General features: G+C 44.1%; 5 protein-coding genes and 1 pseudogene across 7 annotated transcripts; 2 read left to right on the top strand and 4 right to left on the bottom strand.

The window, feature by feature from the left end:
- Positions 1–8,767: 8,767 nt before the first annotated feature.
- Positions 8,768–10,248, bottom strand: LOC121172299 (annotated as a pseudogene).
- A 23,653-nt stretch (positions 10,249–33,901) lies between these two features.
- Positions 33,902–48,296, top strand: CBLIF (cobalamin binding intrinsic factor). The gene is made up of 9 exons (XM_041004213.1): positions 33,902–34,373; positions 35,028–35,204; positions 35,841–35,954; positions 36,372–36,512; positions 37,654–37,835; positions 41,696–41,873; positions 43,411–43,612; positions 45,857–45,975; positions 47,996–48,296. The coding sequence occupies exons 1-9, from the start codon at positions 34,295–34,297 to the stop codon at positions 48,055–48,057; spliced, it is 1,254 nt and encodes a 417-aa protein (XP_040860147.1). The 5' UTR covers positions 33,902–34,294; the 3' UTR covers positions 48,058–48,296.
- A 5,513-nt stretch (positions 48,297–53,809) lies between these two features.
- On the top strand, positions 53,810–57,336 carry MRPL16 (mitochondrial ribosomal protein L16). Its single transcript, XM_041003982.1, has 4 exons — positions 53,810–53,902; positions 54,065–54,130; positions 55,671–55,819; positions 56,813–57,336. The coding sequence occupies exons 1-4, from the start codon at positions 53,845–53,847 to the stop codon at positions 57,296–57,298; spliced, it is 759 nt and encodes a 252-aa protein (XP_040859916.1). The 5' UTR covers positions 53,810–53,844; the 3' UTR covers positions 57,299–57,336.
- Positions 57,337–57,780: 444 nt separating this feature from the next.
- STX3 (syntaxin 3) lies at positions 57,781–101,415 on the bottom strand. Of its 3 annotated transcripts, none has more exons than XM_041003980.1 (11): positions 100,860–101,394; positions 83,347–83,430; positions 74,676–74,775; positions 72,206–72,280; positions 71,330–71,397; positions 70,540–70,648; positions 69,581–69,654; positions 69,285–69,419; positions 67,177–67,287; positions 65,676–65,789; positions 62,021–62,220 (listed from the first exon to the last, which is right to left on the bottom strand). In XM_041003980.1, the coding sequence occupies exons 1-10, from the start codon at positions 100,887–100,889 to the stop codon at positions 65,706–65,708; spliced, it is 870 nt and encodes a 289-aa protein (XP_040859914.1). In that variant the 5' UTR covers positions 100,890–101,394; the 3' UTR covers positions 62,021–62,220; positions 65,676–65,705. The 3 variants fall into 3 exon arrangements, with proteins under 3 accessions (XP_040859915.1, XP_040859914.1, XP_040859913.1); XM_041003979.1 differs by having other exon boundaries at positions 62,021–62,111; positions 100,860–101,392; XM_041003981.1 differs by lacking the exons at positions 62,021–62,220; positions 65,676–65,789; positions 67,177–67,287 and adding exons at positions 57,781–59,977; positions 66,947–67,057 and having other exon boundaries at positions 100,860–101,415.
- A 9,650-nt stretch (positions 101,416–111,065) lies between these two features.
- Positions 111,066–112,004, bottom strand: LOC121172298 (olfactory receptor 10V1-like). Its single transcript, XM_041004149.1, has one exon. The coding sequence runs from the start codon at positions 112,002–112,004 to the stop codon at positions 111,066–111,068; it is 939 nt and encodes a 312-aa protein (XP_040860083.1).
- Positions 112,005–134,013: 22,009 nt separating this feature from the next.
- LOC121172297 (olfactory receptor 10V1-like) lies at positions 134,014–134,955 on the bottom strand. The gene has a single exon (XM_041004148.1). It carries the CDS (start codon positions 134,953–134,955, stop codon positions 134,014–134,016), a length of 942 nt encoding a protein of 313 aa, XP_040860082.1.
- Between the last annotated feature and the right edge of the window lie 9,224 nt (positions 134,956–144,179).

Genomic DNA, 144,179 nt, shown 5'->3' with positions numbered 1-144,179 from the left:
ACAGGTTAGACTGTTGCCTATAATGTATCTATATGAGTGCTGGTTCTAGTTCTGACTGTGCCAATTCTGATCCTTGTTAATGTGCCCAGTAAAAGCAGTGGATGCTGTCCCAGGCCTTGGATTCCTGAACCCAGTCTGCAGGTTCAGATGAAGCTCCTGGCTTTGCCCTGGCCCAGTCCTGGTTCTTTTAGCCATTTGGGGGATGAACCAATCCCTGGAAGATCTATTTCTCCTCTCAATCTCTAATTCTGCATTTCAAATAACATTTTAAAAGCCCCCCTCCTAAACGTGTTTTCCCACTGCTTCCCTGTAATCTGCTCATCCTTACTATTTACGGTGGTATTATATGTTTATAGTTTTTATCAGTACTTTTAGGAAAGCAACTAAAACTCCATCAAAGCTGCAAAACTGAACACAAGATTTCAAAATAAATCCCTTTACTAGAAAAAATGTATAGATGGATAGATAATGATGGGTAAGTAGTTCATAGATCTATACACCTAGATACAAGATATAGATTTTACTTGGATTCGTATATTTGAAGGTGCCTGGGCCATTACACAGCAGGAATATCCCATACCATTAGTTGCTCTGCCCCCCAGGAATGTTTTATTTTTTGATACATAGTAGGAGCTATGCATATTCAGTGAGCATATAGGAAAAATTAACATCATTTGAGGAAAAAGAAGAAACCTAAAGAAATCATTGTAGGGCTGGGCATGCAAACAGGACCCTCAACACCACTGGCTGCTTTGGGCTGGTGGGGCGAGGGGTGCAGCCCAGCCTGGCTGCTTAAAGGCAGCTAGAGCCATCCTAACCTGGGGGACGAGCTCTGAGGACCTAGGGGAGTGGAATTACTGCCTAGGGACATCAATGGATAAAGCCACCATAAATATAGATGAGGAATGAATCCTGAGGGACTCCAATCAACAGGGCCACTGTACTTGCAGGTAGGTGAGACAACTGAGACCTGGTGGTTTGGAGGGGAGAGACCAGAAGATCTGTATTGGTCAGACCAATGCACCAGCTCACATAGCAGTCTTGAGATAGGATTTTTAGCATGAAACATTGCTGACCACCACACGCGAATCCACACAAAAGCTAGGGCTGGGGTCCTGTCTAGCAGGACTAGATCCCAGTACCAGACTGAATGTTGTAACAGGGGACGGGTCGCATTAGACAGGGCCATGACACTAACCAGCATGTGAGAGAACCAGGTCCAGGAGTAGATTCTGTTGGGGATGTGTGGGCCCAATCCTGTGGAAATGCAAGTCCCGCAGTTAGCTCAAGAGTTGGGTGGTGATGGTCTAAGCTACGTGTGACCATGTAACCTGCCAACAGTCACAGGTACTGAATCTGGGAATAGGCTGGGCAGGTCCAGGATGCAGTACACTGCATGTGCAAGGGGTAGGGAAATCCCAGACCCTATAGAATTGTAAAATTCAAAATAATATTTCAACTAAAAAATAAAGAAAAAAAGAAATTATTTTAAACCTCAGCAATAATGTTTTAGTTAGATTCAGAATGATTGCAATGCAAAAAAAAAAAAGGCTTTTTCTTCTTAAAAAATATTTTTATTGGGATGGCAGTTTTACAGAGAGCAAGAAACACAGAAAGATCTACATCCGTTGATTCACTCCCCAAGTGGCCATAACAGCTGTTTCTGAGCTGATCTGAAGCCAGGAGCCTTTTCTGGGTCTTCCACGTGAGCACAAAATCTGGAAGCTTTGGATCATTGTCTGCTGGTTTCCCAGGCCATAGCCAGGGATCTGGAAAGGGATGTGGAACAGCCAGGACAGGAACCAGCATCCATATGGGATCCCAGTGCTTGTATGCAGAGGATTAGCCAATTGAGTCATTGCACCAGGCCAGGAAGTAGTATTTTCAACACCTCTGGTATGAAGAGCAGTATTCTGTGTTGGAATCATCTTGGAAGGCCAGGGTAGTTGTTCAGCCCACATCACAGTGTCTTGGTTGGATTACTGGCTCTAGTTCCAGATCCCAGCTTCCTGATCATGTACCACGCTGCAACAGGATGGTGATGGCTCAAGTAGTTTGGTTTTCTGCCACCACTGTGCGAGACCTAGAATGAATTTCTGTCTCTTCATTTCAGCTGTGTGTGGCCCCCATCTCATGGTTTTGGTACCCCCAAACCATGAGACTATAATCCAGCCAAGAAAGATACTCTGCTTGGCAAGAATGCCCAAACCTCTGGTTAGGTTGTCCTAGCATGACTAGGAGAAAAATTAGTTTCCCTTGGTTCAGCAATAAAGGCTGCAGCACCAAAAGCTGAGAGTAGCGGTTAGTAATTTTTCACCCCCAAAGTAGCTCCACATTAGCTCAGTCCCCCTAGTTTGTGGTTTTGCTGCTCTGTAGTTCAGGCTCGAGAGGTCTTTGGGGCATGAGTTCCTCCCCACTGCTGGCAATAAAGGACTTTCAAATCTTTTTTTAAATATTCTTTCAAATCTCAATCAGTGCGTGGCATTCCTCGGTATTGGCTCACTTGGGTACAACACTCTCTAAGCCTGACACCTCTCAATGGCAAGTTCTCATTCTAGCCTCCCATGCCCTATCTAGTCCCACTCCCATGTAGGGGGCCGATTTGTTTCTGAGGTGGCAGGAACCTAATTGGTTGCACCTTGCAGTAAGTACAATAGGGCAGTGAAAGTGGAGTTGAAGAATCAAGGAATTCATCACAGTTGAGTTTATTTGAAAAGTTATATATGTATATGACCTGCTTTCAAATCTGGCCTGAAATCTTCCACTGTCACTCAACATGAAAACTGTTAAAATGAAGAGAAAATCTGAAAGGGGTAGGTGTTGTGAACAAGACTTCTGCTCTTGTGTGTGTTGTGCCTAATTCATTCATTCTCTCTCTCTCTCTCTCTCTCTCTAAATATATATATGATATATAGGTATCATATATATCTATATAGATATTTATATATCCATATATATTATATATATACAAGGTCTGAAGGCTTTTAAATATATACAGATATACAGATATACAGATATATATATTGCCTTATCCCATAATCTGAAAAATAGAAAGTTTGCACTGTTCCCTATCAGAGACACTACAAAATTCAAGTGACAGTAAGTAGAAAGGTCATGTTCAAAGGAAAGAATGGACATGTAAGTTCATTCAAATGGAAGATGGTTCTAAGGCACAGGCGAAATTCCGTAGCACCACATTCACACTAAATATGCTCTGCAAGGCTTTTCTTGACATCCTGCTACTGAATTTAACAGCTTTCCCACCCAGACCTCAAGGTCTGCAAACTCTCTCACACAAAGTGATGAAAGACAACTTTGTTTCAGCTGATGCTTTTTTCTTGGTATCTCCTATAGTCGTTGGCTAGTTCCAATTCCCTTCAATAAAAAGGAAGGAAACGCTAAACTCTCTTTTAACAAAGGGCTAGACCCTTGAACAAGATTCTTCCTGCTCTCTTCTCAAACATGAAGTGCACATTCTCTAGCTCACAATCCATTTGTGATGAACCTTTTCCATTCCTAGTAATGAAAAAAATGCAAACTACGTACTTACAGCATGCATAGCAATGAGTAGAATAGAGGATTAACAAATCTCTACCTTCATTCATCAGATTCTTCTTTCCAGTGGCAGAGTCCATATACACAGTTCCATGATATTCATCTGCTAAACCTAAGTGATTTCACAAAGCAATGATATGGAAAAGATATCAGTTTGGGATGAAGCGTTCTGTACAGGTCACTCTTGCAAGGTGCCATCACCCAAAGCATAAGCAGTGAAACAGTAACAGGTGCACACAGAGTGTGCTGATCCATTTGTTTAGGTAAACTCTTTAGCACCAAGTATTTCCTAGCATTGCTTTAACTAAGAATTAGCCTTTTGTGGAGACTTTGATAAATGTTGCCTTCTGGTGATTTGTAGAAGCTGATAAAAAGTGACCATCCAGGTCCCATCTGTTCGCAGAGTCCGGAATGGAATGTTCCTTGAAGCTGCTCAGCTCAATTTCACTCCTTCTCCCACCTAGAGGTTTAAAAAGGTGAACTCTGAAATGGAGATGTTAAGAGGCAAAAAATAAAAACCTGTAAGAACTCCTGTGTGGATTCAGAGTTATCAGGATTGAAGTTGAGTGTCTCTGTGCCTCTTATACCCAGGCTCTGATAGCCAATGAATGCTCACCTGAAAGTCACAGACCGCCAAATGAGTCTTGAGGCCCACAGAAGAGTTTCTGTGGAAATGTTCAAATGATGCTTTTTGATCTACTTACCTCATTGGACCTACCTAGCATCTATACAAGCAAAGCTTTCTAATTAGTAAAAGCTACTTAAAGTAATGGGTGATTGTGGACACCTGATAAACTCCAGCAAAAAACACATGGAGTGTGTTCCTCACAACTTCCCTGGGTGCATGTTGCCTTGGACTCTGGCATGATGAAGGGTTTTCTGGCATTTGGAAGACTGCCCCTCCTGCTTTCGCTAATTTGGACTTGCTCTAGAGAAGAGCCAGGTATTTCTAACTAAAAGGAGAGATGGTGTGTGACTGGTGACCAATAATAAGCCTTCTTTGGCTTTGTAAATCTTTTTCATCTGCTACATTGTAAATGGCTAAAAGTCAACGCTAAATGATTTGTTTTGGGCAGTTGATGTTGTAATACCTTCTGTTTCCATCTGGCCTCACATCTGCCTCATAAGGGTAGGTGTGTCCACCCTTCATAAGGATAGCTTACTGGGGCTTGCATTGTGGTACAGCTGCTAAGGCTGTTGTCTGCAATGTCAATATCCCATACTGGGGCCAGTTTGAGTTTAGGCTGCTCCACTTCTGATGCATCTCCTACTAATGCGCCTGGAAAGTAACAGATTATAGCCCAAGCACTTTGGTCCCTACGTTCATGTGGGAAACCCAGAAAAATCTCCTGGCTCCTGTCATTGGCCTGGTTCACCCCCAGCCATTGTGGCCATTTGGGGAGTGAACCAGTGAATGGAAAATATCCCTTGCTGTTTCTCTTTCTCTGTATATAACACTTCTAGAAAATTTTTAGAAGATTTATTTATTTATATTAGAAAGGTAGAGTAACAGAGAGAAGGAGATACAGAACAAAAGATCTGTCTGCTGGTTCCCTCCCCAAGTGGCCATAGCAGCCAGAGCTGAGCCAATCCAAAACTAGTAGCCAGCAGCTTCTTCCAGGTCTCCCACATGGGTACATGGTCCCAAGACATTGGGCCATCCTCTAGTGCTTGCCACAAGCAGGGAGCTGGATGGGAAGTAGAGCAGGCGAGACATGAACTAGTGTCCATATGGGCTCCTGGCTTCAACCTGGCCCACACTGGCCATTACAGCCATTTGGAAAGCAACCAATGAGTGGAAGATCTATGCCTCTCTGTCTCTCCTTCTCTGTAACTCTGCCTTTCAAATAATGTTTCTTAAATCTTAAAAATAAGAATGGAAGCTACAGCTGTCCTTCATATTGCCAGTTCTTCATTCACAGATTTTACTAAGCTTGGACTGAAAAGATTCAGAAAAACAATTCTGTCTATAATGAATATATGGTAATGTCTTTCTTGTCATTCCTCCCTGTCTCGCCCATATTTGCACACGCTTTTGTCTTAGTCTACTTTCTGTTGCTATAACAAAATGCCTAAGATTGTGCATATTATAAAGAAACAATGTATTTTAGCTCAAAGTTTTGGAGGCTTCAAGTCTAAGATGAGGTAGCCTCACATGCAGGTGGTATAACAACGGGAGCGCATGTGGAAGATATCGCATGACGAGACAAGAAGCCAGATTCAAGCAACTTCCTCACTTGCAAGAACTAACTCATCCTAGTCACTCCTAAAGTCCTTCCCACTGGGCTCCACCTCTTAAAGGACCTATCCCTTCTCGATATTACTGTTCCAAAGACAAACCACCAACACATGAATTTCAGTAAACACACTCAAAGCATACCCAAAACATAGCATTTTTGTATTGTAAAAGATTATTTAAAATATTTAAGAAGATATGTATAGATATACACAGATAAAATGGTATTGTATACAAAGGGTTTGAGCACCTGTGACGGGTTCAAGAATCAATGCCCTGAGAATACCAAGGGATGACTCTATGTGGTTCAAATAGCTTGGGAGGATCCTATTATCAAGGCCGTTCTAGAAACCACTGCTACCACATGGTCAACCTAAAAAACAGCCCTGAGTCCCTCAGACTATATGTTATTCACAGAGCCCAACCAGAAACTTGGCGAAAATTTGACCATATGCTTCAGCATTCATGCAGGACCTTCAGCAATACCACTATCCACAGGCTTGGAGGACGTAATCCACCATCAGCATGAGATCCCACTGGACGTCATTCAACACCAACCTCATGTTGTCGTAATAGGTGCAGATGCAGGCCCATGACCAAGAGATCTACTGGTCATATGAGTTTTTGCAAGCCACATTTTGCAAATCATACTGTCCAGAAGCTGTCTGCCTGTAGGAAAAGTGTCATGCCTCTGGAACACACCACTAAAGTACTAACAGGAAGCCAACACCCAGGAGCAACAAGAAATAAGATGTGAACAAATTCTAAACCACCTATCCCAACAAGGTGCCATAAGCCTCTTCCCTGCAGGGGGCACTGTTGAATGGGATTACAAATTGGCCCTTTACAGGAGAAAAAGCCCAAGATGCCATATGCTTCCTATAGGTCCTTATGTTCATACCGAAAGAGTAAAGGAATTTCCATCTTTTTAAGATTAAAAAAAGCTGCCAATTAATGATATACCATCACTTTGAGTGATTTCAGTGAAATCTCTAATGGTCATTGTTTCCCACAGTCTGTGTGAGGACCGCGTTTACAGATCACCTGACATGTAAAGGTCCCATCGCCAAAATTTGAAAGTATGTGACTTTCAAAAGCAATAGGCCTACAGAATCTAGGACGATCAAACTTTCTGCTCTTTTTGATGACTCACTGTCATTCATTGCTACATGGCTACTGAAGCTCTCTTAATGAAATTACTAATGTGTGACTTGTTCAATTTCTAGTTAGAAAACTTAACAAAGCCAAACAACACTGCCTACATTAAATGGAAATTTTTTTAAAAGACAAAAAAAAAAAAAACACACACCTTAGGGACAGTTCTTCAAAAGTGTAATAGGGAGGGGCCCAGTGCGATAGCCTAGTGGCTAGAGTTCTTACCTTGCATGCATTGGGATCCCATATGTGCAACAGTTCATGTCCTGGCTGCTAGAATTTCATTCCAGCTCCCTGAATGTGGCCCAGGAAAGCAGTTGAGGATGGCCCAAAGCCTTGGGACCCGGCACCCGAATGGGTGATCCACAAGAAGTTCCTGGCTCCTGGCTTCAAATCAGCTCAGCTGCAGCGGTTGTGGCCACTTGAGGAGTGAGCCAGCAGATGAAGATCTTTCTCTGTCTCTCCTTCTCTATGATTCTGACTTTCCAATAAAAATAAACAAATCTTTTTTAAAAAGTGTACCAGGGAGTTACCATGTGACCGAGAAATTCCACCCCTCAGTATTTATCCGAACAAAAATAAAAGTGCATGTTTACACAAAAACTGGAACAGATATGTCTATAGCAGCACCGTTGATACTAACCAAAATGTGATAGATCCAGAGGATGAAACACTATAACGATAAAATAAAGTATTGAAAAGTGCTGCAGTATGGATAGACTAAAAACATGTTCCATGAAGCTCAGCACATGGTATGAAACCATTTTCATGAAGCATCCAGCACATGCAAATTTATGAGGAGAGGGCGTGGTGCTCAGCAGGAACTGGAAGGAGAGGAGAGCCTGGAGACAGTGGTAACATAGCTGCGTCAGGCGTACTCAAACCTGGGAATGACTAGCGATGCTTGGCCAATGTTACAAATGCTAAAAACTGCCGCGTTGGACCTGGACATGTGTAAACGAACTCTGCAACCAGATTTCATGGCTTAGAGATACACTGAGTGCCACAGGCTTGCTTTCAGTTTTGATGCTAACTAAGAACATTCTAGATCCTCCCCTTCAAATGGAAAAGCTTCATAATAAATTTGAAAACAAATAAGGCATTAAGCTACCAAGGGAGAGATTCATTGTATTTTAAAAGTTTATACAAAGAATTTGATTTGATGTCAAGATACTCATAAAAATATCAGTGTTGTTTTTTTGTGAATTCTAGAAAACCGACAATTTTTTTAAACTCTCAACTAAACTGATCCATACAAAACCTGCTCTAGGAAGCAGAGTTTCCAAGAGGTCTTATAAGATTCTGAAACGGCTAGAAACTGTTTTTACACCCCCAGGAAAATAACTGTCAGAAGAAACCTGTAGCTACTACATAGTTTGTGCACATTCCTAAAATCACACTGCAGTTGATCTCTCTGTTTTGCATTAGCGTCTTTTATTTAGCTGTATGAATACAAGCAACATAAATTCAGGTTATTAATCCTTCTGCCCTGCGACATTTTCTCTTTGTCTCTAATAAGTCCTGCTTTGAAATTTTGGAAAGAAATACGTACAAAGAAAAAATTTAAAACCTCCAGACAAGTTGAACTAGCAGGTGTTATAGACGTAAAATAATATGAGAGAAATTAGAGTGTTTTATGTAGTTTTCACATTCTTATAAATGGATAGCCTTTATTCTCCACTCAGTTTCCCTGTAAATATGCTACTTTCAAGTTAACATTATAAAACCACTGTCAGCTACATCCAAAATCTAAATTTCCACCCTCCAGCAAAAGATTAATTAATGGTGAATGAATTATAAGTTGCCACAAAAGATGTTTTCCTAAGAGGATCTGGAAACTACAGATGTCATGAAGGAGTGCAGCGAAACGCCACTGCCAAGTGTGAGTGTGGCACGGAACTCCTGGTCACCTCTTCCCATCTGCCACTTTGGATAAGCTTTCACTAACACAGCATGGCACTGCCCTCCAGCTGCACAGGCAGCCCCCAGGCCATACCGGCCCCCACCCTCCGTGGTCTTTTGGGAACTACTGTGACCAACTGACAGCCAGCAGCTCTGAACAGGTGGCCCAGAGACAGTGATCTAACCCAGCTATTACACTTCTCCAAAGGCAGCAATCCCACCTTAATTTTCCTAGTAGTTTTGTGCAAGCCAATCTGAATCCATGGCTTTAAAATTAACCAAAATCTAACCCGAGAGAGCTTCGTGAAATTCAAAGGCATCAATATGCTTCATGGTTAATCCTGCCTTTTCTAGAACTTTCAGGGTTGCACATGTAGGGCCAAGCAGAAGCTGATCTCTTGGATTGTGATTCACATACACAAAATCTCTCAGATATTCCTTTGGCTTATACGCCATTGCCAAGGCTTTTTCCTCTGCCAAAATCAGCATTGTAGAAGCACCATCAATCGGGAAGGAAGACTTTGCAGCTGTCACGGTGCTGTAGGGCTTGATGAAAGCAAGATTTTATTTTGGCCATCTGCTCCAGGGAGGAAGGTTGGATGCTGTCGTCTTTGGGGACAGTAATCTTTTCCTGGTACTTCAAAGGGCACAAAGTCAGAAAGGAGCCCCTTGTCCTGCACTTTCTTGGCCAGACTGTGAGGGTGCAGTGGATATTCATCCTGCTCCAGTTGAAACACAGCAAATTAGCAACTAGCCGGCAAGCCAAGCGGCCTATGGTCTCACTGGTGGAGTCCATGCCAGCAGCTCAGGCAACAGGAAGTTTAATCTGAACTTTGAGATAAAGGGACAGTCACTGGTTGAGAGTCTCGGCCTTCCCGGGTTCAAGCATCATCTTCCTCATTTCCCTTGAATGGCCAATGGGGACATCAGATGTAAACTTGACACCACCTGTCACAATGACATCACACTGGACAGAAGTCATTAAGTTGACACCTGAGGTCAAGGTGACAGTGTGAGCAGGGGTCTTAGAGAAGCCAGCTCCAAAGGCAGCCTCTCTATCAATAGTGTTTGTTTTCACTTGCTGAGTAACTGTCCCAAAAATGACATGATCAACAACTTCCTTTCGGATATCAGTCCAACACCCTAAGCCTGGAAGTGCTGTTCTAGCCAATTCATGTGGTGTTAGGTCTTTATACGAAGTGCCTAACAGCAAAAAAAGAAATGTGAACTCTTGATATTCCTTATATTTGGATTTAGCTAAGATCTTCAATTTGGTCTGGACAGTTGAATCAGCTTGTAGCCAGAAGACACAGCTCAGGGGTCTGAGAGAAAATTGAGGAGCCCTTTTGAATGTACTGGAAAGATTTGTTTTTGAAAGTGTATGTCAGAATGAAAGTCATTCTGAATTTTACTCAGTGTCGATTCTTCTCCCAGACAAGGTTCCCACCAAAGTGTGTCAATCAGTTTTTAAAGGGACTCTGCAAAAGCCCTGGGAGATACAATTAGATCATTCAGGTGAATCAGTAACAATTGCAAATAGAGGATTCATGCCCATCAGTGTCATGCAGGGTCTATGGGAAGACTTATCTCTCCTCTCTGCCTAGGACCATTCCTTAGAAACTACGATGGAAAAATAGATGTGAGATGTCTCTACTTCGGGCTCCCCTCAGCTTAAAGGAGCCTCCCATTGTAACACCTCCCTGATTCACAGGAGGCCACTGAAACTACAGCCTTTACAGCTCATGGCTCTTACCCACAGAACCATCTGCATTCCACACAGGGTCAATCTCACTGCCTATTTGGGTAGCTACTGGACCCACCAATGAGGTGAAGACCCATACTTGCAATGATTGCCCTGACTCCTTCTGCAGAGCAAAAGGAAGATGGTCTCAGAGTAAAGCCCATATACCTTGTGTGAGTGTGTCAACGCATCACTAGTCAGTTACGAAGCTACAATGCCATTTCTTACTTGTCCTCAGTTCATGGCACCAGGAACATATCCGGAAGGAAGTTTTCAGCCACACTTGGAAAGATAAACCCTAAAGGTAACACCACCCATCACTACATTTCCATGATAAGGACATTCTAGAAATAACAAAATGTTAAGCTTATTTTATCTGTGGTATTTCTATCCAGTAACTTTTCAAATGAAGAAAAATATGCAGTTCAGGTGAGAACAGATGATCATAAAATAAACCATATAAGGGACACACAGACAGAGGAAAGAGACTGCCAATAAAACAACAGACATGCAGTATAACAACTTCATGACTTGGGAAGAATAAGAAGTGAGAACAAAAGTATGCAGATCCTTGTTTCCGCACTAATGCTCTTACTGAGGCCTTGAGGCTAGCATGAGCCAGGTGACAGGAGGATAAGTGGGAACTAGAGGGTGAAATCTTCAGTAGAAATCCTTTTTTTCCCACTATTGAGTGGTTGTAGTATAGAGTGATAATAGGAATTTTTTTTTAAGATTTACTTATTTTATTTGAAAGACAGAGTTAGAGAGACAGAGGCAAAGAGAGAAAAAGATCTTCCACCCACTCCCCAAATGGCCACAACAACTGGAGCTGAGCCAATACAAAGCCAGGAACCAGGAACTTGTCTAGATTTCCCACATGGGTGCAGAATCCCAAAGCATTGGACCATCCTCTGCTGTTCTCTGAGGCCATTAAGCAAGGAGCTGGACAGGAAGTGGAGCAACCGGGGCTTGAACAGGTGCTAATATGGGATGCCAGTACCACAGATGGAGGATTAGCCTACTATTGCACAACACTGACCCCAGAAAATTTTAAAATAGCTCTTTCCCAATCATGAGGATAAACTAGGTAAGTCACTCGAGTTGGTAAGAGATGGCGAGCAAAAGAGAGAAATCAACACCTCTTCAGAAATCAGAAAAAAAAAAAACCATCTGCTGAAACTAGTGAACACTAAAAGGCTCAAAAAAATTTGTAGAAAATTATACATTCAAACAGCAAAACTTGAAGCTCAGTTTTGTACCTGACTCCGGCTCAGAAAGAGCCAAAATCACGCATAAAGGAAAAAGATGACTCTAGTTTCACAAAGCCTTTTACACTGCCAGTTGCCAGCTAATAAACCCCTGAAACTGTAAACTGAACGTGGCTGCCCCACTTAGGATCAATTTATGCCTGACTGCTTCTTCAAAGCACTTTTTGCTAACTGCCTTTATTTTCTAGGAATGTGTTCTGCTTGCGCTTCTCTAAATTGTTTCATGCTTGGAATACGTGGAAAGCACCACGTGCAGAAAAACAAAAACTGCACGAGTCACCACGTTTCAGTTGGATAAAGACTTCTCGCTACTTGCTGGAAGTTGACATTCTCCTAGTCACTATTGAACTGCAAACAAAACGCCACTGGTGAATCTTTGAGAATTGTGCCTTCCTCTCTTGGCTCCTCAGAAGTTCCTGGGAGAATAGAACATTCAGGGAGCCTCAGTGCATGCTCGTGGGATTGCTGAAGCCATGATTTAGATGAGAGTGTTAACTCAGTGACTCCAACCTCAGCAGCATCAGAAGAGTTGCAACACAGATGGCTGGATGGGGCCCTTCAGATTCCTATGCAAGGCTAGGAGTGATACGGTGGAGAACCTGCTTTGCGGAAAGTGCAAAGTACAATCGTGATGGGCAGCCCAAGATATACTTGATCACCAGTAGATCACCAGACTTTAACTCAGTGGGGCAAAGTCCAGGGGCACATTTTTAAGAGTCACCTAAGAGGGTTTCTTGTACTCATGCAGAACTCCACAGCAATAGGGCTGGGAGGAGATAGGAAACAGCCTTTGATTCCCCTTCAATTACCTGCATTTAATTTTCAGCTGTTTTGCCTTAGATCACTTTGTTTCTCGAAAACTACCAATATAATCAGTTCTCAGATTTGAAAGTAAGAAATAATATGTGCCAACATATTTCCTCAATAAATGTCTCTTTCTCCTTTAATGGCACATCATTTTAAATCTTATTTATTTTGAAATGGTTTTAAACTTTCACGTTAGTATGTAGTACTTGTACTTTTATGAGTACAGTATTTTAACATATACACAGAGCACAAAGCTTCATAGCAGACAACAAGCATTTCCATTTCTTCTATGTTGTGTTTGAAGTCTTTATACATTGTTGGAACCACATCATCTTACTCTGCCGTGAAACACCAAAACATATTACGCTTTGATATATTACCAAAACACTTCCCCCACTCGCTCACCCCACACTTCCAGCTGTTAGTATTCACTACTTTCACTTCAGAGTCACGGTTTTTTCTGTCCCACACCTGCTATTTTTCTGTGTCTGATTTAACTTAATACGATGATCTCCAGGCCCACCCATTTTGCTGTAGAAGTTAGTGTTTCGTTCTCTTTTCTGATTGGATTTTAAAGGCCTTAAACTATTAGACTACTTTAAAAGAAAAACACTTGAACACCTTGGCATAAGGCCAGGTACCAGGGTGCAGTCAGTTACCCTGCTGCTGCTTGGCATGCCCAAATCCCATTTCACAGTGCCATTTCAAGCCCAGGCTGTTCTGTTTATGATCCAAACGGTGGCTGCTATGCACGGAGAGCAGTAAAACAGGACTCAGTATGTGAGTTCCTGGACATAGTTCCGGACCTATTTGAAGAGTGAACCACAAGATCAAAGACTCTCCCTGACAAACTTCAAAAATTTTCCTTGATGGCCTGGTGCCTTGGCCTAGCAGCTAAAGTCTTAACCTTGTACACACCAGGATCCCATATGGCGCCAGTTCTTATCCTGGTGGTCCCACTCCCCATCCAGCTCTCTGCTGTGGCCTGGGAAAACAGTCAAGGACAGCCCCAGAGCCTTGGGACCCTGTACCCATGTGGGAGACCCAGAAGAAGTTCCTGGCTCCTGGCTTTGGATCAGAACAGTTCCGGCCATTGCAGTCACTTGGGGAGTGAATCAACAGACGGAAAATCTTCCTCTCTGTCTCTCCTCCTCTATATATATCTGACTTTCCAGTAAAAATAAGTAAATCTTTTAAAACAATTTTTTTCTTTAATATAGACTAGTTAATTTAAATAGAAATATGTGTAGAAACAAAATGGACAAACTTGAGATGTGATCATTATTTTTAGTCTTCATCTGTGCTCCTATGAATAGTATGATTCCTGGTATATTAAGCCTGTCATTATAAAGTGGACTAAAATTACATTTTTGAAAAAAATTAAAAAAGAATAAGGGACTAAGAATAAGAATAAAGAAGGGAAATGGGGAAGAGGTACAGTGATCTTAGAATTGTAACTATTGGGCCCAGAGAAAAAGCCCGGAGGCTGAAGTCCTCACCTTGCATATGCTGGGATCCCATAAGGGTACAGTTCATGTCCCGGCTGCTCTGCTTCCACCCAGCTCCCTGCCTGTGGCCTGGGAAAGCAGTAGAGGATGGCCCAAAGCCTTGGGACCCTGCAGAAGAGGCTCCTGGCTCTTGGCTTCAGATCAGCTCAGCTCTGGCCATTGCAGCCACTTGGGGAGTGAATCAGCAGATGGAAGATCTTTCTCTCTGTGTCTCCTCTCTGTAAATCTGCCTTTCCAATAAAAATAAATAAATCATTTAAAAAAAAAACAATTATAACAATGAATTACCTGAAATCCCGTTCTCTTTATAATAAAGTTCTTTCCAAAGTTTATACACATACACACACACACACACACACACACACAGATCTCGGCTCACTCCAGTCAGAATGAATATTGGAAAAACAATGAAACAATAACAAATGCTAATGAAACTGTGGAGAAAAGGGAACCCAGAATATACTGTTATGGATACTGCAAATTGGTACAGCCGTACTGAAAGCAATAGAGAGGCTCTTCAGAAATACTAAAAAGGAGATATGACTCAGCTGTCTCACCTCTGAGATATATGCAAGGCAGTGATTAGCATGTGAAAGAGATGCCTCAGTCCCAGGTTCATTACAGTGCCATTCACACTAGCCAAGATACGGAATCAATCCAGATGTCCGCTGTCCATGGATGAATGAATGGATAAATGGCATCTTTGGCCAATGAGAAATGAGGCAACCAATTCCAATCTTTTTTTATCCCATTTTCTCCTGAGAAAAATGCAAATAACAAAAACTTCACAAAATGATTATTCTGTCTATGCTATCTATGCTAGAAATCTCTGTTTTGAGGATTCAAAAAGACCCAAAAGAAAACAAGAGACCAGTTCGGTTAGTATGACATGACGTACATTCCGGAACCAGTAATCTGAACAAATTTTCTGCAAAAATTCTTTGCCAAACAACATTTGATACCTTTCTCCCAGTTTTCGCTTCCTCTACACAGCCACATTTTAAGGAGAAAAGAGATGGGATAAATGATACAAGGCATTTGTATCTCTATGAGAAGGACATGGGGACAGAATAGACAGTAGCTCTGATCACATTGCACTGTTCCATCTTGAAACTCAAGGATTTGGAGCAATAAAAATTGAAATTTGTCTTCCCATCTCACTATGACATGTGGTTGGTTACAGTAAGAGCACAGGGTATTTCTTCTTTTACAGTTTCTTCCAGTAATTTATAACTTCCATAAACCCTGTATGACTCTACTTGCTCTATTTGTTCTCTGACTCCAGGACACACAAATGCTAGGAGGGCACAAACCAGGGCCATTTGCCCTTCACTGGAACACTTGTCTTGGGAGATAGCTCCCGGACCCTCTTGAAGCTGTTAAAACTGTAATTTTTATTTGCCAAGAAACCTTGAATAATGTGGTTTCTCCAGACATCTAAGTACTTGAGTAACTTCCCAATGTTCACCTTCAGTAAGTCAAGCAGATAACCTGAATTACACAATTCTTTTATCAGAAAGGTAAAATGAAAGTTATGTAGATTATCTCAAAGTGGATCTGCTTGACTAAATAGAAAAATGTTGCATAAAGGACTGAACTGGATTCCTTACACTTGGAACACCTTAACTCCAACTCTAAAGTCGAAATACCTGACTCCTGATGGAAACCAGCTCAATCAGAATTCCTGCAAAAATCTCAACTCACTCATTCTCATATAAACATCTACTGTCTAGCTAATAAAATTAGCCACCAATATGTGTTATTCATATCATTTTGCCTTAGGATCTGAGGTCCCTTTCTGCAAATATTTGCCAACTACTTACGAAGTAGGCATTTTTCATGGTGCAGAAAGGGACAAGGTAGTAAACAAGAACTTATCTCTGCCTTTGAGGAATTCAGAGCCTGGCAATGAGACAAACATTAAACAAATTCAGGTAATAAATGATTGTGCAGATAACTGCAATTTCCCTTTGCAATACAGAAGAAAGCATGGGTTGCTAAAAGAATTGCCAGCAAGAGGGCACAACCAAGATGAGGGTACAAAGGAGAATCCCGTAAACTGAAGGAGGAGGTGGTCATTGGAGATGTCAGGAAGAAATACCAACTGAGAACAAGAAACCCAAACAAAACCACACTTTCAGAAGCCCTTTAGGAAAGAACTTGACACATTAGAACTGAGGCATCCATGTGAAGGACAGTGCTGCCCACTTCCTTTTGCACACAGGAACCAGGGCTGGGGATGGGTCTAGTGGGGGTTAATTGGTTTTTACTAGGTTGTATTTCCCGTCCATGGATGTAAGTGCCAAGGGTTTGGTGGGTAAGGTTGGGCTGGGCCACAGCATCCATTGGTTTGTGTAAGAAATGGGGCTGAATTTAGAACTGACTCAGTAACTGCAACTACCAGTGTGTGTGTGTGTGTAGGCTGATGTGGGTGATGCACAGAGCAGGACTCCATACTGGCAAGCACACACAAGAGTCAGATCTCGGATCACTTCAGATGAAGTTTCTTTGGGGATCTCGGTGTCTGAACTGCTGGATCCAGGACTCCAACTATGGCAAGAAGAGCAGGATCTGGGTCTGACTGTGGAGTGCATGTGCCAGAACTGGGCCTCCTCAGGGGCTTAGAGCAGTGGACAACATGCCCACATGCACATAGAGGATATAGCAGTCCATTTGGGTCCTGCAGAACACATCTGGTACCATAGCAGAGGAAGGAGGACACAACAAATTGTTCAACTACCCCAACTAAGCACTGACCACAAATATCTGGGTGAATGGTGACTTCAAGGCTTACTGTGTCGGCTGATGGAATCTGGAAGGATTTCCTCTTTCTTGAACCAGCATTTTCATCAATTAAATGTCATAAGCAGTTGTTTCAGATTCTGTTCCCAAGAGTTGCTTTTCTTCAAAGATGATTTAGTTACATATCAAATTTGATGAGCTATGCTTGCTTGTTGGATAGAGAATGGCTAGCAGAAGGTGTAATTGGATGCTGGAAAAAAAAGGAAGCTAAATAAATAGTACAATTAGTTGTGGTGATTTTAAAAAGAGAATAGTGGCAATGAAGGCAGAAACAATATTTCTACAGGTAGAATGTGTGAGGTTGGTGACTGATTAGCTATGTGATAGAGAGAAGGAGACAGAGATATCATGCATAACAACCAGACTTGGGGCAATGACAGCTGAACTGGTGGTTATTAGTGAGACAACAAAAAACAACTATCGATTAGATGCTGCTTATTTCAACAAGTACTATTCTAAGCACCCTCTTTATAGCAAGCCACTGAACTTTCATTAAAACCTAGTAGATATGACTATTATTTTCTACATTTTATGATCATGACACTGAAACTTGAAAAATTATGGAACTTCCCTAAGCTTACAAATCTACTAAAAAGACATCAGCGGCAGCAAAAGCTTTGGATAAATTGAAAGATTCAATTTGGAAACCATTATGAGACACCCAAGCAGAGGCACAGAAAAGAAGTTTGACCGTAAGTTGGAACTCAAAGGGACTTAGAGTAGAAATAAAATTTTGGAAATATTAGTACATTTGAAGGCTTGGACATGGATTTCAAAAAAAAACTTAGAGAATACATAACATGAGAAATAATCTCAAGTAGAACTCAATTTCACATTCTCCAAATATCTCCCAAAGTCGTGTGTGTGTGCGTACTTAAGGAATTTAAGCAGAGAATCATAAGACATAAAACAAGTAAATTCTGATTCTACAGTTAAATAATGTAATGATTGATGTTAGGAGTTCATTGGAACTCTGAAATATAGGGAGCAGAAAGAATGAAAGAAACTGAAAAAGCATAGAGGAAAGATGAGCCACCAAGGTTTAAATCCATGTAACGGGAATTTTAGAAAGAAGTTGAGAAAGAGAATGAAGCCAGATAAATAACCCAAGGGAAAATGAGAGAAATTTTCCCAAAACTGATGAGCCAATTTACTGATAAAAAGAAGGAAGGAAGGAAGGAAGGAAGGAAGGAAGGAAGGAAGGAAGGAAGGAAGGAAGGAAGGAAGGAAGGAAAGAAAGAAAGAAAGAAAGAAAGAAAGAAAGAAAGAAAGAAAGAAAGAAAGAAAGAAAGAAAGAAAGAAAGAAAGAAAGAAAAGGAAAGGAAAGTTTACTAAACACAAAGAAAAGGAAACAATACCATAGGCTGAATAACCCCCAAACACTATCCAAACCTTAAACTCATGTGTTGAAGTCTCAGAACCACAAAATAAGAGAGTAGTTGGAGATACAGCCTCAGAGTGGAGCACGAGGACAAGAAGAGGCCTGTATCCCACACCTGGAGACTCCATAAACCCCACCAAGGACTATCAATACGGGCACCAAGGACTGCATCCCAACTGCCAAAGAGACCATGGGGAACTGGAATGCCTTTGGAGCCTGCAAACTCAGAGGGCATCCCTCCCGAACTGGATCTACTACACGGAATGAAAGAAGCCCGAAATCTTCCTCGGGGGATCCAAGGACGTCGGAACAACAGCCAGGAACCCAGAGTGGTCCTCGGAACCAAAAGAACAGTAAACTCCCTTCAGGACTAAGGAAAGAAGCTTTCTCTTGTCCTCACTTAGTTCCAACGTTGGGTCTCCACCCTCTCTGCAATGACTGTCAGGGTTGCTCCAGAGCCCCCCTCCAAACACACACACACACACACACACACACACACACACACACACACATTAGAATAGACAGAGAACAACAAGGAAAGCTTGGTCAGCATGGACTCAAACATACTTTGCTAGGTAGGACACAGAGCAAGTACTCCTCATCAAGGTGCCGAACACTTCTCTGCTCACCCTTCCTATAATGGTTATGTACCTTATATGGGGAAATGTCAATGTTGGGGCTTTTGATTGATTGGGTTTACTCTGTTGGCTCTACCTTCAGACCAGAGAAGGTTTCTCCAAAAAGCTGATAAACTTATCTGGGCAATAATATGAGGATCACAATGCTTGGTACATGCTAGCAATGAAGGAATCTGATCTGAACTTGAACTGTGTCAGGCAACACGGTGGAGGAATCTACCATAGGGGGGAGGGTTTTGGAAGGGGTGGTGGGAATCCCAGTACCTATAAAACTGTGTCATATAATAAAAAAAAAAAAAGAAGCATTAGGGCCCGGCGCGATGGCACAGTGGTTAAGGTCCTCGCCTTGCACCCCCGGGATCCCATATGGGCGCCGGTTCTATTCCTGGCAGCCCCGCTTCCCTTCCAGCTCCCTGCCTGGGGCCCGGGAAAGCAGTCGAGGACAGCCCAAAGCTTTGGGAACCTGCACCCACGTGGGAGACCCGGAAGAGGCTTCGGATCGGCATAGCATCGGCCGTTGCGCTCACTTGGGGAGTGAATCATTGGATGGAAGATCTTCCTCTCTGTCTCTCCACTCTGTATATCCGCCTTTCCAATAAAAATAAAAAGAAGTATTAGATTTGGGGGGCAAGGGGAGAGCACGGTGAGTTCATCCTCGGGGCTGGGATGGACGGACCGCCAGTGTGGCAGCTACTGGGGGCATCTAAGGTCAGACTCAGTGCTTGGGGCCCTAGCCCCAGCCACTGCTGACAAGTGGTGGGCAAATCCAGGGCTTGTCTGAGCCCAAGAGTTCTCTCCCTTCACAGAAAATATGCTGTAAGGAGAACAAGGCAGCCCAGATACCTGGCTCCACCCACTACCACCATCTTGGAAGGGCCAAGTGAGTTGGTTCTCAGGGCTTGGATGGACAGACCTCCCGGCAGCATGGCAGCTGCTTGGGGCATCTGAGCCAGGTCAGGTTCAATGCTTGGGGCCCTAGCCCTCGTTGCACTGCCAAGAGATGCGAGAATTCAGGGCTTGTGGGCAGCCACAGCACCAACCAGCGCCAGTCTTCACCTGATGGTCACCTGGCAGCGAGCTCTGAGCTCTGGGCTCTTAAGGGGTGTGGAATTACTGCATACAGACATCCATGGATAAGACCACTGTACGTGAACATCAGGAGTGGTTCCTGATGGACTCCCAAAGACAGGGCCACTGTACTTACAGGTTAGTGAGGGGACTGAGACCTGGTGGTTTGGAGGGAAGAGACCAGAAGGTCTGTGGGTCAGATTGCTATACCAATCCAGATGGCAATCCTGAGTAGGGTTTGCTAGTATGGAACATCACTGACCACCACACACCAGTCCACACAAAAGCTGGAGGCCTGTCTAGCAGGACTAGATCCCAGTGCAATACTGAATGTCAGAATAGGGGACAGGTCACATTAGGCAGGATCATGTCACCAACCAGCACGTGAGAGAACCAGGTCCAGGGGTAGAGTTTGTGGGGGATATGTGGGCCAAAACCTGTGGAAATACTAATTCCACTGGTTAGCTCAAGAGTTGGGGTGATAATGGAACCTGCCACACTCACGTGCACAGAGACTGAGAATAGTCTGGGCAGGGCCAGGCTGGAGCACCTGCACATGCATCCTAAAACAGGATGTGGGGCAGGCTGAGCCACAATATTCACCGCTCACATAAGGCCAAGATGGAGGAGTAGGCTATGCAAGGCAAAGGCCTAACACTCACTGGCATGAATGAGATCTGAGTCTGGAAGTGGGCCAAGTGGATAAACGTGCAAAACTTTCCTAGCTCTCACTGGTAAGCATGTGGTCCAGGCCTGGGGGTCAAGCAAGCTGGGCAAGGTAGCTCCAACTGATGGCAAATGTGTGTATTGGTTTTGTAAGGAAGCAAACCAGGCAAGGCCAACAAACCTTAGCTTATTGGGAAGTGCAAAAATCATGCTGCAGTGCAGGCCATGCCAGGCTAGGCTATTACACCTAGCAGTTGGCATGAGCCAGGGATAATAGCAGACTGAGCAGGGCCAATTTCCAACACCATCAGTGAGAGTTAGGACTGTGAGCAGGCCAGGCCAGGCCAGGCTACAGCATTCAAAGGCAAAAGCCAAGACAGATGACAGACTATGCCAAGCTGATTCAGAGCAACCACTGGCACATGCAAGATCTGTGGCTGGGAACAGGCCTGGTTGGGGAGCTAAGGGGACACCCTGGCTGGGTTATGGGTCCCACTGATGAGTTTGAAGGCCAGAGCTGGAGCTACTATCTGGTCTGGACATGGCTGTAGTCTCCCTCAGCATAAGTGTGAACTGGGAGTGGGGTGCACCAGACTGGGCTAGACTTCACTACCCACTAGTGCTTGTGAGAGCCAGGATAAGTGTAGCATAGGCTAGGCTAAGTCTCTGTCCCTGCTGAGCCATGTGTGAGCTGTGTCTGGTTATGGATGCACTTTGGCTAGGCTATAAGAACTGAAATGGGTGAGAGCTGGTCAGGAAAGGTCACTGTTCCTGTTAGGACAGGAGGTGGACTAAGTAAGCTGGGTGTAAGATCTGGCATTGGGAGAGGTTCTTTTTTTTTTTTTTTTTTTTTTTTTGATGGGGAGGTTCTGATGCAAGAGCTTGGGAAACTCCTCTGTCAGGATACAGTCCTTACATGTGAGTGCAAGAACCACAATAGGCAGCAGCCCAGATCAGGCCAGGGAATGGTATCCACCAGCATACTTTTGGCATAGATTGGGGGCAAACCAGCCTGGGCCAGTTCATATCACCTGCATGTGAATCCAAGTGCCAAAATGGAGTGTGGGTCAACCTGGGTTGGGTCACAACACAAGCCAATTCACATGAGGGCCAGGACAGGGGGGCTGGCTGAGTTAGGCTAGGCTGTAGCCCATATCGGTGTGAGCTGCAACTGGGGGGTTGGCCGGGCATGGCAAAGCTACAGCACTCACTGGCAAATGCTGAGGTGAGGCTTCCCATGCCAGACTGGGCCACAGCACCCAACCAGCACACATGAAACCCTGGGAGAATGAGCTAACTCTGTAGGGGAGCTGCCTGGAGCTCCCCTGCTAGACCACCACTCCCACTGGAGGGCGTGAGTTGGGATGGGGGCAGACCAGGCTGGGCAGGGCTATGACGCCTGTTCGTCTCGTGTGAGCTGGATTAGAAAAATGCCAGGCTGGGTTGACGCTTCCTTCTGCTATATGCATAAGTCAGAGTGGTTGTGGGTTGGTTGGGCTTTGCCGCAACATCAGCAGGCAGATGCTGACACTGGGGACAAATTCTGTCAAGGTAAACTGCAGAACCTCCTGGAGAGTGCAAGATCCGAGAGTGGGAGTGGGCCCAGTGGGGAAATAGTGGGCACCTCCCTCTTGGGTTGCCACTCCAACTGGTGAGCTTGGGAACTAGGACTAGGGGCAGACATGGCTAAACAGAGAGTGATATCTGTCAGCACATGTGTGAGTTGGATACTGGGGTTGGTTGGGATTGAACTAGACTTCAACGCCCACTGACATGTGTGAGAGCTGAATGGGATGTGGGACAGACTGGACCAGTCTGCTGTACATACTGACAAGCATGGGAACCAGGGCAGGGGGCGGGCCTGCTAAGAGTTATTGCAGTCACTCAGACTAAGCAGCTGCTCCCACTGGCGTACATGAAGACTGAGTGTGCAGTGGGCAGGATCGGACTGGGCTGCAATACCTATTTGTGTAGAAGACAGGGCTGGAGGCCAAACTGACCCAGCAATTTCAACCAACAGCATATGCATAAGCTGATTGGGGCTTGTATTGGCATGCACACACAAGAAATCTGGTCTAGAATCACCTCAGATGAAGTTTCTTTGGGGATCCCCCCAACTGAATCAGTGGACTCAGAACCACAACCATAAAGAGAATTGCAGGTTCCATGGTCTGATCGTGGAGTACATGTGTCAGAGCTGGGCCTCCTCAGTGGCTCAGACGGAGCAATGCACATGGAAAACATGGCAGTACATTGGAGTCTGCAGAGAACAGCTGGTACCACAACAGAAGATGGAGGACAGAGCAAATTGGTCAACTACCCAGCCATGTGTTGGCAGTGAATATCTGGGGAAAATGGAGACTCTAAGGCAAACTATGTCAACCTGTAGATTCTGGAAAGATTTCATTGTGTTTCAAGTGGCGAGATGGACAGTAGTTCAGGATAGTTGAACTATTAAAACCTCTTGAGCAGGACCCTCACAGCCTGCCCCACATTGGGGATCCTGGAGTGGTGCTGGGTGGCTGGACCAAAGGTTGCAGAGGAATTTGGGAGGCTGGGTGTGGCTTCTCTCCTTATCTCCCTCCTTCCCCCAGATACAGGAAGGAAAAAAGAGAGAGAATGTGGAAATGGTGATCTCATCCACCTTCCTGTAGCCCTTGACCCTTATCACCCTAATCAACTATGTGAAAATCATCCAAAAAAGTAAAAATTTAAAAATAAGTATTAGATTGGAATGAGATTATTCATTTGAGCCCTAATACAAAACGATTATTGTTTTTATGAGAAGAGGAAATTTGTAAGCACACAGAGAAGAAAATCTGTCTGAAGACAAGAAAGATGGCTTTCTGAAAGCCAATGAGAGAGACCTCAGAAGAAACCAGTGTGTGGAACAACCAAATACAGTGAGGAAAAACAAATTTGTTATATCAGGCATTACACATGTGGGACCTTCTATCACACCCCTACAAAACTAAGAGACAATGAAAATCAGGCAAAGGTGAGGAAAAGTTCCTCTCTTTGCTTAACAGGAGGCAAGATAAAGCATACTGACAATAGATTTCCACATGGTAGTCTTGAGATCTTACAGAAACATTGTTTTAGTTCTCTTGGAAAAATAATAATATCAGATGAGAGAGAATAAGACGGCAGGCATTAGACTTTGAGAAGAGAGGATGTGGTATACTATAGTTTAAAAGGTAATAGGATTGGAAGAAATGAGCATGCAGAGAAAATGTGGGAGAGCAAAAGAAAGGATGTTAGCAGTTTAAGATATCAGATCTTTTTAAAGGATAGATTAAAACCTAAACAGAAGAAAAAGAAAATCCCCAGCACACTGAAGGAAAGAAAAGTTCCCCAATATCAAGGGTCTTCTGTCCAGCAGCACTGAGGGGTTAGATGACAGTGTTCTGCCTCAGAAACACTCGAGACAAACCGGTGGTGAAGGATGTCCCTTTAACTGAGAGAGGTCACAAGCTTATATAGGAGAAAGGAGCCAGCAGAAGGGCAGTCCCAACAGTACTATAACATTATGACTGGCTAACAGATGTGTCTATCTCTCTGGACCCTCCAATAAAGCTAAAGGCCAGGAAGCACAGGAAATTGTATCTCAGGGCAGGTAATTGTATCCTTACCTGCTGAAAAGCAGGATGAATGTAACATTTCACTTCCTAGAGTTGTTTACAAAGGAAGTTCTGACAGAGTAGGAAAGAGATACTGGGGTACGGCCCTCTCTCTTATTGCATGCCCAGTAAACAGGCCATGTTGGGTCTGTTAGCCAAGGGCACATTGTGTCATGTGCCTATGGTTTCCCATATGGGTGAGACAGGTGGAGATCCAGGGGCAATCTCCCACATCCCAACACCCTTTCTGCTCATTGGAAGCAATATAATACCCAACTGGACCCACTTACCTTACTGGTTGATACCAACTTTCTCAACTTTTCCATTAAAACCAAACTGGATTTAGAATAATAAGTGAAGAACTGTCATATGGCAGGTGCATCCTTTATATAATTGTATCTATTGTCTGTAATGGCAGAAATTGAGAAATTGAGGCAGAAATATCAAGTGGTTCTCAATTTCAAGGATTCAGGATTTGAACAATTACCATACACATAAAAAGGAAGCTAAGCAGGTTACTTGGTACAGAGACTGCACAAGTATTAAGTCGTGGTCACAATTAGCCAACATCTTAAATGAAGAATCCCAAAAATGCATGAGGATTTTCAGCTGTGACATTGAACAGATGCCAGATGATTCTGAAGCTTCTGAATTCTAACTCTTCTAAGACAAAATTTCCCTGACTTCCTTAGATACACATCACTGATTGCCAGTTTACTACACATTCTCCAGCATGGATTATTATAATGGATTATTATTCTCTTCACATACTTATTCTGTTTTGAACTGCATGTGATTAAATACATTCACTTTATGATGATTTGAAATGATAATGATATTTTGTGTTACTTAATATAAGCGTATGTTCCAATGACTGCTTACATTTTAAAAAAAGATAATAGGGAAATTAAGTGTATAGGGAATAGTTGAATTACCAGGTCCACAAGAACTTAGTAAGTATGAATTCAGGATAGTAAGTCAAATCAACACAACTGATCACTCTGGCTTTGTTTCCATCTTAGTCTGTTTGGGCTGCTACAACAAAAGATCACAAACCAGATAGCTTACAAATTAAAAAAGAGTATTTCTCACAGCTCTGGAGGTGGAAAGATACAAGATCAAGGTGCCAGCAGGTTTGGTATTTTTTGAGTGGTTGCTTCCTTATGGTTGGTGCCTTCTCACTGTGACCTCACTTAATAGAAGGAGCAAAGAACTTCCCTGGATCCATCTATGTTAGGGCACTATGTCTATCCATGTGGGCTCCAGGTTTATGACCCAATCACTCCAAAAACCCCAATTCCTAATACTGTCACAGTTGGCATTAGGATTGGGGACAACAGAAACTTGATACTTTAGCAGCCCCAATTGCTTATGTGGGTTCAGAGTACACAGTATTTGACTCAACCAAGTCTAGTCTAAATCTGTAAGGAAAAAATGAAGACCAAGGAAATGAGAATATATTAAAGGAATACAGTGAGAAATCTAGAAAGCCATCTAAATACGGGTAAATATGAGGATTTGCATGGGATGTCAGTAGAAAACAGATAATAGCATTGATTGTACTCTTGCCGCAGACTAAGCTATATTGACTCAGTTTGATATTACTGAAACTATTCATACACACACACACGTACTTAAAGGTTAGAAAAGTGGTTATAAACTGAGAGTTTGAGGCAATTTAATCCTCAGGAAACCAGTACCAAAAACTAGAGATTTTTTTGTTATGATTATTGGATAGGGTTGTGTTATTGGACAAGGATGCTGCCAAAATCTACAATACCCCCAGCCCAACACACACACACACACACACACACACACACACACACACGCTACAACCTCTCACAACAAAGAATTATCTACTCAAAATGTTAGTCATATCATTTTTTAACAAACCTGGACCTCAAGTCTTCAGTGAATTTATCTTATCTTGATATTGCCTGGTTTCTATTATTATATCCTCTGTGGAATGTGGACTTCCTCAATGCTTTCTGTTGCTGCGTGGTACTGGGATCTCCAGAAAAACAGACTCAGAAATGGTATGGAAGGGACCAAGAAAGACAGAGTCAGACAGAGACACAGACACCAAGAGACACTCTGAGGAATTAGTTCGAACAATGAAGCATGCTATCCTGTCCCACAGACAACTGTCTGCACACCAAAGACGCAGGAAACTCAGTGGTGTGATTCAGTCTAAGTCTGGGAAGCAGAGGATGATGGGATTAACCACAGGGTCAGATTCCTTTTTCTTTTGTCGTTTGTTCCATGAAGGCCTCCCCATCTCCCAATGAACTAGCTGAGACCAAATTCACCTACTCAAATGCTAATCTGTTCTGAACACTCCAGGGTCATTCAAGATGACACAGAAAATCAGTCATCACTGAGGTACAGGGCATCATTAAGTCAGATTAAAGTGCTTGACCTGGCTGCTACTGTTTTCTAATTGAGAAAAAAAAAATTAGGGTAGGCAATTCTTCTTGCATGTAGGGCAGAAATACCACTTGGAGTATATATTTCTTCTCATTCTCCTGGACTAGTAAACTTTCGTGGCATGTATTTTAGGAGAGATTCCAAGTGCTGCTAATAACAATGATTTACCTGATTTATATATCCATTGGACTGAGGACAGATAACAAATTTGAACTATTGGCTTTGGACAGGAAGCTGAAAGGCTGGGACAGGAAACAAAGGAATCATACTTCCTTATTCTCCCTAACCACACCTTTCAAGTACTCTTCCTGATTTATCGTTTTACTTGGACAAATATACTTGACCGCACATCCTGACGTTGCTCAATATTTCCTTGAGTGAAAGAAGCTAAAGCAACCAAAAACAGAAGCTCTCATTATCCTCTTCCCATCAACCACGTGACCGCTGAGCCTGCAAAGCCCTCCACTCCAGGCCACTGTTGGAGAGATGGGACAATCAGCCAGCTGCCCTTAGCAGAGTTCCTGTCGTTTTCTCTCTTTCTAAGCCAACTATGCAAGACTTGCGGTGAGTACGCTTTGAGCTAAAGTCAGGCTAGCACCAAAGTCCCTTGAGGGGACTCGACAGGGTTACCTAAACAACAAAATAAAATAAAGCAACATATATCTTATTTCAGCTCTCTGTGTGTTTGGAACGCATGAATGATCAACTGATGTCAGGGAATTGTGGAGAAGGTCTTGGAATCTGTTATAATCTGCCTTCCTCTTCATCTCATCATAATCTCTCCACTACATCATCCCTAATAAGTATCTATTAATTCATGCACAATTAAAGAAAATGCATATAATCCTAGACATTCTTCAGGATTATGTAATCTCTTTTTTACTGAAGTTCAACCCATGGGTCTTGGATTAACCTTTCATAACCACATAGAAGAAAAATTATAGTAATAGCAGATAATAAAGACTACTGTTCTGTCATGAAATTTCAAGTTTCTTTTTTTTTAAGGTTTATTTATTTTTATTGCAAAGTCACATAGAGAAAGAGAGGAGGAGAGACAGAGAGGAAGATCTTCCATCCACTGGTTCCCTCCCCAAGAAGCCACAATGACCAGAGCTGAGACAATCCAAACCGAGGAACACAGAGCCTCTTTCAGGTCTCCCACATGGGTGCAGTGTCCCAAGGCTTTGGGCCGTCCTTGACTGCTCTTCCAGGCCACAATCTGGGAGCTGGATGAGAAGTAGAGCCACTAGAATTAGAACCGGCACCCATAGAGGATCCTGGTGCGTTCAAGGGGAGGACTTCAGCCGCTAAGCTACAGTGCCGGGCCCAGATTTCAGGTTTCTAAGGTACCCATGAGATCTAATTAAAAATCCACTCATTTCTTCTCTGGTTGTTAGCGCCAGACATTTTGTGATTTTATTAAAGATTACTAAAGTATGAGAAAGAAAACATAAGATTGGGTCCAGGTTTATCCCTGAGTGACGGAATGATCCAACCAGCAATTTAGGAGAAGCAGCAACTAATCTGAGGTGAACTGTAACTCAGGTAGGTGATTTCTGTGGGTCTGTACCCTGACACTGAACTTCAAACCAGCCCAGAGATGAGCAAATGCTGCTTTCTGTGGCTACGTCTTCCTGTACTCTTGGGCCAAGCAGTGATCAACCCCCGCCACAAAACGCAGATTTGTGTTCAAACAGGCTAAAGCACAAACTCTGCCATGTCAAATATTCCTTCCTGAACTGTCTTTTTCCATTGGCTCCTAACAAGAGGAAATTTGAAGTTCCATTCACTGTATAGGATAATGAACTTTGCCTTTCCTGAGCAAGAAAGCCAACCTGAGTTGGAACTAACCAGGAACTAAACAGTATGCTCCAGTGCCAGAAAATCTGCGGAATTGGATGCTTCTGCAAAACATGAGAAACTGTTCACAATTGTCCTATGGTGCCTGTAACAAACCCTCTGTAATCACTTTGTTCTGATTTTCCTGACTCTCCCTTTAGGCGTGAAGAAAGGTGGCAAGGGAAATCTTTCTTGGAATCTCTATAACAAAGTTAATCTGGAAGTTACACTATGTCCTGTGTTTCCCAGTTATACTGATTTTTTGTTCTAGTTACCACTGCTATATCCTCCATGTCTGTGAGATCGCCTTGTTTGTGATAACATCCATGAGTGAAAGCATGCAGGTCCTGTCTGTGCCAGGCTGATTTCATTAGTACTGTGACCTTAACCTCCAACTACGTTATTGACAATAAGATTTCATTATTATTTAATGGCTGAATCATAGTCCACAGTATGTGTGTGTGTGTGCAACACCTTTTTTTTTTGTGCTCGTTCCTCAGTGGATGGACATTTAAACTTGCTTTCATTTCTGGGCTGTGGTGATTGGTGTTGCAAAAAAGCACAGGAGTGCAAATATTTCTTCAATAGGTTGATTGCATTTCCCTTGAGTACATAAGCCCAAGAATGAGGTTGCAGGATCATCCAGTGGTTGAAATTTTAGGTTTTTTGAGAAGTTTTTATCCTTTTGTGATGCGACATTTAAAAATATACTCACTGGTGATTTTGAAATATACATGTTTATGAGCACCTGTCACCCTGTGACATGAATTTTATCAAATCATGTCACAGACGTATTCCTCCTAATGAAACCTATTTAATCAAATGTGTCTGACATGTTATTTTAACTGACACATGGAGTAAAGCAACATTAAATCACACCATTAAAACATTACTTCCTTTGCAATTCTTATTTAATGTGTCAATGTCAGCACATTAGTTATTAACAAAGGGACCACTCCAGCAGAGGAAAGTCATCCTATGTATGGACAGTGCACATACGGAAATTCCCTGTAGCATACTCCCAATCTTGCTGTGAAGTTAAAACTTCTCTGATAAAAAATAAATAAATAAAATCTTAGACCCAGCACGGTGCTCACCTTGCATGCTATGGGATTTCATATGGGCACCAGTTCTAATCCCTGCAGCCCTGCTTCCCATCCAGCTCCCTGTTTGTAGCCTGGAAAAGCATTCAAGGACAGCCCAAAGCCTTGGGACCCTGCACCCATGTGGGACACCTGGAAGAGGCTCCTGGCTCCTGGCTTTGGATTGGCACACCTCTGTCCATTGCAGCCACTTGGGGAGTGAATCAATGGACAGAAGATCTTCCTCTCTGTCTTTCCTCCTCTATATATATCTGACTTTACAAAAAAAATTTTTTTTCATCTTTAAAAAAATCACATCTTTTTTGAAATTATTTTCTTTGATACTCTCATTTATTCTTCTGATTGAATCAAACATCAATTCTTGCTTTGTGCGACTGTTTTGAACACCTCCCAGCACTTCTAGCCTCCATTTTAAACTAAACAAAGTTACTGCAAGACAAAAGTCTCTTACTAGAAAATAGCACTGATACGGCAGGTTGCTAGAAACTCTTTGCTATTAGAGACGAAGAACAGTGAGATAGCAGTTCATTAGCAAGCCACAGATACCACTCAGGGACATCTCCTTCTGACCACACTTTACAAAAAAAACTCCTAAGGTTTGAAACTAATATGGAAGCTAGACCAAGTCCAAACCTACAATCTGCTGTCACAGCAAAAATGATCACTACAAATAGACTTTAAAGTTATCTAGAGAGGTCCTGGGCACTTGGAAATAAGAACGTTAGGTACAGGATAAGCCAATAAATAGTCAAAGATTGTCAAAATGTAATACTTAAGAAATGTAGGATCTTTGTGGATTTTCTTCAGGAAATTATGTGCTACCTGTAACAGCTGTGTCATAACCAGACTTGCAGCAATTCTGGCTGTAAATGATTTCTTGAAAGAAGTGCATGTTACAGAGGTGGCCACAAAGGGGATAAAATCGTCTCTGAACAGTCATGAGTAGGTACTAGAACCCAAAATCAGTACCTGGCGAGTTCCCCATTTGTGGTAGATTCTTGCTGTAGCTGTAACAGGTTATCACAATTTTATCAAATTCAAATAGCACAAGTTTATTATATTACAGTTCTGGAGATAAGTCCGAAGTGGGTCTACCTGGGCTGGAATCCAAGCGTGTAAAAGGCTGTGTTCTCCATTTCCCTGCCTCTCCAGCTTCTGCTGGCTGCCTGCAGTCCATGACTCTTGCCCTCTTCCAACCTCAGAACCGGAACTGTGCCATTCTGATCTCTGCTGACATCTTTTCATCTGTGTCTCTGACTGCAGCTCGCCTGCTACTTGTAAGCTCTTCCACTTGTAAGGACCTCTGTGATTACATTGGTCCTACTCAGGCCCTCCAAACTAATCTTCCCACCTTTAGCTCAGCCCATTAACAACCTTAATTCTATGTGTAACTTTATTTTTTCACTTTTTTATTATTATTTTATTTTTATAAGCCTTACATAGTTGATTAGGGCACAAAGGATCAAGGGCTACAGGAAAGCAGGTAAGACCATTGTTTCCACATTCTCTCTCTCTTTCTCTCTCTCTCTCTTTCTGTATCTGGGGTAAGTGGAGAGATAAAGGGAGAAGCCACAACCACCCTCCCAACCATCCCAGGGTCCCTGACATGAGGCATGCTCCAAGGGCATTGCTCAAGTGGTTTTGATAGTTCAACTGTTCTGAATTGCTGCCAATCTTGCCATTCCAAGCATGAAGAAATCTCTCCAGAATCCACTGACATAGTTCACCTTAGAGTCTCCGTTTTGCCCAAATTTTCACTGCCAACACATAACTGGGGTAGATGATCGGTTTGCTCTGTCCTCCATCCTCTATTGTGGGGCCAGGTGTCCTCTGCAGATTCCAACAGACTACCATATCTTCCATATGCACCTGGATATGCTGTCCACTGCTCCGTCTTAGCCCCTGAGGAGACTCAGCTTTGATACATGCGCTCCATGGTCAGACCATGGAACCTGCAATTCTCTTCATGGTTGGGGTTCTGAGATTAGTAGTTCAGTTGGAGGGATCCCCAAAGAAACTTCATCTGAAGTGATCTCAGAGCAGATTTTTGTGTGTGCATGCCAGTACAAGGTCCGGCATGGTCTGTTGCCCCAGTCAGCTTATGCACATAGTGGTGGTTGCAATTGCTGGGTCAGTTCTGCCTCCAGCCCTGTCAACTATACCAACCAATGGGTGTTGCAGTTCATCCTGATCCTGCCCAACACACACTTTGCCCTCATGCAAACCAGTGGAAGCTGCAGCCTAGTTGGAGCGACCCACAATGACCCCCACCAGTCCTGCCTTCTGCCCTGGTTCCCATGCTTACCAGTATGTACAGCAGACTGGTCCAGTCTGTCCCACATCCCATTCAGCTCTCATACATATCAATGTGCATTGAAGTCTAGCTCAGCTCAACCACCCCCACTATCCAGCCCACACATATGCTGGTGGGTTCTGTCTAGCTATCTCTGTGTAACTTTAATTCCCCTTTGCTACCCAGATTCAAGTAATTAAGAATTAGACATCTGGTGGGAACTAGAGAGTGGCATTAGTCTGCCTACTACTTCATGTGATATTCAAGGCCCTCCACCATATGGACTTAATAAACTAACTTTCCAGTCTTCCATCCTACCAGAACCATGGTTGCTGGCAGAAACACTCCTTCCCTTGTTGGATGTTGGCAGCAGGCTGCTCTCTGTTCTTGACCATAAGGGCCTCTCCGTTAGGCAGCAACTTCATCAGAACAAAGTACAAGAACAACCAGAGAGGGAATGCAAGCAAAAGGCAGTTCATCTTCTTTCCATCATTGTTTTTATCTTAATGGAAGACTGATGTCCCAAGTCATATTTTTTTAAAGACTTATTTATTTGAAACACAAGTGGTAGAGACAAGAAAAAAGAAGAATGAGGAGGAGGGAGAGATGAGTGACACAGAGACAAAATCGTCTGTTGACTGGCAGAGAGAGAGAGAGAGAGAGAGAGAGAAGAGAGGACTCTTCCATTAACTGGCTTACTCCCCAAAATACCACAGCAGTTTCAGGTCTTGATCAGACTGAAACCAGGAGCCAGAAACTTTATCCATGGATGGGAGTAGGGGTCCAAGTACTTGGGCCATTAATATGGAATGCCAACACTGGAAGTAGCAGTTTAATTCACTGTGCCGCAACACTAACCCCAACACCATTATTTTGTTGAGTTCCACTCATTAGAGGTGAGGCTGTTGACTTCACAGGATGTGAATAACTGGATTTGGAACCATTGGACCAGGTTAGAATCTGGCTAGCACACCCCTAAAATGTGCCCTGTGCTCTCACCAAAAGCACCAACTTTTGCCAAGAAAGAAAAAGATGCTTTGTAATCCATGTCTTCTACTTGTCCAGAAACATACTCATTCAAAAAAATATTTACAGCAGTCCTACTATTAGTTCAGTAATGTTGCAACTTGTTGGAGATACAGCAGTGAGCAGCATAGAGCAGCTCTCTCCTTGGAGCCTACATTTCTATGGGGGCAAATGATCACAAACCCGGTGGGACACAGGAGGATGAGCTCTCACAGGTAAGGGAAGGGTGGATGTCAGCGGTGGGCAGGATGCCTTATATCACGAAGAGGCCTCTTTACATTTTAACTTCGGAGCAGTGATACAAAAGGAAGGGAGTGAGGAGCCACCATAAGAATTTATGAAGGAAGAAAGCCCCAGGCAGAAGGGACACAGAATGCAAAGGTGACAGTCGTGTTCAAGGAACACTAAGAGATCCTGTGTGACTTGAGCAAGGTGAGCAAGGAAGATACTGGTTTGGGATGAAGTCAGAAAGAAAACCAGATGCCAAATCTAACAGAATCTTGTAGGGCATGAAAAGGACTTTGACTTTTATTCCAAGATGCTTATCTTTGCAGTATAACTACCTTTCTGGGAAAATGTACTTAATATGAATGTACACCACATTTTCTAATTACTTTGAAAGATAACACTGAGTCTAAAAGCACTGGTTGTTAGAGGCTGTTTTCCCCCCAGATAAGTAAAGAGGAATCAAACAAAACAATTTCTGGGCCATGAAGATCCATTTCATTCCTAAAGTCAAACAACTTCAAAGAATCTAGGCTTCAATCCACGTCCATGTCAGCTCAACTGATCACAGAAAGTCAAACTTCACCTGGCAGATCCCTGCCTGAGAGCTTAGAAGGGCACACAGTGTGAAAAAGGTGCACTGGACCGTGAAATAATTTGATGCCTATGAAGTGGTTGCTAATAAAAGCCCAGGAGATTTTTGTACAATAAGGCCTAGAAGAAGTCTGGTTTATATTTGCACGTTATCCAAACTTCCTGATGGAAACACCCAGGATTTTAGTAAAGGACACATTCTTGTCACAGCCTTTGCCTTCAGTTTTTCATATGACTGTGCTGCCTAAAAGTCACCTTTAGATACATTGGGCTTCTATAGCAAGTAAAGTTAGATAAGCAAGTGTAAATTGGCTATATCAGAGAAGGAGAGGTCAACATAGATAGTTAGTAGTGACTGGGTCACAGCACATATAAGAGAAAGAAGGGAATACTTTGTGAATACTGCTAACTGTGGAAGGGGACGTGACGAAGAGAGTGAGATGGCCTGGTTCTCCTTCTTCCTCCTGAACCTTCTCTGGGCGATGGTTGGCACCAGTTCTCAGTCTGGAAGTTCATGCTGTGAGTATGGCATTCTTTCCTGAGGAATTTAGGGAAGCAGTCAGCCTTGGGGGAGGCAGAGATCTCAGAAACTCAGAGCTCTGCTAATGAGAAAGTAGTTGAAAAAAGCAATCACAGCCAGAAAGCCAATGTGGGTAACTCAGGTGCAGGTGTTTTTCATTTTTCCTAACTTGACAGCGTAAGTTATTTGTGTTGAAATCCATGTATTTTTCTAATTGAGAAGGGCTGAAGTACTAGTGCATGATCAATGATTGATGGTTCAAAGACAATGACAATGTTGACCCAGCACTAGTGGGAAATATTGGTGCTTGCTAAGAACAGGTCATATGCAAAATATTTAGTATTCTTCATGGAACAGTGAGGGAAAAAAATGGTTGCAAAGAATCAATGATTCCTATAAAGTAGTAGAAATCATGTCAAATGTACATAAGCCATATTCCTTGAAGTTACTCCATTAAAAAAAATACTAAAAATATATATGGGTTAATAACTTGTAGGGATTAATTGCCTTCCTGCTCTCAAAAGAAAAATGTTATTTTCTTCATCTCTCTTAGAGAACTTAGAATACCAGTATTGACTTTGCTCCCAAGAGGCATGAAAGACACAGGGATCATATTTTTGAGGGCAAAGAATAAGGGTGTTTTCTCTTCCCAGTGGTTCCCACAGCAGACCAGTCTTTGGTTAATGACATACAAGTGCTCATGGAGGATTCCGTAACTTCACTAGACTTTCCAAACCCCAGCATCCTGATTGCCATGAACCTGGCTGGAGCTTACGACATGGAGGCCCAGAAGCTCCTGACTTACGAGCTCATGGCCAGTAACCCTGCTGGTAAGATCTCCAAACGTGCTCCCAACGTGGTGTCATCTCCGCCCCAGTGCTTGTACCTTAATCCTACAAATACCTCCCCTTCCCTCTAAGATATTGGGAAGGAAGTGGAGATGAAGTCAGAGCATTTGTGAAGGAGGGAGGCAAAGGGGCAAGAGCTGTAGATCAGATGCTAAAAGAGCCAGCTTCCAGGCCAACTCTGCCATTTACTGACTCTGGGACTTTGTGCAAGCACTTGATCCTGCTGAGTCCTATTGTCATAACAATGTCAAAGACAATATTAAAGTCTGATCTGCCTACCTCTCAAGAACTGCCTTGGGGTTTCAGTTTGAAAAAAGGTTTTAAATTGCTTTGTTTCTGTGAACTGTCCCTTGGAAATCCTTGAGGATGCTCTTGTTGTTTCTCTAAGCAGATACCAGGGACTCTTGATGGAGTTATCAAGTCACACAGAGACCAACAGACAAAATATCCTCTCAAGTATATTTTTCCATATTGCTTTCTTTGGAAAGACAATAAAAAACCTATCTTCTTATATTATTAAAAAGTCAGCATGAGCTGGATCCTACCAGGCTGTTGGTAAGCTCTCCTCTAAGAATATCTTTAAGTAACTGTGTTTTTTTTTTTTCCTCTCCTCTGCAGACCTAAACCTGGGACAGCTTGCCCTCACCGTCATGGCCCTCACCTCTTCCTGCCGAGATCCAGGAAATAGAGTATTAATTCTGCAAAGTCAGATGGAGAAGTGGGCACCTTCGAGTGAGACATCATTGGGCGGGAAGGCAGAGGGAAAGCTATGGCCCTTCCTGAGTGTGTGAGAACTGAAGAAGTTGGAGGTGGTGAGAATGGAAAGTTAAGGAAGAGCCTTAGTCCACCCCCACATTCTAATTCTTCTAATAATCCCACAATTCAGAGATTCACTTCCAATGAACCAAGAACCCTCACAACAGGGACAGGTTTATCAGGCTTCCACCTGTCTGAAGAAATCCGCATCCCTTTTATTCTATTCAAATGCCAAATGACATCCCCAGTCGAAAAACCCTGGTAGCAATCCTTTGCCCATTTTGTGTCTTTCTTTGGGGATATGTTTTCTAGCCATTTCTATTTAAAAGGCTTGGCTTTTCATTCTTTACAAGTGAATGTTCATCTAATGCAGATTCTCTGTCCCCTTCTGAGGCTCCAACGCTGAGGCATCAACCTTCTATAGCCCCAGTCTGGCCATCTTGGCCCTGTGTCAGAAGAACTCAGAGGCAACCTTACCACTAGCCGTCCGTTTTGCCAAGACACTGCTGGTGAATTCGTCTCCCTTCAGCGTGGGTGAGTACATCACCGCTGCTGAACGCTGAACTGTGGAACATTAGAGTCACAGTGTACAGAATGGTAGAGTCAGAGAGGGGAGTGCCAGAAGAAAGCTTTCCGCAGGGAAAGAACCAAGGACAATGGAAGTGTCTGTAGATGGGAGAATCTTAACAAACATTTGTTGCACATGTGGATTAAGGTATAATCAAATAAAGGGGGGGGGAAATAAGCCACAGAAACCAAGATAATTCTTCCTATATTCTAATAGGTACAGCAACTCCACTGCCACATAAGTAGAAGTCATTCCTAAATTAAATATTAAGACCTTGCCTCCATCCTACCACATACCCTCTCTCTTATCACTACTGCTATTTCACTCTATGCTTTTCAATGCTGTCATTGATATGTCTAGACATGTCCTTTTCTGTTAAATAGCTAAACCCATGGTTTCCTCATCCAAAGAAAAGCTGGGATCATCTGATTCCTCTGTTCTGAAAACAGATGGTTATTTCCCAGTGGGAGTTTTCTCCTCTACAACACCACGTCTTTCTTTTGGCCACCCTTCTATGTATAATGATCCCTCCCCTACGGAAGCCACTGTCATATTTCATAGTCACTTTCAGCTCTCTGTCGTTCTCTCCATTCCTCATCTGTGCCTTCTTTTGTTCCCATTTGTATCATGCAAACAGGTACACGTCTGCTGTAGTACTCCCCACGTGGGTCAACAACAGACCGATGTCCCTTTTCTTTCTGCAACTTCACACGTTGCTGAGACATTTCTGCCAATTTGTAGAGTTTGGACTTCCTCATCTCTGGGAATCAGCAGCATGATCATCCACAGTGAAGTAGTTTAACTCTCAGAATAGGGACCAAGGAGGCTTCACTGAGATGTCATGCTGGTATACTGAAAGGTAAACACTGGGACAAGACAAGCAGGATCGAACACATAGCTAGTCTACATACATACAAATCATTTACACTATCTGGGTTCAACTCTTTTGCTTGCTACTTATTGTTGTATGGCTGTAGGAACTTGAACATGAAAATAATCACAGATCCTATTGCTCTGTTCCGAGCATGAAATGAAATTATGTAACTGAACTAGCTCCAAAGGCATTTTAATATTGTGGTGATGGTGATCCTGTCCCCTGTGATTCAGACACAGGATCAATGGCGGCCTTGGCTCTGACCTGTATGTACAACAAGATTCCTGTAGGGGCGGATGATGCTTACAGAGTACTGTTTGGTCAGGTGTTAAAGGATATTGTGGAGAACATCAGCATGAGGATCAAAGACAATGGCATCATAGGAGACATCTACAGTACTGGCCTCGCGATGCAGGTAAACACATCCTGGGTGCTCCGGCATTGGACCCACTAAGCTAGGATCGTAGATACAAAGACCAGACTTCCACCAACACCTCTAGGTACATCCTACCAGGGTATCTTGAGGTGCATTTCCTGTTACAACTACACTCTAGTTTCTCCACTGGTACAATGGGGGTTGTTGGTTACTTCTCACCTCATAGGTGAGGTGACATCAAATCTATATGAACTGAGTTACCTTCTTTGAAAAACAAAGTTAATCCAAGAACTTTGTTGGTTCCTTATTGATAATAATCATTTTATAATAGTTATTGACTTTTGAAAGTTTGATGTATAATTAATAAAGGTATTAAAATAAGTCCTCTAAAGATAATAAAATTTGAGTTATCAATCTTCTGAATCAGTTTTTCAGCCCTTTATCTCAAAAAGGCAACTTGGCTTTCAAAATGATTAGCAAAACTAATCTTAATTTGATTCAAATTTTTCTAAAACTCCTAGTAGATGATAGAACTACGTCTGTCTGGTGGCCAAGTCCACACTCAATTTTTGGCTTCTCTTGTGTAAGATGCTTCTTGATGGCTCTAACTCCAACTCCCTCTACTGGCCAAGCTAATTAAGGCAGCATCCCAAGGCAAGTAGAGACACCAGTAATACTGGAGAGATTTAACCAACTAGAGACAGAAATTTAAGAGTCATCTGTGTCCAAATTGCTTCATCCATACTAAAAGTTTGTGCTCCAACATCTTCCAATACTTTAGAAGATTAACAGAAAAACTGCACCAAGAACTCCCGGGCTCAGAAAGTTCAGGAAAAAAAGAATCCGAGATTTATGAAGCCAACATTCAACTTAATATAGCTGTGGACTACCATTAGAATGCAATTATTTTCTGAAACACAGAATATAGATTGTTATTGGAATTTCATACATAAAAACAGTAAGAGAGGCCCAAGAATTATTAGTATTTTATTATTTTTCAAAATCAAATGCATTAGCATATGGTTTCAGCATCTCAAGTATAGAATGATAATAAGGTGCTAAACAACTACAAATTAGTTCATGTTAAGCAGAAAAGAAAAAAGTATGTGTGGAGCAAGCACTTGGTCTTAGTCTCCCATATCTGAGGGTCTAGTGTTCCAGCTCCAGTCAGTGGCCCAGCTTCCTGGGATGCACTCCTGGAACTGGATTAGTTCTCAAACAGTAGGGGTCCTGTCACCATCTAGGAGACCTGGGTTGAGTTCTTGGTCCTTGGCTGTGAACCCTGGCCTTTTTAGGAATCTGGGGAGTGAAGCATCAGATAAGCACAACAGTTTCTGTGTCCATTTCTCCCTCCCTCCCTGTTTCTCCTCTCTGTCTCTCCCTCTCCCTCTCTCTCTCCCTCTCCCTGTCCCTCCCTGTCCCTCCCTCTCCCTCTCTCCCTCTCTCTCCCTCTCTCTCCCTCCCTCTCCCTCTCCCTCCCTCTCTCCCTTTCTCTCTCTCTCCCTCTCTCTCTCTCCCTCTTCCTCTCTCCCTCTCTCCCTCTCCATCCCACTCCCTCCCTCTCCTCTTTCTCTCTCTTCACCTCTCCCTGTCCCTATCCCTCTTTCACATCTGACTCCCACCCAGGTTGAGAAAGTGATTCATTTAAAAAAAAAAAAAAGCTTTGTCAAAGAAAAACAAAGTCTGTAAGGATTTTAAGATGATTTTACATACGGATTGTAAGATGTCATACCATCTTAAAATCTTAAGTGGATTTTAAGTGGCATTTTATGTGTGTACCTCACTTAAAATAACCTTGCTGCAACTTAGTACCAGAGGAGCGTTTTACTTTTGCAAATCTGGCTTGTGAATTCTGTTTGGGATTTTTATCACCTGCTGGGTGTACTCTGATAAGCTGTACTTGGGAAGCCAAGCCTTTCCTATCAAAGGGAGGACCTCATCCAGATCCAGATCCTATAGCCCAGATATCCATAGTTAGATTGCCAGGCAGATTGGAAAAGGGTGTCACCAAGTCTCCAATACTTAACTTTTTCCAATGGAAAATGTCCTTGGCCTATTGAAAAGGCAAGGACTCTGGAGCTGCAACAGCTTGGATTTGAATCTCAGATCTGCCACCATCTCAAACAAATATTGAATTTGCCTAGATTTCATTTCCCCCACAATCACAAGGTTGCAGCTAGGCTAAATGAAATGCACTCTGAAAAAAAAATCACAGCTCCATTTTCAGTGGTGTTTCCTCTCAGCAGGACGGTAGCACTGCTAACCCTCATTGCAGCCGTAGTTCACCCTCTTCCAGGATGTCAGTGCCTTTCCTGTGGTTCGGGAGATCATGTCCTATGCTAACAGCACTCCTAAGGCATTCCCTCCATCACTGAAAACCATCACTCTTTTCATCCGTCAGTATTCTCAGATAGAAACCTACCTGAAAAAACAGATCTGATACACTTCTTACTGTAGAGTTACTAGTGGCTTCTGACAGCTTAATGCATTACTCCTTTTAGAGTGTTAGCACTGGGGATGTTTTATCTCACCAGAACACATCTCACTTACTGACATTTGGGAGGTAAATGTGGCAGTTATCTACCTGATTCCTCCTAAAATCAGAAGGCCACTTAAGAGGACTTTGGCAAGAGCCATAGTGCATAGTTACTAAGTTATCAGGATGGACATACCCGTCCTGACTGTCCAACCCCACATGCTCATTACTGCTTATAACAGGAGAGCCATTGGCTGCCTCCACACCCTCTTCTCCCATTACCTCCCTAAGGGTCAAGTGCATCGATCATCAGCACTCCCAACTGCAGAACACATTCTGGTTGCCATCGCTACAAATCTAAAATAAAGCGGATGACAAGGATAGCTTCTCATAGCACATTACAAAATGCTTTTGCATTTTAGTCCACTGGAACCTTAAATGACCCTCACTCCAGAGATAAATTGGAAATAATTTCTGCTTTAGTCGTGAAATAAAAAACCCAGCAAAATTAAGTGAATTCCTAGTTTTATTAATCTTTATTTTGCAAATACTAGAAACGCACATCATGTTTGCTAAGAATAAAATGGAGCTTTATTATTTCACATATACTTGGAAATCCAGGACTGGATGAAGGAATTTGAGGAATAGCTGCAAACAAGGTTCATCTTTCTCATTCCTGGGTTCCCGCCTTCTCTCCTGCTGTATGGCTCTTCCAAGTGTTTGAGGACCATGGGCATGGTTCATAGCAGTTCAATGTTTACTTCAGTAGGCACAGCTGAATAACCCAGAAGGAAAAAGAAACTGTCCCTCATGCTACCTGTGCGGCAGAGGAAGACTGATTAGCGCATGTATCCACCAATCATCTCCAAGGGGGTGGGGCACGGTAATTAGCCCATCTCAGACCATGAGCTCGCCCCTGTGGCCAGGGCTTGGGCCTCTGACTGATAATCCTAAAATGATCAGAAATATTGGAAGTGTGGGAAAGATCCACCAAAGGATATGCAAGCCACAGTGCAAAATTAAGCAGGGCTATGGCATTTATGTTGCCAGGCATGGCTAGAAAGAATCTCCATCTGGAACTTTTACATATTAATCCATTGGAGCTCTTTTCTAGCTTTTACCATCATCTGGTTCCAAGAACTGTTCATAAATATGAGACTGAATAGTGTTCCCTAAATCCTGTTAATAGGGTTCCCAAGTCTGATTATTGCACAAATACTCATTCTGTGACTACCATGTGACATACATCGTGCTAATTGGTAGGGACATCATGACAAAAGTAGTTCTAAACCTTGTGTAGCTTTGGTTTTTTTATTTAGGTAATCACAAAGATGAGTGATCTATTCTATCCCTTACAGAAACGACTCCTGTTATACCTAATTCCTCTTTATCTCCCCATCCCCACCCCACATCCCTAACCCAGGCTCTTTCTGTAACACCTGTGCAACCCAACAAGGAGTGGAACTGCGAGAAGACTATGGACACGATACTTAACGATATTAAGCAAGGGAAATTCTACAACCCTATGTCCATTGCACAGATCCTCCCTACTCTGAGAGGCAAGACATACCTAGACGTGCCCCTTGTGACTTGTAACCCTGGTAAGAACTCTTCTAACATAATTTTTAATTCTTATGTGATATGCAGCAACTAATACCAGGAATAATATGTCTGTTAGTATCCTGTTGATAAAGTCACATCTGATTTCCAGTTCCTAAGAGTGTGTGCTGGAGCACAGTCATACATCTTCTATCCAGAGTTCAGGTCCATTTGGTTTCATTCAGGAAGAATTCACTGAGCACCTACATGTACAAAGCATTTTGCAGGAGGGGAAAGATCGTAATCCCAGCAAACAGTTTCATTGATTCATTTGAAAATTCACCACCAAGCATTTTTATCCTGTCATGTATGTAGATAAAGAACTGCAATATTGGGAATTATACAGTACGTATCAAAAAGAAATAGAATCCACATACAATGCAATGACAAATTCTTGATTTCCTCTGGAACACTGAGGGGAGCAGAAGAAAGCTTGATGTTAACAGCATCCTGAAGAAATGGGGTAAAACCTGCAAAACCACCTTTTAATTTGAAAGATCTTTATCCAATTACAAGTAAATTTAATGCAGATATTTCAAATCCAAACATTTCAGAACTGTGGATTTAGAGACTAAAAGTCTTCATAGAAATGTATCACCCCAGAATTAACCTGTTTCATATGTATACTTCCAGTTCTTTCTAATCAAATGCTAATATAATGCATTGTATGTTCTTCTTTTTTTAGTTTTTTTATTTTTATTTTTGATCATGTTTACATAGTTGATCAGGGAGGGAAGGATCCAGGATTAGGGGAAAGTGGGTAAGACCACTGTTTCCGAATTTTCTTGTTCTTCCTGTGTCTGGGGGAAGAGGGAAATATAAGGGGAGAAGCCATACCCAGCCTCTCAACTGCCACAGTACTCAGGGATGGGGAAAAGCCACCCAGTGTCCTCCCAGGGTACCCTATGTGGAGCATGTTCTGAGGGTTCTGCTTAAATGGTCTTGACGGTTATGAAATGCTGTTGATCATACCAATCCAAGGATGAGGAAATCTTTCCAAGGTTCATGGGCTGACATAGTCCACCTTGGTGTCTCCATTTGCCTAGATATTTTCTGCCAACACTTGGTTGAGCTAGTTGATCAATTCTTTCTGCCCTTCTTCCTCTGGTATGATACCAGATGTCCTTTGCAGGAGCCAGTGGGCTGCCATATCCTCCACGTGCATCTGGGCATGCTGTCCACAGCTCCATGTTTTTCATTGAGGAGCTGTAGTTCTGACACAGTGTTGCATGTATTTTTTAAGACAACAGGAGTCCCCATGTCTTTACAGAGACCAAAGTCAAGCAAACAGATCCCATACCAAACACTATTACATTCATCTGATTCCTAAGACAAATGCGCCCCAGAGGATTTTCTAAGTTTTACACACTGGCCATGGAGTCCTTGTCAGTATTCTACACAATTTATCCAAGTCCTTTGTTGAATTGTGTGAAAAGTACTCCTTTTATTGAAATATCTTCTTGAATAACTTGTCCGTGGCAAAGATTTTAACACAAACCCCATCATCTTTAATAAATTTGGCTTCATTGCTCTTCACAGGAGCTGACGTACAACCAACCCTACCCAGCCAACCAAGCACGCCTTCGACCTCACCAACCAACATCACTGTCATCTACACCATAAACAACCAGCTGAGGGGTGTGGAGCTGCTCTTCAACATAACTATTGATGTCAGTGTGAAAAATGGATCTGTGCTGCTCGTGGTTCTAGAAGAAGCACAGCGCAAAAATCCCGTGTTCAAGTGAGTGTTTCAAGTGGCATTCACCACTCTCCCCAGGAATAACCCAAATTCTGATAGTGTCTCTCTCTCTTTCTGTCTTTCTCTCTCTTTCTCTCTCTCTCTTTCTCTCTCTCCCCTCCTCCCTTATCTTTCTCTCTCCTTTTTAGTTCATTATTTTATTACTCTTTCCTTCTGACAATTTCTGGATTTTTAAATCTAATGCTTCCATGAGGAGTTTGCAATTTAGCAATTAAGTTGTGACCTCATGAAAAGTTAAGTCAATGTATCATGGAAACTTAAAAACAGAATGCAGACGAGAGAGAACCCACTGTGGGTTAGAATACACAAAGAAGGCTCTGTGGGTTTGTAGCAAATAGGACTAATAATTTGTACTAATGAAAACATGAGAAAGGAAGGATTCTTCTAGAGAGAAACATGGCTAGAACAAAATGTCTGTGATAGGAATAAGCAAAGAACTGGGGGGGTGGGGGCGGGGCTGAGTCAGCCAGCTTGGCTATAGGGGAGAACAAGATCTGAACTGAGTTATGTCTTAACTGATAGGATGAGCGATATCGTAAATAGCCTTAAATGCAAGGTTAAGGAGGATAGCCTTCATATTTTAAAGAAGCATCATACAACTTTAAGTGAGAAAAACTCATGTTGTAAATGACCCATGGATTACAAGAGTAGGAGACAAGGTGGAAAATGGGGGCATGACCGTAAGAACGAAGCAAGATTTCATTCATCAAACCTAAAGGAACTCACCCAGGCAAGACTCTCCAGGGCTCTGTCACTGATGAAACGTAGAGGTCAAAAGAAGCTTCAAAATGATTGACCTAAGTGTCAAGAAAGAAAAATGTCTCTCAGAAAGACACTTGATTTTTCAGACTTGCTTGATTGTGGGTGTTCAAAGTAGAGATCTGAAAGCGTTTTAGATACAGAGGAAGTCCTGGGAAAAGAAGCCAGGACAGGAAGAAAATGTTGGACGATCATTCGATAAAGGTAATGACTGGGTGTGAGTAGGTGGCAGGTATGTGTACCCAACAAACCCTAAGACAGAACTACTTAATCCCCTTTGACAGTAACAAGCACACCTCAAGAGGCTCATGGGAAATGGAACTGAGAGATCAGTTATTTTAGAGCAAAAAAAAAATTTTTTCTCTTGATATGGATGCAGACAAGGAGTCTTCAAATTGTGAGGAGTGTGGACAAAAACCAAGGAATCCACAACTGAGTGAAACTACACCGGGGTCTAGTGACAGGGCTGTCTGCAGCCCACTGCACAATTCTCCAACTTCACTCACTTCTGTAGGATAAAAGGATAAAAGTCACACAGGGAATTTTAACTTACAAATCCCCTGAACACACTTTCCTTCATTGAGCTTAGCTCTAAGCTTACCTGATCTTTCTTTTTCTAAGTATAATGAACCAACATAGTAGTAGTTTTGAGGGGAAATCATAAGGAAGAAACGAAATATTACATCCATACAAAAAAAAGTAGCTACTGTTCATCTTTCGTGTTTCTGTGGATGTTTCCTCTGCGTATTTTACAAAATAGCCTGATCCATCATCTACATGGGACAGACATTTCATGTAAAATTGTATCCTGTATTTTAACTTAACATTTTTACTTAATTATTTTCCCATGTTACTAAAACTTACGGAAAAATATCATTACATTTTCAAACATTCACTGGTAGGTGCTCATTCCATCATTCATTGATTCATTTACCTATTTATATTTTTTAAGATTATTTTTCTTGAAAGGCAGAGTTACAGAGCTAAGGAAAGACACAGAAAAAGATCCTCCATGTCTGGTTCACTCTCCAGATTTCAACAAAGGCCAGAGCTGAGCCAATCTGAAGCTGGGAGCCAGGAGCTTCTGCTGGCATCTGACATGGGTGCAAGGGCCCAAGACCTGGAGCCACCCTCTGATTCTTTCCCAGTCAATAAGCAGGGAGCTCAATTGGAAGTGGAACAGCCGAGACACAAACTCGTGCCCACATGGGATGCTGATGCCATAGGTAGAGGCTTAACTTGCAATGCCACAGCACTGGTTCTGGGTCATTTGCATTTAATTTTTTTAACACCCATTCAGTTTTTTTTTTCATTCCAAGTGAAATAATTTCATGTTAACATTTGCATTTTCTCTTTTGAATGTGATTTTAGCTGGTCTTCATGCATTTAGGATTGTCTTTGTACCTTCTTATCTTCCTATGGCCTGATCTCCAATGAGGTGTTATCATCTGGTTTGTTTTTTCTTAGATTTCAAACCACAATGACATCTTGGGGCCCCATGGTCTCTTCCATCAACAATATTGCAGAAAATACCAATCACAAGACTTATTGGGAGTTCTTTAGTGGCAATACACCTTTGAATGAAGGTGAGCAAAGAAAAGAAATGGGGACATGGGAACTTCATCAATCATTTTAAGGCTACATTCCTTAATCATTTTATTTAAGGTGTTTTTTTTTTCATTTAATCAGCAAAGTGTGAGACCGTAAGTGTATATACAATGATTCTATAGTTACACATCTATAAATGTTCTTTTTGTATGTATAAATACATTCCAGAAGGAGGTGATAGACAGTCCTACACTTATTACTGCCTTTTAGTAAAAGACTTTTATTTAGATATTTAGTTTTTAACGGTCAATATGGTTTGTAGATGCAATTGTAAGAACATAACGATATTCCCTTCCTCCCTCACTTCAGCCTTCTCTCCCCTGCTCTCTCCCAGCTTCCTCTCCACCTTCTACTCTCCTTCCTTCTTTACTTCTGTGTTTAGGTTTTTGAGATAACATGTTTTAATTTACAAGACAGTGAAAAGGCATCATGAGCAACTGTCTTCTTAGAATAAAAGTAAGTCTTTGAGACATTACCCATACTTCCACAAGGCATGCCTCCAGCATGTGAGTCAGCTGTGGACCTCAAGGTTCCTGACTCTAGGATGAGTGTGCTGCATTCCAAATGCATTTTTTGTGCTTTTTCGGTCATAGACTTTTTTTTTCTATCTCCCAACAAAGGAAGGTCTGTGCATGCATGTTTCTGTATAGACATCCTCCTAGCTCAGGTGATTTTACTTGTCTTCAAAGCCAAAGTAAAGAGGCTTCATTCCCCAACGTTATAACGGCAGTGATGCTTTCCTTAGTGTCTACCCACGTGATGGTCTAACAAACTCTGGCTGACAAACTCAGAATGTAGGGCGTGCAGCAAAGCCAAGAGTAAAAGCTGGAATCACATAGCCTTGATTAGAGGTCCCTTCTCTTATGTGCATGGCTTTGCTAAGCAAGTAACAGAGTCATAGTTTCGGCACCAATGAAGTGGTAGCAGCAATAATCGCTTCTCGGGTTATCATGAGATTACAAATAATGCTTATCATCGTTGTTATTAATTCTTCTTCCACCTGGGAAATTCCCCCTGAGAACTAAATCAAGCCTGTTCGCATGCCTGCTAGTTACCAGGCCATTCCAAGAGAAACAGTATAAAAAAAGGAAGCCTCTGAGACCCAAAGAGATTTGAGCCTGGAATTGTCATTCTTTCAGTCACCTGGACCGCTGAAACTTGACAAGTATTATCATCATCTAGCTATTATCCTGTCCCAAAAGATAAGTATTGTCAGCCCATTACTCTTCCTTACTTCATACAAAACTGTCAAAAATGAATATGAGAGACAAATGAGCTTGAGGTTCTCCTTTGAATATTATTTTTTTAAGATTTATCTTATTTATTTGAAAGCCAGGGTGACAGAGAGGGACACACACACAGACACATCTTCTACCTGCTAATTCACTACCCAAAAGGCTTAAACTATCAGGCCTGGGCCAGGCTGACCCCAGAAGAAAGCAACTCCATTTGGAATGCCCATGTGGGAGACCTGGAAGAAACTCCTGGCTCCTGGCTTTGGCCTAGTCCAGTTCTAGCCATTGTGGCCATTTGGGGAGTAAAACAGCAAGCGGAATCTCTCTCTCTTTCTCCCTCTCCCTCCCTCTCTTTCTCCTATTCTGTGTGAGTGTGTATTCCTGTCCTTTAAAAAAAGAGAAGAAGAAAAAGAAGGAAGGGAAGGAGGAAGGGAGGGAGGGAGGGAGCGAAGGAGGAAGGAAGGAAGGAAGGAAGGAAGGAAGGAAGGAAGGAAGGAAGGAAGGAAGGAAGGAAGGAAGGAAAGAAGGAGGGAAGGAAGGGAGGGAGAGAGGAAAAGTTATTAACGTGGTGCTCTGCAAAATGGCAAGTTGGAGACTGGAATCATGAACTCCATCAATCCCACTCCCAAGTTTCTCCATGCTAATCAGGCTGTCCAGTTCTCTCCATCATGATTTTATCTCAGGCTAATGGGTTGATCCTTTGGGACACTAAGAGTCATTCCTGCATCCTGGTGACCTCTTGCTAAACTCTGCTTCTTTCCAGGGGTTGCTTACTATGTACCCTTCAACAACGAGCACATCACTGCCAACTTCACACAGTACTAGGCAGGAGGCAGACTAGACTGAGCCCGTCCAAAGCTGGGTGCAATCGTTCTTACTTCGTTTCAAATTGAACGTCCAATGTGGCACTGTCACACACTCTTTGAAAGCACCAATTGAAATTGAATGTCTGTGATGCTACCATGTTCCTGATAAAAACAGAAAAACACACTGTAAAAAAAAAAAATGCTTCAGTTTCCCAGAGTCTCAAAATCTGTGTCCTATGGAAATAAAATGTTCAGCTTCTCAACACAAAACTGTCCTTCATTACTTAAACCTGGAAGGAGAGATAAGGAGAGAACCTAGGTGGTACATCAGTATTGATTTTCTTGGATAACTTAACAATACATTTCTTGTTTTTATGAACTAAATGATAAATTTTTTTAAGTTCTTCTTTCTGATTTTTGCTAAATATTCCTTCTTAAATCAGCTAATATAAACATATATGCATATATCCACGCATATATATGCACATAAAATGACCAGAATAATTTCTCACGAAACTCCCAGATGGTTCAGAATCAGATACTTGTATTGGTTAAAATCAAGCTGAGAGCATATTTTATATATTTGACATATCTCAAACATGTAAATATAATCTATATTCAATTTATAATTTATATGTTTTATATATGACACAGGAAAGATACAGCTTTTGGGGAAAAAAACTTTCAAAGAAAAATTTTTCAATTAAAAAACGTTAAACAGTTTATAGCAAATGTTTTTTAAGTTTTCATAACTAATCGCCATTGGTAGGAGTCAACACTGGTATAAACTTTCTAGAAAATATGTAAAAATACAAACCAAAAGGCCTAAGATATATCCACCTTTTACTCCAAAATCCCCAGGTACAAAATTTATATAAAGAAGAGAGGACTCAAAGATACAGGAGGATCAGCACATCAGCCATGACTCAGAAAATAAAGCTTAGGTGAATAGCCCCAATACACTTTCCAGCCTTGAGCCCCAGCACTACACAGGCCTCTGATCCTGGCACCTTGCAGCAGGTGCCTGCTCTCTGGTAAGTCTGGCTTTCAGGAGAAAGAGCTGTGAGCTACACAGGCCAAGTCCTCCTCTCCCACGCATCCATTAGGGGAGTCACTGTGTCTCAGAAAAGGCCAGTGTGGTCACTGCAATGGAAGGAAAACTGGGAGTGATTAATTAAATACTCTTCCCTAACATGCAATATTTATCACACAGAAAAAGTTAAAAGAGCTGGTATGTCTAACCACAGAGAAATACGAGACAAATTTGTGCGTGCGGGTAATGGGACAGTTCAAAGTCCCTAAAATGTACAGTAAAACTAAATACTTACAGATGCAAAGACATGTTTAGGAAGGACAGCCAAGTAAATGAAGCAGACCCTACAACATGCTAGCACCCATTCCAGGGCGTCTGAGAGGCTGTGTGTAGCACAGCACCTGACACAAAACAGACCTTGAATTTATGGATTGAGTATATAAAAGATTCTTTTCAGTTGGAAAACACAATCTACAGATGCAGTGTGAGGAAAAAAGTATGGTTCCAAGGCAGTGGGGTAGGGCTGGTATTGTGTCGCAGAGGGCTAAGCTGCCACCTGAGACACTGGCATCCCACAGGCGCACCAGTTCAAGTCCCAGCTGCTCCACTTTCAGTCCAGCTCCCTGCTAATGTGCCAAGGCAGGCAGTGGAAGGTGGCCCGAGGACATGGATCCCAGCCATCCATGTGAGAAAACCCAGAAAGAGCTCTTGGCTCCTGGCTTCAGTGTGACTCATCCCTGGTTACTGCAGTCATCTGGAGAGTGAGCCAGGAGATGGAAATGTCTCTCTCTCTCTCTCCTTATCCTTCCTCTCCCTGCCACCCTTGCTCTTTCCCTTTTTCTCTCTCTGCCTTTCCAATAAATAAAATATTCAAAAATGTATTTTTGGCAAGTATTCTGTATTAGTTCATAAGCAAGCTAAATAACTTGAGAGAGCAATTCTCCAGTTAATTCAAAATTGGCTTCTTTGCCCATAAAAATGAGGAATTTGGCTTAGAGTCATCTCTAAAACTCTCTTCAATTTGGAAAAAACCTTGATAATTATATTCTCTGAGATTTATGCGTTGCTTATAATCAGGGGTCTTTTGTAATGTACTGGTTGTGACAGAAAGGAATGGATTAAAGTGCAATAGTCCCCTCCAATCAAAATCAAATGTATGTGTTCTTCATTGCCTAACACTTCAAACCCTTGCAGGCATTTGGTTCAGATGCAGTAACCAGCACTTTGAGGACCTCTACTGGTCATGACTGGCACAGCCTAAGCCTTCTTCAGGGGAGAAGTCAATTACACACAATTTCTGCAGAGATGCAAACAGGAAAAGAAGGAAGATTGCTAGCAAACACGTCTTCTCCATTCAAAAACTGCATGAAATTCCATTCACTGTTACCAGCTACAAGAATGTCCAATACTGGGGCAGGCATGGCTAGACAGAGGGTGCCACCCATCGGCAGGTGTGTGGGCTGGATAGCAGGGCTGATTGGGTTGAACTAGGCTTCAATGCCCATTGACATGTATGAGAGCTGAATGGGATGTGGGACAGACTGGACCAGTCTGCTACACACACTGGCAAGCACAGGGACAAGGGCAGGGACAGACCTGGTGAGGGTTATTGGGAGTTGCCCCGACTGGGCTGCAGCTTCCACTGGTTTGCGTGGCCAAGTATGCAGTGGGCAGGATCAGGATGAGCTGCAACACCCATTGGTTTGTGTAGAAGACGGGGCTGGAGGCCGAACTGACCCAGCAATTGCAACCACCAGAATATACATAGGCTGACAGGGGCGACGGACTGTGCCAGATCTTGTACTGGCAAGCACACACAAGAATCTGGCCTGGGATCACTTCAGACAAAGTTTCTTTGGGAATCTCCCCATCAACCCATTTGATGGCCTGAGTTATGAAAGCTTCAGACCAGTCTTTAGTGGCAGGCTGAGCCCTCCAGACTTCAGTGGGAAATTGCTGCAAAGGCACAGGAGGCACCTACACACCTTCAGACCACTCTGCAAACTCGGGCTGAGTGAACTCTGGAGCTGGGGCAATCCATTCACCTTGAAATCCTCCCGCAGGACCTCCCCTGAGTGTTCATGGGAGATGTTGCCACACACACACATATGCACAGAACATCCCGGCAGCATCTACCGCATCAGACCCAATGGGTGGATCCCCTGCTGTTGCCTAGGATGGAATGTCCACACAGCACAGAGTAGAATCTGTATCACACAGCCATCATAGGCAAGTTCATGTAAGATACCTCTGTGCAAGGCTGGTAGGCAGCCTGGGGTCAGTAACCATTAGGAAACGTGGCTCCCGGTAGGCTGCCTGGATCTGCTTAGTGAAGGTTCCATTAATGAAACAGCCAGCAATAGAAGCAGCCCCAGTGACAGCGGTCAATTTCAACAAAGCCATCTCGCCAGTGTTTCTGGATTATTTCCCAGAGACATCAGCAAGGTTTTTCATGGTAACAACGGAATGAGCTACCAACAGTTTCCCTTCCATTCCTCTTGAGACCTATGCAGATGCCATCACTTTCCTTTGTAGATGTACTGTCCGTTTAGAAGTCAAGGTTGGAGCCACCTAGGTGGGTTCCTGCTGCAAGAAATTTGACTTGTCCTTCCTTCGCAGGACATCAAGGGCCTCCGATGTTGTGACAGTTTCCCTTTAAGTTATGCCAGGAACCAAGAACACCATATCCACCCCATGCCTGAAGGCACAGGAAAACCCTTTGCATGTTCTTATACCTTTGCTGAGGGGTCCTGTTGACCATAAGTTCATGGATTTATTTCTGAACTTTCTATCCTGTTCTATTGATCAACGTATCTTTTTTATTTACAATAACACCTTGCTATTTTTATTGCAATCACTTTATAATATTTCAGAAATCAAGAAGTGGACGCTTCCAGCTTTGTTCTTTTTTATCTATATCATTTTGGCTATTTGAGGTCTTTTCTGGTTCTATACAAACTGAAGAATTGTTTTATCTGTTTCTGTGAAAAGAAAGCATTGGAATTTTTATAAAGGATTACACTGAGCATGTAGATCATACCTCTTGTTCTTTAAAAATAAAGAATGTAGGGGCTGTTGCAGTGACTTACCAGGCTAATCCTCCACCTGTGGTGCCAGTATCCCATTGGTGTACCAGTTCATGTCCCAGCTGCTCCATTTCTGATCCAACTCTTTGCTAAAGGCCTGGGAAAGCAGCAGAGGATGACACAAGTCCCTGGCCCCTGCACCCACATAGGAAACCCAGAGACAGCTCCTAGTTTAACTCCAGTGATTGCAGCCATTTGGGGAGTGAACCAGTGAATGGAAGACCAATCCTCCTTCTCTCTCTCTCTCTCTCTCTCATTCTCTTTGTAACTATGCTTTTCAAATTAAAACAGATAAATCTTAAACAATAAAAAGCAAAAACAAACAAACAAAAAAGAATGTTCCCCCTCTGTATCATGGCATGGCTATTAAAACCACAGCCTGGGGCCCAGCACGTCAGCTCAGCAGCTAAATTCCTTGCCTTTCACACACCAGGATCCCATATGGGCTCTGGTTCTAATTCTGGTAGCTCTGCTTCCCATCCAGCTCCCTGCTTGTGGCCTGGGAAAGCAGTTGAGGACGGCTGAAAGCCTTGAGACCTTACACTTGCATGGGAGACCCAGAGGAGGCTCTGGGCTCCTGGCTTCAGACTGGCACAGCTCTGCCCATTGCGGCCACTTGGGGTGTGAATCAATAGATGGAAGATCTTCTTCTCTGTATATCTGACTTTGCAATTATTGTTGAAGATTTATCTCTCTTCTCTCCCCATTGCTCTGCCTTTTCAATAAATAAAACCTTTTCCCAATAAACAAATCTTCTTAAAAACTAAAATAAACAAGGAAATGGAAATTGTAGAGCACCAAAAGGTTCAGAAACCACATCTTTCGTTTTCACCCACAACATTCCTACACATTCAGTACACAGATAACACAGGGCATGAAATTGTGATCAGAGTTCTCCAAGCAGCCTTATAAACATGATAGGTTTTATGTGTCACCATTTGTGAAGTCCATCTTGGAAGAAAGTCACACATAGATCTAATTATTTCATTACAAGACACCAATCTCAAGTGACTAATCCCATTTGTGTCCTAGACGCTTGGGGGTGGAGAGGACACGGGGGGGGGGAGTACACTCTCAAATATAACAAGCTTGAGACTCATAAAAATGATTCTTTCCCAAATTTTCCAGAATAAGTACACCTCATTTCATTTCTTCTTGATATCATCTGATGCCATTGTCCATTCCCTGGAGTCAGAGGGTGCATGCTCCAATTCTGCCTGTGCTCTTTCCCTGTTGGGCGACACAGAGAAAGTCAATTCTTTGACCCTCGAAAGGGAACCTGCAAATTTTGTGTCTCGGGACCTGTTGACAGGGTCAACTGAGTATCTAATATATGGCAAGCGCTCAGTAAACATTAAACCAGTAGAAGCGTGTGGCATTTTGCAAACGTCTTTTGGGAAGCCGGCAAGGAAGGATTGTGAATATGGTTGCCTAAGTAACCTCAGGCACTAAAAAGCGTTTTGTAAACGAAGGAAACGCCTCCCTGCCCCCGCCGCCCTGGTCCGGAGTCAGGGAAAACTTCAGGGACTGGATTGACAATCTCTAGGAGGCCGGGCTCCGGAACGCAAGTTGCGAGCACCTGCTATTTCTTCCACTTCCGTCGGAACTCTCCGCGGGGTGGACCACGGCGAGCACCTCTTCCGGCCCGGCGCTTGCGTCCCCGAGTGGAGGCCGGGCGCGCGTGGCGATGTGGCGGCTGCTGGCCCGAGCAGGCGGGGGGCCGCTGCGGCGGGGGCCCTGGTCAGGTCAGAGGACCCCCCCACACCTTGCATTGCCGGTGCGGCTCCGGGAGGGGTCAGTGATCAGAGCCGCCACCTGGCTGGCCTCGAACGCGTGACCCTGTGAGCCCTGGTAATGGGACTCGCGGCACTCCCTGCCAGTGACCCACGTTTAATTTCTCGTTTTAGATGCTTGGGCAGCCCCGTCCGCCAGAGCTGGCCTGAAGACGCTGCTGCCGGTGCCAAGTTTTGAAGGTGAGAGCTGAATGTTCTGTTTCTCCCTTTTTTTCCCCCTCCGATGGAACCCCAGAGTTGAGCAGCTCCCCAAAGTTCCCGCGCCTAGGGAGCCCGTGTGTGTCTCGTCTCCCCGGCCAGGGCTGCACGGCTGCAACTTTGGATTTAGTCTCTAAATGTGCTTACCTAGGTATTTAATAATACTGTGTGAAAAGCATTATCTTGTTTTTTTTTTTTTAAAGATTTATTTTTATTATTTTCTCATTGGAAAGGCGGATATACAGAGAGGAGAGACAGAGAGGAAGATCTTCCATCCGATGATTCACTCCCCAAGTGAGCGCAACGGGCCGATACTATGCCGATCCGAAGCCAGGAGCCTCTTCCGGGTCTCCCACGCAGGTGCAGGGTCCCAAAGCCTTGGGCCGTCCTCGACTGCTTTCCCGGGCCACAGGCAGGGAGCTGGAAGGGAAGCGGGGCTGCCGGGATTAGAACCGGCGCCCATATGGGATCCCGGGCGTGCTAGGCGAGGACCTTAACCACTTGCGCCACCGCGCCGGGCCCGAAAAGCATTATCTTGTTAACATACACGCTAGGGTAACTCATCATCGTATAAATTGGATTTACCTGGGGTGGTTTTTTTTTTCTTTTTTTATCTCACGTACTAGGAACTTCAAAAGGGCCACATGATGGTCTTAGCTTCATGTAATTATTAAATTGCTAACATGCTCACTGATCCATAACAAGAGAAAATAGAACTAAACTGCTCTAGTTGCACGTAGGAGCCAGGAGAGGGGCCCTTTCTGTGAAGAATTTGGTATTTCCCCAAAGTCTATGGTTTTATACACGCCTCCGTGATTGTCTGACTAGTAAATGAATTCCGAGTCAGGTGTTTTTGTCCCAAGTTGTCAGGTCCGGTGGTGAGATGTCACGCGTCTGGCCTGCTTCCGTGCCCTGCCCCGGCTCACAGCTGCACACTGTATGGGCTGCGCAGGCCTTGGCGGGGAAAGCCTCTGGGCAGAGTTTGAGGGTGTCGGGCGGCCTGGCTTGGATCTTTTAACTCAATGGCCTCAAGTTCCTTACACGATGGAGACAAGAAATAGTGCCTGCCTACTATTTCCTTACCTGGGTGACGGTGATAACTTGTGTGTTCATGCATTAACTGATCTGGTATTTCCTTGAGCTGCAGGATTTTTTTTTTTTAATTTGGCCCTTTGATGTGTGTGTGAAACTCTGTAAAGTTCAAAAGTTTGAAACAGAAAATCTAAAAATAGATGCCATAAAGTTGATTGAAAGATTACATGAAACTGTGATTCCCAGACAGTCCCTGTTAAAGTATTGAACATTCGAGGCTGTTCTGAGGACTAATGACTATCCAGAGGTTTTAGAAACATGTGCATTGGCCAGCATCGAAACCAGAAGATGCCAATGTCATCAGAAGCATCCACAGGGCTGTAATGATGTATTATTCGGTGGGAGCCTTCGGACAGTCACCTGAATGATGGACAGGGCATCCTATAAGACATGTAGCTTTATGTGTTCTTTGTGTGTGTGTGTTTTTTAGACATTTCCATTCCTGAAAGACCCAAACTTAGATTTGTGGAAAGGGTACCACTTGTGCCCAAAGTAAGAAGAGAACCTAAAAACCTGAATGACATCCGTGGACCTTCCACTGAAGCTACTGAATTCACGGAGGGCAATTTTGCCATCTTGGTGAGTTTCATGCCAAGCAGCTATAGAAGCTAAAACCTCACACTCTTTAATTCTTATCTCTCCCTCCACAGATTTTCTAACTGCCCCCAGTTGCTCTTTCAGCTAACGTGCACAGAGGGCTTAATGGGTACCAGTGCACACTTCTGAGTTTTTTTTCTTTTAATGTAGATTGAAAATAATGTGAATCTTGCAGGACACGCTACCTGATTTTCCCCCTAATCAGATAAAAACAAAACTATCGATGTGGGATAGGTGATATCCTTCCCTGCCGAGTAGTTCCTTTAATGGAAGCACCTGCAAAGTGGGCTTGCTTAGGACTTCCACTCACCGGAGAACCTCAATGTGCATGCTCCCCGCTCCTCACTCCACACTGCTTCTACCTGAACGTGCCCTTGAACTTCCTGTGTCTGTAGCACTCCTTTCTTTTCTCAGTTTTCTCCGTTCTGGCCTCAACTTTAACATGACCTCCTGGGATGGGCCATGTGGCCCAGCACGTTAAGTTGGCTTGGCAAGCCCACATCCATTTGGGAGTATTAGTTCAAGTACCAGCTACTTGGCTTCCGATCCAGCTTCTTGCCAATCCACCACAGAGGCAGCTGAATATGGCTAAAGAACTTGGGTCCCCAGCCACGGACCTGGGCAACCGGGTAGAGTTCCTGGCTCCTGCCTTCAGCTTGGCCCAGCCCTGGATGGAATAGTTTTTTCATGCTGGCCCCCACCTAGCTCCCCCTCTTCTTCGGTGTGTATGTGAGAGAAATTTACTTTGCCTTTCAAATAAAATTGTTTTTAATACAATCACTTCCTCAGAGGATTTTACTGGTGTTTGCTGCTCTTCTCTCCTTTATTACACTACTCAGGGCTTGGCCTCCCTGGCTCTCAGAGTGTATACTCTTTTTGTTTATAGCATTGAAGCCACAGTTATAAAAGAACGGACATAATACTGAAGCCCGTAAGATACCTAAGTCTCCTTATGTTTCTGTCATTCACTTTTAGGCACTGGGCGGTGGTTACCTCCACTGGGGCCATTTTGAAATGATGCGCCTGACAATCAACCGGTCTATGGACCCCAAGAACATGTTTGCCATATGGCGGGTACCAGCCCCTTTCAAGCCCATCACCCGCAAGGGTATCGGGCAGCGCATGGGGGGTGGCAAAGGTGCCATTGATCACTACGTGACCCCTGTGAGGGCTGGCCGCCTCGTGGTAGAGATGGGAGGACGGTGTGAATTCAAAGAGGTAGAAGGTTTCCTGAACCAGGTTGCCCACAAGCTGCCTTTCCCAGCGAAGGCTGTAAGCCGCGAGACCCTAGAGAAGATGCGGAAAGATCAAGCGGAAAGAGAACGGAACAATCAAAACCCTTGGACTTTTGAGCGCATAGCCACTGCCAACATGCTGGGGATACGCAAATACCTGAGCCCTTATGACCTGACCCAGAAGGGGCGCTACTGGGGCAAGTTTTACCTGCCCAATCGTGTGTAGTGCGAGCATGAGGAATAAAAATACACAGGCTACTGAAAGAAGGAAGCTCTGTTTTCATTTCCCTCAGCCTTCCCTTAAAGCCTTAGGGTAGCTCTTCTGTCGTAACTGAGTATTGGCATATGCATAGATGGCTTCTGAAAAACTCAGGTGTTCATTTTTTTTTAGTACGTTAAAGTTTGAGCATCACCTCAGGATGTAACTCTCACTAGAAACTGCTGGTCCCTTAAACGAGTAAGAGAGAGGTCTGTTTGATTGGTTCCAGCTCCCTCATAGGCTTACCAAGCTTAACCAGTGTTTCACAGCCTGCCAGCAGCAGTCCTCTGTCCCCTATTCCAGCTAGCAAGGGCACAGGTGTCCTCAGCAGGACTTGAGCAAAGGTTAGCATCCCACACCTTACCTCTCATACAGATACACTTCGGGAAGACCTGGCTTCCACACTAGTTACAAATAAAAAGCTTTAGGGAAAAAAAGTACGTCAGTTCGTTTATTGAACAAGTATTTATTGATGCCAACAAACCCATCGCTCAGTCTTGGAAAGGGAAATACTGACAATGACAAGAATCGAATATCTTTTAACAAAAGGATCTGGTAACAAAAGTTGAAACTGTGTGGTGCCTGTTAGGCCCTGAAATCCTCCAGGAGGGAGTGTCTGGCTCTGATCGGTGCACCTGCAGGGTCCAGAGCAGTGCCGAGCAGCACGCAGCTGACTGCTGTTGGGTGGATGGGGCACCATCTGCTTCCTTTTAACAAGACTAACCAGTCTTTCAAACAGCAGTAGTCTTCTATCCCATATTCAAACTAAGGGAAATAAATTGATAGATATTAAACCAGTTTCTTTTGAAAGTAGGTAGGAAATGGCACCATGATGAAACATCTAATTACTTAATCCCACTTTCCTAAAAAAGCTCCAGAGAAAATAAGAATTTACTTGAAAAATCATTTACCTAAATAGTTAAGTAGTCTTTTTAGAATTGTACCATTGTAATTTTTAACGTATTTTTAGTGAGCCTCCTATATATAATTAATCACTGAAATGACTTCTGTTCCAAGTCTTGCTCATATGGCTGGTTTAAAGGTGAAAACAGCTGAACCTTGAGTAGGGAACACTGAAGTTTCTTGCACGTGCACCACTGGCCAACAGTTCCGGTTAACACGGATGAGAAGTGAAGTAGGCGACAGCCTTATTCCACCTTTCCCATCTAACATCACCCATCCCTTGCTGTGGTCCCCGGTGTGTGTGTCACGTCTTGGGAGTTCAGTCACTGTGTAGTATAATCCAGCTTCTTTTGAATGGTTTCTGTTTAGTTCCTCAATGCAGTCTTGGCCCTGGATGCAGCACCACTCCATCACCACCCATAGTGGTTAAAAGGGTGACTCCGCTGGTTCCCAGGCCACTTCACAGAGCCTCTGTTGGTGGTCAAACTGTGTCCACTGATGCTTTTCACAGTGTTAGAGTCACAGCCAAGGACTTGCGTGTGAGTGAAAGCAGAGCTTCCTCATGGGAATTGGATCTGTGAGTGCCTGGCGCTGTGCTGAGCAGTGGACAATACAAGCATGGTGTGCAGTCTTAGATCGCTTTCACAGTGAAGAGTACTTTTGGGCCCTTGAGAAGGAAGCAGATGGGCTGGTACAAGAAGCCTGATAACTCACAGAAGTTCAAAGCTCCTGCCAAACATGGTGTGCTGTGATAGTGGCCTCTTGTCCGCCTGGTGGTGATGCAGCCTTTTAAGTTTTACTTCCCAGTGGGCACCATTATGCTTTCCTTCTCTAGCCCTGCAGGCCTGCCCTTCCGCCCCACCAGCTGTAGGTTGTTCTGCTCCCTGCTCCCCTCTGCCCTCTGCCCTCCACCCCCCCTATCCAACCGCACTTTTCACGATCTCCCTTTGCATAACTTGAATGAATAGTTGAGTGGCGCCCTGTGTCATAAGTCTTGTAATGGGAAGAGAAGTGGATGAGGAGACTGCTATGGAGAAGTGACAGCGCCACCGAGGTGGAAGGGTTAGAACTGGCCAGCGAGGGTCCAGCTGTGAGGGCTGAAGGAGATAAGAATGGCGGAAGAAAAAAAATCACAGATTATAAAGCACAGTGTTCATGGCCAGGGTCAGCAGCTTCTCCGACAGGAATAAAGGACTACTCACAAGTCTGCACTAACTCGGCCTATCCTTGAAAAGGAAGGCATTTTCTTAGTTCAGGTTTACTCTATGACCTTGTCTAGCGTTCACGTGTATCTGATACCAAAGCTAACTCCTAATCCTTTTATCATTCCTAGTGCCAAGTCTCCAATTTTGCAGCAGAAATCAATTTTCCTTAATTTGTACAACGTATTCTGCAACTAGGCCTACTTGTGGCACAGACTTCTGCCTTGTGTCTCCTCCCCGACAGCCCACTACTTACTGCCCCCTCATTCTTTGCTTATTTTTCTAGGAGATGGCACACCTTCCCTTCTATTTTTCTAAGGTCCCAACTTGGGTCCATACTACCACCTAATCCCAACCCAAGTTCAGGCACCAGGTGACCAAAACAAGAAAGAAAAAAACTCCCAGGACAAAAGTGTTTCAGCTAACAGCGGGCCTGGCCCTCCCTACAGACGGCTCACCTCGTTCAGGCAAATATGCCCCCGATGGTGGAGGCTAAGATGATCACAAGGATTATACAGCAGATCATGATCATGATCTTCTTCTGTTCAGGAAAAGGAAAGGCGTGTGAGAAACATGACTGTACAGGCGCTGAGTTCTGAGGGAAGCAAGACAAGCGCACCCGGGTGTGGAAAGGGAGAGCCACAGGAAGATGATGGATCTGGCTTCCTGAACCCAGCGTTAACAGATACAGTACCTCCTGGCAAGAGACCCAAGACTCTGAGGATGTTTAGTGTAAGATTCTGCCTTTCAGATAACATCATAAGAAATATCCCCCCTAGAGCTAGATATTGTCAATGAGGAACAATTCTTTTGGAGATAGCACTTCAAACCTAAAATCCAGATTCATTTATCTCATATGCTTGGGAAGTTAAATCTGATGTTACGAACCAAAGTCAAGAAAGACCTTCGCCCTATTCCAAAACCTGGACAAAAATCTGCCACATGGTGGCACCAAATCACTGTTTTGAAGGAAGGCAGAGCCAGAACTTTGACAATCAATACAAAGTCATTTATTTTTAAATTAGCAATAAAATAATTGTTTACATTTTTTTAAATTATAAACAACCAAAAAAAAAAAAGCCTTCACATGCTGTAAGCCCAAGGCCTCATTCACAGACAGTGGAGGCCTATGATTAAAGTTCATTTCCCTTGTTGCTGGAGGCAGTCCTCTATTTGACATCATAACCACGGGCAATGGGGCAAGCCCTTGGCTCTGTCTGAGTGCCCGATGATGACTGGGAGTGATTACCGTTTGCAAAGCAAGCTAAGGGGCAGCACCTGGACTGGGGTGCTCACTAACCTGGAAAGCTGAAATAAAGCTGGTCCACTCAACCAGAGAGGCTGCCCAATGCCGACAGGGATTCTCACGAGTTTACCGTTGAGCTAGACACTAGAAATATCCTGGCTATTGTTTCGTCCGTGTGGGGGGAGGGGGGAACTCCAGCTGTCTAGTTCATTAACCCAACAGTAAGAAAAACCTGCTCTTCAGTCACTGGTCTTTCCCAACTGAGTCAATCCTGCAGAGCTCCAACAGGTGATGGATGATATCAATTTACCATGGGATAACAGCAGGTAAGCAGAGATGTCAAAATATGACACCCGCTCTCTGCCATGCAGACAAACTCAGCAGGGACTAGTCTCCAAAGCTCTCATCTGCATCTCCCGTTCCTCACCTAAAAGCAAGCTTCCCGGGAACATGGGAAGATTATATTCCTATAGTGACTAACTGGCAGTAATTTTTAGCCAAATTTTCTGGGGTTTGAGTGTGGGGAGTTCATAATATCTTTCACTTCTAGTTTCCTGCTTTCTGAGACACATACACATACATGCACATACATTTCACACACAGTTATAAATATGATTCTGGAACATGTGTGACCACATAAAGTGACAGACCAGTCTCATGAAACAGTTCCAGAGTGCCTGAGACTCGAGCACCTTGTCCCTGGCCCAATTTGAAATCCCTGGTGATTTTTAGCCTCGAGGCAGTGGCTTCACAAAGCATCAGTCTCTAATAGGAGTCTCCAAATCTCAGACATAAAAACAAATATCCCAGGCTCTCAGCCTCCACCAATGACAGCTGCACATGACCACCATGTCCTGAGCCTTCCTTGGTAGACATGAGAATCCAATACATAGAAAGAGTAAAGTTGGCCCCAAACTGAATATAAGAATTTCAAACAGATTAGCTCCCCAGACCAAATTAGTATCTGGCAGTCCCTGAGTGTTGAGACATAGGGACCACAAAGTGGACGCTGGCATCAGATGACTCAGATCCAAGCCTATGTTCTCCAAACTGAGAACCCCTCTTCTATGTTAAAGATACTCTCCTTAAAACACACACACACACACACACACACACACACACACACACACACACACACACACACACACACACACACACACACACACACACACACACACACACACACATTGAAATTTCTAGGAGACTACTCCATGAGGTAGAACATACAGCACCACCACAGGGTCAGCCTGGGCTCTCTAAGGGGCAAGGCATAATTCGGCACACCCAAGCTGCCTGGTTCGTATGGTCCAGGAGAAAGGCACTTGCGATCTGGTGGGGCAGCAGGTGCTTCTGAGGAAAACTCAGGGTTGCTTCAGGCAGGTGAGGCTCCTCCAGGAGTAGACGGTTTGCTGAGTCAGGTCCAGGGATCCTTACAAGGAAACAAAGGAACAGATCCCACTCGTTCTCAGGAAGGCCATTCAAACGCCCGTTCCCATCTGCAGACAGGGTGGCCATGCCAGGCTGGAGTGACACAGGCTCTAAGGGAAGCAGGGAGAGGAGTTTGCTGATCAGTGCAGGAGGACTTGGCCACAAGGCCAGCAGGTGGAAAGGAGAGAAGTAACTGCAAAAGAACACTGGAGAAGGCAACATGGCCTGAAAAATCAGACAAAACCAAGGCAGCAGCTGCAACAAAATATTCCATTGTACAAAGAACAAAAGGCCCTCTTATGAAGTTAAAAGGAAGAAAAAATGCACACCTCTCCAGACCTTCTGTAAGCCTTCCCACAGCTGCCACATAGCCATGGAAGAACATTCCAGGGAAGGCACAATCACTGCTTACAATGCCCTGTCCTCGGCAGCACCTCTTGAATGCAGGCTTCAAAGCTTTCTGGGGCTCGAATCTCTCTCATGAGCCCCCCCCCCCAATTCCCCTTCTTTCAGAAAAAGACACAAGAAAAGAATATGGAAAAGCTCAGGAGTCTTACTATGGTTGCCCCAACTTAGAGGGCACATCAGCTTGGGCAAGTTTCTTAATTCTAGAGATTCAAAGACCTTCCCCATCTGTTGGAGTTTTTAGCTCCCAGCTGTGAGGGAGAACATGCAGTTTCTGCCTTTGTCTCTGGTTTATTTTACTTAAAGTCCCCCAGTTCCACACACTGTGAGAACGATGCTATCCTAGAGCAGTCGCCACAGGTAACTGAGCAGTGTACACACGGGTCTCCTAGCTTCCGTCTTGCCCAGAGACCTCTCTCTCCCATAAGTACACAGAGGGAGACGGCTGTCTTGACCCAGGAGACAAAAGTCAGTCTTGGCATTACTAAGGGATATGGAATACATCATGCTGAGCTTCTTTGCATTCAGGAACTTTATTGTCTTAGAGATCAAGTTAGTCACCTCCTCAAAAATCAGTTAAATTCTGAATTCTTAAAACTGGGAATGGTGGGCTGCTGGGCTGATGCCAAGACATGGCAAACTAATCCTCCACCTACAAGTGTCAAAATCCCTTACGGGTACCAGTTCTAGAGTCTTGGCTGCCCCACCTCCATTCCAGCTTCCTGCTGATGGCCGGGGAATGCAGCAGAGGATGGTTCTGCACCCATGTGGGAGACCCAAAGAAGCTCCTGGCTCTTGGCTTCAGTTCTTCCCAGCTCTGGCCATTGAGGAGTGAACCAGCAGATACAAGATCACTCTTTCTGTCTCTCTTTATAAATCTGGTTTTCAAGTCAAAACAAATCTTTAAATGGGAATGGTTAGAGACACCATGAATTGGTGAGAAATCTTTCATCCAAGAGTATTGAAATATACTACACTTTTAAAATGTTAAATTCTAGTGTCACAACAAAACTGATTTTACAAACAAAATTCAAATGCCATGACAAAGGAGAACTGACCAATTAACTGCCTATAATGACCGACCACATATTTGTTGCTCATCTCTCAAAATCAAATGCTTAATACTAAATAAAATACAGAAATAAACCTTTTCAGATTCTGTCACATGGAAGGAAGAAGAAACACAATGGACCAAAAATAAAATAAAAGATCAAAACTCTGCATCAGGTCTTTAAAATATTATGTTTTACCTCAGTAATCCAACTCCAATTTGTAGTTATGATAAAAGTTAAAATGGAAAAATATACAAGGTTAGACAGTTAAACAACAAACAAACAAAAACCAGAAACCTTCACACTGGGGAACTATTAAGTACTTGAGAGCATATCCACAATCTCATGTTGAAAATCAGCTTTCTGTGGGGCCATCATTGTGACATAGTAGTGTAAGATACCACTTATAACATGGGCATTCCATGTTTGAGTACTGCTTAGAGTTCTGGCTGCTCCATTTCCAATTAGCTCCCTGATCCTTGCAAAAGCAGTATAAGATGACCCAAGTATGTGGACACCTGCCACCAATATAAAGACCTGGACAGAGTTCCTGGCTTTGGCCTGGTCCAGACCAGCCCGTGACGAGTGACTCAACAGTTGGAAGGTCACTCACTTAGTATCATTCTCTCTACTTCTCTACCCTTCTACCCTTCTCACTCTCTCTGGCATAAATAAGTTATCAAATAAACTAACTAATCTTTCAAATAAATAATCTTTTAAAATGGAAATTAGTTTCACAGAGTTTAATGACACAGACTACTGTTTAAGGTTTTGTAGCTGGATATAAAATTATGAATGTAGTTTGTACAACATGAAACGGAGTATATAACATGTTGAGGCGTTAGCAGCAATAATACTAAAGGTTTACTTTTTTTGTTATTTCTAGGCCATTTTATTAATAATACATGCTCTATTACACTGAAATAAAGTAGTTTAAGAAGTTACAAAAGTCGTCTTAGTGCAGCTAATAATGATGCCTCCTGTCGTGCCACTATTAACTTGATTCAGCATTCCTAACAAAGTTTAAGATAATCAATAGCCTACATTTTAAAGCCATTACTCTCCAAGGTCTCTTAGACTTTATAGACAATACTAATCAACTATCTTGTTTGACAAGAAGACATTAAGACACAATTTAAAAAAAAAAAAACCCTAGCTCTACCAAAAGCTATGTGAACTTGTCTCTGTTACTTATAAGTTCTATAAGTTTCCTTATCTGTAGAAAGTACATAATGCTAATGCCACTAACTTTATCTCACAACAGTATTGTGAGGATTCAGTACGATGTATATAAGGTGTTTAGAACATTATTTGGCACAAACTCAGCACCCAAAAGTATCAGCTGTTAGGCCATGCAGGATCCAGCAGATAGTCCTAACAACACTAGAATCCACACTGAAAAGGATGCAGAAAACAAAGCTCTACACCCATGAGAGTTGGTAAGAATTCACAAGACGCGCCACATCTGAGACGCAGACCATTCCCAGGACCTGCCTACTATTCCCAGGTGGACTTAAGATGGGGTACTCGGGTCTGGTAGGAGACAAGGTGAAACGCAGGACTGATAGAGAGCAAGGGAAAAAAAAAATCACAAAACAGGAACAAACACAAGATGCAGTACTGCAGCCAGAGTCAAGATAGAATAGAGGGATCAGACTGGAGCAGAGCAGTTGAAGCTGCCATCTGCAATACCAGCATTCCATATGAGCACCAGTCCAATGTTCTAGCTGGCTCCACTTCCCATCCAGCTCCCTAATACACATGGGAAAGCAGCAGATGGCCCAAGTCATAGGGCCCTTGCCACCCATGTGAAAGACAGAAGGAGCCCAAGGCTCCTGATTGGCCTGACTCAACTCCAGCCACTGTGGCCATGTAGGGCATGAACCAGTAGATGGAAAATGCTCCCACTCACTCTGCCTTCCAAACAAACAAATATTAAAAAAAAAAAATTAAGGAGATGAAAAAACTCTACAAGCTACCAAAAGTTTGAGGGTAGTTCAGTATTTCCAAAGATAATCATAAGAGGACAGAAGTAGAATTTGAAATACAAGCCTAATTCCCTCCAAAAGTCAATCCAGAGTCCCCAAGAGAAGCATTCGTTTACTTACATTTCAATGCAGCAGCCCCTTAGGCCATTCTCATTTCAGTGCAACAGAAAGTCCAATAATCAATGCTAAAATGCCCAGCAACACAACTACTATCACAATGATAATTATCATTTTCTGGAGAGAAGAACAAGACAAATAAAACCAAATCATTAGAATTAAAAATAATTCATCCAAAACCCAACTTCTCTTATTCCTAGCAAGAAAGCATCTTATATTTCCAAATAAGAGTCTAACATCTCTGCATAAAGACATTCTTTTAGGATGTTTTGCATTTATTCAGTTACTTCTTAGTTAGCAATGACAGCAGACACAAATGTGATGCTTCCACACTGCACTTTGCTAAGTCACCGCTACAGTAAAGTCCACTATTGTGGCACCTATGCAGTAACTGACCAAAATAACCTTTTCCCTTTTTGAAAGGAAAAGTTAGAGATGTGTTTGATATTGTCTTAATTTCTAGCTACTGTCTGTCCCCGATAGCCCTGACCATCAGACCAGGGCTACAGCAAACAGAAGGACAGTGACTGGAAACAGTGTCAGAAAGTAGAATCCAGCCAGGATTCCTCATTCACAATAATTTTCCAGCTCCCAGATCCCTGCATAAGCAATAGGTAAAGCTAGAAGAAAAACACAGAACTGAAGAACAAAGAGATCAGAGCTCAAGAGAGAGTCCAAGAAGAGCAGTTTAAAAAGCAGAAGCCATCGGAGCTGAATACCCAGAGTCAATGAGTTAGAGAAGCTTAGAAGTCCTCAAACAAGCAGGAAGAGTGAACAAATACAACAGTGTAACAGACTGGGATCTGATTTTAAATCTCAGACCCTCTACTTACTGGATGGCCGGCCTGAACTCAGTCACCTCATCTCTGACCCTCAACTGTTTCAGCTACAGAATACAAAGACAGATGCTCCAGAAATAAGAGCTAGTGAAGGTACAAGGCGGAGAAAAAGAGAAATGGAGGCAGGACTTGAGCTACGTAAGTGAAAGACAATGGTGTTAAAGGTTTCTGGAGACAGGATCTCATCAGCTACATGCAGGAGACGGCAGAAACAGCCGAGCCATGCAGCCATGCTACAGAACTGCCATTCAAGTGTGGGTACCTGGGCCAAGTGCACATGAGCCAGATCCATACGAGGCACGTGCAGGAAGCAAGGGTGGGCAGCTAGTCTCTAGGTCAGACTACGGAGGGGGTTGGACACAGCCAGGACAGAGAAGGCGTGGGCTCAAGGACACAGGGAGGAGAAACGAGAGTAGCTGAGAAGAAAGGGCTCACCCTCCGGGCTTCACTCTGATACTTCACCGCCTTTTTGGTATCTGCCACGGCCCGCTCCACAAAGCCCACTGACTGGTCCATGTTGTTCTCAATACGGTCAATCATGGCTCCCTTTCCCCCGATGCGAGAAGTGGTGGCAGCGCAAACGCAGATAGAGAGAGGGAAGAGAAAAGGCAAGAGACAGCAAACCACATGGACTCTCTTCCTTGAAAGCAGAGAGCGAGCCTCACCTTCCGGGCCTGACCCTTGTATTTCACAGCTCTTTTAGTTTCATCGCGGGCCTTCTCCACATGGTCCACTGTGTGCATGACATTCAACTCTATGTTATCTAACATCTCACCCTGCAAAAAACAAACATTAGTCACATCCAATAAACCCACTGCCAGAACACAGCCCTGGCACAGGTGGGGAAGGGTGCTCTTATAATCTTCAGTACTAATAGGAACATTACAGAAACTCTGAGGCACAGCCTCCTATAAGGCACATTGCAAATGCTTCATTATCTCTGGCTTCCTAGCCCTTGGAGGTGACCATCCATCCAAGAAACATTCACTGAATTACTTCTTTGTAAGCAGCACTGTGCAGGGCACTCGGCACCTACTTCCTAAATGCGTACTAAGTAAACACACACATACACTCCCAGTTTTGTTTTGTTTTTTGTTTTTTTTTAAGTACATGGAGATGAGCTCAAATAATCATATCTTATGTTTTTAGGATACTGCAGACTCAGATCACCAGGAGGTAAACCAAGCTGATTCGGGCTGAGATGAGTTTGTTCACTACTGTAAACTAATACCTGACATGCAGCACATGCTCAGTATGTGAGGTTGGGAACATTCGCTTCCTCTAAGAGATGTCCCCAAGCTCTTTAAGTGGCGGACTCTTGGTTTCTTTCCCCAAGCTACTGGGCCTTCTCTGCTCCTCCACACGGTGGTCTCAGAATAAGACACCCAAGCATTTCTCAGATGTCGCTCCCTGAAAGGGAGATTTGATCACTGCACTTAATTCCCTAGGCATCTTAGGATGGCGGATCACCTGCCCAGACCTTCCCCAACGACTCTGTGGTAGTCTGCAAAGACAGCAAGGTACTTACCACCATTTGAATCTCAGACCAGTTCCTCGGCAAGGCAGTATGGGGAAGGAAAAAGAAGAGTGGGGACCAAGGGACAGAAACAGGCTCAAAGGTCTTAAGGGTGACAAGGAGAGGCATCCAGGCTCTGGGCCAGGAGACAACATTACACCAGTCAAGCACTGTGTGGATGTGGACTTCAACTAGGTGTGACAGCCTAGCTGCTAAGGAGGCTCCTCAATTCCACCCAGGCAGCATAGCAGCTGGAAGTTATGGTGACTGTGGCACAGTGTGAAGATCTGTGACCTAGCAATGGGGGCTGTCTGACTGTGTAAAAGTAGTGCCAAACACACAGGTGACTTAGAGTTGCATCCCTGAGCAAGCATGCTGGGGACAAAGCAAGCTTTCAAACTGCACCATCAGCATTTCAAGGGTCTGTCAATATTTTACTAGTCCTCCATTCATGTTGCTGACTGCTGTTTTTCTTTAATAAAAAGTACCATGATCCCTAGAAAAACACATATAAGTAAAAATATAAAAATGGAGGGAAAAAAACCTGGTAAATGTCCACAGTGAAATGGAGGGAAAAACTCACAGGTGTCAGTGTCATCACTGACAGTTCACATGCAGAGACTTTTTCAAGGCATCATCATTGTGAACTCATCTCTCTGAAGAATAAAAGAAAGTGGGGCTGCTAATCCTCTACCTGCAGGGCCTGCATCCTATATGGGTGCCAATTCTAACCCTGGCTTCTCCACTTCCCATCTAACTCCCTGCTAATGGCCTGGGAAAACAGTGGAGATGGTCCTCGTCCCTGGCTCCCTGCACCCACTGGGGAGACCTGGAAAAAGCTCCTGGCTCACAATTCAGATCAATTTAGCTCGGGCCATTGTGGCCATCTGGGGAATGAATGAGCAGATGGAAGACCTCTCTGTCTCTTTCTCTCTGTAACTCATGCTAAATAAATAAATATTTTAAAAAATAAAGAAGAAACAAACAAAAAATCCTGAGGGTTGGGGAACTAAGCACTTGGCAAAGCACATCAAACCCTGTATTATCTCGCAATGGCTATGAGGTCAAAGTCACAGGCAAGAATGACAAGACTGAGATCCCCCGAAGGTCAGCTTGTCGTAAGAATTCCCCCATCTCCCTGGGAAACTGGAACTGTTACTCCATTATGCACATCTCCCATGGGTTCCCCCGAAACCTCACTGGCCTCCAGGCCTCCCTCCTCTCTGCCCTCCCCACACTGACCCTGCCGCCACTTACCTGATTCTCTACCAGCATGGCGATGTCCATGAACATGTCGTGCAGCTCCTTGATGCTGCTCTCCAGCCGCACAATGTCCTTGTGCCGACCCTCAATCTCGCTGAGGGCTTGTTTGGAAATCTGGGAGTCAATGATCTACAACAGGCCACACACAGGCCACCAGTGACTCCCACAGCACACACTCCAGATGAGCCTCACCTCCCAAGCTGCCTGCAACTGCCAAGCTCACGGGACGCTCCAGAGAGGTCTCCGGGGCCATGAGAGGGGAGTACCAGACCCACACCTGGGATACTCACCCCAGAAGTGAAGATGGCTGGGTTGCCACTTTCCAGCATCTCTTCCAGTTCCTCATCTGTTGTCTTTTTACCAGCTTAATAGTAAAAGAAGTAAAGCAACAAAGATGAAGACCAAAGAACCAAGCACCATTTGTAATGTTCTCAGAAGACTAGGGATAAGGACTTTCCCTATAAAGACCAAGGGCTCTACACCCCTCCCCAAAAGCATCCCAATGTATCTAGTTTCTGATTTTTCCCCTAACCAATCCACCCTTGATATCATCAGAAGTTAACTCCAAACCCCATATCTGATTACATGGTACCCCAGCTCAGAACATTCATAGCTTCATTCACAATACCACAGGAGCCAAGGTCCTCATGACTATTCTGGGGCTGGGGCAAGCCCCCTATGTTCCATCTTAACCAGTCACTGCTATTCCAAACATATCTCCTTCCCAGACCCTGGAAAATGTGTCACTCAAGCAAACTTGTTTTTCTTGATGACGTGCTAGCTCATACACTCCCTCCCACTTGGAGCATGTTCTGCCCTACAGAGCCGTGCTTTCCACATCACAAAATTCCTCAAGGCCACGGCTTTATCCACTTCTTTATTCCTCCCAGAAGCTAGCACCATGCCTTGTATTTCACAAATGTGCTTTTCGACTAAATACACAGGAAAGGAGAGGTACTGAAATACAGCAATCATTTAGAAAATGTTTCCCTTCTAAGTGTGAGGAAATGCCACATCCCATGGGAAAAAAAAAAAACACAGCGAAGCACCTTGCCAGCCACCTTTCTGCCCAAGATGTAGCATTTAGAACATGCACAGCTACAACCTCCACTCTGGGCCTGGGCACAGAATAAGTACACAGAAGCCCCAGAAGAGCTGCTGCCTGTTCTCCCGAGGTCTCACAATCGGAGATGGACAACCACAGGGCAGGAAGAGGTGGAGCAGCACACGCCCAGCCTCAAGCACGTACTGATTTCGAGCTGCCGCTGGATCCGGCCTTTGCTGCGTTCACGAAAGTCCACCTGAGCTTCGTTGTATTTGGTCATCACCTCCACAAACTTCCGAGAGAGGACAGAGTGCTGTGGGGCCAATGGAAGGAGCAGTAAGCTCAGAGGAAGCAGGGGGCAGTGAGGAATCTATGACATCACAGATCTCCCCCAACATATGTGGTTTGGTCAACAGCAGTCTATACTCACAATCAAAACACGAGTAAGAAGCAGATTCTTGGTTTTTCAGTCTTGTGTCACTGATAGAGTACACTGTCCTTTCTAAAACATGGTCTCAGCACCTGTTTATCTGTCCTGATGACTTCATAGAGCAATCATGTGACCCAAAGAGATTGTTTCTAGAACCCTCCAAGCCTCGCACCCACTAGCCTTGCCTTCTACAGATGTCAGTCTCTCTTTCCACATGGAGCAACTATAAAGACCCTTGAGCCTTACCCTAACTGATCTCAACTTCTCCAGCTCACAAATGGATGTACAAACTCAACAGCTCTGAATGCCTAAGATCAAACCTTCATACATTTTATCCATTGCCCACGTTTAGCACTGACCCTACTCGATTCTTCTCTGCAAAAGCAACACAATATTTACACTTTTTTTTAACCTACTACTGCCATGTAAATTCAGATCAAAATTAAAGCCAAAACAACAACAACAACAACAAAAAAAAGCCCACTAAACTAAAGATGGACCAGTCTCCCACTTCTTGTTCCACAAGATTGCAGTAGATGTTCTCTGGACCAGGGAAGACCTTACCTGAGATTTCCGAATCCGAAGGTCGGCTGATGAACGAACCTCATCATCTTCAATGTGCCTCTCCATGCCTGCAAAGGGAAGGGAGGTGATTCCAGCAACACATCTGTTCCTCATTCCAAGAAACACACAGCCCAATGGCAAACCTCCAGGCATTCTCACACTGGCAGCCCACAAGGGGTAACACCAGGTGAGTGCAGTCTCAAACGTGAGCCCTCTTCAACAGGGCTCGCCATGTTGGTTACCACCATGGGCCTTGGTCATCAATAGAGTCAGGCTCAGATCTTCATGCTGCCACTCCCACAGAGTGCTAAGTCGTCACAACTCAAAGCTGCACCTTGCAACACTTCCCACGCCCAATGAAAATAACAAATTGTGTTCCAACAGCTTGTATTGACCAAACATATTGGGCAACATCGCATATACCACAGATGGAATTATGTAAGCTTTTGGGACTCCAGGAAAACTGAATGCATGAGCCATGCACTAACATGCTGGAGGAAAGGAGGTGGCAATTGCATAATATACCTGTCCCACTATGAAACAGTTGTAAACTGAATAATGTACCTTTCAGTTATGTCAAACCCATGTAGGAGCTAGGAAAATAGGAACAGTAAACAAAAGGTTGAGGACTATGCTAAAGGAGCAAGTTGCACAACTCCTTCTCATTTTCTAAATTCTAGACTCCTAACTACAATTAGCATAGAAGGAACAGTAAACAGCTGCGGCTACAAAATCGCCACTGCAGGGAGAGCGCCAAGCCATGAGCAAAGACAGAACACGTGGTGTTGCTTCCACCAAGCTGAGTTTCCAGCTGGCCCCGGGGGGCTGACACAGAGGGTGGGCAGGGTTGCCTTGTTCCCCTGGTCCCTTGCTTACTCTTCAGCTTGTTCCGGACATTGTTGGCTCTTTTCTTGATCTCGGTTGTGAGCTGTTCTAGGTCATCCTTGGTTTCTAGAAAAGCAAAGGAGGCAGGCGTCACCAATGAACAGATCAGCTGCTCTGGCAGGCCCACTGATCAGCAGCGGGTACGGCGTACCTGCTCAGGCTCCTGTCACCCAGAGCAGAACCAATCCCAGTGTGCTCCCCAGACCTTGTCGACAGTATCACAGGTTTTTTGAAATTTTTTTAATTTGCACTTGTTTTTGAGATTTATTCATATTTATTTGAGAGGCAGAGTTACAGAGAAAGAAATTTTCCATTCACTAGTTCATCCTCAGGTGGCAGCAACAGTCAGAGGTAATCTGATCTGAAGCCAGGAGCCAGAAGCTTCTTCCAGGTCTCCCACATCATTACAAGGCCAAAGGACCTGAGCCATCCTGCACTGCCCTTCCAGGCCATAGGCAGGGAGCTGGATCAGAAGTGGAGCAGCTAGAATTCAAATCGTCATCCACATGGGATGCCAATGCTGCAGGTGGAAGATCAGCCTTAAGCCACTGTGCTGACCCCAGAGAGCCTATTTTTAAATGGTATTTTCTAGGCAGCCTGTCCAAGACCTAAAGAAAAAAAATACATACATACACACACACATATGTATATGTATAGGAGACTTAAAATCTTCCCTTTAAAGAAATTGTCCAGCACACAAAAAAAGCTAAGAACCTTGCTTTTAGAAGAAATAATCTGGCTTACCATAAAGGCTTTATTTAGAAGGCCTGAGAGGGTTCTGTGGAACGTCTAAAGAAAAGAAATTTCAACTAAGTCTCATTAACACAAAATGAGCCACTAGTACTTATGACATATCTACTGAACGCCTAAAACTTTCCTGTGGTGAATAGAACAGAATAGTAACTAGCTAGCAGTACTGATTCAAATACCATTTGGGGGATCTGGCATTGTGGCATAGTGGATTAAACCTCTGCCAGCATCTCACACAGGTACCAGTTCAAGTCCAGCTGTCCTGCTTCTAATCCAGCTCCCTGGGAGTGTGCCTGGGAACGCAGCAGAGGAACACACAAGCGTCTGAGGCCCTGCACATGTGGGAGACCCAGAGCAAGCTCCGGGTTCCTGGCTTCAGCATGGCCCAGGTCCAGCTGTTTTGACCATATGGGTGTAAACCAGCAGAGAGAGAATTCTCTCTATGTGTATCTCTCCTCCTTTTTGTACAATTCTGACCTTCAAATTAACTTTTTGAAAAGAAAAAAATATATATTTTAGGGGTGGGCCTTTGGCATAATGGCTAGGCTACTGCTTGGAAGGCCCACGTTTCTTACCAGAGTACCTGGGTCTGACTCCCAGCTCTGCTCCCAATTCCTGCTTCCTGCTATTTTAAAAACCTTTCAGCTCTCACTACAAGCTTGGAACTTAGCTACAAACTAAGAAATCGGTGAAACGGTACACAGAACTTGTCTGCAAGGTGCTCAGTCTGCTGGAGAGCAGCAAACAGAACAGCGGAGAAGTGAGTCAGCAGTTCTAACGTGAGCTAGGGAGTTGAGTGAGGTTTCTGGTGAGGGTGTGCTCAGGGTGGCAGGAGCGGCTCCTCAGCAGAGCTTGGGAAGACTGGCTCTGTGGGGGACAAAGAGTTAACCAGGGACTGGCTCAGTAGGGCATAAAGTGTTAACTACTGTGGAGAAAGAGACTAAGAGCAGAATGTGGACAGGGAATAAGACAAAAAACTAAGAGGTGGAAAAAAAAAACATATTTGGGAAATAGCCAAAGTTTAGTCTGATTAAAATACAGACAGGAAGAATGGGTGGGGGTGGCAGAAAACAGAATAGAGAGAAAGCCACAGACATGACCAGGGAAAGTGTGGATATGCTCTGCTGAAACGTACCAACTTTCATCACTAGGTTCTAGAAAGCCACTGAAAAAAGCAAGAGTGAATTCCTACTGAGGAACCAAAACTGTAACTCTAAGCCCTGCGCTAAAATCATTGAACAACTAGGGGGAGCAGGACGTTTTCCTTAATGGTGGCAACAAACAGGAGCTTGGGAAGAGAAGGACTCTTGTGAATTTGAACCACGTTAGAATACTTCATGAGGGAAAAGAAAGATTTGACCTGGTAGGGTTGGGAAGGGCTCTGGGAAAAGAACCTCAGGCAGGGGGAACAGCACAAGCAAAGATGTAGAGGTGAAACAGGGCGTGGGGGTGTGAGAAGCAGCGAGATCACTGCTATTCAACCGGGCCAAGCCGCGAGGGAGAGCAAGATTTGCTTTGCGTATATCCATGAAGAGAAGAGCCGACGACAGCTGGGCAGGCGGTGGGAGATCCGGGAAGCGAGAAGAAACACAGGGATGTGTGACACGCACACTGGTGCAATGTGACGGTCACACACAGAGGGGAGCAAAAGCCCAGCTCTGCCTCCAGGCACAGGGCCACTGCTGGGAGCCCCGCCCGAGTCAGCACTCACTGGGCTCCGGAATGGGCGCAGACAGAATGATGCTGTAGAGTTTCTTGGCCTCCTCCACGTGCTCTGCGATCTTGTCGATGTTGAGCCGAGTTTCTTCAATCTGTAACGGGAAGACAGTAACCTCTGTCATCATAGGAAGAAGATGCTTACAGCAGAGACAAACACAAAGCAGGGACCCCTGCCAAGCTCCCTGCTAGCCCTTCCGAAGGACAAGATGACTTCAAAGTCTGCAGCTGTGCAGTAAGCACCCCTCCCATAATCAGACAGCTCAGTTTCAACAGCAGGCCTCAAAAATCCAGCCACTGTTGTCTGACAGCAGCACGCTACCCGCCCTGGCTGGCTGGATTCAGGAGACAGTCAAGTGGCGGGTCAGCAAAACCTCACCAGGTATTTCCTACAGCCCAGAAACATGAAAACACAAAGAGTGAGGATGCAGACCGGGGGAGGGGGGAACCATTGCTGTGAAGATGGAGAACACAACTGGGAATGCTGTTTCCGCCAGCTCAAAGATTCTGCTTGTTGTCGCTGGTTCGGCAGAGCCTCAGGCCTACCCAATGATACAAAAGGCCTGCTTCACCATCTGTTTCCAGGGCAGCCACCTCAGGATCTGGCCGTTGGGCAACCCAGCAACTGCCACCTCTCCCTCTCCTCCCTTTTCAATTTCACATCAAGCTCTGGCTCCTCCTACAACTACAGGATATCATTGCATCACAGCATGCTTCTGCTCCTAGCAACTATATGGTTTTATAGGGTTAAGAAAAAGAGCTTGTGAGCAGAAAACACACTCACCATTTGAAAATGGGTTTAACCAGAGTGGGCAACTGGCATAAGCAGTTAAGGTATCAGTCGGGACATCTGTGGCCCCTGCCGGAATGCCTGAGTCTGACAGGCAGCTCTGCTGCTGACCCCAGACTCCCGCTAGTGTAGATCCTGGGAGGCAGCAGGTGACGGCCTCTGCAGTGACCAGGTTCCTGCTGCCCTCATGGGAGACCCGGACTGAGTTCTTGATTCTGGCTTCAGTCCTAACTGCAGCTGTTGCACGCATCTGAGCAGTAAACCACCTGACTCAGGCATACTCACATTCACTTGCTTTCTTCTCTCTCTCTCTCTCTCTTTCTCTCTCTCTCTCTCTCTCTCTCTCTCTCTCATGTGTGTATGTCTGCTTCAGTGAATTGTTCTAGGTAATTTCAACTGGAAAATTATTTGATACTTGAAAATCATGCTGACTCAAGATTTAATCAATGGTAGACAAGAGAAACTGCAGGGCCTCAAATTTAGCATTGCCCCAAGCATTCAGAGAACACACAGTAGATGCTCACCTGCTCCTATCAGGAAAAACTGGGTGCTGGGGATGCCATCTTCGACTTGCCCATGAGACCTCCCAAGCCAGGAGATATATCCGTCCCGGTCCCACCCTGCCCACTGAAGTGATTCTTCACTCTGTCCTCATCAACCCTGTGTTTTGGAAGCACTTCAGGAACTTTCCTCATAGCAGTTTGCTTCGTTCACTAAACAGACATCCTCCTCAGGATGGGCAACTGCCATTCTTTTGAACGGTTCCCCCCGTCCCTTGGAAGTGCTGGTTTTCTTCAAAGGTTATCTTCTTAATATTTCATGATGATAGCTACATGTGATTTCCTTTTATGTATTTGTAGGACCGCAAAACTTCATGCAGAGCAGAGGGTGCAGGGAGTCGAGCAGAAAACTATCCAAGGCTAGCCGAAAACCCCCCGGCGGGGGGCTATCTGCATGAGTTTGCTTGTGGTTAAGCACACTACGCTAAACTGCATATACATACAACATATGTAAAAGATTTATATGTGTATATATATATATATTAGAGACTTCTTTCTTTTACTTAAAAGAGTTACAGAGAGAGAAGCAGAGACAGAGACTGAGATCTTCCACTCCCTGATGCACTCCCCAGGTGGCCACAAAGGCCAGAGCTGGGATGGCCCAAAGCTGGGAGATGGGAGCCTCTTCTGAGTCTCCCATGTGGGTGCAGGCGCCCAGCCCTTGCGCCATCCTCCCCAGCATTCCCAGGCCATCAGCAGAGAGCTGGACAGGAAGAGGAGCAGCCACTCTGCATCCAACATACTGTTCTGTAAACTTTTGTCAGTCCCATTTCACAGAGATCCTCAGCCTTAATTCTTTTCCCTCTAATCATGTCTCCCAACAGAGGGCCTTCTCCACAGCAACCACCCAAGAAACACTACAAAGAGAATCAACCCAAAATTGCCTGAATTCACAATAAATATATCTCCACGATGACATATTACTTTTTATTTACTTTTTTTAATTTACTTTTATTGGAAAGGCAGATATACAGAGAGGAGGAGAGACAGAGAGGAAGATTTTCCGTCTGATGGTTCACTCCCCAAGTGATCACAACAGCTGGAGCTAAACCAATCCGAAGCGAGGAGCCAGGAGCCCCTCTGAGTCTCCCATGCGGGTGCAGGGTCCCAAGGCCTTCCTAGGCCACAAGCAGGGAGCTGGTTGAGAAACGGGGCCACTGGGATTAGAACCAGCGCCCATATGGGATCCCAGAGCGTGCAAGTCAAGGGCCTTAACCACTACACCATCGTGCAAGGTCCAAGACATTACTTTTTAAAGTTCACTTCTCAATACAAATCTCAAGATGGTAAGTCAAGATCAAACACACATGGTCATCTTCCCTAACATCTGTGACATGAGGGTGACCACCATTCCCTTGTCCCAGACATTCTGAGGATTAAACTGGATCACACATATCAAATGTCTAACATAAAACGTGTGCTCAATAAACATTAGATGGTGACAATAATAAACACAACAATAACCAGCAACAGGGCTGGCAGTCGGTCTAGTGGTAAAGCTGCCTGCATCCTGTATCACGGTACCTGGATTCAATGCCCAGCTTCCAGGTAACATGGCGCTTGCAGGGCATCAGCAATGGCTCAGGTCACTAGATTCCTGCCATCCACATGGGAAACCTGGATTCTGTTCCAGGCACCCAGCTTCAGCCTGACTCAGCCCCATTCACTGCAGGCATGTGGAGAGTGAAGCAACAGAAGCGAACCAATCTGTCTCTCTCTCATCATCGTCTCTTTCTTCACCCAGCTCCCATATCTCAAATATTTTCTTAAAAAAAAAAAAAAGCAATTACTGAACAGTTACTTAACCAGGCAGTATGCTGTGCCTTTAGGAAGATATCTCCTTAATCCTTACAGCAATGGTCATCACACACACTGATGTCACTGGTTGCCACCCAAGGAAATCTAACGACAGCAATTCAACCACTTACACTGGGTGTTGCCAATTACTGTTACCACACTGTATCAACCAACATCAAGTAATGGAAAAGGGGTCATCATAGCATTTCCTCATCACCTAACATCCACAGAACCTAATTAAACAATGGGAAACAAACCACTGTTTGGGAGACCTGGCAGGTAGCTGCGAGGTAAGGTGGGAGGCTAAGAAAAAGCTTTGGTTTTTTTCCCCCTGAGAATTGGTTTCCACTTCCCCTAAACATTCATGAAATGTGTGGTGGGCCTAAAATTAGTCATTAATCCCAGAAGAAGCGTCGCTCAAAATTTATCACATGCCAACATTCCTTTTGAAAAGACAAAGACTGACACACACATACTGCAAGGCAGAAAGAGAGCTCCTTCCTGCTGCTTCACTCCTTAAATGCCCACAGTGGCCAGGGCTGGACTAGGCTTATCCCAGGAGTCAAGAACTGAATCCATGTCTTCCACGCAGACAGCAGGCAGACAGCCGTTTCGGTCATCCCTGCTGCCTCCCAGGGTACACACCAGCAGGAGCCTAGACTCAGCAGCTACAGCTGCGCATGGAGCCAGGGCGCACTCATGCGCACACGGCATTCTTCTAGCTCACACGCCATTCCACGTGCCACCTTCTAACTGACAAAACTAATGTGGTTCCAAGAGTCACATAAATTAGTCCTCCTTTTCAAAATTCATGTGCTTTTACAATCCCCTACCACACAAAAAAATGGCAAAGTCTAAAATAGGCCACCTACTAGATTCTCAGTTCAGACCGCTTTGCTTTAAACAATAATTAGTGATGAGAAGAGAGGAAGGGAGGAGAGCCATCTCAGTCAGCCAAGCGACACAAGTCAAGTTCCTTGACTTTCGTCAAGACTATAGAGTTTCAATTCTCCTTTCATAAACGAAAGCAAAGCAACGCTCTTAAGAATTATGTTGGTCAACAAAAAGAAATATTCTCAGAAAGTGATCTCAAATCAATTAAATGTATGCATTTGGACTTTGCATCACACAAACTGTAGTCTGGAAAGACAAAAAAAAAAAACTGTTCTGTTATATCAGCCAAAGTGATACAATAGAAATTGTCCACCAAGAGGACCGGAAGGGCTAGGAGACTAGAGGATGATGAAGCCCTCTTAAAATTAGCAACACAGGGAGGGAATGTGACCCACAGCTAAGGTACTAGTCAAGAAATCTGCAGCCCATATCACAGTACTTGGTTTCAAGTCCTGGCTCTAGCTCCAAATTTCAGCTTCCCGTTAATGCAGAGCCAGGAAGCAGCAGCTCTCACCACCTTCAGGTCCCAACTCTTGGCTTCAGCTTGGCCCAGGCCTGGCTGCTGTGTGCACATGGGAGGTGAACAAGCAAATGGAAGATCTGCCCACATCTGTCTCCCTGCCTCTCGAATCTAAATCATAATAAATTAACAAGCACAAGCTGGAAGGTCTAAGAAGGCAGCAGGGCGGCCAGAGCTCCCTGCCAGAGTTAGCCCATGCTGGAGCTTTTCCTCTGTTGGACCATGGAGGCAGGTTCTCCGGAGTAAAAGCTAAGGCCACAATGCAGACAAGTCTGGGGAACAGGAACAGAGGAAGGAAGCCAATGCCTCTGCCAGTGCTGCTGTGTGTAACAGACTCCTTCAAGAAAAACTAAGTGACTTAAAACATAAGCACAGATTGGAGCCAGTGCAGTGGCGTAACACGCTAATCCTTCGCCTACAGTGCCGGTATTTCCATATGTGAATTGGTTCAAGTCTCAGCTGCTCCACTTCCAATCCAGCTCCCTAACCATGATCTGGGAAAGCAGCAGAGGATGGCCCATGTCTTTGAGCCCCTGCACCCACGTGGGAGATCTGAAAAGAAGCTCCTAGCTACCGGCTTCAGATCAACTCAGCTTTGGACATTAACGCCATTTGGAGAGTGAACCAGTGATGGAAGACCTTTCTCTCTGTCAAATCTGCCTTTCAAATAAAAATAATTTTGTTTTACAATAAGTATATATTTACAAGAGTTCTCAGTGCTGGAATTCCAATATCTACCTTGGCCGTTAACATATGAATTTAGGGGAGGAGACACATGTTTATTTCATAGCACTCCCCTTGATCAAACATACAAAATCCAGCTGGCAAGAGAACCCAGGAAATGCTGTTTCCTGTAATACAGGGCAGAGCACAGGCAGGGCAAGGAATGGGCCTAATAGCAAACAGGAGAATGACTGGCAAGGACTTCCTGCCTATGCAAGTGAAAGAACCCAGAAATGTCCAATCTACCAGTTTCCTTAGTTGGCTCTGTGATCCAAATATTCTACTGAATATTAAGAAGTATTAAGCCCACCAGATTTTGCTTAATACCTATATTTCCAAGTGACACTGACTTCGAAGTTCTTACTGTTAACCAAATCTACCTGGCAAGTCTCAATGCTTTTAAACATCTATCTTTCTCTACCCAACCCCACCCACCAGAGCCACAGAACTTTGCCCACAAACTCTCGACTCTCATTTCTCCAAGTCCTGGGATCATGTGTTGGTGTCCATTGTTATATCAAGCACATGGTACCACTCATTTAGACAACTATTCAAATAATAAATAAATACAAGTAAATTCAAGAGACAAATATGCTTCACTCACCACTACAAAAAAAAGAGATTTTTTAAGTGTGTCTGTTATGGACTGAATAATTTGTTTCCTGAAATTTCATATGTTGACTCCTAATCCTCAGCGTGATGGTATTTGGAGGTGGGACCACTGGAAAGTAGACTGAGTTGTCCATAAGATACTGCATCCCCAGACCCTACACACTGCCCAGAAAACAAAGAGCATTCACAGATTTTGATGAATGGATGTTCCATCGAACTACACTTCTAAAGTCCTTGCCTTCAAAGACAGTTCTGTGTCCTCTGAGACATTGTTCTGTCAGGAGAGCAAACAGATCAAGAGATAGATAGATAATTGCACATCAGACAACAATCTGTAATTAATCATTCACCAAGTTCTAGAATAATCAGTCAAGAAGGCCTGGAAACCCAAAGGCTGATTCTTTAAACAGCTGAGAAACTGGAGAATCCATCTGAATTTTACAGTGCAAATCACATTCTGAAAACATCCTGGCCCTGTGAGTTCATCTGTTTCTTGCAAATGCCCTGTGACCACACTGTGATTCACAGTTGGCTCTCAGCAGAGAATCAACAGTAAACTTTTGGAATTAGTCCAAAAAAGCAAGTTTCAGTACAAGAGTCCTTTCCCAAGAAAACTACTTAGCTATATATACTGCAAGACGTGCTAAGCATGTCGCCCAGCCATGTAGACAAGGAGACTTCTCCTTTCTCCAGTTTTGAAATGTAGTTCATATCAATTCCAAGGATATTGACAGAACATTCTATTAACAAAAATAACAAGAAAGGTTATAGCCTACCATGCATTAAAAATAAATGGTGGACAGAATAGTAATGAGAACTAAAAGGCACCATGCTAGGTGTTGCCCTGCAGTTTTTTACTGTATGTTCATAGTAACTGGCAGGTGACAGCCCCCTTTCCCATTTGAGGGGAAACAGGCTTGGGAGTTACAGAGCTTTTCCAAAGATACAACACAAAAATAACGGACAGAGCTGAGATTTAGACCAGGCTCTGTGAGACAGAATCTGAAGGATTTTTTTTTTTACCATGATCTTTCTCTCCTGCCTCTATCCTCGCTCCCAATTGTCCACCCCTCTATTCCATCAACTGATCAAGGAGAAAAACAGCACTAACTCCATGCTAAATATGCAGAAACTCAGACTTTGCTTTCAAAGGCCATGCTCTTTGCACTTTACCACACTATCCCATTTCTATCCTAAATGGAATAAGGTTCCATGTGGGTTCTACCCAAATGACAGAAAGTCAACTAGCAAAGAGAAATTCATAGAAGTGACGCATCTGAGAAAATCCACGTCAGTCTATAACAAACACAGTGACCAACTAGTTTGTGCTTTTCATCTAGAAAATGCTTTCCAGGGGCATGGCCCACGTGATCTTCACAAGAGCCTTGCAGGGTAAGTGCTAACGCTGCTGATTTCCAAGGCAGGAGGTTCAAGCCCAGACAGAACAAATAATGTGTTCAAGATCACACTGTTACGAAATACTTAAGGTTGGACCCAAATAAACTCTCGCAGGCCAAGCTCCACCATCCTCTCGCCTCACAAGAAACACTTCCCCTCAGGAATCCTCTGTTTTAACTACACACTTTCTGGAGAGAATGTTTTATCCTACAAAAGATGCTCTTAAACAAAACTTTGGGTCACCAAGACAAGATTGTAGGAACAAGCCACAGTGAGTTCCAGCATTGTTAAGTTCACCCTTTGCTAGTGGACAGCAGAACATTTTCCTTTTATAACATACTTGGAATAAAAACACAATCACAAAACCCAAGTATTTTTTTATCTTACTATGGTTCCGCAACCAAGATGAGAAACATGAGGTGCTACAGCACATTCATAGCTGATCTTCCATCCAGGCCCACACATGTTCAAGTTGGCTCTTCAATCCTTTAATTGCTCTCATGGTAAAAAGGCATTAACAATCAAGCTCCAACTCTACTCCATTTCGAGAGGAGCTAGGGCTACTTCACTCTGCAGTGTGCGGGACTGAAGCTTTCACACTCCACCTGCAAAAAGATTACGGTGCCTTTTCTATTCTTTAGAGGAATGTAAATCATATTGTGGTGCCAAGAACTTCAGCAATCTTATGCTCTGGAGTTTGTTTTTAAGAATCCTTAATTGAATAAACATACACCTAATGCCACACTAAATGTTTTACAAACAGTATTCTATTTAATCCTTACTCTAATCCTATGGGGGATTATGTTATCGGTCCCTTGCCTACACCACCTCTGTCCAGGATAAACTCCTAACTCCACAAGCTTCCTACCACTTCCTGTCTACAACATTCCTCCAGCAAAGACCTCTGAGACTGAGGCATTCATGAGTATCTATAAGCAGCCCATTTCTGCCCCTGTTGAACTGCTGGTGTCTAAAGTCCTCGGCAGCCACGAGAGTAAGTCAGACTACAAAAATCATTAGATTCAACAAATTTGATCTATTTGAATCACAGACTTTAAGATGCAACCTTTTTTCACACTCATGGCCATGCTGTAGTTAAACTGTAGACTTCAGGCAGAAAGGTTGTCATTGGAGTGTTGTTATAGAACACGAGAAAAGCACCTCTTCAATTACAGCGTTATTGGTTGGAATTCACATCTTGCCAGGGAAGAACTGAAAAGGCAATCTCCTTGTAGCACGTTTATGCCTCCATACCACCCAGCAAGACTGTGGCCTCCTACTGCCGCCTTGGAGAGAGGCAACTCTGTACTCTTATCATGGAAGTTGTGATTCCTTAGGCACATTCAGAATAAAACACCAGAAAGTCACCAACCTCTTGAAAGAATTCATCCATGAACGCTGTGTTGTCAATAGCGATCTCAACCTCGTCGGTGTCGTCATCCTGTGTCAGCTGCTTCTGCAGACACACACACACACACACAAAAAGAGCAGAACGGAAATTAAAAGCAAAGCAAATAGCTAGTATTACTGAGCACAAATGAAGTACTGGGCGCAATAGTAAGCTTTCTGTACACTATTTCTTTTAAAGCTCATAGCATTTCTATGAAATATCAAACTCAGAGGGTGGAGGGGTGACACACTGGCTGAAATGAAGTCCTGGCTCCACCAATTAGGGGCTTTCTGCAGTAGTAAAGGGAGGCAGGTATACGTGATCAACCTTGCTGCCTCGAAATCCAATGCTAACACAAGTAACAGCACTGCCCAGTTCACAGGATTCTTGAAGCAGTCAGTGAGATCATGAATATAAGATGCTTTCACACAGTACTTAGCACACTGAAGGACTTAGTTTTAGGTTTGGTTATTACTGGTGGTGGCATTCATAGTGCTAGTGGTGATATTTCTAATATGAGGGGATTTCAAAGATTTAATGGAAAACAGAATTAAAACAAAGCTATCTGGTAAAACATGAAACTTATCACAGAAAATATGTATTATGAGAAACTTTGCATAGGTGCCAAAAGAAGTTCACACACACAAAACTCTCTCAATTCTAGGTAACCTCCTTGTGCCCATACTCACTCTAGCTGAGTTCACTAACCTCAGTTAAAGTAACTTGTCCAAAAGCATGAAGCCCAAACATAGTCCAGGCAAATTCTAAGCAATCCACTGGATCTGAGCCTATTCTCAACTCTGTTCCAACAGGTTCAAGACAAAATTCCTCCAAAGCACGAGCTCTGAATCCTCGCAGCAGGAGCAGAGACTTTTCCTGTTTTCAGAAACCACCTACTATAAAAAAAAACACGCTGTGCGGCTCTCTTCATGTTTACACAGGAAAGGAAGTTCTCCCTCAACTCCCAGCAACCCTTAAGAGACCCCAGCTCTTTCAACCTCATTCAACGTCCTCACAAAGGTTCCGTCCCTTCCAGGACTGGGTGACCCAGCAGCGTCTTCTGGACTGTTCTCCCCAGAGTTCCGCTTCCCACCACACACCCCCAATTTCTATGCACTAACCGCAAGCTGGTTGTGGAAGGGAAACCCCCCAGTCCTTGCTTCTTTGGTGATCTCTGGGGCTCCAGACACGTCATTCTCAAACGTTCAGACATCCCACAGGCAATGAAAATCACCAGGGACCTCTTTTCTTCACTTACCACCGTTCCCTGTATCTGCTGGAAGAGGAATGACTGGGAATGATGCTAACATCTGGAGCTTTCCCACTGAATGGGAGATGCCTTGACTGGTCTGACTGGTCTGGAGTGGTCCCCACGGCCACAACCACACTCCAGAGAGCTGAACGTGAGGTCCCTGCTAGAGCCTCTATGATGGTTTCCCTAAATTGAGAACTGTTCATGCATGTCCTCTTAGCACCTAAAATCATGAACAGACAGTTCAACTTGTAGGATTAAAAGTGCCTGTGTCTCATTCAGTGCATGGCCCAGCCCCATTTCTCCTTCTTAGCTGCACACTCTAGATCAAGTACTTGGAACTGCTTGCACTTGCTGGACCACTGTTTCACATCACTACATCACAACAGTCCCTCTTCCTGAAAGGCATCTGTCCAACTGGCACATTTTTACTCAGCCTTTAGAATTTGGTTCAGACAACTTCCATGGAATTCACCTGACACCTATGCCCCCAGGCAAATGTAAAAACTCCCAGTGCACTTTATACAAACTTTCTATAGCAGCCATCAGAGTCTTATGGCTTAACTACCTGTGCTTCCCCGCTGACTATAAATGTATGGGTTCAAAGCTGCTTCATGCACATCAGAGTTGTGTCTATGCTCCCAGAACACCTTCCTTTGCAGTTACCCATCCTGCTCACCATATAAGCCTGGGGAGGATACACATCCAACGGAGAAATCTGATTTAGGAAAGGTAATCTAGAGCAGGTGGAGCTGAGTCAGGGCAATGGCAGCATCCAGAAGTGATGCCCGCGTAATTCCCACAGCTGCCTGTGTCCCCATCCTTCCTGAAGCTCTCCAGGCTTTGGACAGGTTCTACAGATCTTCTCCAGTATCCTTCTAATGAGCCTAAGAGTATCTTATGTTCTTTTGTTCACTTAGTCAAAATCAGCTTTCATCACAATTAAACTTGAGCATGTAACTATCCTTAGTTAATTTATCGTACCTGATTATTTCTTTACGTGTCTCAGAATTTGGCTTTTTTTTTTCTCAGTTTCTGGAATATCTGCATACATATAACAAAACTTCTTGGTTAAGAAACCCAGGTTAAAACACAAAATTCATTTTGTATATTCTTACACACGCCGCAAAGCTAATTTGAGACTGTACTTTTGGTGCATTTTAACTGTGATGCACCACAGTCAAGTGTAGAATTCTCCATCTGTGGTGTCGCATCAGCAGTACCGAAAAGTTTCAGTTTTGGAGTTCACTTCAAATTTAAAATTTTCAGACTCGGGATACTCAATCTGCGCTTGGCATATAACAAATTGAATCAACTTTATGTAAATCAGTAACTCGTTTCCCCAGAGACCAGCAGCCTGGATTCACCCACTGGTTTCTGAAGTTGGAGACAAAATGTTCCCTTCGTCAAGGGTCATCTATACGCAGACACTGCAGCAGCTCTATCAAGTTCCTTCTCCACGCAGACCACCGTAACTCTTACCATAAAACACACACCTGACTTTCCTATGGGAAAGCAGACAGTAAGCTTCTGTTCAGAGTGAGGGAAGAGGCTCCAAGGACAGCGCCAACCACACACACACAATTACACCCGCAATCAACTCAGACTATACACACAGATGCTGAGTGAGGGAGAGGGGCGTTCAGGAAGGTTTCAAGAGACTTGCACCAGAACATCCTCCACAAAAAGTTCTCACATTAAAGGTGAGGTAAGCACGGCTCCACAGCACCGTGATGACAAGGTTCTGTACTGGCTCCATTACATGTTAGTCTGAGCGTGTAACAGAGGGTGTAACATCCCTGGGTCACAGTGTTTCATCTGTAACTCAGGAATAACTGTGTTGCTGGATTTTGCTTGCAAGACAAGCTCTACTCTGTAGCAATCAACCTCACCCTATTCGATACTTCTCTGTTTCACTGCTCTTACTTCCCCCATCTCCCACTCTTATCACCCACCCCCACACATATCACCCACTTGGCAAGCCAAAGTCCTCAGGCTGTCCTTTAAGACTTCTGCCATTTGGTGAGACATATACCCTTATTTACTCATAATTCCCCCTGCTCCCTGCCAAGTACTCCTGGACTCCCATGTCCTCGCTATATTCTGCACGCATGATTTATTAACACTCCTAGGCTTTCTATTAGCACTATGAACCCTCCAATATGCATGCATGGATATTCCTCGGTTCCAGAACACTCCATGGACAATAAAGCACTTGGATGCTCAACTCCCTTACTTCTCTCCTATCTGACTTTCCAATAAAAATAAATAAATCTTTTTTTAAAAGATTTACTTTATTTTTTTTTTATTGGAAAGGCGGATATACAGAGAGGAGAGACAGAGAGGAAGATCTTCCGTCCAATGATTCACTCCCCAAGTGAGCGCAACGGCCAGTGCTATGCCAATCTGTAGCCAGGAGCCTCTTCCTGGTCTCCCACGCGGGTGCAGGGTCCCAAAGCTTTGGGCCGTCCTCGACTGCTTTCCCGGGCCACAGGCAGGGAGCTGGAAGGGAAACGGGGCCGCCAGGATTAGAACCGGCACCCATATGGAATCCCGAGCGTGCAAGGCGAGGACCTTAACCACTTGCGCCACTGCGCCACTGCGCCGGGCCCAAAAATAAATAAATCTTAAAAAAAGAAAAAAAATGGTACAATTTGTTTTCATTAACTTACACGCACATCCCTGTATGCTTTAAATCATTTCGGGATTCGTTATGATACTTAACACAGTGCAGATGTTGTGTAAGCTGTTATACTGTACTACTTAGGAACTCATGACAAGAAAAACATCTGTCCACGTTCAGTGCAGTCCTCTGCACCTCTCGGAATCTGCGGTTGCAGAGCCCCCAGCGACGGCAGAGGTCCAACTGTAACGAGCATGCCTTGCAGCCGTCTCGGCTTTCTGGACTCAACCTTCATGGCTTAATTCCGGTCCCACTTCCCCCACAAAACTCTCCCCACTTCATTTTTATCTATTTTATGAGTTGCAAGCACAAATTTCCAAGCTCAGTTATAAGCCACTTGAGGTCAGGAACAGTGTCTCGTAAGCATCTCTGATGCACATGGGACAGGGTTGAACACAAGAAAAGTGAGCATCAACTGGCTGAATCTGCCACTCACAAAGTGGCTGCATGCCAAACAGCACTGCCAACATTCGCTCCTGAGCTGCACGGCAGCAGGAAGAAGCCCTGCAACATCCACCTCCTTCTCTTTTACCTCCTTTGGAGACTTCAGTAATTACAGTAAACATTATATTAGCATATTAGATACCATACACACACAAAGGCTCTTCAAAAAAGTTAATGGAAGGGGCCAGTATGTGGTACCACAAGTTAAGGTGCCACTGGCAATCCCAGCATCCCACTCTGAAGTGCTGGCTGAGTCCCAGCAGCTCTGCTTCTGAGTCAGCTCCTCACTGATGCACCTGTGAAAGTAGCTTGAAGACGGCAAAGCATTGGATTCCTGGAACCCACTTGGGAAACCATGATGGAGTTCACACTTTGGTCCTTTGGGAAATAATTTACCAGTGGGTAGAAGATCTCTTTCTCTCTGTGTGACTCTGCATAAATCTTTCTTTAAAAAAAATATATTGGGGGCCCAGCGCAGTAGCCTAGCAGCTAAAGTCCTTGCCTTGCACACACCGGGGTCCCATGTGGGCACCAGTTCTAATCCTAGTGGCCCCGTTTCGCATCCAGCTCCTTGCTTGTACCCTGGGAAAGCAGTCGAGGATGGCCCAAGGCCCTGTGCCAGAGTCCAGCTCCAGCTGAGTTCGGAGCTCGAGAAGGGCGCGTGAAATCGGCATAGAAAGAAGAAGAGAGACAGACCACTACAATTTCAAAATCATTGTGGACCATGCGAGAAAGCTGCGCCTTTATTTATACAGAAGCAGCACACGGTTTTCTTTTAGAGCATTTTGACATAGCTTCAGGGCGGGCACGATTTATAACAGCTTGAGAGGTGAGTGAGGAAGGATTCCACATTCCTTGCTTCTCTCGGCTTGCCAGCCCCCACCTGCTCTCCTCAAGTCTGGGCTCTATCCTTGGCACACCTGTGACAGCCAGACCCCTACCTTGAATTATGTATGAGTTAGTAAGTCTGGGGTCTTGGTTTATGGGGATTAGGGACCATTGGCACCAAAGGCCATTAGGCCTGCAAGCTCACACAGTGTGTTAACTAAAGAAGTAAAGCAAGAATTATAACGGTGGAAAGAATTGCAATTGGCAATGAGCCACGTTTACTCCATTTAAGTTTCAACTCTACAATGGGCAAGTGAATGCTTCCAAAGATAATTCTACAAATGGTTTCACCTTAAGACAGGGCATTATCCATTCTGATGTCGCAGCTAAGAATTTCTCAGTAGACAACACATCTTATTCAGTAACACACTCCTACTACAATTCTTATTCTACAACTTATCCATCACTTAATGAGAGAAACACATCAAAAGAGAAAAAACAAAGATCTAAGACAAAACATTTCCAACATTAAATCCCTCTACAACTGCAGGCTCTACAACCTCATAAATGATCAAACAGTAATCAAAAGTATACATGATGTTAGTAAAGTCACCCTATATTTCCTCTAGTTAAAAAATTATGAAGGCAGCCAAAGCAACTACATTTACTCTGTTCTAAAGAGTTGCAAGGACAGGCTAACCTTTAAGGTCACAGTAACTACATTTTTGCCATAGCATGATAGCCTTTAGGGTCACAGTAGCTATGTTCTTTGTCAAAGCAGGATGGCCTTTAGGGTCATAGTAACAGGATAGCTTTTAGAGTCCCAGTAACTATATGTTTTGTCTTAGCAGTTTCAGCCCATACTCCCATCACTTCCATTAGTTTGTAAAATTCTTACCAAGCCATTTCCCAGAAACCATGCTAAATGTTTGGGCCAGATTTCAGAGCAACGGGTAGGCATACAATAAGGTGTCTGGAAACAGCATGGGCTTAATTGTACTCCTGTGCACAGTTAAAGGCCCACTCACCAAGACATTATCAGTAACAATAACTCTTAAGCTCATGTTGGTTGTAAAAGCCATCTCACAGGGGCAAACAATGCCTCAATAGATTACAAAATTCTTAGTGGGGTGGTTGAGTGTCCATGTGAAAGGAGGTGAAACTGCGTCAAGGTGGGCAGAGAGAAGTCCATCGGGCCCTGCCAAACAGCTGGAAGCTCCCCGGGCCCTGCCAAGCAGGGAAGCTGTTCTCTTCACACCTTCGTGTTATTCATACCTACTGCATGGACCCCAGCAGCCATGGAGCCCTGCACCCAATTGGGAGACCCTAAAAAGCTCAGGGCTCCTGGCTTCAGATTGGTTCAGCTCCAGTCATTACGGCCACTTGGGGAGTGAAACAGCAGATGGAAGATTTTCCTCTCTGTCTTCCCTCCTCTCTGAATATCTGACTTTCCAATAAACATAAAAATAAATCTTTTTTAAAAATGGGAAATAAATACTATGAAAAAAATTGCATAATTTCAAAATGTTTCACACCAAAATTAAGTCTATGTCTTAATTCTATTTTCCACGTTTATATTTACACATCCATATACATGCAAAATACGTGTGTTTACACAGGTATTTGTTTATACATGTAGACAGAGAAGGGCGAGGAGAATTTCAGAGCAGCTTGAGGGTTAAAAATACTTGTAGGTTCAATTTGCAATGAGCAGCACACAGTAAAGTCAATAAAATAATCATTTCTAGCCACGTCAACTTCTCCATAGGCTTAACCTGGACCTAAGTATCTTCAAAAATAAAGGGAGGCAAGAGTTAGACCAATTTTAAATACTTCACCATCAAATCCCCTCATCTTGGACGGGGAAACCAAGCTTCAAAAGCAAATTATTACTGTGACAGATGGGGACAGAACCCAGGATTCTGGATTTGCATCTTTCCATGCAGTTTTTGCCACTGTGGCATGCCCCTTCCAAAAATATAACGTTAAGAGCAGCAAACTGCAGCCCAGATGAGAAAATCCAAGGGAGGCCATCACAGACGTTATCTCGAGTTGCGTAACACTGGCCCAACCACTAGGCTGCCTTACTGAGCTTACACGGAGGGTTCCAGCTGACCCCCGGGGCCGGTGTTCTTCCCTTGCTGACCCAAGCTTGCTCTTACAGACCAACAGTCCTCAGGAGGCCCAGGGGCAAGGAGAGCATGTGACGTTCCTTATCTTCAGCACACAGCTGCGTGCAGCTGACGAGAAGGCTTCAGCATCTTTATCAGAGAGCATCAAGACATGTGGCAATACGCACATTACAGCACGCACTGCAGAAAGAAACGGATGAGCCCAACCACCCACTTCCTTCCTCCCCAGCCTCCTGAAGCCTCATGCCAGAAGATGGGAGATATCACCAGTAGGGGACATAGGTAACCCTGAGATCTAGCTTCCCAAAAGTGCTCCCAGATTCAGAGATGAAAGGGCTAAGACCTCCTTCTCTGAAGAGAACACAGTGTTCAGGGCCCAACTCAATCTCAAGCGACTCCACACGCAGTTCCTCTCAGTCGGGGTTCACTGCCTTTCCACTGTCACCTGTATTGCCCTGTGTCTCTCAGGCCTTCTTCATGAGCTTGTCTAATTAACAAAAATCTTTTCCACAGACACAGAGCTCCTTCTGGGTGCTAGGCAACCATAGTCCTGCAGCTGCCTTATGAACACCACAACAAAGAATCCCATCTACCTCTTCTTTGAGGACCTCTAAGTCAGGAGTTACAAGTATTCAAGATCTCCTGCCTCCTGGACAGCAGAGCAGTGCTCAGGCACAGCACATCTATCTGAAGTCCTTCACACGGCTCTGCACTCTGCCCCAAACAGCATGAAACTGACAGCAGCCCAGAAAGTGCCCTGGGCTGGGCAGGGGGAGCTGGGGGCCTTGGCAGGACATCTGTCCAGTGTCCCTTTGAGGGACTCCAGGACACTTCCGATGTGCCTGCAAACCACCCACCACTAGACGAGCAGAAGCAAACCCTGCAGGTGTGGCTCCTAGGCCTTACCCTCTTTGAAAAACTATACATTTACCCATTTTACACACTGGAGCTGAATACAGTATGTTATTGTTTAAAAAAAAAAGTCTTGTCAAAAAGAAGGAAAGAAAACTAGAAACCCAGCCCAGTCAGCGATGCATGCCTTCTAACAAACGGACACAAAGAGAGCTGTTTGGGCCTAAGTTAAAGCATGGCTGTAACATAAATTTCAATCTCCAGCATTTCCTTAGGGATTTTAACAGATCAGAGCTGGAAGGGAGGCAGGAGGGGACAAAGCAAAGGAAGTCACCACACATGAGCATACCATGCACCAGCTCTCTGACTCTGCCTGCCCACAGAAGGCCCAAGACTGTCAGCAACGAGCTTCCGCAGAAAACAGAGGGGAGGGAACGTCGGGTCCTGAACGTTTCCCAGAGGGGTATTCAAGGACTGCAGCCTGGCTGGACACAGCCCGATGAGAACAGCAGGCTCTCTCTTCTTCATAAACACAGGTTTTCCTCTAATAAATGTGACTGAGGGAGATTATCCCGTCTGGCCTGGCCTGGCCGTGGGCTCTCTCCCACCTTCCACCTTCTAGGATGAAGGTCTCTGGATTCCTAAACACACCCACTGACAAGGGTTACAAACAGGCACAGACCTACTCCCATGCACACACTGCCCAACGGCTGGTTTTTCCAGTCCTGTTTACAGAGCCAGAAATCCTGCACAAGTGTGTCAGCTCTCAGCCAACTCTTACCCAGCTCCCAGTGTTCTCTGTCCTCCATTTAAGCAGTCAGGTGATCCTTCTCCTGAGTCCAGTTCTTCCTGTCAATGTTGTTGCCTCTTTCGGTGAAGCCCTCCTTGAGGGTTCCTCTATTTGCTGAACCGAATCTTCTTATTGGTTGAATCAGAGAAACGCCATGAAAACAGATACCCTAAATAAACCTCACACTTCTACTTTCAAGATTAACAAACTAAATCCAGAATCCACCCCCACTTGAAAGCTGAAGCCAATGACAAATACTCTCATTACCAGACTGGCCCATAGCTCAAGGGACAATGGGACGTGAGCCAAAGTCCCTAGGGACCCCATTTCAGGCACCCACAACAGCAGCAGGTAGAGCTGTGTGCTGTGTTTTAGCACAGGCACGCCCATGGGTTCAAGGATGGTATTTAATTCTCACAGCAACCCTCCGAAGGATAAATATTACTTTCTCCATTTATAGATGAGGCAACCTGCTTACCTAGATAAATAATTCATCCGACATGATTTCACTGACAACTGGTCTCGTCAGACCTCAAAAGTAGGTCTATGGAAGCCAGGGGCCCCGCCCTCACCCTCTCTGTGCTCCGGAAAGGCATGCTCTCCACCATGCTCCGTAATAACCCCACTGGATAAAAGGACACGTGTGAAAGACAAGGGCACCAGAGCATACAACCCTGCGCATGTGTACACAGGTGGAGATGCAGAGGTAACATCTATTACCCGAGTCGACACCTGGCTCTGCCACTTAGTAGCTGTGCAACCCTTACAGCTTCTGCTTCTGAACATCTCTTTGCTTTACTTTCCATCTTTAAACACAACAAGAATAATTTGATCCTAGAATTAGCAGAAGGATTAAATCAGTTATTATATGTGAAGTATTTAGAGTCACACTGGGCACATACTACACGCTCAAGACCACCTGTCCTGTTTCTTCTGCTGGATGTGCAGAAATAATGCCACTTTGTAGACGGTGACAACAACTATCTTAAGAAGAGAAAACCTCATGTAGTCACTGGGTTGTCCCTCACTTACTTTGCCATTTTCCTACTCCATGTATTTAAGGAAGGTTTCTGCTTTGTAGTATCCTCAGAAATTAATACTACCACTCTTCTTAACATTTCTTTAAGATTTTTGTTCCTTTTATTTAAAAGGCAGAGTTACAGAGGGAAGGAGAGACAGAGATCTTCCATCTGCTGTTTCACTCCTGAAATGGTCACAGTGGCTAGGGCTCAGCCAATCCAAAGCCAGGAGTCAGGAGCTTCTTCCAGGTCCCCATGTGGCTGCAGGGGCTCAAAGACTTGAGCCATCCTCTGCTGCTTTCCCAGGCCATAAACAGGCAGCTAAATCACAAGTGGAGCAGCCAGGACACACACCAGGTCTCATAAGGAATGTTGGTGTCCATAAAATTCTTTCACTACAAGGCCCCACACAAAAGCATGGATTCATTTCTCATTCATTCACTCTACATATTTTCAGAACTTCTAACATTTGCAAAGCAGTAATACAGATGCTGGCCAGACAAACTCAGTCTTTGGGTCTCCAGGACTGCCCTGTCTCAGATGGGAGACAGACCCACAAACAGGTCATCACAACAACCCATGATAAACGATGATTGGAATCACGCACCTGGAAAAAACATGCCCATTATCTGTATTTGAACGCAAAGCAGAGCCTGGAGAAGAGGGAAATCTATGGTTGGTAGAGGTTAGTTCTTTGCACTTGCTAAGATCAAGTGGATTTACCCAGAGGAAAATTATAGGAAGGTCATTTAAGTGGGAAAAATTTTTTTTCTCCTGGTTTATTTCTTATCCCGGGAGCTGTTTGAAGAGTCACAGCATGCGTTCCTCCTCGTCTTGAGGTGCACAGGTGCCCTTCAGGCCCTTCTTCTTATCCCCTGAGCTTCTGTTTTTCATTTACTCACTCCTTCCTCCCCATCTTCCCTCCCTTCCTGGCCTCTCAAGTCCACAGAGAGGACTGCAAAGTCTCACACCCTCCTTAGCACTCACCCCATCGCTTCCTTTCAGCCTTGGTCCCACTAGTCTTCCCACAACACTTACATCACCGCTGAAACAGGTGAAGCTCACTGAACACCTGATATAGGCTGAGGACAAATGTCTTACATATGCACATGGCATTTCAACACATGCTACAATCTTCAGCCACTAAGAAAACTCATGCATAAAAATGCTAAGCCACCTGCCCAAGACGGTGCAGCCGGGAGGGTCCGGGCTACGAGGATGACTTGGACAGCTGGCCATAGAGCCATAGTTTCCATCAGCATAGAATGAGGCCTCTTTACAGAGACCCACCCCCACAGCAGCTGTGACACACAGCTCTGGCCACAGGAAGAGCACTGTCAAAGCAGCCTAAGACAGATGGCACACCATCAAGGTCATGAAAAACAAGGAAACACTGAGAAACAGTCACAAGCATGAGGAAGCAAAGAGACAGGCCAAGTGAACGGACGCAGGGTCCTGGATCAGATCCCAAAGCAGATAAAAGAACGGTAGTGACACCCAAATAAAGCCTAGAGTTTAGTGAACACAATGCTTCATGGCTTTGATAAGCATGCACTGCAATGTAAGATGTTAACAATGGGGGAACCGGATGAGGGATAGACAGGAACTCTATCTTTGCAGCTTTTCTATCAATCTAAAAGTAGTCTAAAATAAACGTTTATTTAAAAACAAAAAAAAACCTGACAGCTTCCCTAACCCAGACAGCCTAGGCTCCACTAATCTCCTCAGGTAAGGATTAAACAATGGGGGAGATGGCTACAGAAAGCACCCAACGCCAGAAAGCCGCCTGATGGGGGAGGCGGCTGGCAGGAGGGCCACAGTGAAAAGTGCCTGGAGATAAGGTCCTTCAGGAGACACAGAAGTTGGAACAAAAGCCCCCGTTCACCCACAGAATGGCTTGGTTTACAGCTCTCCAGGCTTGAGGACGAGAACGAAGACACAGGAGAGAACGATACATGCATAACATAATGCTTTATCCCAGGGCAGGCATCTTCTGCAACTGCCACATCAGTTGCGGCTGCTTATGTGCCAACAAAAATAAAGTATGTGTGAGTGTCCCCGGAAAGACAAGGTCAAGGCCACCATCAGCCTAGGCCACGTCCCTCCAGTGAAGTTACACTGGATCTGAGGCTGATGAGCGGGTGACTGCGGAGGGGGAGCGGAGAGGGGGTGACAGCCACATCTTCTTCACGCTCTCTACACAGGTGCAGCCCTCGACCTCGCCTCCAGCACGGGGATGGCGTATAACTAGGAGTCTTGGAGTTTATCTGTTATTGGAAATGGACAGGTAATCCCTTACAAACTTAGGGATTCCCAGAGTGAACTTCCACTTCAGGTAGGGAAATTTTCAGAAACCTACAGGGCACAGGGCGAGAACAGCTAAACCACAATAATGAGTAAGGGGTATATCACGAGACATAGGGCCCAATTTGTTAACTGGCCAACAGGCAGCTTTTAACACCAATCTGCCAGGCCGAATGCTAGGCAGAGAGCCCCGGGGGAATTTCATATTTGCTGCTTCATCGAAAGGTATTCAGCATAGCTGAAAAGATGATCAAACAGAGTACAAGGTGATAAGAACAGATAAGACAGATGTTTAATTCTCGATCCCACCACTTCCCATCAAAGAATCTCAATCCTCTCCCCTGTCATGTGGGAATAAAATATAACAGCACCTTGTCTTGTCCAAAGGGAGAGGGATGGGATTGGGGACAAAGTATATAAGGCACTTAACACAAGTCTGGTCCAACAGCAAGAAGCTGTTCAACAAATGATCATTGTTACTGTACTTGGTGTAGTTACAATAACAGGTATTCGAACACTAGGACAGAAGACAAACAGTCCAACTGACAACAAACAAATGGAAGGGGGCTTCAAAGCCACTGAGACCAACTGTTCCACCAACTCTACAGAAGAACAGTAGTTGATCAGAAAGGGACCTACAGCCAATGTAGGCTGCAGGAATGGATGCACAACATTCCAGTCTGCCACTAGGGAGTCATTACCTGTAGCTCTGCCAGCCCCTCCAGCCTCCCCCACACTCACAGGAATAAAAATAAAGTTAATCCCGTCCTCTTATCCAAGTATTTTCTCTCTGGCCTCTGGCTGATGGTTTCTAATCCCTCCTCAATCCCCATTACTCTCATCTCAGCTCTGCTTCCCGTCTGCTCAGAGCAAAACATTCCTCCCAGGAAATGAAACCTTCCAGACACACAGAGCCAAGCAAGAAGGACTCTTTTCACTAGAGAAGGATAGCGTCTCTATGCAGGGGCAGGCTGCCATGGGAGTGCACCTGCAACTTGGTAGAAGCTCAGTGCTTACTGAATGAATTAAGCTTTAATTCCTGTCCCTGTCTCTGATGGAGTTACAGTACGGTGTTATCCTGAGCGACTCTCAGCCCACCCAGATTCTAGAACATCCTCAGGGTGGCAGGACACGGAAAACTCTTCAGGAAGCAACATGACACAAAACAGACCTAAGAGAATAAAACTCTGGGTAGTTGCTTCTGTAAGTGTGCCCCTATTTTCACTGATCTTGATGGGGTTACAACATATAAGTCATTTCTCTTCTTGTTTAGATTGGTCTTCAGTGGGTTCAAAGTCCTTGACTTCTATTCCACACATCACTGGTTTCTCCAATGTCCTCGCCTACCTTTGATGTTTTAATGGTTACCCTCATGAAACAACTTTGGTTCTGCTCCATAACTATCTACTCTCTAACACTAAAGTCTGAGGACTTCATAAAATTTTACCTAACATGATGCCTAGCAGGATGGAAGGCACATAAAAGTCGAAAAGCTCTGATCATGGTAGTTGGCACAAACCATAACATGCCCTCACATGTTACCTGTTCTTGATGGTTCACACACAAAGGGTTTGTTAATGACAGTGTGGTTGAACAATCTGGAATGCTTGAATTTCTTAAATTTTACATTCTAAATTAGACTTGAAAACAGACCTGAGCTCATATATTCCCTGTTCAGGGAATCCCTCGCTCACTGCCTGCCCATCGTCCAGAGGGTCTTCCTGTGGGCACGTCCCTCACCGGGGTGGTATCATCATGTCCAGTTCTTGCGTGGCCTCCCTAGCTGACTGTGAATTTTCTAAGGGCCAAGAAGATGTGTCTATCGCCACTACAGCCTGGCATCTACCACAGGAGTTGACAATTGGTAGGTTCTTGGTAAATGTTCACTGTTTGAAAAGAAGGCAAGGAATAAAAGACCAGATTCAACATTCAGTGACTGAGGAATCAGTAAGCCACCTTCTGACACAGGCTGGAAAAGGTCCTGCACATTTCTACGAAATTATTCTATGACACCAGGAGAACCTCCCACGCCCCAGACAAAGCAACAGTCAAGAGACAAAGTGAGTCAGGTTTTATGATCGTGGCCTCACAGACACTGCCCTTCAGTGTGGACATTGCTCCCAGCAGTCCGGAGCACTCCATTTTCTGTGGTGGGTGAGTCCCTCTCATTTCACTCTGACAAGGGTGCTATGGGGAAAAAAGACGAAGACCCATTTTACAGGTGCAACAATAAAGCCTCAGTCCTCATGCACCACAGAGCCTTAGCACAGGCTTACAAACAAAGCATCTCAAAGAACCGTACAATCTCACGATGGATAGAGATCTTCAACCATCCGGTTCGCCTCTCCCTCAGACAGATGCTCCAATTCCTAGAACATTCCACACCCAACAAGCTGCCTGCCCATCCACCTCCTATGCTGGAGGGCTCACTGTCTCCCTAGCCAGGCCACCCCCTCCCTGGACAGCTCCAGAAGTATTTTCTTACAGACTCGGAATTTCAACCCGCCAACCCCACATATTCTAATATCCACACAGAGCAAAGCTAATCTCTTGCACATGACAGCTCTCCAGCTAACCCTCAGCTATCACCTCCCCTCCCCCAAGGTTTAAAAAGATCACTGCAGATTGCACAGGCTGCTCCATGCAAACTCTGTTGCATGCAGGTTAACAAAGGCCTTTTGGCTGATAACAAGAACCAGAGAGAGAACATGGCACATCTTGTGGCAGCGATGGGATCCCTGTGGGAGGGAGGCAGTAGAGAAGGTAGAATTGACTCCAAAATCCCACATAAATCTGTCTTTTAAAAAAAATATTTGTTTATTTTTATTGGAAAGAGAGATCAGATTTACAGAGAGGGGGAGAGAAAGAGTGTCTGTGTGCTGTTTCACTCCCCAAATGGCCGTGATGGCCGGAGCTGAGCTGATCCAAAGCCAGGATTGCTGAGTCCCAAGGTTTTGGGCCATCCACTACTCCTTTCCCAGGTCACAAGCAGGGAGGTAGATGGGAAGTGGAGCAGCCAGGACACACACCAGCACCCATATGGGATCCCCATACTTGCAAGGTGAGGATTTAGCCACTGAGCCATCACATTGGGCCTCCCACGTAAATCTTAAAGATCTCCATGCAAACCAATAACAATGCCAGAAGGGGCTCCTGAAACCAATGGAATTCCTTGTTTTGCAAAAAAAAAAAAAAAAAGAGGAATCAAAAAGCAGAGAAGGAAAGCAGCAGAAAGGAACACAGCTACCACGCAGCAAGGGTACAGTTAGAAGCCTCTGAATCTGCAACCCAGTGCTTTTTGCTGTGCACCCCCACACTTCTCCCTGCTTTAAAAAAAAAAAATAGCCACTACAGAGACCACCCTGTGATTTCCAGAACAATACACCCAGAATAATAGCACTGCCTACACTTTCACTTTCACCACATCCCCTAGAGGCTAAAGCAAAAGCAGGAAGCATATTAGCTCCATTTTCCCAGAGGCAGCGATGAGAGAAAGCGCTTGCCTGGGTACCCTCGCACACACCCTGGCTTCATTTGCAGAATGCAACGCAAAGCTCAGTGAAGCCACTTTGCTCTATTGACAGGTTACCAAATGGGCTGTGGAGGCTCCTCCTCTGGAAACACCTACCCTAACGCAGGAAGAAAGCAGCCTCTATGCCATCCGGCTTGCACTCTTCCACGCTTGCTCCGTGTGCTCTGAAAGCACTCATTTTGCTGCCTCCCCTGAGCTGTGTGACAGAAGGGAAAGCACGCATCAGGTCCCTCCGTCCTACCCAGGGCAAGCTCTAGTTCTTGTGTCTGTAAGACACAGGGCAATCAGCTCTGTCCCTTGGGGAGTCAGGATGTCACAGCTCTGTTGGCGATGAGCAAGTGTGGGGCAAGGAGATTCCCCCGCCACGAGGAGCCAATGTCCCTTTGCTTCTCTCCTGTCCCCAGCCCCCTGGTCACTCTGCTGCCCTACTACTCAGAGCGGGTGGAAGAGCCACAGAAGTATCACCCCAAGAAAACCAGTCGTGACCTCATCCCAATAAGTCCCCAACACAAGCTTTACCAAAACAACCAGGACCTCATGCCAACAGTTCTCACCATTCATCCCCAAAGAGCATCTGCCATGCATGAAGACCATACAAAGTATCTTTCCCCCTGCTTTCCCACTTTAACCTGTCAAAATGACTCATTTTACAGATGGTAAAACTTCTGACTGGAGGTTGTAAGGGAAAGCCGGTAAGCCACTGAGCTGGAGAAGAAACCCCGTGTCATCCAGGAGGGTGCTTCCCAAACCCTAGGGTGCTGGGTGCACTCCCCAATACACTGAGCCTCACCTGCTCTAACAAGCACCCAGGCACACTGACTGCCAAGGGACAGATTCTGTGAAGGTCCAGCCCCTGTTTCTGGGATCCTAGAGCCTGACAGAATGCACTCATCAACTATTCATTATGTCAAGAAGCGACTTTAAAACCCAAGCTTTACCACTGGCTTGTCTGTAGTCAGTCTCATTACCTCATGTCATCCTGCGGGCAAATCTGAGATAGGTGCAATCATCCTTATTTGACAGATAAGCAAACAAAGGCCCCACAAAGTAAGCTGGCCTAAGGTTCCTCGGCTCCTGAGCTGCTCCACCTGCGTAGCCTTTTGCCCACCACTCCTGTCCCACAAGAAGGCGCTGAGGCCAAAACTCAGACCTCCAGATCCCCACTGCGTGCCCAGTTCACGGCTGGGGAGGCCCCCTGGGAACTCTGAGCTGCTCCTCAAAAGGGCAACGGGAAGAGGGTAGAGGGGGCTGATTGAGACTTCGAGAAAGCACGGCCAGCAGCACCGGGCAGGCAGCTGGTGAGGCGACCCCCCGACCTTCCACCCATAAGCTCCCCTGGACACAAGCTCTCCCCACCCCAGCCTGGCTCCCAGCCCCGGACAGACACTGCCCTGCTTTGGAGACAGAGGGGTTGCGGGTGGAGAGGAAGGAGGTGGGAGGGCTGGTGGCGGTCAGGGAAGTCGCAGTCAGCGGTGAATCACCAGGCACATGACGCCGCAGGGAGGAGAGGGATGCCGCGGGGCTTAAAGGGCGGGCCTGGCGCCTGGCACCCCCTCCAGACTCCAAGTGGAGTAAAAAATAAAATCAGGGAAGCCCCAGTCCCCGACACCCTGTCCACGGCAGCCCCCAGCTCCCCGACTCCCCAGGGCCCCGACTCACGGCCTTCAGCTGCTCCAGCCGGTCCTTCATCCTGCTGCCCAGGCGCCCAGAGGCGGGGAGCGCTTCCCAGGTGAGCGCGCCCCAGGTGAGCGGCCGGAAGTGGCGGCCGGTCCCAGCTAGGAGAGCTCGAGACGCAGGTGGAGGCGGGCGGCGGCCGCTGGCCGGGAGGAGCGTCCGAGGCCACCCAGGCTCCGCCGCGCCGCCCCCTCCGGCCCCCGCCGACGCCGCGCTCCAAATCCGGATCCCGGGCGCGCGTCGACGTGCCGCGCTCAGCCGCCGGCCCGCCCCTTACCTGCGCCGCTCCCCGGGCTCCTCCTTAAAGGGCCCGCGCCAGGCTGTGCGCTCCTCCTCCCCTCACTTTCGGGGACACCCACGGCACCCGAGGGGACCGAGTGGAGGAGCTGCAGCTGACCGATCTCGCGCCGCGAACTCGAGGTCGCGCGAAGACCCGGGTTCTGCCTCGGTCCGCCTTTCCCGTTAGGATTCGCCGCCTTCTGTCACCCAGGCAGCGACAATCCCACCCCCGACCCCCGCGCCTCGAAATAAACTTGTGGGCCACATCAAGTTGGGTGTCAGGGCAGGGTGGGATAAAGTAGCCCCGGGGACGGGATCTGCTTTCGCGAGGCCAGAACTAGGGGGATGGGGGACTGGGGCGTGGTGTGGGCAGGTATAACTGAGGAGGGGCCAAGAACTGGAATGAGGATCTGGGTGCTTTTGGCCAACGGTACCGCGCAGCGAGATCGGCGGTTTTGGGGAAACATGGAATTTGCTAGGGACCCTGCAATAGAGGAGTAATTGACGCGTAACGCACAGATGGGTTTTAAGATCAAGATGTTGGCCTTGGAAAGCTTAAGCCTTCGTTTCCACGTGCTGTGGAGGTCCCTGGGGGTTGGGGGGTGGTCCTGCAGCTGCCAAAAAGGGCAACGGGTCTTCTCACTGCCCCTCCTTGGCTGCCTCGTCCCCTCTTTGTCTCCTCAGGGCACCCATGGTGTCCCCAGCAGAGAAGAGCTCGGTCAATGGGACTAAGGAACCGCTGACATAATTCTCAAGAGCGTTTAAAGCCCTCAGGTCAAAAGGCTGTGAAGTCCATTTGTGATTCGAAGGGGACTTTGCCCTCCTCTGCGAGCTTGCTACGTGGTGCCTTCACGGACGACCATAAAGATATGGTCTGTCGGTAGAAACAAGGCCCGGCTTCTGGACCCCGCCCTGCTTTTCCGCAGGCTAATCCGGTGTCGGACGCCCTGCCGCCGGTCCTTCAGCTCCGCGCTTGCTGGGCCAAGTGGCAGGTCTGTAACATCGTCCCCTGGTGGCCATAAATGGGAGAGGTGAATGAATAAGATTCCACTTGTTTGATGTTCAAAAAATGTTGGTGGTAGGGATGGGTAGTTGCCCGCCTTTTAAGACAACAAATACCTCTTAGAATAACAGAGATGAGAACAGCTCTCCACGTGCTTTATATATATATGTATATATAACATAAAATATATGTTTAATAATTTATATATTATTTTGTATATACACACAAATTATATGCTGGATTATAAACAGGCATTAGATGTTTCCTTCCCTACTTAATGAGGGAAACCAGCAAGGAGTTAAAGCTAACTGAAGAATCCAAACAGCAAGGAAAGGTACTACAGGAATACTGAAAGCTGAAGACAGTATGTTCACAAATGCAAATTGAGTTCTGGGGTACTGGGAGATCAATTGTCCTTCCACTGAACAAAATTCATTTTCATCTCTACACAAGACTCCTTTGCATCACTATCAAGTACCTACAGCTTACAGAGTTGGAAACCAGCAACAAAAGGTGCAGACTACACTAAAATCAGAGAACCTGCATGGGGGAGGGGGTGCATCCAGACCACATCAGCCCTATAAAATCATGTGTCCTGTCCCTGCCAAGGCAGCAGCAGGTGGAAAGCAGAATTCAGCAGATCTATAGCAGGTGGATTTTTTAGCTGATGATGCTGCATGACCTGTGAGTGATGGTATTCATATTACGAATGGCCCTTGGCAGAAAAAGGTTCATAACCTTTGTGAACCAAGACACACTTTTTTGTCATTGGTTTATTATTATTATTATTTTCCCAAGTGCTCTCAAGGTACAAATTTCCATAGTTTTGAAGAGTTCCAGCTACTTTTAAAATTTTGTCTTGTTGGCATGTCATTACAAAAATTTTAAAATGGGAGGAAAGAGGGGACAGGGTGGCAAGCATAATTTTGTCCTAAAAACTGTGTGTATGAGATGCTTGGAATTTGTTCTTTTGATATAATGTTTTAAAGTTTATCACACCACTTAGGTCTACCATCAACCTCACCAAAACCCATCTCTTCCCTGAACCTCTCTACCCACCTGGTTGGTGCTTCCTCCAGGTAATGTATGCAAAACTGCCTCACCTCCTTCAAGACTGATGGGTCCTCCAGTTCACCTAATGGTCTCCAGCGGTTTCTGGGGACCTCCCCCAACAGTGACTGTATCTCTTTTAAAAGCACACCTTGTGTTGTTCTGCAGTTACTGGTTTACACAACTTTCTCCCTGGCTTAAAAGTAACAAGCACTATTTACCTTCCATGGTTACTATTAGGTACCTAAGCTGCCAAGTATTTCTAGAATTAATCAAATAGAGATGGCCTTGTGCTGAAGTGGGTTAAGATGTCATTTGAGACACCCGCATCCCACAACCAAGTGCCTGGCTCAAGTCTCTACTTACTCGGTACTTGTGGTCCAGCTTCCTGCTGATGATTGCAGGAGACAATGGGCAATGACCCCAGACACATGGTTCCTGCCACTCACCTGGGAGGCCAAGATGGAGCTCCTGGCTCCTGATTCCTGACTTCCTCTGGGCTAGCCCAGCCTGTTGTAGCCATTTGAAGAAGGAATTAACACATAGAAGAGCTCTCCTTCTATTTTAAGCACTAATTCTATCATTCTGCCTTTCAATAAATAGATAAATAAATATTTTTAATAAATCAAAGAATAGTTGGCTAATTACACACAAATACTCTAGGGGCTCTTTGATCCTCCTTCTAAGGAAAAAAGAAGATTCTTCCTGGATCGTGAATCTTAAAATCAATTGCAGTGGCAACTGACACGGCTTGAAGTATAAACGTACCATGTATGAACTGACACAGTTTGAAGGATGAGTGTAATACCCATGAGCGGAGTACTGTGTTTTAAGTAATGTGCTGTGATGATGATGCACATCATGTTATTCAGAGCTGTTTTAATTGTAAAAATTTTACTCTTCATAATTTTTATATATTTGATTAAAGTATCAAGGGTCAAGGGCTAGAGGAAAGTGGGTGAGACCATTGTTCGCACATTCTCTTTATTCTTCCTGTATCTCAGGGTAGGAAAAAAATAAGGGGAGAAGCTATACCCAGCCTTCCAAGCATCCCAGGGTCCCTGATATGGGGCATGCTTCAAGGGTCCTGCTAAAGTGGTTTCGATAGTTCAACAGTTCTTTATTGCTGCTGAACTTGCCTGTCCAATCATGATGAAATCTCTAGACTCCATTGGTTGACATAGCCAACCTTAGAGTCTCCATTTGCCTAGGTATTCACTGCCAACTCTTGGTTGGGGTAGTGGATTGATTTGTTTGGTCCTTCATCCTCATCCTCTGTTATGGTACCATGTGTCCTCTGCGGGCTCCAATGTACTGCCATATCCCCCAAGTGCATCTGGATATGCTGGCCACTGCTCCATCTGAGCCACTGAGGAGGCCTAACTCTGACACATGCACTCCACAGTAAGACCATGGAACCCAAAATTCTCCCCATGGTTTGAGTTGTGAGTCCAGTGGTTCAGTTGCGGGGGATTCCCAAAGAAACATTATCTGAGGTATCCCAGAGCTCATTCTTGTGTGTGCATGCCAACACAGGGTCTGGCACAGTCCATCACCCAAATCAGCCTTTGCACACAGTGGTCAGTTATCTCCAACCCTGCCTTCTACACAAAATAATGGATGTTGCAGCCCAATCCTGCCCACCACACACTCAGCTCCCACGCAAACCAGTGGGAACTGCAGCCTAGTCAGAACAACCCATAATAAGCCCCAGCAGGCCTGCCCCCTCCCCTGCTTCCCGAGCTTGCCAGTAAGTATAACACACTGGTTCTGTCTGTCCCACATCCAATCAGCAATCACATGTGTCAACTGGCATTGAAGCCTAGTTCAACCCATCCAGTCCCACTATCCAACCCACACACTTGCCAGCGGGTGCCACTCTCTGTCTAGCCATGCCTGCCCCAGTCCTGGTTCTCACGTTCACTAGACAGAGTGGCAACCTAAGAGAGAGGTGCCCACTGTTCCCTAATGGGCTCATTCCCACTCTTAGATCTTGCACTCCTCGGGTGGTACTGCAGTTTATCTCAACAGAGTTTTCTCCCCATGCCAGCATCTGCCAGCTTGATTATGCATGTACCAGTAGGTACATTCTGTCCAGCCTGGCTTGTCTCTGATCCAGCTCACATGCAGGCCAACAGGTGATGTAGACCTGCCCAGACTGGTCTGCTCCCAATCTCAGCTCTCAGGCTCGCCAATGGGAATAGTATCCCAGCAGGGGAGCTCCCTGCAGTCCCTCCCCACCGGGTTAGCTCACTCTCCCTAGGGTCTCATGTGTGCTGGTTAGGCACTGCAGCCCAGTCTGGCATGAAACGTCTCACTTCAGCATTTGCCAGTGAGTGCTGTAGCCTGGCGCCCCCAGTTCCAGCTCACACTGGTGGGGACTACAGCCTAGTGAGCCCAGCCAGCCACCAGCCCATCCCTTATGTGAATTAGCTGGTATTACAGCCCGAACTGGCATAACCCACACACCTCTCTGGCTCTCAGATTTGCCAGTGGGTGATAAGAACTGGCCCAGCCTTGCTCACCCCCAACCTGAGCCAAAGGTAAGCCCCTAGGTACCATTACCTGATCTGGTCTGGGATGCTCCCTCTTTTGGTTCTTGCACTCACCTGCAGGAACTGTGTCCCTTCAGAGGAGTTCTAAAGATCCTTCATCAGAACCTCTCCTAATGCCAGAACTCGTGCACACCAGTGAGTCCATGAGTTAGCCCTACTTAGTCTACCTCCTGTCCTAGCAGGAACAGTGACCTTTCCTGACTGGCCCTTACACATTTCAGTTCTTATTGTTAGGTGCTACACCCCAACAAAGCCAGGTTCACACCAAGACACAGCTCACACATGATTCAGCAGGGCAGAGACCTAGTTCAGTCCATCCTATCCCGACCCTGGTTCTCACAAGCACCAGAGGGTGCTAGGGCCTTGACCAGTCCGCATGCTCCAGACCCAGTCCACACTTGTGCCAAGGGAGACTACAGCCATGTCCAGACCAGACAGCAGCCTCAACTCTGACCCCCACACTCACCAATGGGACCCACAACCGGGACCCACAACCCAGCCATGGTTTCCCCTTAGCTCTCCTGTCAGGCCTGATTCCAGCCACAGATCTTCCATGTGCCAGTGGTTGCTCTAACGTAGCTTGGAATAGTCCCTCACCTCTTTTGGCCTTTGCCTTCTGAAGCTGCAGCCTGGTCTGGCCCAGCCGGCCCCCAGTCCTAACTCTTGTTGGCAGGTGATGCACCTGGCCCTACTCAGTATGATCTCATCCCTGGCTCACGCAAACCAGCAGGTATGACAGCCTAGCCTGGTATGCCCTGGCTCTGTCCTGGTTTCTGCACTTGCCAGTACTTGCTATGGTTTGCTCAGCCCTGCCCAGTCTGCCCCCTTCAAAAACCAACACACACATTTACCATCAGTTGGAGCTACCTTGCTCAGCCTGCCTGACTGCCAGGCCTGAACCACATGCTCACCAGCAGGAGCTAAGACCCACTAGGGGAGTTTCCCAAGTTCCCCCACACAGCCCACTCTCAGACCCAGATCTCACACATGCCAGTGGGTGCTAGGCCCTTACATAGCATGGCCTTACACAGCTGTCTCAGCCTTTGTATAAGCTGGTGCAATCCAACTCCACCCCACACCTTGTTTTAGGGTGTTCATGTGGGTGCTGCTGCCTTGACCTGCCCTGCTTGTTACCAGCCCCAGTACCAGTCAGCATCAGTGAGTTCCACTGTTATGCCTGTCTCAGCTCATCACCATCCCAACTCTTACATTTTGACAGATTTGATGCGATTTGTAGGTACGATTCAAATAGGAGAATCAAGATGGTGAAATAGGGTAAGGACATGTTTAAATGTACAGAAAACATTTAATCAAAATGTGGCAGGGAGGACACATTCCAGGAAATAGGAGAGGACAGAATAACAACAGAGGAGTACCTGGAGACTGACAGACACAGGAAAGCAGCAGAAACACGGTGTGGTGTTGCAGTGACTGATACTCCAGCAACATTCAGCTAACAGCGATCTGAACTCCACTAGCAGCCAGAACTCCACCAGCAACCAGGTGGGAAGGGACTTTCACTGGGAGCTTGGGAGGTAAATCCAAAGAACTGTCAATCCTGCTGGTCCATTTGATTTGACCAAGAGCAGAGACAGAGCAGCAGATCCCAGACAGGCAGTGCAAGAACAGGGTGCATTTCACAGCCCAGACAACACCCTAGAGCTGAATTGGGGGCCATTTTGCTTACGCAGACAAAAGCAAGGGAAAAGACTAAACATACACTGAGCTGGGAGTAAACTCATTTCTGACTCAGTGAACTGCATCAATGAGGCATCCTAAAGGTTCCATCCAACATAAATCCAAATAGCCCTCAGACATGATGGCCAGCAGATTAAGAACTCTAGCAGTGGTATATCAGACTCCATTTTGTACACTGTGGCAAAAGTTTTAGGACTATAGGAGACAAGAGTGAACTGCGCATGTGCTGAGCTTGTGAGAACTCACTTAGTCCATGGATTGCACTGGTCACGCAGGAAAGTAATACCGACTGTAGCATCGTATGGGTCAAAATAGGTTTCATGTGTCCCTCAGACCTAACAGCCAACAGGTTCCTGCAAGATCACCACCACCAGCAAACTAGCTATATAAAACACCTGGTGTCTCCCTAATCCTGGGACCTGCTCCAACCAGAACTGGGAGAAAGGTTGTACAATGGTGCAGCCTCAGCACAGTATCACAAGAAGTAGAGATTGGTGAGCCAGGAGTAGGGGCTACACAGACCATGGCAGAAATCTGACATAAGAACCCAGACCTATACTCGCTGGAGGGAGTGGCACAATTGGCTGCAAACAAAAAGCCATGTACCTACTGCAATAGTTAAAGTTAAACTGTAGACCTATGGGTGACAGAGCTTAGAAACCTGCCCCAAGGAGAATCTGATAACCACAAGTACAATGACCAAGAGCAAAAAAAGAGACAAAGGCACAATGAATATACTGAACACTCCTCTGCAAAGGAGCAAAAGCTTTAGCCAAACTCATAATTCACCGAGAAGACATCGAGAAAATGAAGGACACAGAACTCAGAAAACTCATTTTAAAGCTTCTGATCAACAATGAGAAGCACATACTAGAGTTCAAAGAATTTAAGAAGTATTTTACACAAGCAATAGCAGCAATATAGCAAATCATGGCTGATATATCAGAAATTATGAACACAGTAGAGCAAATTAAAAGCACAATGGAGAGTCTCCAAAATAGAATGAAGCAAGCAGAACAAAGAATCTCAGAATTGGAAGATATTTTCTGTCATCAGGAGGAAGCAAACAAAAAGCTGGAAACAGAGCTAGATCAAGCTACAAAAAGTATTCAAGAATTGAAAGACACTATTAAGAGGCCAAATGTAAGAGTTATGGGAGTCCCAGAAGCTGCAGAAAGAGAAACTGGTTTTACAAATATATTTAATGAAATAGTAAAAAAAATAATAAAATCCCTAATCTAGAGAAAGAATTGGGAAACAAGATCCAGAAGGGGCACAGAACTCCCAACAGGCTTGATCAAAAGCGATCTTCAACAAGACACATGATAATCAAGCTCTCTTCAATTGAACATAAGGAAAAGATCCTTAAATGTGTATGCGGAAAAAAAAATCAATTGACATATAAAGGAATGCCCATTAAATTCACAGGAGATCTCTCACAAGAAACTCTGCAGGCAAGAAGAGAATGGAGTGACATATTTCAGATCCTAAAAGAAAAACATTGTCGGCCAAGGATAACATATCCAGCAAAGCTTTCTTTTGTCTTTGAAAATGAAATAAAATTCTCCCACAGTAAAGAAAAGTTAAAAGAATTTGCCTCTTCCAAACTTGCCCTACAAATGATACTACAAGATGCTCTCTTGACAGAGAAGAGGAATAGCACCCACCAAAACCAAAGGCAAATGTGAAAAACATCCCAGTAAAATGACAACAGAAGACTAAACCAATGAACAACCCATTCCTAAAATGACAGGACCAAAGTACCACCGATGCATATTAACCCTGAATGTTAACGGGTTAAGCTCAATCAAATGTGATAGATTAGTAGACCGGATTAAAAAAACAAACAAACAAAACCTATCTATTTGTTGTCTAGAAGAGACACATTTCACCAACAAAAAATCAGCAGAAACTATATCGCATGGGTTTTGATGCTTTCTCTTAGTTTCATCTGTTCAAAACACTTTCTTCTGATTAAATCTTCACTGACTCATAGATCATACAGTAGCATCACTTTCTGCAAGAAGGTTCTTGATTTTCATTTCTTCAGCTGCATGTTAGTCATTTAGTAGCATGTTATTTAATTTCATGGTGTTGTTCATTTCTTTTTTCTCCCTGATGTTGTTTTGTGGCTTTTCATTTAAGGGGATGTATAGTAGCTGTGTAATGGAGACTGTCATATCTAGTAACATGTCATTTAACTTCATGGCATTGTAAATTTCTATTTTTCTTTCTATTGTTGATTTTGTATATGACTTTTAATTTGAGGGGATGTACAGTAGCTGTGAAATGGAGACTAACATATCCAAATATGAGGATGCAGTGTGGTATGCGTTTCTGCTTCCTGACAAAGAAGGACTTACAAGGAAACTGTTCACTATATCTTGACAATAGGATGCTGGACTCTCTGCCATTGTCCATGCCCGCAATGATGGACATATGATTGTGTATGAAGAACTATATGTTAGTAATGATATAGAGGAACTAAGTGGGGGTGGGAATTGTGCCTGGGATAAGGGAAATACCAGAAACCTATGGAACTTTATCATAAAATGATAATAATAATAATAACAAAATATAAAATATTTAAAAAACAAAGAATATAATGAAATCCTAACCATTGAGATCATTTGAGGAGTGAATCAGAATATAGCGGACCTCTCTCTTTCTCTGACTCTACCATTCAAATAAATACAATGAATCTTTCTTTTAAAATAAGCTAAGTAAATATTTCAACATAAGTAGTAGAGGAATTTCAAATGTTTACAATAAAGAAATGAAGAATGTCACCATAGATGAATAAGCCAAATACTATGAACCAATCATTAAACCTTATTTACATATACTGAAATGTCACAATGTACCCCATAATGGTATATAACTATTGTCACTTGAAAATAAACATACGCAACAGAAAAATTTTTAAAAATTTAAAAAAGAATTGCAAGAATTTTTAAAAGCCAGTTATATTCTCAGACCACAATGGAATGTTTTAGAAAAATGAGGACTACAAAAACTGTGGCTTAGCTCAGTTTGTGAAAATTTACTAACCAACATACTGCCCAACTGCCAATAAACCAAAGAAGAAATCACAAAGGAAGCTGGAGAATATTATGTATGAAAAAGGAGAAAACATACGAAAAAATTATGTGATTTTGTATGACATTGCTCAGATGGAAATTCATAACACTGAAGGCTTACATAGAAAATTCAAATAAAAAATCTAACTGGTTGAAAATATAAAAAGGTCAATCAGCCACCTATGCAGCATGGGGCAAAGATTATCGGCAAACAACAAAGATGCTGAATAACTAGATCAATAATACAAATAGTACTTTAATTTATGACAACCAGGAGTGAACACCAATGTAGCTTGAAATGGGCAGAATAAAGATTCTGTTTTTATACAGCTTTTATCTTCCTCTCCTTTGTTATCACAATGTGCAGGATCAGACAATGTTAGATACTATTATTAGAATAACCTAGCACAACAAAGAATAGCAGTATAAAATCAAGCACTTGATGGCCACTACCTCTTTACCTTGGAAGCAGCCTGTCCATATATCTCCAGCAATGGAGAAGAGGAGCATCCACAGAACTCTGAGTTTAGAACAAGAACCTGGTTGCTGCTCTCCTCAAAGCATCCTTAAGTTCTCTATTCCTCATGCTGTAGATCAAGGGGTTCAGCACTGGAGTGATGAATGTGTACACCACAGACACTACCCGGCCCCTCTGAGGAGAGTAGCTGGAGCTGGGGCATAAATAGATGAGGCTTCCACATCCGTACTGGAGGAGGACCACAGTCAGGTGGGAAGAACAGGTGGAAAAGGCCTTGTGCCTCCCCTCAGCAGAACGGATCTTCAGAATGGCAGACACGATGAACACATAGGACAGAGAGATGAGCAGGAAGGGGATGGTGAGGACAATGACGCTGACCACAAACAGAGTGGCCTCGTGCACACGCGTGTCAGCACAGGCCAGCCGCAGGACGGGGAGCACATCACAGTAGAACAGGCTGATCTCCTTGCTGCTGCTGCAGAAGGGCAGCTGGAAGATGAGCACTGTCAACTGCATGGCCAAGATGAAGCCCAGCAACAGGGACCCCAGAGCCAGGCGCACACACAGCCCCCAGCTCATGAGGACGCTGTAACGCAAGGGATGGCAGATGGCCACAAATCGGTCATACGCCATGACCGCCAGCAGAATGCAGTCAGCACTGCCCAGGAAGATGAAGAAGAACATCTGGGCTCCACAGCCCGGCAGGGAGATGAGGGTGCTCTCTGAGGCCAGGACACTCGCCAGAGTCAGCGGGGCAATGGTGGAAGAGTAGAAGACCTCCAGAGCTGCCAGGTTGGCCAGGAAGAAGTACATGGGGGTGTGCAGACCACGACTGACCCAGATGAGGAGGAAAATGGACACGTTGCCACTGATGCTGACCACGTACAGAACCAGCAAGATCACAAAAATTAACACCTGCACCTCAGGGAGTTTGGAGAAGGGGCGGAAGTGGAAGTGGATGGGCCCAGTTTGGTTGGTGTCTTCCATGTGTTTGATGCATTGGGCCTGCTAATGGCACACGTGCTGCCCCTGAGGATAGACGGATATCAGGAAGAGAAGTTACTGCTGCAGGATCATCCAAGCCCTGGCCTCACCCTTCCTTTGTCTGCTCAATTCCAACTATCTTTACCTCCACTCTGAATCCAGACTCATTTCTACAAAAGCTTTTCTGCTACCATCTAGAATATCTTTGTGGAAATCTTTTGTATTGTGTTTAAGTACACACAACATAATATTGTTGATTTTAATTATTCAGTGGCATTAGCCACATTCATTATATTATTTATCACCTCTATATTTCTTAACATTGCCAACAAAAATTCTGGACCATGATACAAAAATTCCCCATTATCCACCCTCTCTCTTCCTAGTTATCTCTATTATACGTTGTCACTACGAATTTACCTATTTTAAATATCTCATATAGATGGAATGACATGACATTTAATCCTTACAGGGCTATCTTATTTCACTAAACAAAATATTTTTGAAGATCCATGCATATTGTAGCATTGATCAAAATTGCATTAATTTTATGGCCAAATAATCATCATCTATCTACACACATATATATACATAAATTCCACCGTCATCTTTTCATGAACAATAAACTGTTTTCAATTATATGCTATTGTAAATAACCGAGCATGATCACTGGTGCACAAGTATGTCCGAGTCAGCACTGAAATCTTCCACCATAGTATACTGTTCCCAAGCCCCTAACCCCTCTACTTCCCTAATCCCTTGCAGTGCAGCCAATGACATTATCAGCCTCAGCAGAGTCCTCAGTTTTCTGACTCATCCCCTCCATCTGCTCCTCACCAAGACAGGTACAAATTTCCCTGGTCTTCTGATACCTCCTCCTTCAGTTATCAGCAGATGACTCTGCCTCACGTTTTAGAGGGAATAAAAAGTGACAGGTGGTATTTAGAAACCACTTATTCTCTACTCAAGTATCCATGACACATTCTCATATACCTCTATAGAAGTCTGTTCTGCTTCACAGAGCTAATGGTCTCAGCTGCTCCTGCTTCCTCTGGAATCTTGGCCATAACTTCTTCCCTCATTCTCCAACATCTACATTTGCCCCCAGACAATCGAACAACTTTATCTCCCCCTGGTAAAAAGCAGCTACACTTGAGCCGATCTCTATCTCCCCATGTCCCTCTCACGACAGCCACTTCCTATTCTTCTTCAGCACACTGAAGAAAGGTTCCCACCACACCCCCTTTTCTCCCTGAGACTGTTCTATGCAATAGGAAATTCTGACACCATTTCTCCTTCTTTCCAGGGACTTGGTTACTATGTTAGATATTCCCCCACCTATGGGCTCTGTGATATTAACCAAGCCATGCTTTTCTCATACCACTTTGGAAAGTCTATTTCTGCCACATGTATGAACTGCTGTTCCTCCTAATGAGTCATAATGAAAACATCTGGCATTTTTCCTTCAGATGCCTCATAGGTCCTCTTTCTACCTTCTTCTTCTCCCCTCAAAAGCAGTTGGTTACGAACCACAACACCAGCCAAGCTCTATGACCCAGTGGCTTCTGGTTGGGCCTAGTCAGAGGTAGAAGCAGAAGAATGAAAAGCACCATTTAGAAAGAAAACATATTTCTATCCCACACACATATGACACCCTTCTCCTTCTACTGCCCTGGTTCTATGGCTTCATAGATTGGGCAGCCCATATCCTCTGGTTCCAGGTTTTGCTGGGCTCCAGAAATACCATGTCTGCACCTTCTCACATCAGGCACAAGTTGAAAAGAACTTAATACCATTGCCAGCCCTTGAGTTCCTCACCATCCCTCATACATCCCAATAAATTTACCCTCATCTCTGCAAATAATCCCAACATTAATTGCATGTTCAGGATGGGCGGTATGCAACTGATTTAATTGTGATTTTTTTAAAATACATAAAGTAAAACAATGTATGTTAGAACCTCTTCGTAAAGTTTTATTTTCACTGTCTGTGATCAGCAGGAATTAATTTCAAAAATTTGTATAAAATCCAGAGAGCCTATTCCAGACATTAGTGTACGCATACCTTAACACACACATGCACATAACACAAACATCACCACGCACATCCCCTTACAAGATGGCCTTGCTTCAATGAGTAAAACCTTGTCTTGGTCAGTTTGGAATGCTGTTTTGAAACACCATAGGCTGGATGGCTTAGACCAAGGACCTTTATGACCCACAGCTCTAAAAACAGGCAAACAAAAGTTCAAGGTATTGCATATTCGGTTGTTGTCCAAGACTGTAGCTTTTGGCCTCATCATATCATTGTAGGAAAGAGAAGAAAGTTGAGGCATATTTTCCAATTCTTCTAATTGCACTAACTCCTTCCTGAAAACGTCACCCTCAAGAGCTCCTAAACCAAATTGCCTCTCCCCATACATGTTACATCTGCAACATTTGAGTTGGGATGGGATGGAGGAAAAAACATTTAACCCACCAGAAAGAGCCTAAAATGAAGGAGAAATAACACTTTACAATTTGCACTCTGGTTTAAAACAAAGCTAGCAGGAGGATCAAGATGTAGAATATGGTAAGAACACATTCAAAAAGATGGAGAAACATTAGCCAGTGTGAAGAAGAGAGGGGCACATTCCAGGAAACAGGAAAGGACAGAACAACGGCAGAGGGGTACCTGGAGGCATCCTACAGGTTCCATCCAACATAAATCCACATAGCCCTCAGACATGATGGCCAGCAGATTAAGAACTCCAGTAACACATCAGACTCCATTTTGTACATAGTGGAAAGATTTTAAGGCTGCAGGAACAACCGTGAGCTGCATATGTGCTGAGTTGGGAGCGAACTCACTGAGATCAACGTATCTCACTGGTCCCACAGGGAAAATAATATTGACTTCGGCATCCTACAAGTCAAAATAGGTCCGTGTGGCACCCAGACCTAACAGCCAACAGGTTCCTGCAAGATCACCACCACCAGCAAACTAGCTATATAGAACACCTGGTGTCATCCCTAATCCTAGGACCTGCTCCAACCAGAACTGGGAGAAAGGTTGTACAACGGTGCAGCCTCAGCACAGTATCACAGGAGGTAGAGATTGGTGAGCCAGGAGTAGGAGCTACACAGACCATGGCAGAAATCTGACATAAGAACAGACCTATACTCGCTGGAGGGAGTGGCACAATTGGCTGCAAACAAAAAGCCATGTACCAACTGCAATAGTTAAAATTAAACTGTAGACCTGTGGGTGACAGAGCTTAGAAACCTACCCCAAGGAGAAGAATCTGATAACCACAAGTACAATGACCAAGAGCAAAAAAAAGAGACCATGGCACAATGAATACACTGAACACTTCTCTGCAAAGGAGCAAAAGCTTTAGCCAAACTCATAATTCACTGAGGAAGACATTGAGAGAATGGGGAACACAGAATTCAGAAAGCAGATGTTATAAGCTTATCAACAAAGAAAACCATGTAGCACTGGAGTTTATGAAATCTAAGGAACATATCACACATGAAATGAATCAAATGAAAACTGATATATCAGAAATGAAAAATAGAGTGGAGCAAATTAAAAGTACAGTGTAGAGTCTCCAAAATAGAATGAAGCAAGCAGAAGAAAGAATCTCAGAATTGGAAGATATTTTCTGTCACCAGGAGGAAGGAAACAAAAAGCTAGAAGCAGAGCTAGACCAAGCTACAAAAAGTATTCAAGAATTGAAAGACACCATTAAAAGGTCAAACATAAGAGTTATGGAGTTCCAGAAGGTACAGAAAGAGAAACTGGGATTAAAGGCATTTTCAATGTAATAATAAGGGAAAATTTCCCTAATCTAGAGAAAGAATTGGGAAACAAGATCCAGAAGGGGCACAGAACTTCCAACAGACCTGATCAAAAGCAATCTTCAACAAGACACATGATAATCAAGCTCTCCTCGATCGGACATAAGAAAAAGATCCTTAAATGTGTATGCGGGAAAAAAAATCAATTGACATATAAAGGAATGCCAATTAAACTCACAGGAGACCTCTCACAGGAAACTCTGCAGGCAAGAAGAGAATGGAGTGACATATTTCAGATCCTAAAAGAAAAACATTGTCGGCCACGGATAACATATCCAGCAAAGTTTTTTTTTGTCTTTGAAAATGAAATAAAATTCTCCCACAGTAAAGAAAAGTTAAAAGAATTTGCCTCTTCCAAACTTGCCCTACAAATGCTATTTAAAGATGTTCTCTTGACAGAGAAAAGGAATAGCACCCACCAAAACCAAAGCAAATGTGAAAAAAATCCCAGTAAAATGACAACAGAAGACTAAACCAATGAACAACCCATTCCTAAATTGACAGGACCAAATTGCTACCCATTCATATTAACCCTGAATGTAAATGGCTAACTCATCAATCAAATGTCATAGATGAGTACACTGGATTTAAAAAACAGAAGGCATCTCTTTGTCGCCTGCAGAAGACATATCTCACAAAGATTAGCAGAAACTATATGTCATGGATTTTGATCTTTTTTTGTTAGTTTCACCTCTTCAAAACACTTTCTTCTGATTAAATTCTTCAGTGACTCATAGATCATACAGTAGCATCATTTTCTTCAAGACGGTTCTTGATTTCTTTTTTCATTCTTCAGTGACACATTAGTCATTCAATAGCATGTTATTTAACTTAATAGCATTTTTAGTTTCTTCTTTTCTTACTGTTGTTGGTTTTGTTTTGTGGCTTTTTACTTAAGGTGATATATAGTAGCTGTGTAATGGAGACTATCATATCCAGCTGTGAGGATACAATGCAGTATGCATCTCTACTTCCAGACAAAGATGGACTCCCAGTGAAACTGTTAACTCTATCTTGGCAACAGGATGCTGGCCTTCCATTGTCCATGCATGCAATGATGGACATATGACTATTTATGAAAAACTAAACTATAGTAATAATATAGGGGAACTCAGTTGGGGGGGAGTGACCTTGGAGAGGGGGTAAGGAAAGTCTCAGGGCTTAAGAAAATGTTTCATAAATGATAATAATAATAAAAGCTAAAAAGCAATATAAAAAATTGATACGGAGAAAAATATAAAACAGAGCTAGCATGCCCACATGGCTGGTCATATTTCACTTATGTTTTTTAGATGCTGCAACCTCTGTTGATAATGCAGATGTGTTTGGCACGGCTGTGTAAAGGGGGGGAGCGTAGGGATTTGAATGAGGGTGGCTTCACAGCATGTAACTTTCCATCCAGATGTTCCTAAGGGTATGTTGTTCCTTTACTTTCCAATTCCTCTTCTGTGTGCAGCACCAGGCACACGTGCTTCCCTCCTCTCTCTCAGGCAGAGTAGAAGGATCCCTGGCATACCTACTACCCCAAATCAAGCACTACAGGGAAAAGCCAGGCACTAGGGAAGAGCAGTTGTCTCCAACGGTTGGAGTGATGCTCACTTTGAGGCTCACTTACTTGTGGTTGTCACCTCCCTGGACTCAAGGTGCCTGATGGAAGAGACTGAGTTCTGACTCTCACAAATGCCCAGGGCTGAGAACAATATCTGATGCAATCTGTTAGGTGAGATTTACGAAACCAGTGATTCCTATCAGTACTTTGAAGGTGGAAAAGATAATCTTCATTTTCACAACCTGATATTATTTTTGCATATCCTTTTTGAAGAGAAAAATCAACACTTTTCCAAAGGAGCTTTGAAATATCATCTGCATTGAGTCAGCGCTGTGACATTCAACGAAAGATCCTAAGGAAATTGTCTAGGACATGGAGCCAAATACATAGCAGTGTTTTTTTTTTTTAATACTTTGAAGAAAAGAAACACAGAAATACTTAGAGAAAAGGTAACATACCAGTCAGTTGTTTGTGTTCATATGATCAACTATTATTTTACCATAAAATTATTGTAATTGAGACTAATGAAATGAGAGCATACTTAAATATTTAATGAAGTGACATGGTTCAGGTCTTCCACATGGTCAGCTGGGCCCAACCAACAGAACTCACCTGCTGCCTGCTAACATAAGCAGGCATCGGGAGCAGAGCAGGAGTTGAATGCAAGCACTCTCATGTGGTGTGTGAACATCTGAACCATGAGACCAAATACATGCTCACTTTCTAAATGGTGCTTTATAGAGACATGGAAGAGTGTTACTTTAGTTAGCTTTTTTCTGTATTGTCTTAATTTTTATGCAAAGAACACACATTTATCTTAAAAATGTGAAAATGACATTGTTTTTCAAAATTCTCATTTGGAAGGAATGGAAATTGAAGTGACAGAACACATGCCTGGTAGTCCAACTAGTCATTGTCTGAGCCGGGGTTTACATACAGACAGTGCCACAAAATCTGTACACTTAACAATGATGCATTCCAATCATAACATTTTATGATTTTGGATGTTTACATATGTTCTCACTTTCAGACTTACTACTCCTTGAAGTTAGCTAAACTTGTGTGCCTTCCTTGCGTCGATTTCTCCTTCCCTTTGTTCTTAATCCTTACCTTCTAAAATGAACCTTTTAATACAAGAGAGTTATTTGTACCACCATGTTGATTGCAACTCAGTTCACAATAGCTATAATATGGCATCCCAGATGAATGAAATCCTGTCTTTTGTAACAAAATGGATGCAACTAGAAAACAAGCCGATCTCAAATGAATAAATATGTTTTATCTGATAGGGCAGCTGATACAGGACACATGCAGAAAATTTTTTTTAAAATAAGAATGAAATGGTTACTTAGGGATATGTCATTTTAACCCATATTTATACACCCATGAAAATGTAGTCCTATGGTCTTTACCTGTTGAATATCATGATTAGTGGCCAATTAAGCCTGTGAATGTATAGTATATCAACATTATGCCTATGAAAATATTGTTGAAGAAAATAAAGGGATAGAGGGGCACTGGGGAATAGCACGGGCATAAACAAGTGGCATTGCGTTCTCGGAAACATATCCATGGAATGCACAAAATATGTCCTCTTCACTTCAACTTTAAAATTTTTAAATAACCTCTTGGAATTAGTTCATCATTCCAGTGCAATAGTATTTTGCAAGAAGTTTCATTTCTTACCTCCTACAAACAACCAAATCATCCCACTATCACCTGCTAACTTAACAGATTTCCCTAAGCCAAATGTACTCATTGGACCTTAGATCTGGGATGTCATTTCCCTCAACTTTCCAGCAAATTTTCCTTAGAAACATCAGGCAGTTCCCAAGAAAGTGGGTCTATCTGTGCAGAATTTGTCTGAAAACTTAAAAATCACAATGAATTCCAAGGCTATAAACAAATACATTGATTACAAGTGGGACAAGTCACCCAAATTCTGAATGACGGCCCCCTCCTCACATAGACCCTCATATTTCTCTCTTTATAAATACATATGTGACATACAACTAGACCAGGTATACCACATTTCTGATGTTTCCCTTTTTGCCTTGTCTGTCAGGGGGCCACAACCAAGTTTCCTATTCAGTTGCTTCATCTGTTCCTTTGTGCCTTCTTTCTGTCTCACAGGGTGTAACTAAAATGGTAGTTCCTTCATTCCCTGGTTTGACAAGCAGTTACTCAACATCAACTATGAATGAGGCACTATGTGCATAAACTGAGGAGTGAGTATGGTGCACTGTATTTCTGGGTTTCCCAACACAACACAAAATATTCCCACAGGGGAGGGTGAATGACTCATTCTGCTCTAGTGACCCGAGACACTGATTGCATTTTAAAGACAAACAGACTCAGCCTTCCTCGTTCATTCTCAGGAGCAAAGTGTCTCTTTTGAGGACTAGCTTTTTATCAGTCTCATTGTCATTAACATTAGCTAACAGAGGTGCATTTGGAGCCCCATATGAGGAAGCCCCTCATAGGGTCAAAGAAATTCCACAGTTAAAAGCATTCCTTGATCTATTCCCCAGGTTCTGGCTGCATGAGTCAAACCTTCCCTTTCTTGTCCTCACCTTATGCCCACAGAGGCTGTCAGGCACATCCTTACCTGAGGCTGAGTGAGACCCAGGGAAGAATTCTCTTCTGGATAACTATAAAAGCATTGAGCAAAAGCTCTGAAAGACCCTCCTCCACTGAGGTAAGTACACATTTAGGAACCAGTCATCCTATTCTGCCTGCTATTCACAGGAGAATGTGGGACTCTGGAACTCACAGGTGAAGGTCTTGCATTCTCTATTCATGCTCACTCCTCATCTCATTTCTGGAGAATTCCTGACCTATTTACATTCGATAAAACCCCAAGAGGCCAACTTGGCTTCAACTTGACCATCCCAGTGGGTCAATGTTGACACATAAATTGGAATTGTTTGGGGACATGATACTCTAAGCTAGTTTAATTGCTACCATATTGGACTATATTTTAATCATTGATTACTTTTTTGCCCTTCAATTTCATCAAAAACATTTTTAGTTTATCAAGTGATAGTATAATTTTGTAGAGTATCTAGACAAATTTTCAAAATCCTTCAAATTTCAGTCAACAATCACTATTAAATGAAATGGAAATTTGACATCTCCTCTTCCCCTACACTCCTCCAAAAACGGAAAGGCACTCCAAGCTCCATGGTGGCTTTGTGCCCACTCTGATTACAGCAGTTATTATGCTGTGTCGTGTTTGTTAGGATCTCGCTGCTCCATTCCTAATATATAGCAGGTCTACAATGGGCATAACTGATTCTATTATGTACTGCATAGCATCTCTTGGTGTGCTGCTAAACGTACAGAAGTTGCCTAATAGTTGCTGGTTGTGAACATATCTAGACATTGATTCTATCATTTAAAATTCCTTTACTGCGGCTGGAAAGACAGCTCAACTTGTCAATCCTCTCCCTGCAAGTGCTAGGATCCCATAGGGGATTGTGTCCTGGCTGCTCCACTTCACATCCAGCTTCTGATAATGGCATCAAAAGCAGTGAAGGATGGTTCAGAGCCTTGTGACCCTGTGCCCATATAGGAGACCCAGAAGAAACTCCTGGATCCTGGCTTCCTATTGGCCTAGATCTGGCTGCTGCAACCATTTGGGGAGTGAACCAGTAGATGGAAGGACTTACTCTGTGTCTCTTTCTCTCCATAGATCTGCCTTTCAAGTAAAAACAAGTAAATGTTTTTTTTTTTTTTTGAAAAATGCCTTCCTTAAATAATCAAATATTATTAAAGACCCTACAACATTCTTTATAAATAAAGTGGATCATATAACTGCTGACTTTGGTCCTGGTATAGAATACTGTAAAATGTAGAGAACATGTTTTTTTTCCCAAAATTTAGTTAATCATGAAAACTTTCATAATATATGTATTATCTTTTTTGGCATGGTTTGATGACATTTTTCTGAGCTTAAGTTCAACTCATTCATCTTTGTTATCTAGCAATTTATATTGCACTATTTATACAAAAGTACTGAAGAAAGTTTATGGGAAAATACAATTAAAGGATAAGTTTACTTTGGTGAAAAAAATTGAAATCCACTTATAGTTTCTTAATAAGTGTATTTTATATGAGTTTTTGAAATGCCCTCACACATATATTACATCACTCAACTTCAAATAATTATAAAAATATTAAAATGTTCATTAATTTTCACTTTGAATATGAGTAGCTCTTATAACATTATTTGAAAATATTAAAAACTGAGTAAGAGTGATGAGGAAAGAGACAGGGACAGAGAATTTGGCAAGAATTTGTCAAAGTAGTCTTGAAGGAAAACTGGAAAGCAATGCCTGAATGAACCAATGTGTAGCCACTTATGAGTCTGTTTATGCATATACATCAAGAAAGCATAAGAAATTAGTCAACTGCCCAAACAGGAAAGACTAAACAAAACCATTGAGAGCAGAAGTTGCAACTTGCTAGCATACCCACCACAGAAGATCAGTTTTCCGATTGCATTTAGAGGTTTTGTTACATGCACAGTGCTTATAACAGCAACAGAGCAGCTGCATGCTTGGGTTGGCAAAGTTTATTTGGAATCTATATACTTTCCATTACAACCAGAGCAACAATTGTCTCTACATAATACCAAAGGTGTTACATATGTATGAATTCCTGTGGCAAAACTACTTTAAAAAATATTCATTTGCAAAACTACTTTTAATCTTACTATTGGTTCTCTTCCTTTAAATTCTCTATTTTGGGGCCCAGCGTGGTGGCCTAGTGGCTAAAGTCCTGCCTTGTACGCGCCAGGATCCCATATGGATGCCAGTTCTAATCCCGGCAGCTCCACTTCCCATCCAGCTCCCTGCTTGTGGCCTGGGAGGGCAGTTGAGGACCTCCCAAAGCCTTGGAACCTTGCACCATGCGTGGGAGACCTGGAGGAGAGCTCCAGGCTCCTGGTTTTTTATCAGCGCAGCACTGGCCATTGCGCTCACTTGGGGAGTGAATCATCAGACAGAAGATCTTTCTCTTTGTCTCTCCTCCTCTCTGTATATCTGACTGTCCAATAAAAATAAATCTTTTTTAAAAAATTCTCTATTTCTTCTTCCCCAGTCCCATCTCTCTCTCACACACACACACATATACATATACACACACCACTCATTCCATCTTTCTACTTGCTGTATTTTAATGTGCCTTGTACCTTACAGGTTCAAAAATATTTATGTTTCAAAGAGCTATAGGAAGAAAAATCTATTGACTTCTTAGAAGTTCCACCAGCCCATTCACCTCTACTAATGCTTCAAGTAGGATCAATTCCAGGGATTTGAAATGCCATTGCAGTATCCAAAGAGGTAACAAGGATATCTTGGTATGATGCAGCATTTTTTTCTACAACACTCTCGAAATTTACCCCAAGGTGCCATGTGTGCTTCTCACTGACCCCACTATTCAACCTAGTTTTCCCAACTGCAACTGCAAGCCACAAAGGGCACGGTAGATAAGTGTGCTCTCTGTAGCCTGAGCAGGACAGGCAAATCCTGAGAGTGATAAGCAAGGCCCTGACCAAAACTGCCAATGCCATTTCTAGGAAACTTGATCATGTTGCACGTAGAAATGCTATGTGCTCTCGTGGGCCTTTGTTCCGACACTAAGATGAAAGATCAGGACGCTGATCAGGGAGTTAAAATTTCATTGAAAAAATACTTCCACTCACTGGATTCTTTATTCGGATTTTGATGTTTCTAGCCTCTAGGTCATGTTTACCTGAGCAAACTAGAATTTGAAAATATATCTGTGAGGATTTGCCTTCACTGATGGGGGAACACAAGGCCAATAATCCATTTCCTCACATGTTTAACCTCCACAGCCTCATTGCAACTACAACCACCTTATTTCTTTCAGATCTATGACCATACTGATGGGATGATTCAAGATGGTTCAACTCCAAAATTAACGACTTCATTATAATGTTACAAAAGCAATAATTATTCAACAGAAACTATACTTTGAATGTTGATCTTTTTACCAAAAAATATATGATATAATATTCTCCTGCAATGCTTGCTGGTGGCAATAAGCATTCAGTGTTTAGTCAGCCAAGTGTTCACCAAGGCAAATAATTCATGTTCTTCACATACTGTGTTGATAAACTCTGCTGTCCCACAAGTTATGTTTACCAAATCCAATGTTACTTATAATATCTTTAATTATGAATATTTTATTCATATTTAACCCCATTGTAAGGCCAAGAGCAGTATGTTACCATTTTCCTGGAGCTTATATGATGCTCATTTACAAGATCTTTTCCCTAAAACTGTTTCCAGAAAATTGTCTTCATTGGATTGAATTAGAGGTGTTAAAGAATAAGAGTTCACCTGACCATGGGTTTAGAACATCTTGGTTCTACAAAGATGGCTCCACTCCAGGAGTCCCAGGTAATGTGCTGGTAAGTTTCAGCAAGAAAGTAAAATCTTCAATTTTCCTATTCTTTAGCCATGAAATGTTTTTCAGATCATCTAAGCAAAGAGGGATTTAGTAAGCCAGCATTGCAAGAAATATTTAACTGTACTATTACAGAAGACTAAATGATAAGATTTCTTCTGGTAATTCCCTTTGAGTAGCATTTGAGACATTTTTAAGATTTATTTATTTTATTGGAATGCAGTTCAGATTTATGGAGAGGAGAGACAGAAATATCTTCCATCCATTGGTTCACTACCAAAGTGGCCACAATAGCCAGTGCTAAGCTCATCTGAAACGAAGAGTCAGGAGCTTCTTTCTGATCGACCATGTGGGTACAGCATCCCAAAGCTTTGGGCCATATTCTGCTGCTTTACTAGGCCACAAGCACCAAGTTGGAAGGGAAGTAGAGCAGCTGGGACACAAACTGGTCCCCATGTGGGATCCTAGCACTTGCAATGTTAGAATTTAGCCATTGAGCTATTGCATCAAGCCTGGCATTTGATAATTTTGAGGTCTTAGTACCATCTTAGCTTGCAGTCATCTCAAGTTAAATCTAGGAAAAGCAAAAATGGGAATTGGTTTCTAAGGAGCAACAAATCAAATGTTGTTGAGATAATCTGAAGTCAAGTGCTGTTATTCACCAAGTGTTTTGCTGTCCAAACCTCACTTGCAATCCTTCCTGCAGGCTCCATAAGGAGGCTGGTCATTCAAGGAAGGAAGATGTTGTGGCTTCCCAGATAAAAACCCAGATGTATGATAACAATGGAAGAGAAAGAATCTTTTTTAAAAATATTTATTGACTTATATTGGACAGTCAGATATACAGAGAGGAGGAGAGAGAGAGGAAGATCTTCCATCTGATGATTCACTCCCCAAGCAACCAAATGACCTGAGCTGCGCCAATCCGAAGCCAGGAGCCTGGAGCTTTTTCAGAATCTCTCATTTGGGTGCAGGGTCCCAAGGCTTTGGGCCATCATCAACTGCGTTCCCAGGCCACAAGCAGGGAGCTAGATGGGAAGCAGGGCTGCCAGGATTAGAACCAGCACCCATATGAGATCCTGGCACATTCAAAGCAAGGACTTTAGCTACTAGGCCACTTCGCCGGGTCCGGAAGAGCAAGAGTCTTACAACAAATCCTGACACTTGTGTGTCTCATTTCCCCTCTTTTCTACTTTTGTATATGGTTCATCCAGTTTTCTTTGCCATGTAGAAAAAGCTGCTCGATCAGCAATATACAGAAATATTCAATGTGTCTGAGAACCAAGAACCTTGCAGTTACTTTACTGCAGCATCCTTGAGCTCTTCCCCTCACACTGCTTACTCATCAGGGAGTTCATCTGACAGACTCATGATGCATGTCTGTTTCATCTTAGTGCTAAGAAACCTGCAGTAAATCAAAAGTTTTACCCTGACCACTTCAGTATTCTTGTCAGTTATTAAACCATTTAACATGTGCTTTTCACATAAACATCTAATTTCCAAAGGACTCATGTATGATAGATAATACAGATCTGATACAATATTTGAGTAGAACATAGGACATGTAACAAATGTCTAGAAAAGAACCAAAGAAGATTCCTTCAAGTACATGTGTTTCAAAAGCAGACAAAATTGTATCTCAAAATAATATGTATTCTGGTCATAGCTTTTGCCTTGCAGGGATGTGATAGGATTTCAAAAAATACGCTATTTTGTGGCACCATTTTTCAAGTTTTGCAAATAAGACAAATAAGTACGTGAAGAAGGGATTCCTTTTTTTTTGTGGCTTTCTAGTTCTCTACAGTAGACATGCTCTTCCTGATACACCCCGAGACCAGAAGACCCGCCATAGCACAGCCCAAACACCCTCTCCCTGTCACAGTTGTTTTGCTTCCTTTCACTTTCCCTCATAATATTATATCAGTTGGTTCTACTGGTAACTGTGGTTTGAATTATCTTTCCTTTTGGTTGTTGTTTCTTTCTTTTTTTTTTTTTAATTTGGGAGACAGAGAGAGAATACTTCCACATATTTGTTCACTACCACATTTCTCATGTCAGCCACGACCAGGCCAGGTCAAAGCTAGGATCCAGGAACTCAACATCTCCTACAGATGGCAGAAAGCCACACATTTGATCCATCACCAGGAAGCACATTAGTAGAAAGTTGGAAGGTGAGCATCAAGCAACGTACACTGAAAGTAAATGTGGAAATCTTAACCAACAGCTTGGAAAAACACCTGCCCTGATTTGAGTTTTTAAACAGCACTAACTTGTTCTCCAAGGCAGGGTCTACTTCACATTCACAATTCCTGCTGCACAATGCATTCATAAGACACACCTGAGTTAAAAACAAAAAACACCTTGTTTATTGCCTTGTTGAACACGGTTGAATCAATAAATCACTAAATGGTTCATGAGTCTATAATGGGTTAACTTTCTTCATCCTATAAAAACATGGTAAATCATCTAGGTTCTGATGCCATCCCCCTGACACCCATGACAACTACAAAGACGTTTATCATTCTACTCAGAATCCTCAGTGCCGTATTGGTGACTCTTTCCCCCTCCTAATTGTCTCATCAGAAACCGTCTTCTCAGAAGTAGCTCTGATTTGCCAAAATGCAGATTTCCATCAACATTCCCCCAACGAACGTGGAGAAGCTCAATGAACAAAACAATTGCTCCCTGTTGCACAGAGAGCCATAACTAAGTGGCATGCGTAGAGAGAGGGCAAAGACCTAAGCAAAGGATTCCTTGTTTTGTGCTTTCAATACCCTCCGTCAGAAAATGCTCACCCTGGGGCCTGGCGCGGTGGCCTCAGGTCCTCGCCTTGCACGCCTGGGATCCCATATGGGCGCCAGTTCTAATCCCGGCAGCCCTGCTTCCCTTCCAGCTGCCTGCCTGTGGCCCGGGAGAGCAGTTGAGGACGGCCCAAAGCTTTGGATCAGCATAGCATCGGCCGTTGCGCTCACTTAGGGAGTGAATCATCAGACGGAAGATCTTCCTCACTGTCTCTCCTCTCTGTATATCCGCCTTTCCAATAAAAATAAAATAAATCTTAAAAAAAAAAAAAGTATTGCCTGCTGCCTGCTGGTGCATATACTGGGACTGGGGAAGAAGGGGAGGGCATGCCTGATGAGGTTAAGTCATAGTATCCTCACAAGTGTCAGAGCAGGGGGTAGCACTGACCACAATGTGAGAGATTCTGTAGGGGACACATGAGTTCACCTCTGTGGGACTGCAACACTTGTTGGTTTGCACAGAGAACTGGGGGGTAGTGAAGGACTGAGCCAGGCTGGATGGCAGAATTCACCTGACACAAGAGCCACGGCTGTCAGCGGACTGCACTATGCTGTGCTGTGCTGCAGCACCTGCTGGCATGCTTAAGATCCAGAGTTGGGAGTGAGCCTGATAGGGAAACGGGAATCTCTCCTGCTAGGGAGCATAATAATCAGGGCTGGGGACAGATCATGCTAGGCAAGACTGCAGCACTCATCAGCATTTGTTGAATGCACCTTTAAACCCAGTTTCCCTTCCTGCACCTTCTAGAACTCCCATAACTCTAATAGTTGGCTTTTTAATCACATCTTTTAATTCTTGAATGCTTATTTTAGTTTGACCCAGCTCTGCTTCCAACAGGAAATATCTTCCAACTCTGAGATTCTTTCTTCTGCTTCATTCATTCTATTTTGGAGACTCTCCACTAATTTTTTAAAATTTATTTATTTTTATTGGAAAGGCAGATATACAGAGGGGAGGAGAGTCAGAGAGGAAGATCTTCAGTCCGATGATTCACTCCCCAAGTGATCGCAACAGCTGGAGCTGAGCCAATCCGAAGCCAGGAGCCAAGAGCTTCCTCTGGTTCTCCCACACGGGTGCAGGGTCCCAAGGCTTTGGCCCATCCTCAACTGCTTTCCCAGGCCACAAGCAGAGAGCTGGATGGGAAGCGGGGCCGCTGGGATTAAAACCAATGCCCATATGGGATACCGGCACATTCAAGGTGAGAACCTTAGCTGATAGGCTGTCGTGCCAGGCCCTCTCCACTGATTTTTTTGTTTCAAGTGTCTGTTTATTTTTTTTATTGTTATTAACATTGCATTATGTGATACAGTTTTATAGGCACTGGGGATTCCCCCTATCCCTCCCATACCCCTCTCCCCATAGTGGATTCCTCCACCTTGCTGCATAACCACAGTTCAAGTTCAGTTGAGATTCCTTCATTGCAAGCATATACCTAGCATAAAGTCCAGCATCTTATTGTCCAGATAAGTTCAGTGGCCTCTTGGGGAGACCTTCTCTGGTCTGAAGGTAGAGCTAACAGAGTAAAGTTCCGGTCAGTTAAAAGCCCCAACAAAACCTCAGCATCAATATACAACATTATGGAATTAACTGACACAGTATTGAGTAAACAATATGTTAAAAATAATCCAAGTTCCATTCTTCGAAACATCTGGGTTGAGACAGTATCAATGACAGGTTCAAAAAATAACAAACAACTAAACAAAAATTACAGGTTAAATCAAGGCAAACATGTGGTATCTAACCTTTTGGGATTCGCTCATTTCCCTTAGCATTATAGTTTCCAGTTGGGCCCATTTAGCCACAAAGAACTGCATTTTGTTTTTTTTTTAATAGCTGAGTAGTATTCCATGGAGTAGATGAACCAAAGCTTTCTTATCCAATCTTCTGCTGATGGGCATTTCGGTTGCTTCCATGTTTTTGCAATTACTGATTGTGCTGCTATGAACATAGGGATGCATGTTGGTTTGTCGTGAAACAGGTGTTTTGGATATATTCCTAGGAGTGCTATTGCTGGATCATATGGTATGCAGATTTTGAGTTGTTTGAGTGTTCTCCAGACTGATTTCCATAAAGGCTGTACCAATTTGCAGCTCTACCAGCAGTGGAGTAGGGTTCCCTTTTCCCCGCATCCTCGCCAGCAAGCGTCGTTGGTGTTCTTGTTTATGTGGGCCAATCTTACTGGGGTTAGGTGGTACCTCATCGATGTCTTAATTTGGATTTCCCTTATTGCCAGGGAACTGGAACATTTTTTCATATGTTTGTTTGCCATTTGGACTTGTTCCTTTGTGAAATGTTTGCCCATTTCCCGTGCCCATTTCTTGAGTGGCTTGTTTGTTTTGGTTTTTTGGTTGTTTTGAAGTTCTTTGTATATCCTGGAAATTAGCTCCCTATCGCCTATGTAGTGTGCAAAGATCTTCTCCCACTCTGTGGGTTGCTTTTTTACTTTGTTGATTGTTTCCCTTGCTGTACAGAAGCTTCTTAGTTTGATGAGGTCCCATTTGTTTATTCTGTTCTCAACTGCTATTGCTTTTGGTGTCCTTAGAAAGTCAGGACCTACTCCTAGGTCTTGCAGGGTATTTCCTACATTTTCTTGCAAGAGTTTGAAGGTTTCTGGATGTAGGTTTAGGTCTTTTATCCATGTAAATTGGATCTTAGTGTATGGTGATAGATGTGGGTCTATCTTTTTGTTTCTACAGGCTATCAGCCAGTTGTCCCAACAACATTTACTAAAGAGGCCTTCCCACTTGCTTGAACTGTCATTGGTCTTTTTGTCAAAGATTAATTGGCTGTATCTGTGTGGGTTCCCTTTTGGTGCTTCTATTCTATTCCATTGATCTTCCTTTCTATCTTTGTGCCAGTACCAGGCTGTTTTGATAACCACTGCTCTATAGTATGTCCAGAGGTCCGGGATTGTGACTCCCCCTGCTAACTTCTTATTCTTCAGGATGGTTCTAGCTATTCGTGGTTTTTTGATGGTTCTAGCTATTCGTGGTTTTTTGAGCTTCCAGATGAACTTTTGAATCATTGTATCCAGTTCCGTGAAGAATGTTTTGTCTCCACTGATTTTTAATTTGCTCTACTCTGATCCTCATTTCCAATAATTCTGCTGGGTTTCGTTTCAGTGTGCTATTTCCTGTGTGACGTTCCTTCAATTCTTTGAACTCTTGTGTTTCTTACTGTTGTTCAGAAGTTTTATATCAAGTGTTCTGAATTCCATGTCCCCTATTCTCTTGATGTTTTCCTCAGTTAACTCTAAGGTTGGCAAAGGCTTTTGCTCTTTTACCAGAGTGTCTTCAGTAACATTCCTTGTGCCTCTATCTTTTCTTTTACTCTTGGTCATTGCTCTTCTGATTCTTCTCTTTAGGGCAGGTTTCTAAGGTATGTCACCTATAGGTCTACAAGTCAATTTACTGATTGGGTTTGGTGTCCTGTTGTTTGCAGTTGCTTGTGCTACTCCCTCTATCGAGGTTTTGGACCTGGGCTCTTGTGCTAGGCTTCCACCATAGACTCCTTCTGTTGGCCCAGACACTGGCTCACCAATATCCATCTCCTGTGATCCTGTGCTGTGGCCACAGTGACGTCTATGCAGCCTTTCTTCTGGCTCCAGTTCACACAGTTCCCAGGATTAAGAAGATATCAATTGTCCTAAATAACTGGGTTGTCAGCACCACTGATTTTGCTGCCACCTGCTGGCCATTAAGTCTGAGGGCCACCTGGAATTACTCTGGGTGGCTGTAGAATGCCACATCAGAACTGTTTCCTGGGGGACCAGTGCAATGTACTAAGCTGGAAGTGATTTTGTTCCCAGTTTAGGGCTTGGGCAACTCGCTCTTTTTTCTCCAGTGACCACAGTGACTGGTCCTGTGAAAATGGCACCTGATCAATGCTGATTTAGTGCATGCACAGTTTACCGTTGCTCCTCCCATGCCCTCAACCCTTGCCCCCTCCTGCAAAATGGTGCTTGACAGGGCACTGATGAAGATCCGGAGTTGCTGGCTATTAGGCCCAGAGACCACACAGACCCACCATGTGTGGAACTTGCAGGATGTGAAGTTGGCATTGCTTTCCCTGTGGGGTTAGCACAGTGCACTGAGCTAAAAATGAGCCTGCTCTGGACCGTCCCTTCAAATCCACACTCTCTGCCCCAGTACACACAATGGTACCTGATCTGACACTAGTGAGAGTTAGTGCCGTGAGATCCACCCTATTCCTGCACTGTCCCTTGGAGTCCACTGCTCTTTCTCTGCCTGTTGTTAGGTCAAACAAATCAGCAGGATGGGCAGTTCTTTGGCTGCATTTGCATCCCAAGCCTTCAGGGAATTCCCATTCCCACCTGGCTCCTCCAGGTGTTCTGGTTGTCACTGAATCTCAGGTTGCCACTGGGGCTCGAACCTCCGGAGTCTGGATCACTGGTTGCTGGCTGCTGTTGGACTATCCGGTCACTGCAACACCACTCTGCCATTGCTGCTGCTTCCCTGTGTCCAGGGGTCTCCGGGTAGCCCCCTGCCAGCTGCCTGACATCTATCTTTTCCTGGTATCTGCTCCTTGTGCTTCACCCTTGCTAATGATTCTCTCACTCATCAACATTTGTGTGAGCCAGGTCTGGGGGGTGGAGGGAGCAGGCCAGGCTGGGCCAGGCCTGAGAGCCAGAACAGATTGTAGGCTATGCCCAACTAGACTAGGCTGCAACACTCTACAGCAAGAGCTAAGATCACAGATAGGCCATGCCAAGCTGGGGTGAAGCACCCACCAACACACAATACCCAGGGCTGAGAATGGGACTGGTAGGGGAACTTTGGGGACTCCCTGGTAGGTTGCAGCTCCCACTGATGAGTGTGAGAGCTAGGGCTGTGGGCTGACCAGGATGTGGTCATGAGCATCCAGTGGCATGTGTGTGGTGGGCTGGGTTTTGGGGGTGGACCAACAGGACTAGGACCCAGCACCCACTGGCTCTCACAAGAGGCAGAATAAATGCAGAACAGTTGGCTAGGCCACAGTACCCACCAGTAAGTCCCAGGACTTGGCGGGGCAGCCCTGTCAGGCAAGGATGCAGCACCCACTGGCATGTGTGAGATCTGGGGCTGGGAGTAGTTGTAGTGGAGGAAATTGGGGAACTCCCCTGCTTGGTACTGCTCCCGAGTGAGGGGCTGAATGTAGGCCAGGACATGCTGGACTGCAGTATTCATTGGCATATGGGTGAGTCAGGTCTGGGGGCAGGTTGAACTGGACCAATCCTCAGCACATACTGACAGGAGTGAGAGCCACAATGGGGCACAGGCCAGGTTCTTTTGGATCACAACACTCACTCACTAGTTCACATGAGGGCTGAAAGTGAGCCAGAATGGGCTAGGTTGCTATACCCACAGCGAAAGCTGGGATGGGTAAGGCCAGCCTGAGCCAAGCTGTATCACCTGTTAGTGAATGCCAAGACTGGGGGGCATACCATCTCAAACTGGGCCACAGCAACTGCTAACATATAGAAGACCCTGGACTTGGAGCAGGTCTGCTAGGAGAACTCTGGGGACTCCTTTGCTGGACTGCAACTTCCAATAGTGAACATGAGAGCTGGGACAATGGATGGACCGGCCTCAGGGCCAGACAGGTTGGGCTAGGTTGCTGTACCTATTGGCAAGTGCCAAGATTGGGTTGTGAGTTATGCCAAGTTGGACCACAATGCTCCCTGGTAGGCACAAGATCCAGGGCTGAAAGTAGGTTTGGTAGAGAAATTGTTAACTACTATGCTGCTAGGCTAAGGCTCCCACTGGTGAGCACAAGAGCCAGGGCTAGTGACAGATGGGGATGGGCAATGCAGCAGCACCCATTGGCATATGTGTGGGCTGGCTCTGGGAGCAGGTCAGGCTGAGCTATGTTGGAGCACCTATGTGGTACATGAGAGCCAGATGGGATGCAGGACAGACTGAAAACAGGGCTGGGAGGCCTAGTGAGGGTTATCAGAGGTCACCAACTAGGCCTCAGCACCCACTAGTGTGTGAAGACCAGGCCTGTGGTAGATTGGGTTGGGTTGGGCTAGGTTGCAACATCCATCAGTTCATATGAGAGATAGGACTGGGGGCAATGTGTGTTAGCTGGTGTAGGTGATGGACCAAACCTAGCCTTGTGCCAGTTAGTGCAAACAAGAGTCAAGTCTAAGTCAAGTCAAATCCAGATGAGGTTTCTTGGGGAACACTCCAACTAGATGGCTGGATGCAAATCCCAGCCACAGCGAAAATCACACAATATGTAGGTTGACCTTGGAGGGCATGTGTCAGGACTGGAGCTCCTCAGTTGCTGATACCTATGCAGTGGACATCACTGTACACAACAGGGTTAGAGTTAGGGTTAGGGTTAGGGTTAGGGTTAGGGTTAGGGTTAGGGCTAGGGTTAGGGTTAGTTACACACAGGAGACATGACAGGCAGCTCATCTGGGCCAGCAGAGAATGTCAACTGTGTCATGAAAGAATAAAAAAGCAGAACAAGTTGGACCACTCTCCTGGTCAAAGCTTTTTAACACGTTTCTAGGCCTGTGGGTGCACTGAGGTGAATGTAGTCACTCGGTAGACTGGATTTTCTCAATCCTGGTGAAATAGAGTCGATGATATCCCTGAAGTGTGAAAACCCATTCAGGTAACAGCCTTGCAACACTGTTCCTCACATCAGGGTGTCGAGGGTATCATCTTGTCCCCCACTCCCAAGCTCTAAAATAGTTTGACAGCAAGGAGTAGCCCCATCCCCTTCCCATCCTATGGGCACAGAAGGGAAGAAAATGGGAACACTTATCCCAACCACCTTCCTCCATAGGTGAGCCCTCCCCTCCATAATCAGAGACCCACAAAGGTGCCCATCCCTCTCCGCTAAGTGAACACTTTTAAAAATAAAATTTAAAACAGAATTTTAAAATATAAAAAGAAATGACAAAATGTTTTAAAAGATATAAAAGGGCATAAACTCAGCAGTCGCACCATGGGGACCGTGAGCTAGTGACAGAGGTCATTCAAATCAAGCTGTTGTTATATTCCTAGCTTTTCTCTGCCTGTAATGGTAGTATTTGTGCCTACCCAAAAATACATATGGAAATAAATCTAGGTCACAGGCTATAAGTATGATGATGGAATATTGAAATTACTGCATTCAATACTGTATTTACTATTAAAGGCTGCAAAGACTTTAGACCTAGCATATATTTTAATTCGCCATACTACCCACAAAGTAGATACGAAGGACTTTAATTTCTGCTGTGTAAAAGAAGAAATGAGTCTGTAAAAAGCAATTTTTTGAAAATTATGTAAGTAGGACTAACAATAAATCACTTCCTTGTCTTAGAACAGGCTACTCCTTTCTCTCTGCCAAGTGGTGTTCCAGAGATACACTCAGGAATACATGCAGTTTAGGACAGCAGGACCCTCATCATTGTGTTCCTCAAAGCATCCTTAAGTTCTCTATTCCTCATGCTGTAGATCAAGGGGTTCAGCACTGGAGTGATGAATGTGTACACCACAGACACTACCCGGCCCCTCTGAGGAGAGTAGCTGGAGCTGGGGCATAAATAGATGAGGCTTCCACATCCGTACTGGAGGAGGACCACAGTCAGGTGGGAAGAACAGGTGGAAAAGGCCTTGTGCCTCCCCTCAGCAGAACGGATCTTCAGAATGGCAGACACGATGAACACATAGGACAGAGAGATGAGCAGGAAGGGGATGGTGAGGACAATGACGCTGACCACAAACAGAGTGGCCTCGTGCACACGCGTGTCAGCACAGGCCAGCCGCAGGACGGGGAGCACATCACAGTAGAACAGGCTGATCTCCTTGCTGCTGCTGCAGAAGGGCAGCTGGAAGATGAGCACTGTCAACTGCATGGCCAAGATGAAGCCCAGCAACAGGGACCCCAGAGCCAGGCGCACACACAGCCCCCAGCTCATGAGGACGCTGTAACGCAAGGGATGGCAGATGGCCACAAACCGGTCATACGCCATGACCGCCAGCAGAATGCAGTCAGCACTGCCCAGGAAGATGAAGAAGAACATCTGGGCTCCACAGCCCGGCAGGGAGATGAGGGTGCTCTCTGAGGCCAGGACACTCGCCAGAGTCAGCGGGGCAATGGTGGAAGAGTAGAAGATCTCCAGAGCTGCCAGGTTGGCCAGGAAGAAGTACATGGGGGTGTGCAGACCACGACTGACCCAGATGAGGAGGAAAATGGACACGTTGCCACTGATGCTGACCACGTACAGAACCAGCAAGATCACAAAAATCAACACCTGCACCTCAGGGAGTTTGGAGAAGGGGCGGAAGTGGAAGTGGATGGGCCCAGTTTGGTTGGTGTCCTCCATGTGTTTGATGCATTGGGCCTGCTAATGGCACACGTGCTGCCCCTGAGGATAGACGGATATCAGGAAGAGAAGTTACTGCTGCAGGATCATCCAAGCCCTGGCCTCACCCTTCCTTTGTCTGCTCAATTCCAACTATCTTTACCTCCACTCTGAATCCAGACTCATTTCTACAACAGCTTTTCTATTCTTATGATTAAGAGTTCATTTTTTTGTATTCTTTTTTCTTTTCATAAAATATTTATTTATTTTTATTGGAAAGCCTGATTTATAGAGAAGGAGAGACAAAGAGAAATATCTTCTGTTTACTGGTTCACTCCCCAAATGTACACAATGGCCAGAACTGAGTCCATCTGAAGCCAGGAGCTTCTTCCGGGTTTCCCACATGGAAACAGGGTTCTAAGGCTTTGGGCTATATTCTACTGCTTTTCAATGCCACAGGCAACAGGGACATGAACCAGTGCCCACATGGGATGCTGGCAGTTTCAGGATGAGGATTTAGCCATTGACGCATTGCACTGGGCCCAGGAGTTCACTTTTCCTTTGTGATAAAATATGCAGAAATATCATCTTGTTTACCATTTTAACCATCCATGAATTATGAGTCAGGAAAAATAACTTAATTCACAACTATAAGTAGCCATTACCTCTACTGACCCTCAAATTTTTTTTTATTATTCTCCATAAAATTTCTGTAACGAGGGCCTGGCATTATGGCATGCAGGTAATATTTACCAGCTGCATTTAATGCCAGCATCCCGTATGGGTGCTGGTCCAAGACCTGGCTGCTCCACTTCTCTTCCAGCTCCCTTGGAAAACTAACAGAAGCTGGCCCTGGTGCTTTGTTGCCTGCATCCACGCAGGAGGTCCAGAAGTCACTCTGAACTTTCAGACAAGCCCAGACCTGGTCATTCTGGCCGTTTGCAGGCTAAACTAACGGACAGAAGATCTGGGTCCCCCTCCCTCCCTCTGTCGCCCTCTCTTTTCCTACTCCTCTCCCTCCCTTTGTCTCTATAATTACCTTTTTAAAATAAGTAAAGAAATATTTTTTAATTCTGTACTTATTATGTAACTCATAATTATCCTCTCTTCCCATCTCCTAGAGACGTCTCTTTTACACTGTCTCTATGAATTTGCTCATTAAGGACTTCATATATGTAAAATCATACAATATTTATCATCTCATAAGACATGTTTTTGAAGATCTACTTATGTTGTAGAAGTTATTAGTATCATGCTTGTTTGTGGCTGGATAATATTCCACTATATGTGAATGCCATATTTTGCATGCACATTCATCTATTCACATATCTTTGGATGGCTTATATCTTTTCAACATTTGAGTTATATTACCATGGGTGCACAAATATTATGTCAAGTCAGCAAGAAAATTTGGTACCACAGCAGAGCATTCCTAGACCATAAACCCCTCTGCTTCCTTGATCACTTGCCTGATTGTCAAGGTATTAATGTCTGGTTTGGTTGACAAATGATTTGATATTGAGAAATTTCTTCAACCTTTTTTGTTTCAATCTCATCCACAAATATGCTAATAAGATGTAACTCTCAAGGTGGTTATTATATAAATAATATGAAACAAACCTTAAGGAGGCAGAGATTGCCCTTGTTAAGTGCTCTATAAATATTAGCAGTAATTATTAAAATGCTGTTATTCTCCCTCTTCTTCAAAACTGCACTCATACCTCCAGCTTCCCCAAATAAGCTTCCTCTGAACAACTACACCCATAGCCATTCTCTTCATTAATTTTTTCCTCCATTCTTCTCCATTCTTGGTTACTTGAATTTGTCTAATCCCTGTAACCTTCTGTAATATCCCCTATTTCTATTCTGGGATGAACATGCCTAAAGACCACATAATTCTGTTGATTTGCAACACCAAGAGTGACACTGATCCAAGACAGTCTACATGCCTCTTAGCCCCCTTTTCTGATCCACCACAACCACTGCATGTTTCCCTGATATCTTCCAATCCTTTCCGCTGCCTCCTTACTCAGTTAATTTCCTAGCATTGATATCACAGACAGGTGACAAGCTACCTAGAGGCCGTTCGATATCGTTCTCACCCACTCTGAGTATCCTTAAGCCAGTAATGCATTCCCAAACACTTCTGCAGAAACCAATCTCCCTTCTTTTGTGCACAGTTAATGATCCCAATGGTCTCTGCCCTTCCTGCTTCCTCTGGAATCTAATTCTACAACTTGCTCTCTCTTTGGACAGCATCTGCCTCTGCTCCCCACAATACAGCAACTTTATCCTTCATGACGTGGTTTCTCCTCTGGTATACTGCCTTCCTAAATACAGAAAGAGGAAGAAGAAAATGTGTAAACAAGGGTCTCACCTCCTATCCCCTGATCCTCAACCCTTCCCACCCTGATCAACTACATAAACATCAACAATAATTTTTTTTAATTTTTTAAATTTAAAAAAAATTAAAAGAAAGGGGAAAAAAAGCAGCTGTGCATGGGGCTGCATCATGGCAAAACAGGCTCAGCCTCTGTCTGGAATGCCAGCATTCCATATGGGCACCGGTTCAAGCCCTGGTTGCTCCACTTCCAATCTAGTTCCCTACTATTGTGCCTGGGAAAGTCATCAAAAGATGATCCAAGGACTTGTGGTCCTACACACACGGGACACCCAGAAGAAGCTCCAGTTTCCTGGCTCTGGACCAACTCAAGATCACTGCTGAAGCTATTTGGGGATTGAATCAGCAGATCAAAGATCTTTCTTTCCCTCTCTATCTCTGCAAATCTACGTTACAAATAACATTTTGGGGGGAAAAAAGCATCTACCCTCAATCTTATATTGTCATCTAGTTTCTATCTATGCTTTTCCTTCCCAGCTATTTTTCATTCCTTCATTAATATAGTCAACCAGGTTTGCAATTTATCTGTTTACTACAAGAGCCCACTTTAACCAATTAAGCCCCACATTTCCAATTCTAAAGTATTTCAGTGATATAATTTTCTTTTCTAAGTTGCCATTAGTTGTATATTTATCAGTTTAAGTCTTAATAGATGTTCTATATTTAGGATGATACAACATAATGAATTTTAACGAATATCACCAAATGAGTCCTGAATTGCTCAAATCAATATTTTTTTTATTGTATTTGAGGCTGTTGATCACAACCCTTTCCTTAAAAGTCCTCACCCATGATCTATTTTTTATCATACTATTCCACCCAAGCATGCTCCCTGGAAACTCCATTCCCAATACTTGCCCACAGTAGTCTTCCTCTTGGTGATTTGCCAGGGCAAGTTTGTTGGCTATTCTCTGATTACTGCTCAGATTCTCCCTTCTCTGCTCTAACCCACAGAAGATTTGTCTCCAACTACGGCAACGGCAACATTCTCTCATCCTGTGGTTTCTGAGTGGATTTTGTCAGTTAAAAAATGCTGTCATGAGAATAAAGAACAGCATAAAAAAAAAAAGAGTATTTTATCACCCTACCCCCTCTCATCTCTGATAGCAATTGTATCCCTAGAGTTCTGGGTGACAAACCCATCTCATGGTTGCAGCTTTACCGAATTCCAGGAATATCATTCCTCACCATGCCGCTACAGGACTACAGACAGAACAACTTCCCACCACTGTCATCTTTTGCATGCTGCAACATCCCTAATGGGTACCCTTAAGATTGCCCTTACCTCTGTAATATCTTGACTTTATACACCAGCCCAATTACTAACATATAAATTTTACCAGTGATCATTTGCATGCCTGAAAGGGGAAAAAAAGCTCTTTCATATAGAATCTCTTCCTCCAGGCTTTGGCTTACTGCCTATGACTAGTTTAAATGATCCTCAGGGCAAGTCTGCAGAGTATCCAAAACAACATGTTACAGGTATACACAGATACATACTTGCAAACACACCCGTAGAAGCAAAAACCAACTTTTGACCTTTCTCCCACAAGAAACCATTTGTGTCAGCTTGGGACACTTCATCAAAACACCATAGTCGGCAGGTCTTCAACTTCAGGAGTTTATTTCTCACAGTTCTGGAAGCAAGAAGTCCAACTACAAAGCAATGCAGACTTGGCTCTTGATGAGAACCCTCATCCTGGTGTGCAGGTAACTAGATCCTCACACGTCAGAAAAAGGAGGCTGCAGTACCTTTTCTCATGAGAGCACCAGTTCCTTCACGGGACTGTCACCTTCAGGAACCCAGATGATCTATTGAGTTACTAAAGGTTCCACCTGTTAACACTCTCACATTAGAGAGTTATCGCTGCATGATGCAAGTGTGGAAGCATTGGGATTTCGAGTGACAGAAATACTCAGCTGTAGCATCCTTTCACACACTACAGTAGGGATAGAAGAAGCACTCTCAGGGAAAAAGTTTGGTCTGTTGGTTCAAGGCGCAGTTATTCTATGTTCCCAATCCAACCTCCTGCTAATGTGCCTGAGAGGCAGAACATGATAGTCCAAGCACTAGGATTCCTGCCACCAATGTAGGAGAATCGGATGAAGTTCACGGCTCCTGATTTTAGCTTTACCTAGGGCCAGCTGTGGTAGACAAGCAGGGAGTGAACTAGCAGATGCAAGATCAATCTCTCTCTGCCTCCCCTTCCATTACTCCCAAAGGGGATCCCAGCACTTGCAAGATGAGGGTTTAGCTATGGAGCCATCGTGCCAGGCTCACAAATTAATATTTTTAAAAATAAAAAATATTTTTTAATGCCATGCAATTTATTGCTAGTTATAAGCATATTGGTTACTTAAGGATTGTTCACCTGAATTGTCAACATTATCCACCACTGTCACCAAGACACACACATTCTCTCTTTAGCTGAGAATACACATCATCCCACTTGACCAGGACTACAGCACAGTTCATGTTTGCTTTCTGCCTTATCTTCTAGAAAACCCATAATTAGATTCACTTGCTTAGTTTTCAAGGTCAATCAACTCTACTGAATTATTCTTTATCCTATTGATGTTTACCTCATTGTAGCTAGAATTTTATTGTATTTATTCCCATATATTTCAGGAACATTTACACATAACAGATAGATAATCCAAATGAAAAAATTATTTTTTACGTGTCCTCATCGAAAGCATTAACGAATGGATGAAAAGTCTTTGCACTCTCCACTCCCAGGCTTGCTCCTGCTGTTCAGTCTTCTCAAACGTATGAAAATGACAACAGGTGAAATTTCACTGTGTTCCTTTCTATTGTTCTCTGTTCTGCCTTGGCTATGGCCCAATTCCTCGCTGGTCAAAAGAAATCTCCAGGTTTTGTCTTATCCTGGAAATATACACTCTCAGGGGTGGTGCTTGCTGGACCTGTGCTGTACCCTAACACTTGGTAAACAGCCCCAGAGGACACGCATGCCTTCCAAACAGACCTCTGCTACGTCTCCTTTACTTCCCTTCCTCACAGGTTGCAATTAAATAGAGTTGTTCCTGAATTTATGCATTTGACAAGCATTTATTGAGCTTCCATTTTCAGCCAAAATGAGGTGTGTAACTTTGAAATGGTAAGTTATAATTTCTGAGTATCTCAACACAGCATCTGCTGCTCTGGCAAGGGAGGGAGAGTAACTGTTTCTCACTACTTTGGACCACCTAGGAGGAACTTGTTACATTTCTAGGGACAAAGAAACTAATCCTTCTCTCATCTGCAGCAGAGTGGAGAATCTCTTTTGAAGACTACTTTGTTATCAGTATCATCCAAGGAAAGCTCCCAGTGCTTAAACTAACAATCCAATGCCTGTGAAACTCCAAACAAAAAAGTTCCTCACAGTGCCAAGAAACCCCCACAGTAAGCAGCATTCTTTGGTCCATTCCCCAGGTTCAATACCCCACAGCAGCTGCATCAGCCAGATGTTGCCCTTCCCATCCTGGTCCGCTGCATACAAAGCTCTCAGCCACATCCTTACCTGAGCTTGAGTGAAGCCCAAGGTGGAATTCTCTCTTAGGTATCTTGGGAAATGTGGAGCATGAGCTCTGAGCGACCTCCTTCCACCAAGGCAGGTGCACTTTTAGGAAGCAGTCATTCCTCTCTGCCTGCTATTCACAGAGGAGTGTGGGACTCTGGAACTCATGAATAGAACCCTGGCTTCTCTCGCAATGCCCATTCCCACTCTTCTCATTTTTGGAGAATCCTCTGCCTACCTTGGTTCACTAAAGCCCCAAGAGGCCAACTCAGCTTCACATTGACCATCCCAGTGGGTCAACATTGGCACACAAACAGGAAGTGTTTGGGGACTTGATACTCTAAGCTACTTTAATTGCTAGTGCACCCAGCTATGTTTTACTCATTGCTTATCTTTTTTATCTTAAAAGTTTAGGAAGACAATCACTTTTAACTTATCCTAGAAGGAGTGTGTGTACCTAGACAAATTCTCATAATCCTTATCTCATCTGCCAACTGAAGCCACACCCTGATGCACTCACCTTCCTCCATGCACCTTCAAAATGGGAAAAAAATCAACCCATGCTACACAGCCTAATGGCGGCTTTGCACCCAATCCAATGGCAGTGGTGATCACTTCTGATTATTGTTTATTACATTCTTGCTGCTCCTCTCTTATCACAGCACATCATCAGTGGGAGTAACCAATTCTACTCTGTATTGCATGGCATCTCCTGGTGTGTGGTTAAGCACATGGCGGAGTTTACAGCTGACTGCAGATTTTGTATCATTGGGCACTCCTCTCTCTTTTTTTTAATTTTTTGCTAATTTTTAAAAAAATGGTTCATATTATTTTCCATGATACACTTTTGTAGGTATAGCAATAGGTTCCTTTTTTCACTAACCAGATATTGTTTAAGACCCTATTACATTCCTTAAAAACGAATGGCTGATACAACTGCTGATCCTAACTAGTCAAGGATATTATACATATATTTTTTTTTTCATTTAAAATAATTGCTAAAGAGCCAGCAGGGGAAATGTGGGCTCCCCTGCTGGACAACCACTCCACTGGAAAGCATGAGTCGGGATGGAGACAGACCAGACCAGGCAGGACTACAACACCTGTGGGCCTCAGGTGAGCTAGATCAGCAAAGGTCCAGGTTGGGCTGACTGTTCTGACTGGTGCAAGCAAAAATTAGAGTGAGTGAGGGCTGGCTGGGCTTTGTCGCAGCATCGGCTGGCAGAGGCTAGCACTGGGAGCTTAATCTGCCAAATTAAACTCCAGAACCATCAGGAGAGTGCATAATGCGGAAGCTGGAGTGGCCTAGTAGGGAGATAGTGGGCACCTCCCTCAGGGGTTACCACTCCCACTGGAGAGCATGAAAACCAGGACAGGGACAGGGGTGGCTAGACAGAAAGGCACCTGCCAGTATGTGTGTGGGTTGGATAGTAGGTTGGTTGGATTGAACAAGGCTTCAATGCCCATTGACAAATATGAGAGGTAAATGGGATGTGGGAGAGACTGGATAAGCCTGCAGCATATACTGACAACATGGGAACCAGGGTAGGGGGCAGACCTGGTGGGGGTTTTGGGGAGTCACCCCGACTACGCTGCAGCTCCTACTGGTTAGCATGAGGGCCAAGTATGAAGTGGACAGGATCAGGCTGGACTACAACACCCATTGGTTCAAGTGGAAGACAGGGCTGGAAACAGAACTGACCCAGCAACTGTAACAACCAGCATGTGCATAAGCTGACTGGGGCAATGGACTGTGTCTGGCCCCGTACTGGCAAGCACACACAAGAATCAAGTCTGGGATCACCTCAAACGAAGTTTCTTTGGAGATCCTTCCAACTGAATTGCTGGTCTCAGTACCCCAACCATAAAGGGACTATGTCAGCCAGTGGATTCTGAATAGATTTCATCGTGCTTGGAATGGCGAGATTGGCAGAAATTCAGACCTGTTGAACTACCAAAACTGCTTAAGCAGGACTCTGGAAGCGCACCTGGTATAGGGGACCTGGGATGGGAGGGAGGCTAGGTGGGGCTTTTCCCTTTGTTTCTCCCCTGACCCCAGATACGGGGGGGAAATGATATTAGTGTGAAAACAATGGTATTACCCACTTTCTTGTAGCCCTTGGCCCTTTGTACCCTAAGTAATGAAGTAAGATTATTAAAATAAATTTTAAAAAAATAACTGCCAGGAGGATAGATTTTAAGTGTTATAAACACAAAAAGCAAAGCTTATGTGTAGTAATACATATTAATGTGATTTAGCCACTGTACAATGTGCACTTATATGAAAAATCACGTCAATTAAGAAACTAAAAAAACAAAAATTAATATTTACAATAACCATTCATGAGCCACCTTCACAATGCAGGTTATATCTGTTTACCTGTATTACTTACTTAGCATTTTTCTCAACTTACATTCTACTTATTCACTTTTTATTACCTAACAGAAATGTGTTAACATAATATTATTTGTCCCTTGCTGTTAAACAAATCCAAAAATATGTAACTGCTTGTTCATGCATCATTTATAACTTTTCATTCTAGTAAACACTGCTGAAAAAGAAAGCCTTCAGTTGTGTGTGTACGTGTGTGCTGGAAGAGAAACAGAGAAACAGTGGGTGGTAGGGATAGAAAGAAGCTGTCAGGAGTTTGTTAAAGCAATCTCAAGAGAAAACACAAAATATTGCTGAAGAAACATTCACCACTCACTGGAGAGTCTGTGTATATATCGAACAGGAACACACTTCAGGAAAACATAGATAGTTAAGTAGCCATGTAGAAAAGACCAGACTAACTCATTTCCTTGCCCTAGAATCAAAGCTGCAAGCTGCCGGCCTTGCTCCACGAAGAGAACCTGGGGTGACTTCCAGATGGACTGTTTGTTGGTTTCATTACAAACCCAGTGCTTCAAAAGCACAACACAGCATAGCAGCCAACATGGCTATGCTGGAACTCACTTGAGATGAAGGTTAGCCCTTCCCACTAAAGCCAGTTCAACAATCATCTGGAAATGATGCACAAGGCACTGTTAGTGCTTTGTTTTTTTAACTTTCACTTTTTAAGTTATCTTCTTTTTCTCCCTGAAATTCCATTTCTCTTTCCATTGCCAGATTCTGCCTTCTGTGGCCTTTTTTTTATTTTTCAACCCTATTTTTTCATTTGTTGAATTTAACTGTCATCCATCTCACAGACACTAAGTAAACATTCATTTTTTAAAAGATGTCAAGTAGAAAAGTCTATAGACTCCTTAGAAAATGGCAAAGGGCCCAGCGCGGTGGTGCAAGTGGTTAAAGGTCCTCGCCTTGCACGCCTGGGATCCCATGTGGG

This window comes from Ochotona curzoniae, unplaced genomic scaffold (genome assembly GCF_017591425.1).
Source record: "Ochotona curzoniae isolate NIBS_2020 unplaced genomic scaffold, NIBS_Ocur_1.0 scaffold_3171, whole genome shotgun sequence".
Lineage (NCBI taxonomy): Eukaryota > Metazoa > Chordata > Mammalia > Lagomorpha > Ochotonidae > Ochotona > Ochotona curzoniae.
This window is presented reverse-complemented; position numbering and strand designations above follow the sequence as displayed.

Excerpts from the sequence above, each read along its gene's own strand:
- CBLIF (XM_041004213.1), top strand. The coding sequence starts at position 34,295 with ATGGCCTGGTTCTCCTTCTTCCTCCTGAACCTTCTCTGGGCGATGGTT. Across the intron at positions 37,836-41,695 it reads GTACTGGCCTCGCGATGCAG|GCTCTTTCTGTAACACCTGT; the intron begins GTAAACACATCC and ends TCCCTAACCCAG. Across the intron at positions 43,613-45,856 it reads CGCAAAAATCCCGTGTTCAA|ATTTCAAACCACAATGACAT; the intron begins GTGAGTGTTTCA and ends GTTTTTTCTTAG.
- MRPL16 (XM_041003982.1), top strand. The coding sequence starts at position 53,845 with ATGTGGCGGCTGCTGGCCCGAGCAGGCGGGGGGCCGCTGCGGCGGGGG. Across the intron at positions 54,131-55,670 it reads GCCGGTGCCAAGTTTTGAAG|ACATTTCCATTCCTGAAAGA; the intron begins GTGAGAGCTGAA and ends TGTGTTTTTTAG. Across the intron at positions 55,820-56,812 it reads AGGGCAATTTTGCCATCTTG|GCACTGGGCGGTGGTTACCT; the intron begins GTGAGTTTCATG and ends ATTCACTTTTAG.
- STX3 (XM_041003980.1), bottom strand. The coding sequence starts at position 100,889 with ATGAAGGACCGGCTGGAGCAGCTGAAGGCC. Across the intron at positions 74,776-83,346 it reads TGGATGAATTCTTTCAAGAG|ATTGAAGAAACTCGGCTCAA; the intron begins GTTGGTGACTTT and ends TTCCCGTTACAG. Across the intron at positions 65,790-67,176 it reads ACAAGGGTCAGGCCCGGAAG|AAAATGATAATTATCATTGT; the intron begins GTGAGGCTCGCT and ends TCTTCTCTCCAG.
- LOC121172298 (XM_041004149.1), bottom strand. The coding sequence starts at position 112,004 with ATGGAAGACACCAACCAAACTGGGCCCATCCACTTCCACTTCCGCCCC.
- LOC121172297 (XM_041004148.1), bottom strand. The coding sequence starts at position 134,955 with ATGGAGGACACCAACCAAACTGGGCCCATCCACTTCCACTTCCGCCCC.